The sequence below is a fragment of the Neurospora tetraspora genome (assembly GCF_033439725.1).
Source record: "Neurospora tetraspora strain CBS 560.94 chromosome Unknown B0H65scaffold_7, whole genome shotgun sequence".
In the NCBI taxonomy this organism is placed as follows: Eukaryota; Fungi; Ascomycota; class Sordariomycetes; order Sordariales; family Sordariaceae; genus Neurospora; species Neurospora tetraspora.
The window spans coordinates 2,873,310-2,994,492 of NW_026944389.1; the positions used below are offsets into that span (position 1 = coordinate 2,873,310).

The 121,183-nt window shown below is 45.6% G+C and overlaps 33 protein-coding genes across 33 annotated transcripts; 17 read left to right on the plus strand and 16 right to left on the minus strand.

Moving 5' to 3' along the window:
• Nucleotides 1-22,812: 22,812 nt before the first annotated feature.
• B0H65DRAFT_531632 (uncharacterized protein) lies at nt 22,813-23,854 on the plus strand (the record flags this gene model as incomplete). The annotated part of the gene is made up of 2 exons (XM_062828945.1): nt 22,813-23,420; nt 23,451-23,854. Exons 1-2 carry the CDS (start codon nt 23,072-23,074, stop codon nt 23,852-23,854), a joined length of 753 nt encoding a protein of 250 aa, XP_062678775.1. The 5' UTR covers nt 22,813-23,071.
• A 182-nt stretch (nt 23,855-24,036) lies between these two features.
• Nucleotides 24,037-24,874, plus strand: B0H65DRAFT_552147 (S-adenosyl-L-methionine-dependent methyltransferase; the record flags this gene model as incomplete). The annotated part of the gene is made up of 2 exons (XM_062829870.1): nt 24,037-24,682; nt 24,771-24,874. 2 exons carry the CDS (start codon nt 24,037-24,039, stop codon nt 24,872-24,874), a joined length of 750 nt encoding a protein of 249 aa, XP_062678776.1.
• A 605-nt stretch (nt 24,875-25,479) lies between these two features.
• On the plus strand, nt 25,480-26,659 carry B0H65DRAFT_511635 (uncharacterized protein; the record flags this gene model as incomplete). Its single annotated transcript, XM_062828499.1, has 2 exons — nt 25,480-25,967; nt 26,023-26,659. 2 exons carry the CDS (start codon nt 25,480-25,482, stop codon nt 26,657-26,659), a joined length of 1,125 nt encoding a protein of 374 aa, XP_062678777.1.
• A 165-nt stretch (nt 26,660-26,824) lies between these two features.
• On the minus strand, nt 26,825-28,015 carry B0H65DRAFT_476430 (nucleoside phosphorylase domain-containing protein). The gene has a single exon (XM_062827362.1). It carries the CDS (start codon nt 27,962-27,964, stop codon nt 26,864-26,866), a length of 1,101 nt encoding a protein of 366 aa, XP_062678778.1. The 5' UTR covers nt 27,965-28,015; the 3' UTR covers nt 26,825-26,863.
• A 950-nt stretch (nt 28,016-28,965) lies between these two features.
• On the plus strand, nt 28,966-31,651 carry B0H65DRAFT_511638 (ankyrin repeat-containing domain protein; the record flags this gene model as incomplete). Its single annotated transcript, XM_062828500.1, has 6 exons — nt 28,966-29,090; nt 29,230-29,318; nt 29,405-29,516; nt 29,701-30,166; nt 30,287-30,364; nt 30,401-31,651. 6 exons carry the CDS (start codon nt 28,966-28,968, stop codon nt 31,649-31,651), a joined length of 2,121 nt encoding a protein of 706 aa, XP_062678779.1.
• Nucleotides 31,652-33,136: 1,485 nt separating this feature from the next.
• On the plus strand, nt 33,137-34,458 carry B0H65DRAFT_511639 (cyanide hydratase; the record flags this gene model as incomplete). Its single annotated transcript, XM_062828501.1, has 4 exons — nt 33,137-33,166; nt 33,219-33,472; nt 33,548-34,109; nt 34,201-34,458. 4 exons carry the CDS (start codon nt 33,137-33,139, stop codon nt 34,456-34,458), a joined length of 1,104 nt encoding a protein of 367 aa, XP_062678780.1.
• A 2,041-nt stretch (nt 34,459-36,499) lies between these two features.
• Nucleotides 36,500-37,646, plus strand: B0H65DRAFT_560624 (uncharacterized protein). Its single transcript, XM_062830151.1, has 2 exons — nt 36,500-36,882; nt 36,969-37,646. Exons 1-2 carry the CDS (start codon nt 36,741-36,743, stop codon nt 37,244-37,246), a joined length of 420 nt encoding a protein of 139 aa, XP_062678781.1. The 5' UTR covers nt 36,500-36,740; the 3' UTR covers nt 37,247-37,646.
• Nucleotides 37,645-38,587, minus strand: B0H65DRAFT_476450 (uncharacterized protein). Its single transcript, XM_062827363.1, has one exon. The coding sequence runs from the start codon at nt 38,578-38,580 to the stop codon at nt 37,843-37,845; it is 738 nt and encodes a 245-aa protein (XP_062678782.1). The 5' UTR covers nt 38,581-38,587; the 3' UTR covers nt 37,645-37,842.
• Nucleotides 38,588-38,938: 351 nt separating this feature from the next.
• On the plus strand, nt 38,939-41,072 carry B0H65DRAFT_552155 (OHCU decarboxylase-domain-containing protein; the record flags this gene model as incomplete). Its single annotated transcript, XM_062829871.1, has 2 exons — nt 38,939-39,070; nt 40,659-41,072. 2 exons carry the CDS (start codon nt 38,939-38,941, stop codon nt 41,070-41,072), a joined length of 546 nt encoding a protein of 181 aa, XP_062678783.1.
• Nucleotides 41,073-41,117: 45 nt separating this feature from the next.
• B0H65DRAFT_476460 (uncharacterized protein) lies at nt 41,118-41,367 on the minus strand. Its single transcript, XM_062827364.1, has one exon. It carries the CDS (start codon nt 41,339-41,341, stop codon nt 41,162-41,164), a length of 180 nt encoding a protein of 59 aa, XP_062678784.1. The 5' UTR covers nt 41,342-41,367; the 3' UTR covers nt 41,118-41,161.
• Nucleotides 41,368-47,939: 6,572 nt separating this feature from the next.
• B0H65DRAFT_300185 (uncharacterized protein) lies at nt 47,940-49,773 on the plus strand. Its single transcript, XM_062823139.1, has 7 exons — nt 47,940-48,285; nt 48,374-48,393; nt 48,455-48,491; nt 48,571-48,644; nt 48,725-49,101; nt 49,161-49,256; nt 49,321-49,773. Exons 1-7 carry the CDS (start codon nt 48,123-48,125, stop codon nt 49,676-49,678), a joined length of 1,125 nt encoding a protein of 374 aa, XP_062678785.1. The 5' UTR covers nt 47,940-48,122; the 3' UTR covers nt 49,679-49,773.
• Nucleotides 49,774-51,449: 1,676 nt separating this feature from the next.
• B0H65DRAFT_580763 (beta-lactamase/transpeptidase-like protein) lies at nt 51,450-53,698 on the minus strand (the record flags this gene model as incomplete). The annotated part of the gene is made up of 1 exon (XM_062830799.1): nt 51,450-53,698. A coding segment is annotated over one exon (2,178 nt), but the record flags the coding sequence as incomplete, so codon positions are not given.
• A 2,550-nt stretch (nt 53,699-56,248) lies between these two features.
• On the minus strand, nt 56,249-57,967 carry B0H65DRAFT_591700 (uncharacterized protein; the record flags this gene model as incomplete). Its single annotated transcript, XM_062831107.1, has 3 exons — nt 57,844-57,967; nt 57,733-57,794; nt 56,249-57,670 (listed from the first exon to the last, which is right to left on the minus strand). The coding sequence occupies exons 1-3, from the start codon at nt 57,908-57,910 to the stop codon at nt 56,249-56,251; spliced, it is 1,551 nt and encodes a 516-aa protein (XP_062678787.1). The 5' UTR covers nt 57,911-57,967.
• Nucleotides 57,968-59,324: 1,357 nt separating this feature from the next.
• B0H65DRAFT_580784 (uncharacterized protein) lies at nt 59,325-59,531 on the plus strand (the record flags this gene model as incomplete). The annotated part of the gene is made up of 1 exon (XM_062830800.1): nt 59,325-59,531. A coding segment is annotated over one exon (207 nt), but the record flags the coding sequence as incomplete, so codon positions are not given.
• Nucleotides 59,532-60,389: 858 nt separating this feature from the next.
• On the plus strand, nt 60,390-60,721 carry B0H65DRAFT_476476 (uncharacterized protein). Its single transcript, XM_062827365.1, has one exon. The coding sequence runs from the start codon at nt 60,482-60,484 to the stop codon at nt 60,710-60,712; it is 231 nt and encodes a 76-aa protein (XP_062678789.1). The 5' UTR covers nt 60,390-60,481; the 3' UTR covers nt 60,713-60,721.
• A 3,800-nt stretch (nt 60,722-64,521) lies between these two features.
• B0H65DRAFT_500796 (uncharacterized protein) lies at nt 64,522-66,731 on the plus strand. The gene is made up of 4 exons (XM_062827834.1): nt 64,522-64,819; nt 64,990-65,695; nt 66,161-66,283; nt 66,397-66,731. Exons 1-4 carry the CDS (start codon nt 64,655-64,657, stop codon nt 66,555-66,557), a joined length of 1,155 nt encoding a protein of 384 aa, XP_062678790.1. The 5' UTR covers nt 64,522-64,654; the 3' UTR covers nt 66,558-66,731.
• A 2,952-nt stretch (nt 66,732-69,683) lies between these two features.
• B0H65DRAFT_476482 (mitochondrial carrier protein-domain-containing protein) lies at nt 69,684-70,448 on the minus strand. The gene has a single exon (XM_062827366.1). It carries the CDS (start codon nt 70,363-70,365, stop codon nt 69,988-69,990), a length of 378 nt encoding a protein of 125 aa, XP_062678791.1. The 5' UTR covers nt 70,366-70,448; the 3' UTR covers nt 69,684-69,987.
• A 575-nt stretch (nt 70,449-71,023) lies between these two features.
• On the minus strand, nt 71,024-71,300 carry B0H65DRAFT_476487 (uncharacterized protein; the record flags this gene model as incomplete). Its single annotated transcript, XM_062827367.1, has 1 exon — nt 71,024-71,300. A coding segment is annotated over one exon (159 nt), but the record flags the coding sequence as incomplete, so codon positions are not given.
• A 622-nt stretch (nt 71,301-71,922) lies between these two features.
• B0H65DRAFT_531661 (heterokaryon incompatibility protein-domain-containing protein) lies at nt 71,923-73,766 on the minus strand (the record flags this gene model as incomplete). Its single annotated transcript, XM_062828946.1, has 2 exons — nt 71,923-73,222; nt 73,278-73,766. Coding segments are annotated over 2 exons (1,788 nt in total), but the record flags the coding sequence as incomplete, so codon positions are not given.
• A 4,655-nt stretch (nt 73,767-78,421) lies between these two features.
• On the minus strand, nt 78,422-80,623 carry B0H65DRAFT_433366 (uncharacterized protein; the record flags this gene model as incomplete). Its single annotated transcript, XM_062825064.1, has 2 exons — nt 78,422-79,350; nt 79,402-80,623. The coding sequence occupies 2 exons, from the start codon at nt 80,621-80,623 to the stop codon at nt 78,422-78,424; spliced, it is 2,151 nt and encodes a 716-aa protein (XP_062678794.1).
• A 340-nt stretch (nt 80,624-80,963) lies between these two features.
• B0H65DRAFT_591705 (uncharacterized protein) lies at nt 80,964-81,337 on the minus strand (the record flags this gene model as incomplete). The annotated part of the gene is made up of 1 exon (XM_062831108.1): nt 80,964-81,337. A coding segment is annotated over one exon (372 nt), but the record flags the coding sequence as incomplete, so codon positions are not given.
• A 567-nt stretch (nt 81,338-81,904) lies between these two features.
• Nucleotides 81,905-84,831, minus strand: B0H65DRAFT_531669 (heterokaryon incompatibility protein-domain-containing protein). The gene is made up of 2 exons (XM_062828947.1): nt 84,753-84,831; nt 81,905-84,632 (listed from the first exon to the last, which is right to left on the minus strand). Exons 1-2 carry the CDS (start codon nt 84,824-84,826, stop codon nt 82,223-82,225), a joined length of 2,484 nt encoding a protein of 827 aa, XP_062678796.1. The 5' UTR covers nt 84,827-84,831; the 3' UTR covers nt 81,905-82,222.
• Nucleotides 84,832-92,548: 7,717 nt separating this feature from the next.
• On the minus strand, nt 92,549-93,382 carry B0H65DRAFT_407486 (uncharacterized protein; the record flags this gene model as incomplete). Its single annotated transcript, XM_062823814.1, has 1 exon — nt 92,549-93,382. A coding segment is annotated over one exon (834 nt), but the record flags the coding sequence as incomplete, so codon positions are not given.
• Nucleotides 93,383-94,390: 1,008 nt separating this feature from the next.
• On the plus strand, nt 94,391-94,800 carry B0H65DRAFT_476526 (uncharacterized protein; the record flags this gene model as incomplete). Its single annotated transcript, XM_062827368.1, has 3 exons — nt 94,391-94,417; nt 94,548-94,693; nt 94,773-94,800. Exons 1-3 carry the CDS (start codon nt 94,396-94,398, stop codon nt 94,797-94,799), a joined length of 195 nt encoding a protein of 64 aa, XP_062678798.1. The 5' UTR covers nt 94,391-94,395.
• A 534-nt stretch (nt 94,801-95,334) lies between these two features.
• Nucleotides 95,335-95,663, plus strand: B0H65DRAFT_445622 (uncharacterized protein; the record flags this gene model as incomplete). The annotated part of the gene is given in 2 exon segments (XM_062825755.1): nt 95,335-95,347; nt 95,365-95,663. The coding sequence occupies 2 exon segments, from the start codon at nt 95,335-95,337 to the stop codon at nt 95,661-95,663; spliced, it is 312 nt and encodes a 103-aa protein (XP_062678799.1).
• A 1,861-nt stretch (nt 95,664-97,524) lies between these two features.
• On the plus strand, nt 97,525-98,441 carry B0H65DRAFT_511644 (uncharacterized protein; the record flags this gene model as incomplete). Its single annotated transcript, XM_062828502.1, is given in 3 exon segments — nt 97,525-97,593; nt 97,613-98,135; nt 98,170-98,441. The coding sequence occupies 3 exon segments, from the start codon at nt 97,525-97,527 to the stop codon at nt 98,439-98,441; spliced, it is 864 nt and encodes a 287-aa protein (XP_062678800.1).
• Nucleotides 98,442-99,455: 1,014 nt separating this feature from the next.
• B0H65DRAFT_476530 (uncharacterized protein) lies at nt 99,456-100,251 on the plus strand. Its single transcript, XM_062827369.1, has one exon. It carries the CDS (start codon nt 99,596-99,598, stop codon nt 99,974-99,976), a length of 381 nt encoding a protein of 126 aa, XP_062678801.1. The 5' UTR covers nt 99,456-99,595; the 3' UTR covers nt 99,977-100,251.
• Nucleotides 100,252-105,028: 4,777 nt separating this feature from the next.
• On the minus strand, nt 105,029-106,009 carry B0H65DRAFT_476537 (uncharacterized protein; the record flags this gene model as incomplete). Its single annotated transcript, XM_062827370.1, has 1 exon — nt 105,029-106,009. A coding segment is annotated over exon 1 (450 nt), but the record flags the coding sequence as incomplete, so codon positions are not given.
• Nucleotides 106,010-106,550: 541 nt separating this feature from the next.
• On the minus strand, nt 106,551-107,051 carry B0H65DRAFT_300918 (uncharacterized protein). The gene has a single exon (XM_062823140.1). The coding sequence runs from the start codon at nt 106,950-106,952 to the stop codon at nt 106,647-106,649; it is 306 nt and encodes a 101-aa protein (XP_062678803.1). The 5' UTR covers nt 106,953-107,051; the 3' UTR covers nt 106,551-106,646.
• A 395-nt stretch (nt 107,052-107,446) lies between these two features.
• On the minus strand, nt 107,447-108,979 carry B0H65DRAFT_476539 (uncharacterized protein). Its single transcript, XM_062827371.1, is given in 5 exon segments — nt 107,447-107,489; nt 107,680-107,712; nt 107,730-108,466; nt 108,485-108,487; nt 108,506-108,979. 3 exon segments carry the CDS (start codon nt 108,554-108,556, stop codon nt 107,849-107,851), a joined length of 672 nt encoding a protein of 223 aa, XP_062678804.1. The 5' UTR covers nt 108,557-108,979; the 3' UTR covers nt 107,447-107,489; nt 107,680-107,712; nt 107,730-107,848.
• B0H65DRAFT_511647 (P-loop containing nucleoside triphosphate hydrolase protein) lies at nt 108,932-111,471 on the plus strand (the record flags this gene model as incomplete). The annotated part of the gene is given in 9 exon segments (XM_062828503.1): nt 108,932-109,394; nt 109,404-109,477; nt 109,493-110,368; nt 110,378-110,485; nt 110,495-110,611; nt 110,621-110,688; nt 110,698-110,864; nt 110,919-111,000; nt 111,204-111,471. Coding segments are annotated over 9 exon segments (2,223 nt in total).
• A 4,210-nt stretch (nt 111,472-115,681) lies between these two features.
• B0H65DRAFT_408145 (heterokaryon incompatibility protein-domain-containing protein) lies at nt 115,682-117,290 on the plus strand (the record flags this gene model as incomplete). The annotated part of the gene is made up of 3 exons (XM_062823820.1): nt 115,682-115,897; nt 115,961-116,509; nt 116,565-117,290. Coding segments are annotated over 3 exons (1,491 nt in total), but the record flags the coding sequence as incomplete, so codon positions are not given.
• Nucleotides 117,291-118,104: 814 nt separating this feature from the next.
• B0H65DRAFT_476565 (uncharacterized protein) lies at nt 118,105-118,461 on the minus strand. Its single transcript, XM_062827372.1, has one exon. The coding sequence runs from the start codon at nt 118,416-118,418 to the stop codon at nt 118,188-118,190; it is 231 nt and encodes a 76-aa protein (XP_062678807.1). The 5' UTR covers nt 118,419-118,461; the 3' UTR covers nt 118,105-118,187.
• Nucleotides 118,462-121,183: the final 2,722 nt, after the last annotated feature.

The window sequence follows — 121,183 nt, forward strand, 5'->3', positions numbered from 1 at the left end:
CGCCGTCCCGCCAACTTTTTATATCCGTTAATATATAATTTACTATTTTACTACGGTTATTATAGATTTTTGATATTATTTAGGAAGTAATTTTTTCTTAGAATAATTAAATTCATTTTTTATATTACTAATTTAATTGTTCTATTTCTTATAATACTTTTACTTAACCTTTTAATACTTAGTAAACCCTTTTTATATATTATAAAAATACTTTTCTAATTCCTAAGTATTATATTCGATAGAATAACCCGTCTATTTAATTAAAATTACTTATTCTATTCTTTTTTCTGTATATTCTATTATTTCCTCTATTTCTTATTGTTTTTATTCCTTTACTAATTTTAATAATAATATATTTTTAGCAACTTTATTGCCTATTTTCTAAGGTGCGAATAGGTTTATAGGAAAAATATTATATATCCGGCGGTATTATATAAATAAAATAACTTAATATATATAAAACCTAATCCTTTTTATAATTTTTACTTTAATAAATATAGGGGTTAATTTACAGTTTTTAAATCGAAAATTCTTTATAAATAATTTTACTAAATGTTGAAATCGGAATTCTATTAATATATACCGTTTATTATATTCTTTCTATTAAATTTAAATAATTTATTCCTAATAGCGTTTTAAAGTTTTACGTATTTATTCTATTTTTTAACGCTTTTCCTTTATTCCCTAAATTTATAATTCGTTATAATTTTCTACGTATTCGATTATACGAAAGTAGTATTTGTATAGGGTTTCGAACGGTAAGACTTTCATAATAGAATATATCATATTATTATAAGCGAATTTTACTTTTTATAATTTCCGGTACTATAATAGCGAGTTTCCTTCTAAAGTATTAATACGAAAAAGCTTTTCTAAAATTTAATAGAAGCGTTCGGTTTAACTATCCGTTTATAGATAGAAGGTGGTAAATAGCCAACGTATGATACTTTAGGTTTTAATGAATTCTTTTTAAAATTCGTTTATAAATAATTTATTTCGATTATTAACGATCTTTAAAAGGGAATTGAAACGGTATTTTACGTATTTGTATAGGAAGTTAATTATTATTACCGTATTTAGCGTTTTAATTATTAGAATAAAAAATCCTATTTTAATAAACCGATTAATAATTATAAGGATAGTAATATATATTTTACCGTTGGTCCCTTAATTCGGCGGTAAATTAGTAATAAAATCGATATTAATTTTTTAGAAGGGTTATTCGAATAGAAGTAAGGATTAGAAACTTTTATAGAGCCTATACCTAGGATATTAAATACTTTAATATAATTGGTATCGAATAATATATTCCCTTATATCCTTTACAAAATTCTCCTAATAAAATTTCTTTTCAATTAATTCTAGAGTTTTAGGAATACTTATAGAATTAGCCCTTATGTTATTATAATAAATATGTAAAATTTCCTTATATAATAATCCTTTATTAAGAATTAGTAATTATTTTTTAAAATAAAAAACCCTTTAATCGTTTAATTCATACCCTTTAATTATTAAGCTTTTAATTCGTATAATTATTATTAAATTAGTAAAGTTAAAATCTTTAACTTAAAATTCCTTTATTATAGTATCAGGTTCCTAATTTATTTATAACGTAAGGGGTAATTCTCTATATACTAATTTGCAAACGATTTTCTTCAGGATAATTTAGGGAAAGGGATTATCTTTAGAATTTAATATAATTATTTTTAACCCCCGACCCGTTGCCGATTTAATAATTTTCTTAATTGATTTAATAAATACGTATATTATTAGTTCTTTTACTATATTAGTACCTTATTTTAAAATTAAATTAGTTTTTAAAGGATATTAATAATTATTAGATTAAGCCGAATTTCTTTTAGAAAATAGGTAGAACGTTGCTATATTCTATTTTTTTCTTTATATAATTTAGCCTCCTAAATAATCCGTCCGTAAGGTTTATAGCGCCTAACCGATATTTTATATTAAATCGAATTATAATAATTAATATATTTATTGTATTAATTTCCTTTGGAGATCCTTCGCTAGGGATTTGATAATTCCTATTAAAGTTTAATAGTTTATAAATATTAAGAATTCTTTAAGAAGGCCCTTTAAATATTAATTCTAGTATTCTAAGTTAGCTACTATAACGAAAAATTCTTATTGCCCTATATATTAACGCCGTTCGGTATTTGTTAATTTCTTTGAAAAAAATATCATTAAGTATTATTAATTATCGATTTTTTAAAATAGAATATTAGAAATAATTTTAACCGAAGCATCATTTTTATTCTTATTTCTTAAGAGTAATTTTAATATTAGAATATAAGCGCCGATACGAAAGCGTCTTTTAATATTCGGAACGCTTTATTAGTATTAGGTCGCTAGGGACCTATTAGGCGTTGGACTCGTGTTAGTACCGAGGAGCGCCGATGTTCGTATAGTATAGCGCTGTAATATAGCGTCGGAACGGTTTAGAGCCGTCGTAAACTTAGCTATTATAGAATAGAGTTTATAACGATATAAATAGCCAGTTAAATTCGCCTTTAGAATTATCAGGGTTAGTTATTAATATATTTTTAGCCCTCCCTCTTAATTTTATTAAAGATATGTATTATTATACCTAAATTGAAGATTATAGAAGTTTTTTAATAGGTATATATCGCTATATTTCGCTATAAATATTAAAAACCTATTTTTATTTACCTAGCGTCTATAAAATTAATTATTTTAATCTTTATCGTCCTACTACGTTCGTAGACGGTCAACGGCCTCTTTAAATATTTTATCCTTCTTTAAATTAGCCAATATACGCTTCTTAATAATAGGATTTTCAATTTAGCCTTTAAAGACTAATTATAATTTAATATAATAATACTTATCTAAATTATACCTTATTTATTTATAGAATCCATATAGGGATTAATGTAATTGTTTATTCGCCAGTAAGGACGAAGAGAAAGGGCGCTTATTCTTATTAATATTCTTTTTAAATTCACTATTCTTACCTATAGCCTCTTCCTATCTTTCTACCTCTAAACTAAAGTTTTATTCGTTATTAAGAATATCCTCCTTAACGGGCTTACTACTTAATATAATTATAAGTGTAATACTTTTAAACGAAAGGGTATAACCCTTCCCTTAAATAATATTCGCTATTAGTACTTTACGAAAATCCTTAATTATAATATAGAAAAGAATTTAAAATTTAAAATTCTTGTCAATCTCCTTATTATATTAAAATTAATAATTATTTATTTAAACGGTATAAGGATTCAAATAAATAATTATATAGAATTCAAGGAATTATAAATTTAATTCATCTATTTTATTAATCCCTTTAATAATATAGAAGGCTATAACCACTTCCTATTAAAAGGTTTAATTATATTAATTATAATTAATTCTATTAAGGAGCTTAAAAATATTAATGAATTTAGCCCGGGTGAATTTCTTTACCTTTCGGTTATTAAAGGCGGTAAATTTATTAAAATTCTTGTACTATTTATATAAATTAATACATTTAATAAAATTAATATCCCGGTAATTATTTCTAACGGTTTTAAATATCCAATAACTTAATATAATATTTTCAATACCTAAATTAAAGAAAGTTTTAACCTCTATATATTAATCCGATTTTTTAGTTATATAATTATAATAATCGCGTTTATAATAGAAGCCGTATATCTTAAAGGCAATCGATAGGGTAAATTCCCTCTCCTTTTTAATTTCCTTAATTTCTCTAATTAGGACCTCTCCCTAATAGCTAGCGATATTAGACTCTACGGGCTTAATTAGCTAAGGTATATAGTTACTAGGATCGATATATTTTCAAAGATTAAAGTCCTAAGCTATAAAAATAAAGGTATCTTCCTAAACCGGCTAATCTTTAGGGCCGTTAAGAGTAATACTATTAATCTTAGTCGTAAATATTATTCATAATCGGTTAATCGGTTATCGTTATTAGCGATAGTTTTAACGGTTAAATTAATAAGACTTTTAATTATGAGCAGCTCTATCTGCACTGTGATAAAACTCTTAATCCACTGTAGTGTAAAGTTAAAACTAAGTATGACTTAGCCAAAAATCAAGTTACAGGTATAAAAGTAGTAGCATTCGAATCGTTGATTTTCATTTGATTTTATAAGGTAACAACTACCTCCGATACACCTAGGGCCAAGAAGAAAAGTCTAATTGCAAAATCTTCGAATTATCTTTTTCCTTTTTTATACGAATTGTGTCTGCGGACGCTAGGCAGGCCGTATCCTCACACTCTGAAGCTCAGGAAATACAGAAAAAAAGGACAAAAATTCCAAACCTAGATACGTACTTGTACTCCTCATTCTGCCCGAGCTACTTAGGTTTTTAGTTTGAAACCACAGTGGATTGAGAGTTTTATCACAATGCAGATAGAGTTTCTCTTAATTATAATCTTATAGGTAATAATTGATATGGGGTTCAACGTAGTTTAATTATATATAACTATATAAGACTAGCTCTACAAACTCGAAGCTTTGGCATCTCTAAATAAATCCCGCATATCCCACTCCAATTAGGCACGTGCATACTCAGTGGATTCCCTGGCCTCTAACAAGGGTGGCTTCGAGTGGGGATGGGTTAGAAAGCCACCCTATCTCCACGGGTATATACCCTAATTTCTTCTGCAGAATAACCGGATCCAAGTATATACGTAGAGTCTTAAATATATTTCAGCATCCGCCCATACGTCAGAGTGAGTAATTTGCTATTTTTATGCATTAGCTCGTAGTAAGAAGCAGTTAATTCTCGTTGCTCGCAGCAATAACAGATAGTCTCTTATAACAGACGCTCAACCTAATTTATCAGCCCCCATCCGCTCCGCCGCTACACGTAGCGCAATTTCTTTATACCCTATAGGTCTAAATAGTATAATATTAAAATTACGCTTATATATAGTTTGAACGAAATCGGTTAATATAAACAAAGAATATTCAATCTCTACATAAATACTCGAATATTAGATTATTATAAAAATTTAAAACTCAATTAAATAAAATGTCTGAGCATAATACGAATAATAAATCTATTTTTATATACTTTTTTTCGTATTTCTATAAGGCCTTTATTACCTATTAATATTATAAGGTTAGTTTTTATTATAGGCAAAATTACATTTAGAAAAATCGCATACTCTATTTATATAACCTAATATCGTATCGATATAAAAATTCGTATATATAATAAACGATTATAAATCTAATACTAATAAGATTATAGAATTAATTCGTTATATTACCGACTTTTAGCAACCCGATATATCTATACCTCTTAACCTAATTTTTCAAAATTAAATTGCCGAAGTATTATACTAAATAATATTTACCGACGTTAAAAATATATAATATTATTTTATTAATGCGGTTGCTATTTATCTATTAGATTAGGGATTACTTATAAGTTTAAATTAACGCCGCCCAAAATTTAATTAAATTAAATCTATTTATTATATTATTTACCAACGAAGTGATACGATTTTACTTGCCCACACGGACTATGGTAAGAATATTATTTTTTAAATAATATTTATTATTTTAATCAAGAGGGTTACTAAATTAGCTTAATAAGGAATAGCGGAATACTATTATTAAATTTTTTAATATTCGACTTATTTTAATTAATTAATTAATTATAAAAGTATAAGACTTATATTTAATATATTTAAAATTAATAGGGAAATTAACCTTCTATTCCCTTATCGGGTTTAAATAAATTCTAATTAATCCTCTAATAATATCTATGCTTCTAAACAGATTTAAAATCTAGGAACTATATATATATTTTCCTCGATCTAAAATAAACTACCTACGTAAAGTTTATAGAATTAATACGTACGGCTTTATTTAATTAACGGATTATATTTATCGTTATAAACGAATTATATACTATATTCTAACAGCGTACATTTCGGAAATAATTTATAGATATTCATACTATTAGGATTACTATCTTATTTAATATTCTTTAATTTAAATATACAGCTACTTTTATTTCTAAAATATAATTATATATATATAAATATAGTAATCTCTACCCGAAGGGTTATAGTTTAAATAAACTCTCTATTATTCATAGTTTTATTAATTAATCTAATATTATAATAATATTATAATTAATTCTATTAAATGTATTTAAAAATTATTAGCGGTTCGAATTCGTCTTCGGCGCGTTAATATTTAATAACCCCCGGCCTAATATTTATTTTATTCTGAAAACCATTTTTTATATTAATAGTAAATTATTAATTTTTTCCGCCTAATCGTATTTTTTGTAATATTTTATATCTTTTAATTATAAACCTTTGTATATAGTAAGAAATAATTTGTAAATATAACGTTAATACCCGTCTTCTAAATTAAAGGGCTATATATAAAGATTTTAAATAGTTTAATTCTATATACCGAATAATATCTATTACCGTTTCGCTCGGCATAAGTATAAATATTCCGGATATATAGTATATAATATAATATAATATAATTCAGTTGAATAACGTCGTAGACCTAATTTAATATGAGCGACTCTATTTGTACGGGGATAAAACTCGATCCGCACGGGGAAGAAAATTTGAAATCAAGTATTCGGCTGTAACGAGAAGGTCTTAAGACTGGTAAAGTAAACTGTATTTTTTATTCTTTTTTCTACATCTTATAAGCTTCATACCTTGGGCGTAGCTGTTCTATAGCTCTCAAAATAATAAAGACTTTTAGAAAGGCCTTCTTAATAGATAAAAGTTTAAGGTAAAAGTTAACTAAGTTGCGTTTGCAGTATAGAGGGCCACGCCTGCCTAGTAAAATCCAAAAAAAATCAACGATTACTTTGATACTACTTTTATATTTATACACCTTAATTTAGTTAAGTTGTGCCCTATTTCAAATTTTTTTCCCCGTGCGAATAGAGTTTTATCCCCGTGTAAATAGAGTCGCTCTTTAATATTTTGGACGTACTGTTTGTACGGATCCTATTATGTATAATATAAGGTTTTATTTCGTCTTTTATTATTAATTTGATTATTTTAGTTAATTATAGAAATTTATTAAAACAAAAACGATTATGTATTTTGGTAATAATACTTTATTATATTATTCCTCTATTCTAATATTCGAAACCTAATACGTACCGCCTCCTTTATCTATTAATATTATTTCGTAATATAGTATATCAAATTTTACTTTAATTAAAAAACCGATTTAATCGTTTACTTCGGGGGATAAAGATACTTCGGACGAAGAAAATACTTTAAACGAGGAAAATACTTCGGACGGGGAAAGTATATTAAATAAAAAAGAATTATTAAATAACGAAAATACTATAGTCGTTCAACGGGTTCTATAGGAATTAGGTATTAATAATAGTAATTAATAATTTCGTATTTAAAATAAAATAGAAAAAGCGGTTCGGGAGAAGGTTATAAATAAATATAAAAAGATATACGAATTTGTTAATATACTATATTTTAAATTATATATTAAAAAGCTATTATAAGAATTTAGGTTACTTTTTACCTTCGGGGAATTGTATAATTATATAATAGATTTCGATATTTAATCCTTTAGTACTACTCTTATTATAATACTTCGTTTGTAATATTATAATAAATATTATCCTCCTTTAAATCTCTTATTACCTATCCTAAGAAAAAAGTCTATAATTATTATTAAATACCCGGCGAAACTATTTAAAATTAATTTTATTCTAACCGAATTAGATTGCTTTATAACTACTATAATAAAGATTTTTTACCTTAATATCGTTAGGCTCTTCGATTTACCTAAAAAAAACTTTTATATCTTTAGATTTTATATACGCACTTATATATAAGTTTAATAAATAAATTTCTATACCTATTATATAAAACTTTGTCAAAGTTATTCTAAAATTCGAAGCGTAGAAATAATTAGGAAATTATAATAATATATTAATTATAAAATATACGCGTATTACTCCCTTTACGTTAAAAGTATTTACTATTAATTTAAAATGAATTATTTGTAATAAAGCGAGCGTAAAGAAAAGGAGATTAGAGAAGGTAGAATAAGTATAGAACTTAAAAATACTTATAAATAATAATTTAAATACTATAAATTTAATTTCGTACGCAATTCCTTCCGCTAGTACGTATATAAGTATAGCCCTATCCGCTAAAAGGGTAAAAACTAGTATAATATTAATAAAATGGAAAAAATAAATATACGTATTTTAAAAGCGGATTTAACTTTAATTGGAATTAATATATAAAGTTAAATTATATACGTAATTTATATATACTTATACTTTAATATTCGCGGGTCGAATCCTCTCCTTATGTAAATTTAATTATTATATTATAATAATTGTATCCGAATTAATAAGTTTAATAAACCCCGCGACGTACCTAATTTTAAATTCTATTTTAATTCAGATTATTAAACGATATTATAGTTCGTTATCCCCTAACTTTAAATATACGTTCTAAAATATAATTAAATTAATTATCTTTAAATTTTATTCTAATCGGAATTTATTTTATACATTAAATAAATAGGGGCTTACTTTAATATTCATTATTAAATACTTTATCGTTTATATATAATTAGTAACGAAGGATGTATTTTAAATTCTATGTTAACATATACTAACGCTATCCTAATTTAATTAATATAATTTCCTTATACAAATTATTTATTTTTAATTTCCTTCGCCCTTTCTCTTTTTTTCCTTCTCTCCTTCTGTAAATAATTAACCTTCGTTTTCTTATATAGTAACGATACCGATTAAAATAAAATATAGTAATTCCAATCTAAATAAAGTATAATAATTATAATTAATTATATTACTTAAGAGGGCTATTAGGGGCAAGGCGATTAAAGGAAACGCCGCCGCGGCCGCTACGAATAATATCTTTAACCCTAATAAATTATTAGAATTACTATATATTTCGGTAACCGAAGTCTAATTACAAAATTTATAATATTTATAATATCTACGTGTTAAATAGTATAAAAATACAAATAAATATACTGTATTGTTTAATAATAATAATAATTCTATATTCTTTCAAAATAATTACTCTAAATACGTAGAATATTATAATTTAAATATTCTCCGCCGAAAATTGTTGAATTTATTTATATAGAGGGATAATTGAAATTTTATATTTATTTACAACGAGCCTAAGGAATTCGTAATTCGTAATTATAATAAATTTAATAAATGAAATAAATAGAAAGTACCCGAATAAATATTAGCTTACGTATAGAACATTAAATTTATATTTACCGGTATTTACATAACTTCTTTCTTAAATTGTTAAATTATAATTTATATATATTAATATATAGATTATAGTTATAAGTCTTCTCGATTTTTACATTTTACTCTAATTAAAATAAATCTTTTTCATTTTGATTAGAATAAAATGCACCTTATTTAATTCCCCTAACTCAGAGCATATTGCGCCCTATATCTCTACTCTAATTAAAATAGAATACAGACTATAAATTCCCCTAACCTATAATTAATTATATATTATTTCTACCCCTATATATTCGTTTACTTCGCTAACCAATTTTAATAATTAATTAGTTTAGCCCCTTAACTAATTTTAAATACCTCAAATCGAATAGTAAATAAAACGGCGTACTATTCTTTAAAATATATACCCTTTTCTAAAATATATTTTCGGTATTTATAAATAAATAGTACGACTATATTATACGGGTTATTAAATCCGCTAAATAGAATGATCTATTTATATACGTTACTATAATTTAATATAGCAATTTCCTTATACTTAATAATAAAAATAATAATTTTAATAATATTATACTAAGAGGAATATTACATATTAATTTATTTATTGTATTAAAAAAGTGTTTTATTAAATCCGGATATAAAAGCGAATTTAAATTTAAGCGCTAAACCGAAAGTGATTAGCCTCTATATAAGGGATATTATATGGACGATTAGATTAAAATTTTCTAAATATTTTCCTTTTTTCTCTAATACTATAATAGTAAAATTATAATAGGGTCGATATGTAAGTATTATAATATAAATAATATATTTATAAGACCGATTGTATTCCTTACTATAGTAGATATTAGCCTAGCCCCAGCGGCACTATACAATAGATTTAAATATAATTAATTTAGTATATACGTAATAAAATTATATAAAATAATTTAATAAATTCGTATTGTTTATTAACTTATAAATAGGCCGATAGTAGAGGAGATTTAAGAATTTAATTACGTAAACGAATAGGCGGCGTATATATGTATTTGTAACGTTTTTATAATATTATATAATTTCTATTAATAATTTACTATAGGTAAGGCGTTAGGGATTATTACCCGCGTATGATTAAATTGGGACGCTATAACTAATTTTAATTTAAACCCCACTATACGCTTAAATATATATATTCTTAACAAATATATCGAACTATTATTTAAATAATAGGTAGAACCTAGGGTTATAGAACCTTTTAAAGATATTATATCGTTCCCTTTATTTTATAGAATAGGAAATTATATTAGCCGCTATATTAGTATAGCTAGCGAAATAGTCGACCGAGTCGCCTAATTATTTCAGGACCCCCGCGAAATTTAGGAAATTATAAAGGGCCGTATTTAATATAAAATTGAAAATAGCGTAGCTATTAAGAATTTAATTATTCGGAACTATCCCTTAAAAATTTTTTTAAGTAATTATAATCTAATTTTTAAGGGTATTTAAACTTTTAATAAATTTCTTATACCTAAACCCGTATAATAGGATTAGAACCCTCTTAAATTTAATTATAAAGAATTTAAGAAGCGGTACGATTAAGTAAATTATGATATCGAAGGTATTGACTATTCTAATCTTCTCTTATATTAAATTATTAATAAATTCAACTTTATGTTAATTAGAATTACTTTTAATTATTCTAATTAACATAAAGGCTATATTTCGTTAATAATTAATAAATATATATATTATTTATTATATATTATAATCGCCCCTCTAAGGTGTACTCCTTATTAATAAGGTTAGTATAGGTAAAATATTTATTTATAGAATAATATATTTAATAGAATATTTTCGACTCTTAGAGATAGAGGTGTAAGGCAAACCCTTCGAAGCGTTTCCTAATATTATTGTACTACTTTCTAATTTTATAATATAAACGTTTTCGGAATTGGATAGTATATTTAAAGCCTTAAATTTCTATTATTAGTATAAGAACCCTAATAGTATTCTAATAGGCGACCTACGTTAACATAAAACTTTAATATAAAAATCTTTTAATATATTTATAAAGGAATATATTGACTAGCGTAAAAAAGCGAATATTATACGTAGGGTTATTATCGCTGCCTATATTATTATTACCGTTCGGTAAACGAACTATAAAGAAATTAATGTATTGTACAGCGAATGACTTCGCTACTTTAATAAATATATTATTCGGATAAAAGTATATATATATAAATAATCCTTTGAATAAAGTTAATTTACGGCTATTAGAAATAACGAAGCCAATTAAATCGACGAGAATTATAGAAATGACCAATTAAAAGACAGAAATCCCGATATATATATATATTATTCTAATTAGAATTAAATAGGTTAATTACTAACTTTTCTTTAGTAATAAAATTTTTAAAATTTAGAAAGGATAATTAATTATAATAAATACGTAGGGCGCTAAATTTTGAATTATTATCCTTAACGAAATTTAATTTATACGTAATATAAATATAATAATATAGTACGCTATTAGATTAATCCTTACCGCTATGTATTTAATTTATTCCGCTACCCCTATACTAAATTAATTAAGTAATATTAAAATATTTGCTATTTTAATTTACAAAGTAAGTTTATATAAAGTCTTTAAATATCTATTAAAATTTAATAGTAATAGATTAAAGGTCTTAGAAAATTTCGTACTGTTATACGAATCGGGCGATATTAATTATATTTTTAAAGAAAATATATTTGACGAAATCTATTATACCCTTTAAAAAAGAACGGAATTATAGGGTTTTAAATAGTAATACTTCTACTTTAATATTTAAAGTACTATTACTAATAAGGGGAAGGTTATAAATATATTTACTACCTAAATTATAAAAGAAAGTTAAATCCTTGTTGTGAATCGGGGAATGAATACCCTGTTAACTTTATTTAATAGGATTATTATATACCCCTTATTAAATAACTTACCGATAGAAATTCGGATAGTCCACTTCGAATATATATTTTAACGATGGGAAGTCGCTACTTATATAGATAATTTATTCAAAAACGTATCGACCGATCCGTTATAGTATAAGATCGACGACCTATTAATACTGAAGGTATCCGAAAAGGACCGCCTATTCGCTTTAAATATAATATTAATTAAATTCCTATAATCTTTCATATAAAACGTAAACGTTTAGTAGCTAATATTCGTAAACAATATCGTTAATATATAGTACGTTAATATATTAAATAAAGTCTTTTAAGGGATTACTATATTAATCTCGTAGTTTAATTGTATTAATCATTTTGAAAACGGTATATCGGGACGAAAATGCCCTTCTTCGTTTCGGCGTTAATACGGTAAATAATTTGGTCAAATTAGATTACAACGGAGGTTTATTATATATATTTATTAATTTTATATTTAATGCCGCCGTCCTCCCTCTTAAGGAAAGGTTGAGTATATTTAATTAAATTCTTTCCGAATCTCTTTTCTTCGCTTAAACCATAAAGAAGTGTATATAAATGTATATAGATTGTAAATGAATATTAACTGTAGCGAATTCCCTATAAATATAAATATAAATTCATTTCCTTAATTATTCTAATTAAAATATTATTTCGTTTATTCTAATTAAAATAATCATTAATAATTTTATTTAGAATAAAGGCTACTTATAATAGCGGGTTAATATTAAACAAAATACTCTATACCATATTAAAAAGAACCGGTTTAAAAATCGAAATAATTTATTTAAATTAAATTTAAGTATTGGAGATATATTATTTCCGCTTAGAACTAGCTATATTCGGGTATACATATTCTAATTTAAAATTTAATTATTCATATAGTTAGATTAAACTTCTATAGCGCTTATTATATTAATATTAAATTGAATTTTATATAGAATATAAATTTTATATTTTAATATATAGGGCGATTATATTATATCGGTTAGTAGAACGTAATTGAATAGTATTTCCTAATTGTATATAGGATAATTTATAATTGGATTAGGGAAAGGATTTTACGAAAGGTAGGTTATAATTTACCTAATGAAGGTCCTATTCATTTTAATTAGAATAAAGTTTGTTAACCAGTTTAATAATAAATTCATAAATTCGTCCCGAATTTCTATTTATATAAGATTAATATCCCTAATAAAGTTGGGGGGTATTTCCAGACCCTAGTAAAATATAAGGTAGTAAAATATTCAATATCCTATAATTTTGACCGGTTTTTATAGTAATAGAAGCCCCTTAGAATATCGAAGCCTATACTTCGAAAAGGGCGGCCCTTATTAAACATTTGTATTCGAAATTACTTTTAAATATTATAAAAATAGTTATAAGTAAGTAACCTATTAATTAGAATTACTTCGAACGGATCTTCCTACTATTCGGCCCTTACTATATAAATTAATACATTCCTGGTAAAGTCCTGTCCTTAACCGATATTTATAGTATATTCAATAATATTAATGAAGGACGAGCTATTTAATTTAGTAAAAATCTTACCCGGTACCCTATTGGCAATTCGAAGACCGAAGGAAAATATTAATTAATTAAAGTACGGACCTTTATTTCGGCTAATAAATAGTAATTCAATATTAAATTAGAAGAGAGACGGATTAAAATTAAATTTAAAGCCCTCGAAGCGGTAATAAAAGGGGTTGTAAATAGTTGTAGGCCGGTAATACTAATTATATAAAAGAAAATTGAGTAATTTGCCCGTAATAAAGTCCTATACCCTCTCAAGAAGAATTTAAAATTTATAAACCCTAATAACGATTTAATTAAATTAGAAAATGAATTTCCTTTAAGGACATTAAAACGTTAGCGGAAATTAATAGAAATTAGCGATAGAGATAAATCTCCTCTAAAACGGGTGTTAAAATATTAAAAGTTCTATTAACGTAGTAACTAAATTTATATTAACGCTACAAGTAATAATAATAATAATAATACCGATAGTAATAATGATAATAATAAGAATGACGGCAATATTAATATAAACGACGCCGACGCGCTTAATATTTATAATAATAATAGTAGAAATAATAATGATAATACCGGCGATAAAAGTATAAGCTTATTTATTATTATTATTAAAGAATTCTTCGCGGATATTAATATAGAAAGTAATTACGTTTGGGACCTTTCGGCCCTAATTCGTACTATACCCAATATAAATATCGTAATTACCCCAGATAGAATTATATAATAGGCAATAAATTATAAGTCAACCTTCCTTATAATATAAATCGATTTTTACTATAATTTAGTTGCAAAACCCGCAACTATAGCCTAAGAATTTTGTATTATTGTATTTATAATAAACCGAGCGTATAATAAAATCGAAGAGGGTATAATTTCTATTAAAAGTTAGGAATAAGATTTTAAATCTATCGAATACTTAAAGAACTTCTTATTTAAATAAAAGACGATAATAAAAATTATAATTAAGGACTTAGAGGGTTTCGGCGTGGATATTAAATAAAGTCTATAGTTAGACATATATATTTTCAAAATTGGCTAAAAATAAATTAAATTTATAATTAGAAAGGGGTACCTACGTAACGAAACGGAAAATTAGGAAATATTTAACAAGACCGATATGAAAAATATATTATGTATTCGAATTAATATTATAACGGTAATAAGTATTAGAGTTAACGGAAGTATTCCGAGTAATACCCGTAAATTTATGCGCAATAAAAAAAGGGCCCGGAATTAATTCTTTTACTTTATTCTAATTAGAATCGTTTGCATTAATTTTAATAAAAATAAAGTCGGCGCTAATTTACTTTAATGAATAGGTAAGTTTAATTAAATAGTTCGGGATAAATTTAGTTATCGAAGCTATTTAAAGGAAGTATATAAGGTAATTTAGAATCAGGGAGTAATTATATAGTTCGGGTCTAATAATTAATAATTCTAATAAAAATAAAAAATTATAATTTATTTATTTTATTGGAAGGATATTATAATTCGGAATTAGTAGCTAATAATTTTAATAGGAATAAAATAGTTAAATATATTATTAAAGAAGCCGAAGATAATTTACTTATTATAATAAGCGCTGATATAAAGTAATTTTAATAAAAGTAAATCGCCTTCTATTTTGTAAGTATATCGACTACGTAATTTAAAATAAATTTAGTTATTTGAGCGAAGTACGTTAAAGAAATTAGAATCGGAGAATAAATCTATAATAAAATAAAAAAGTAAATAAATGAATACTTCGGTTAAATAATTACCAAACTATATTGTATTTAAGTTTATAGGTTATTAAATTTATATTATAATAATCTACCGACGAATATTATATACGTTCTAATAAACTAGCGCGTAAGTCCTTCAATTAGTTACGTATTAGCTATATAGTAAAGATGTAGGTAAGGTTGACCTAAAGACTAAAAATAAAAAATCGAAAGTCGTTTTGCGAATTCTCTTTTTATTTTTAAATAATTAATTCAAAATTAATACGAAATAAATACAAAGTATTATGTATATAAACTATATTGATAATTCAATAGGTTCGTTTAAGGAATATTCCCGGAATTAGGCCGACGGACGAAATTAATTTCTATTCGGTAAAGGGAATTCTAGGATCGTAGCGTACAATTATTTTATAGAATATAAGGTCCCCTAAATTAGAAACGACGGATATAGAATAAACAAATATGTAATTATTGAAAGGTATTGCGGCGTATATATATTTACTTTTATAATTTATTTATTATATAACAATTTTTTATTCGTTAAATAAATATAAATTTTAGCGTCGGCGTTTAAGCGGGTCCGTACTAAAAGGTCCTACTATAAGGTTTTACCGATTATTCGCTTTTACGTTCATTTTCTAATAGAGAGTAATAGAATAGCCTACGAATAAATAAGTTAAATATTAATATCGCTATATATTATACTAATATATTATTAATAATTTGTGTTGTAATCTATTAGGCTATAATATTTTTATATTTTGAGAGTGGTTAGTGAGGGTTTAGTATTTAATACTTTATATTATAAAGTATATATCGCGTATATTATTAATATGCCGCCTTTCCCTTTATTGGTAAACTTTATTTTATTTGTACTATATATTACGACCTTATTGAGTACGAAAATATATAAGTAAATATAACAGAGTTCGATTTAAAATAGTATATTTTCGGGCTTAATTTTTCTTAAAGTTAAACTACCCTACTTATTCTATTTATTTATAACCCTTTCTACTCTTACTATTTTTATATTTCCCTATACTAATTCGTTTAATTTATATTTGTATTATTTCCCAGGATTAAATTTATACGCGCTCAACCTATTAGGGAATTAGTATATACTATAAATATATTTCTAAATTATAATATATAGTTAGGTAAGTGGGTTATTTTCGAATTTATTCTTTTATTTAACTTATTTTCGTATTATTTCTCCGGATTAGATTTATACGTATTTAACCCGTTAGGGAATCAGTATATATTATAAATATATTTCTAAATTATAATATATAACTAGGTAGGTAAGTTATCCTCGAATTTATTATCCTATCTAATTTATATTCGTATTATTTCCCCGGATTAAATTTGTACGTACTCAACCCATTAAGGAGTCAGCATATATTATAAATATATTTTTAAGTTACAATATATAATTAGGTAAATAGGTTATCTTTTTAAATTCATTCTCTTATTTACCTTATATATATATTATTCTATTCCGTACGCCTCTTTCCTTACCCGACGGTTAATTATAAGTATATATAGCCTAATTATATAATTATAAGGTAATTAAACGTTTAAGGAAATTATAATTTATTAAGAGGTAGAATAATATTATGAACCTTTTAATTACCTTTATTTACTAGGGTAATAACGTTTCGACTATTCCCGGTTCCTCAGTTAATATTTATTCTTTAATTATTAACCGTCCTTCGATTACCGGTCTTATTACTTTTATTATATCGGCCGATAATAATATTTCGATTAATACCCGTCTTTCGATTACTATCCGTCCTTTAATTAATACCCGTTTCTTAGCTAATACCCGTTCTTTAATTATTAATCGTCCTTCAACTACTAGTCTTATTATCTTTATTATATTTGCCAATAATAATATTTCGACCGCTTTTAATTCCTCGGCTAATGCCTATCCTTCGACCATTTCTAATGCTTCGGCCAATACCCGTCCTTCGATTAATGCCCGTCCCTTAATTAATACCCGTCCTTTGGTTAATATTCGTCCTTTAGTTAATATCCGTCCCTCAATTACCTTCGTTATTTCGGCCGAAGTCTTAAATAATTCTAATACTAGCCTCTTTAATAATTTTGAAATCTTCGAAGGTTAATTAATCTTTAACTATATATATATCGTTTATATTCGTTTTAGGAAATTAAATTAATAAATATATTTAGGAAGATATAGAGCCGCCCTATTATATATATAGAATATATATAAATTATTATAAAGAATAATTTTATTTACGTAAAAATATTATCGTTCGAATAATTTTTATTATATTATTATATTACTACTTTAGGGAAATTCGTTTAGTTCGGACTAAAAATTTGTTTTTAAATAGATGTACGGCGGCGGATATTAAAGAATCCTTAATTAATTCTATTTAGCGTATTTCTTTTAGGAAGTAGCGTTTTAATTACTATATTTTAAAGCGAATAGCTAAATAATATACCTCTCATAGTTCGAACCTTCTAGTAATATTATTCCGGACGTTAACCTTTCCAACTTTTCCTCAATTTATTTTCGTTTTAATTAAATCTTAAATTTATATTTTAAATATATCCCCAACGTCCCCCCTATAGTATTTTATAATACTCTTTTTATAATATTCCGTATTAATTCTTGTTAATAATTCAATCCCGTTTAGTATTTTACCCTGTTAATTACAATTAATTTAATATTCTAGGACTACGAACGTTTCGAATTCCTATTCGACCCTTTATAAAAGACGGACTTTATTTAATATTATATCGACCCCTATTATTTAGGCTAGTTTTAAATAATTGAAGATTTTAGCAACGGTTTATACGGATTATATAAGTATAGTAAAGGGGAAGATTAGGAAAGAAAGGTTATATATATTAATTCTTATAAAACATCTTATCCTTTCTATTTAATAAATTTTATTATCTACCCCTATAATAATAATAAGATATTTATTTATATATTCCTAAAGACTTTAGTAACCCGTAGTAAGGATTATAATTAAGGGAGGTTCCTTCATTATCCTTTAAAATTACTAAAGTCGGTATCGCCGAGTGAATTTAACCTATATTTAACCTATATATTATCTATTAATTTATTTATAATAGGGCGAAAACGGAAACTGAAACGGAAATTTAATAAGAAATATTTTCGTTTAGTAATAAAAATATATTTTTTAGAAGTTATTAATTGGAAGTAGCGGAATTGGATATTTTAAAAACTTTATATATAAAAAGAATTAGATTTTAAATCCTTACTTTTGGCGCTTAAATATAGGAAATTATTAGTATTATTCCCTTAATTTATAATTATTCTGTTTCGCGAATAATGATTATTTTGGTACTGGGGAGGGGAAGATAGTAAAATAATACTAAAGATTAGACGAGGACAATAAGGATAAATTAAGGGGAAGGTAAGGGAATCGGTTTTTTTATTAAGTTAGATTATAATTTTATATTTAGGTTCCCCTAGGTAGCAATTTATTTCGCTCTATTTCAATTAGAATAAAATATAGTAAATAAAAGATTGAATAGTATATAGCCAAATTAACTCTAATTAGAATAAAGCTACTTTACCCTAACGTTTAGTAATACCCCATATTAATCTACTGTAAATACGCCGTATTATACTACTATTAGAAAAGTTTTATAAAAATATAAAATATATACGAAATTAATTTATATTATCGGTATCCTAAATTATTTTTAGTTTAATCTATATAAATAAAGATTTATTAAAAAGTAATTACGCGAAATCGTTATTAGAGTTAATATTATTATTAAAATATATCCGTTCGCTCTTATTACTGTTAATAATTATTTTTCCTATATCCCTCTCTATTTATCTAATAGCCTTCTTAAAATTCCCGATAGTCGTTTATTTATTTATTCGTAATAGTCGAATTTTTTTTTTAAATGTATTAAATTTCGATTCTAATAATATAATAAATTTAAATTAGAAAATATTAGGGGTATCAAATCTTAAATTACTAGGCGGCCGAAATTCTATACTATTTTATTATACCTAACCGTTTTAATATATTATATATACGTAATTAATAATATCCTTATCTATAAATGGATTTATATATTTATTATTTTAATAAATTTTTTATATTATTTTTAATAATTTTCTGGATAGTTATAGTATATAAATTAATAGTAAGAAGCCGGACGAATATAATTATAATATTATAAATCGAATTTTTATTTTATTTAATATCGAATATAAAGGATATGTTAATATATTCGAAGGCTATATTAATCGCTTTCTACTAATTATTAGCCGTAGAATATTGTATTATATTAAATTATAAAATAGTATTGGCGAGTAATTCGTTTGTAATTTTAAAACGAAATAATTATATTAAATAAAGTATTTTAGGTTTATAATTACTAAATTTATTATTATAAAATAAAATAGGAAGGAAGTTTATTAGTTCTCGTAAAATATTATAATCCCCTAATAAAATAATTTCGTCGAAGACTATAAAAATATAAATAATTTATAAATAAGAATATATATTATAATAGTTAATATTAAACGCCTCCGAAAGTGTTTTATATCCGGTCTATATAATTGCCGAAAAGAATTCATTATTAATTAAAGAAAATTACTAATTAATAAAAACCTCCCTAACGTATTCTATACACTATTATATAGAAGATTTAGTAATATTCAATTCTAATATATAATTATAATCGACGAGCCTAGTTATAAGGAAGGTTCAAGTTTTAGAGGCGAATATATCCTTTAATAAATATTAACCGTTATAGAATTTAGTATCGTACTATTTTATTCTCTTATCCCTTCTAAGGCCTTAAATATCCTATATTATAAGAAGTTAAAAGACGCGAAATACTATATTAACGTAGTTTATAAGGATATAAAAGAATATAAATACAATAAGAATCTACTATTTATAATTATATATATAATTAACTTTAAATTAATTGAAAATAATATAATGAATGAAAGACGTCGTTTTTTAATCGCTATAGACGAAAATAAATCGATCGCCGAAATTCTCCTTATTAAGTCCAAAAATATAAAAAAGAATTTATTTTAAAATTAATAAATGCTAACGATTTTACTTTCGTCTTCTAAAATTGCCGGAGTTTGTAGGATATAGCTTTTAACGGTTTTTAATCGCTTAACGACCGGGAAAAGATGGATAGACTATTTTAATTTCCGCCCAAATATAGCGGTTAATTGACCTTTAGTAAAATAACGGGCCGCGTTATTGAAGGATAGTAACGTAATATTTAAATAATTAAAAAGCTATTCTAATTCGAATTTAATATATAGGCGCTATTAAAATAGTATAAATAGCCTATTAATATCGGGATTATTAATAAAGAAATAGATGGCAAGATTCTATATAATATTCTTCTGACCGATATCAAAATTTTATATATAATTTATAAAATTAAAATTATTATAAATAATAATTATATTCGGATTACAATTAACGAATTTAAAGTTTACTTATAATTATATAAATATATATAAAAATTAGCGGAGGTAAGGATATTTAAATTTTATAAAGGGGGGAAGGTTTATCCTTATAGGATTTAAATATTAAGCTACGTACTATAAAAATATTAATAAAACGCTTAATAATTTATAGGGTAATTTTATAAGAAGAAATTATCTTAAACCGGGCTAATATATTATATATATATAATTATATAGAATTACTTTCAAAGTAAATATTAAATAGCTTTGGGATAAATATGTTCATTTGGGGTATATAGGAATTTATAATAATAAACGCCATTATAATTATATAATTACGGATCTCCCCTTTTTTCCGAATATTATTTTTCAATTTATAAGAGCCCTAGTAGACGCATTATTATATATATAATGCAATAAGTAATTCTATTAATTCGGGGACAATTTTTATTAGGATTCCGTATACGGAACGAAGATGAAAACGAATTGATATAATATTAAAAACGTCCTTAATAGCAAGAATACTATTAACGAACTTATTAATAAGGAATAATATAAATACCCCTTCTACTTCGAATTCCTATAAGAGTAATTTAAATTCTATATAGAAAGAAATTTAAAAATATATTTAAAGTAATTTGTATTTCTCTATTGCCAATTTATTTATTCGAAATCAGGTAGTAAATTCCGTTACCTATTCGTTTATTCGAAATTAAATAATAAATTCATTAAAGGGAAAATTAGTATTATCCTATTCGAAATATAAATAAACGCTAGCATCCGAAAGTACTTTATATACAATAAATTCCCTAAAGGCGTTAATAAATATACTGAAACGCTTACTATACCGCTAAAATATTATAATCCCTTAATAAATATAAAAGTAAATTAAGTATTATTATAAATTCGTCCGATAACGATTTTTAATAAAAATATTAATACGTTTGAATAATTTTTAAATAGGGTTTAAAATATTAAAATCATTATTCAAAGTATTTACCCGAAAGGTATTTACTTTAAAAGCCCTAGAAAGGGGCTTTCTACTTAAAGTATTTACCTTAAATATAAAAGGTTTATTAGAAAATTCGTTAGAAGATTCTTAATAGGGGTCGGAATATAATAATTAAAATATAAGTAGAGGAGATGTAAATATAGAAATTAATTAAGTTGCCTAATATAATTAGTAAAATATAAATATATAATTAATATTAAAAAGGGTAGGAGAAGAGGGAAGAGAAAATAAAATTAATAAATATATAGTATCGGATATACGTATAGGGCGTACGTATAAGGTATATAATTACGTTGGGTAGTACAATAATATATAGAATAAATTGGAAATATATAACTAGTTTATATATAATAGACCCTTTTATTTATATTAGGCTTAGACCGTAGTATAGCCGTATTTCTTTACACCTATAGGTCTAAATAGTATAATATTAGGATTAGTAGGTAGGTGAGTGTAGTAGGGATATTATAATTATTTGGACCCGTAGGTACAAAGAGAAACGCAAGGGCTATACGTAGGTGGCTGAGTGAATGAAACTAATAACAGAGGACTTTAATATATAATTCTCAAAACAAACCCAACAAGCCCATAGTAAGCCAAGCCATAGCCGAGCCGAGCTGGCCTCCTTGTGGAGACGAGCCGAGCCAATCTGGACCTCAAGCTCAGCTCAGCTCGGCTCATTGGGAGCACTGGTTTCCGGGAGATCATCATCTGAAACTTGACAGGATGCATGGCTTGACGAGAGGTCGAAGAAAGTCACGGTCTCGTGAAGGTGCAAGGTTGACGAAATGGGTGCGCAACATGATTTCATCATTACAGTCAAACCATGTTTGAAGTTCGAAACGTGCAGCGCTTATTGTAGGCGATGGCATAAAAAGGTCATCCGTGATCCGTACGCGTGTTGGAAAACACCAAAAGCATGAATGGCTCACATATGCCATGAAAGTTGTCCGCGTCCAATCGGGTAAACCCCGGGGCAAATCCCAAAGCGGTTTTGGTTTCTGGACCTGGATACCGTTTTCGATCCAGAAAGTTATCCAGGTCCAGAAATCCAGCATTTAACTTTGAACCTTTTTTTTCCCCAATCTTTTCCCGAACAACAACAACAATCCCACCACACCACCAACCAACAACACCATGACAGATCACAACACGGATCTGCGCCCTTCCAAGCGCCTGCGAACCGAACCCGAAACTGCCGACCGAACCTCACCATCTGCAAAGGAATCTATCCAACCTCCCCCGGACTTCGACCTCGCCGCCCTCGCTGGCCCTGAATCTTCCAACCCCTACCTCCCTCTCCTCTCCCCCCTTCCCACCTCCTTCCACACCACTCTCCTCGCCTACGCCGCCACCCGCGACCCCCTTATAGCCTCTATCCTAACCAATGAACACGCCGCACACGTAGCGCGTGAACGCGCCCGCATCGTCTCCTTCGATCATCACTCCCAACGCGCCTGGCATCTCCTCAACGAAAAGTACTCCCGTATTTCCTGCTCGAAGCAATACGAACTAGCCTTCGACGTTTGTTCAGAAATCGATGGGATGTTCAAGAAGATTGCCCAAGCCGTTGATGAAACGAGCTCGTTTGCTACGAAAAAGAACGCGGTGGAGACGATGAGGCAGATCTTGGAGAGCGTATGCACAGCCCCGGATACCCTAGGGGAGGAGGTAAAGAATTCGTATCAGGCGAGGGGCGAGTGGGATGAACGGTTGGTAGAGCTTTTGGCGAGGTTTCAGCAGGTGGAGTTGGAAAGGTTAGCGAGAGAAAATGAGGGAGAATGGTTTGAGGAGCTTTGCTCGTTGAGGGATTCGGGTGCCAGTTATGGGATCTTGAAGGGGTTAGAGGAGGCGGTTACGATGTTGAGCGGTTATGTTACGGATATAAAAGGACATGGTGATGAAGAGGAGGACATATGAGAGGGGTGTTGCAGCCGGTGGAATCCATCTTTCCTATTTTTAGAAGCAACTGGTGACATCACCCATCCGATCTTCCGAACTTGAATATCAACAACACCAGATGTCAGTCAGACACACAAGAAGAACCACCAACTTCATTTCACAACGACATCGACATAACACACAGAAAATCAACCCCCAAAATGACCACCCAACACACCCCTTACACCATCGGGCACGCGCCTTCCCAAACCAAGCACCACGAATGGCGCACCGCCTCCAACAGCGCCGCCCACCTCCTCCCGCACCTCCAAAAGGCGCTCACCTCCAACCCCAACCTCAACCTCCTCGATATCGGCTGTGGGCCCGGCACCATCTCCGCCTCTCTCGCCCAGCATCTCCTTCCCTCCGGCCACGTCCTCGCGACCGACATCGCCGATGATGTCCTCTCGCGAGCCAAGGAGCACGCCATCTCCCAAGGACTATCGGTACCGGGAAACATCTCCTTCCAAAAGGCCTCCGTCTACGAGTTGCCCTTTTCCGACAACGAGTTCGACATCGTGCATGCCCACCAGGTGCTTTGTCACCTCGACGATCCCGTATCCGCTGTCAAGGAGATGCTCAGGGTTTGCAAACCCGGCGGGCTGATCTCGCTGCGCGAGTCGGACATGAGGATGTGGTGTTTCTGGCCTGAACTTCCCTCCCTACTTAAATTCCATGACCTAATGGTTGAGGTGATGCTGGCCAACGGCGGGCAGGATAAAGGCGGGAGGAAGTTGGTGTCGTGGATCATGGATGCTGGGGTTGACCGAAAAGATATTGAGGCTGGGTTCGGGACATGGTGTTATAGTGAGCCGGGGGATAGAAAGGCGTGGGGGAAGGCGATGATTGAGAGGTTGCGGATGGGGCATTGAGTTGAGGTTGACGACGGAGGAAGGGGTGGAGGAGATGGTGAAGGGGTGGGAGGAGTGGATTGAGAGGGGGGAGGCGACGTTGGGGATTGTTAATGGGGAGGTTATTGTGAGGAAGGCGCAGGCATAAGGACCAAGGCCGGGTTCTAGGAAGGAACGATAATGCGCCTTCCAAATCCGGAATCGCCAACTCGCTGCGGGAGACCTACTTGATGACCAAAAAGGTGTCGGGTTGTTGAAGTCTGACGAGCCATAGGTATTCTGGCTGTAATCGACATGGTCTTGTACGCACCTCTACTGCCTTTCTTTACTTTTTGATATCGCGGCTTTGAACTCCTGGTAGCTGACAGCGCAGTGGTCTACTGCCGTTGTCTGCGGTGGTTCTTGTTCCGGCGCGATATCAAGCGTCTCGGACCTTTGCCCCTGGAAAAGGTAAACAAACCGAAGAAAGAGCCACGACATCAAGGTGCGGAATAACAACCTGGAAAGAATGTATGGGGGTTGCAGGGAACAATGGAAAGTGCTTTGGGAGCGGTCGATCCCGTGCAACAGTTTGCGGAAGACACTGCCAACGACGTTTGATGATAACAAACACCTGCCGCCGCAAACATGGGAGCCGTCCCTGTGAACATACCATACAACTCCGCGCCTCGCATTATCCAACTTCCATCTCCCCTTCTCGTTCTACTTCTTCTTCTCTTCTTCTTCTCCGTCATCACACCCAGCCAACACGCCATGGAGGAATCGTCCGAGATCACCATCACCGCCTCGAGTTCTGATGTGGCAAGTAACTACTTCGTCGATTCAGAGATCGATGCCTTCTTCACCAAGACTTCTGCAAGCCGTGAAGCTTGCAATGGCAAAGCAAGAGAGCTTGTCGGGGATGGAGATGTCGTCCCAGTCGACGTCCAGGGCGTGTGCAGCTACACCGTCTACGCAGGACCCGAACTGGAATACGTCGTCCAGTTCCGCCTCGAATCTCTGGCGCTCAAGGCCGAAATAAGCTCTCTAGCGACTGATATTTACGGATCACTCGTGCCGAAGGTGTCCTTCGAAGGCAAGCTAGGGGAAGAAGGAGATGGGAAAAAGGAACCACTTTACGTCTACTTAATGACCCGAATGCGTGGAATGACTCATTTGGATTTCATATCGGCTCATGGCTTTCCGGAAAACTCCCCCGACAATTTCCTCTGGCGAAAGAACCTGATGGGAGACGTCGCGCAGTAGGTCTCAACCGTCGAAGTCAATCTAGCCGTGATGCTAACTCAATGCTTGCAGCTTCATGGCTCTATCTTGGAACGCTCCTCAGCCCGTCAGTCCGGAGTACCGCAGTAGGTTACGAGACGCCTACGTTGGCGACCTGCAACTCTTGAACAATTCACTCCCTTCTCGATTCGGACCAATTATCCAGGCCTGCATTGACGCAATAGACGACATCCTATCTCTTCCCATGGTCCTCCTCCATCGAGACTTTGGCGCCTGCAACATCATAGTGGACGAAGCAACCTGTCACCTTGTCGGCGTCATTGACTGGGCGGAAGCTGAAGTGTGTCCATTCGGGCTCAACCTGCATTCACTTGGGTTTCTGACCGGGAAGCTTCATCTGCGCAACGGGTGGACGCGGTACGAAGATTACCACGTTTTACAGGACACCTTCTGGGAGAGATTCAAAGAGGAGGTCGGCGGCTTATCTGATGATCAGCTCCGGACGATCAAACTCGCAGGGGCTTTGGGTCTGCTTCTTTCGTCCGGATTCACCAGCCGTCTTGCCAATAAGCCAAAGCCGGTGCCTATCGGCGATGATGAGCATGGTCGTTACAATATGATGTCCTTGGATGGATTTCTTATCAATCCGCTAACAAAGTTCGACTTTTACAGTGACATTACAACGTGGAGGCCAGGAGACTATGGTTGAGATAAGCAGCAGTCATGCAATGTTGCCCATCACGACTTGTTGAACAACCGACAATGTTTTGACCGACTATTTGGGCATTTCCCAGACCACTTCCCTTTCTTTTCCCCCGTCCCTGTCTAGTCCAACGTCTCAGCCACATCCCTTGGCCTTTCCTATCATACTACGGAGGGGGGAGAGCGACATTATCTACTTGAACCCCGCCTGCTAGTACTTGGGCCACTGCGGTAGGGCAGACGGATGCCCATAAAACGGCGTATTATATTGGTTGCCGGCGGTGTTGTTGTTCGTTTGAACCCCTCCGCCCATGTTGAAGTTCATAAACCCGGCTCCCGAGTTGTGAAACTGATCTCGTCCCACATACCACCCATCTCCCCCCGTCCCATTCCTCTCATCGGGAAGAGATGACTCTGTCGACGATCCTCCACCCGCCGGGAGCAGCAACAAAAGCTCCTTTGCGTATGCCGCCGCCGTTGCTGCCGCATAGCCCTGCCACTTCTTATTCTTGTGCGAGTCCGCGTAGTCGCAAACTCCCCGGATCACCAGACCCTGGTAGTCGCTCATCACGCCGGCAGCTTCCATCTCGAGACAGATGATGTTGTGTCTCGCGTGGAGTTCATTCCTATTGGCGCTCGACCTGACAACTGCATTTGCCGAACCGACGTTGCCATAGTGGATATGGGGTTGGTCACTCTTCCGCTCGGCTCTTTTGCCCCGACCCTTCCGCAGCTTTGCTCGCGTCGCGTCACAAAGGCCTTGACAGAATCTCCCCCTGTCCGGATGAGGGTAGTTGTCCTCAAAGAGATAATCATATTCGGCCCCAGGATCCTCATAAGCCTGCCGCGACCGCTCATTCAAGCCTCTGCGCAACTCATACAGGTACTGCGGGATCTTACTTCCCGCTACCTGCATATGCACGCTTCGCAGATTATTCACCGCAGTGAGCAGAGCAGCAGACGGGTGAAGCGTGTGCTCTTTGACAGTCAATTCTTTCTGGCCCTCCCACGCACCGAACTCATAATGCGTCACACCTCCTCTTCCATGCTGGGGAACGCCGACGACGACATCGCCCAAGACGATCTGCTCCTGCAGATCTGGACCGTAGCAGGGCATCCCGCCTGCGATGCCGACCACCAGAACATGTTTGATGTTGGGAAACGAGCGGCGCATGTTGGCAAGAGCCGTGGCGGCTGGTTCGATACCCATGCGCGGGCACACAACCATCACGACGAAGTGCGAGCCTATACGTCCTACGTGGTAGAGAACGTCGTCGTCGGGAACTTCCATTGTTGTGGGGTCCTCTAGCATTCCGACCGCAGCGGTGAGTTCCAAGGGCAAGGGGGCGATCCAGCCGACTGTGTACCGAGAAGTGTCGTGTGAGGGATCCATGTGGGCAAATGTTGACATCGAACGTGATTATCCAAAACGAAGAACAACACTGTCTCAGCTTGCAAAGATACACCAAGGACCAGAGAAGGTGCTTTTGATTTTAACGTCTACTCGGGGTGGTAGAGGCAAGACCCAAGGTGGACAGAGGTAGGCTAAGGCCCAGCTCTGGCACCCTTTGCTCCAAGAGTGAGCATTGTGGCTCGGCGTCGTCGGATTGGTGGCCTCACATACCTCCACCCACCATGATGGGAAATATGGAGGGCATACAGACTAGACAATTCCCTCTTGGCCAGATGACTTGTCAAGCCCTAGTGCTTTATCATCGGTGCGCAGTCGGTCTATTGAAGCTTCTAATTGGCCGTACATGCTCAGGACCTCTTTACAGTCTAGGTGAGTGGCGTCTTATTTGCAGTTATGGGTGCAGGCATCACATTCAGCTCGCCCCGAACGAAAGGATATCTTCACACTACCAATGGCACATGCGATTGGTGGCCGGTATTCACTAGGTTGAAAATATGGGCAGGTAGTGTCCATTGGGCATCTATGTATACACCTTCGGAAGGCATCAGCAGCTGATGCCGCAAATGTGCACATTTCGGTGGCACATCAGCCACGTCACACAGCTTTGTGGCCACCTTCGGTTGGGGATGAGTTCTCTGAGATACAAACCGGGAGTTTGGGGACAAAAACTACTTCTCCCTCTTCTCATTTTAAATCAACGACTTTCTTAGCCGGCCCACATGACAACTTTGGTGTTTTGGCGGGCCAACCAACTGCACATTATTCATCTCTTCATTCCGTTCTATCAACTCTTGCTTTCTCCCTGGGTCTTTTCTACAATACGAGCAATTACATCTCGTCCCCCGCGTTCGATCTCGTAACCAAGCGTCAGATACGTCCCGAAGCTCAATCGCCGCGAAATGACAAGATCCTGGTCTTTCTACAATTCTGGTTCGGGTTTCTCCACTGCCAATACCGGCCCAGGGAGTCAGCATAACAACAACGCCGCCGGGCCGCAATACAACTACAACTACTATGGATGTAGGTTTCCACCACGGGTGATGACGGTACGGGCCTGTGCTAACATCCAATAGCTCCTCCCTCTGGAACTGACCAAGAACGTGAGCGCCTCAAATGTGAGAAGCAAGGTCAGTATACTGATTCCTCACCACGTCTCCATCAAGACTGACGAGGACAGAATGTTTACGATCCCTCAGCTTCTCTAATATTGACGCTCGCCGTCAAGATATTGCTCTGGTCCATCCCAACACGGGTGACTGGATCTTTGAAACCACAGTATTTCGACAATGGCGCGACCGCACCGATTTATCACGACACAATGGAGTGCTCTGGATAAAGGCCATCCCGGCACCGGAAAGTCGACGCTGATGAAGCATATCTGGAGACACTGTCAGCGGGCGCTCCAGGGCCGTACAGTTGCGACCTACTTCTTCCACGCTCGAGGCGAGTCGTTGGAAAAGACACCTCTCGGCATGCTACGCTCCCTGGTATGCCAACTTGTCGACAATGAGGAGCCGACATGTCAGCGCTTACTTCCCCTTTTCCGTCAGAAGAACCGACTCCACCAGAAATGGGAGTGGCGAGAGTCTGAACTGAAGGGCTTCCTCCTTTCCGAGATGCATGGTTCGGCAAAGGCCGCCACTCGTCATTCTTATCGATGCCTTGGACGAATGCAGTGACTCGCAGGTCCGGGACGTTGTGAAATTCCTCGAACAACTGAGTATCACCTGCCTTCGTTCTGAGGCCAACGTTTGCATTTGTCTATCGAGTCGCCATTATCCACACATTACCATGGCAAAATATCAGGAGTTTGTGGTAGAAAACAGGAACGGGCATGACACGGATATTGCCACATACGTCCACGACAATCTGACGAAGTCGAACCCAGATATTGAGAAGGAGGTTCTCAACAAGGCATCCGGTATCTTTATGTGGGTTGTGCTCGTCGTCGCCATGCTGAACAAAGCATATGACGAGGGCAAGATCGAAGCGATGGAGCAGAAGTTGCGCGAGGTGCCCAAGGACCTTGACGAGCTGTTTTTGACGATCCTGAGCGAGGAAAATCCGGATAAGCATGAGACGATCTTAATGCTGCAATGGGTTCTGTTCGCAGTACGACCGCTAACGCCGGAAGAGCTGTACTATGCCACACTGGCTGGCACCGGTGTCACAAATCTAGGACCTTGGGATCAGTCACAGCTAACAGCTGACAACATCCAGCGGCGCATAACCTACTCGTCGAAAGGCCTCATCGAGGTTCCCAAAGCCAAAGGTACGGTTCAGTTTATCCACGAATCTGTCAAAGATTTCCTCCTACGAAATCAACGACTTCAGAGTCTGGACCCGGCGCTTGAGTCGAATCCCATTGGTCAATCCCATGATCGTTTGAAAAATTGCTGTGTGTCATTCACCCAAATCCACGCTTCAATGCTGAATGATCGTTTGAGGAATAAAATCTCGATGGATCGAGATCATCTTGATTCTCAGTACCCCTTTTTGGAGTACGCATCTTTGTATTGGCTCGATCACGCTGAGGCAGCAGAGGCGAGAAATGTCTCACAGACAGAATTCTTGAGGGGGATAAAAGAAGACCATGGCGTGGAGCGACTTTCGTTGGCTCATACATGGTTCTGCTACGATAAAGCCTTACCATGGGAGAAATGTGGAGAGTACGCCGACCTGTTATTCGCTTCCGTAATTCATTCATACAACAGTATTGCGAAGATTCTTCTCGAGCATCGCGCCGACATTAGCCCACAGGGCTGGGATTACGGCCCTGCCTTACAGGCGTCTGCAATAAAGGGCTCCACGGAGATGTCGAGGCTTCTTATCGAGTACGGCGCCGATCCTAATGGCTGGCACGGAGGGTATACCCCGCTCCAGGATGCTACACGCTACGGATATAAAGAGAGTGTTAGACTTCTTCTCGAACACGGCGCCGATGTTAACGCGATAAGTCCAGATGGTACCGCGCTATGCCTGGCCTTGCATCGTGATTCCTTCGAACGATGTACTGTATCTGAAATCAAGGATCTAATCAAACTTCTGGTCGAACACGGCGCCGATGTTAACGTGAGCTATGGAGAATACGCCAGTAACGCACTCCACGATGCTGCACTCGACGGAGATGAAGAGATTGTTAGACTTCTTCTCGAGCACGGCGCCGATGTCAATGCAAGAGGAGGTCGGTACGATACCGCGTTACAGGCTGCTGCGTGTGCGGCTAATATGCCTCTACACTATTCCAGAGGCGGAGATCCTAAATGGACAGATATAACAAAGATGCTTCTCGATAACGGCGCCGATGTCAACGCGCAAGGCGGGGAATACGGTACCGCGTTACAGGCTGCTGCGTCTTATCCATACTACAACTACCCTATCGGAGACGGAGGTACTGAAATGAGAATTATCGCACAAATGCTTCTGGATCATGGCGCCGATGTTAACGCGCAAGGCGGTAAATACGGTACCGCCTTGCAAGCGGCTATATCAACAGGCCAAAAGGATATAGAAATCCTTCTTCGCGCGTATGGCGCTACTGTGCAGCAGTCTCCGCAGGGGAGAACTGTTTGGGAGGAGGTCTGAGGACGTACGAGGTGTTCGAGAGCCAGTTTCTATCCCTTGCACAAGTCTGGAAGAGAGAAAGGAGGAAGGGGAAGTGTACAATCCGATGTATTTTGGTCTTTATAATTGTGTTTGCAGGTTTCTTAAGGTTTCCGATGAAGTTTGGGCTACCAATGATCCAATGTGGAAGCAATGGGTTACTTTAGGGGCGGAAGAAGACACGGCCGAATTCGCATTACTGAAGAGGAGACCTTTGGGATGGATGTTTTGGGGTTCCTTTGCTGGAGGAAAAAAAGGGCCGACCTTCATTTGGGAAAAGGAATTTGGAGGAGTCACTTCCCACAAGTACATCTTCTTTATTCTCCCAATGGTTGCCTCTTTTTGCAGAGAGGAGCAGCTTTCCGCTTTTCAGCAAGACAATGCTCCATCTCACTGTCATGATACCTACATAGCAAGGACTTGAGAAAGACGTATTATTGCACGAAGGGAAGAAGATCAGAAGAGAGCAGCGAAAACTCTGCTCTCGGCCTATGTACAAAGTGTGCCAGTGGGTCGCTACTGAGTCAATGGAGAAGTGCTTGCTTGGCGCTTGGACCGATGCCATGGCAAGTTGTGAAAGTTCGTGCACCTCGATGCCATGACAAGTTGTGAAGGCTTCGCCGGAGTGTCGCCCACACTGCTGTGCAGTGCATCTGAGGTGATGACCTTCCTACTGTATCCAACGGGCAGCAACCGTCAATACCATCGGGTTAATGCAACGGTGATACTAAAAGGCGGGTTTGCAGGGCTCGTAAAAGGCAGATTGTGCAGGCTGGGCGCTCGGAGCCGGCCGGTGTGGGGCCGGTGCGGGGCCGGGGGGAGGGCCGGGGATCATTTCAAATGCCGGGTAGAACCGTAGCCGTAGTCGGACAATCGCCACCTACAAGCAACCAGGTGAAGCCGAGAATCCGAGTGGTCGGCCGAAGTCGGGAATACTATAGTATTGCTGACTCTGCCGGTATGCCAAGTGCAGTTGCTTTCCGGAGATGCCATGCCAGGCCGTAGCTCCCAGCTCTCAGCGTTTTTGGGCCTCATCCACAGCTCGGGTACTTCCGGAGCACTGGGGTTATGTCTAGACGGGCATATACCAGCGAAGGAAATGTGAAACAGGCTCTGAACATTCCGAAGCAGCCCGGCCCCTCGGTGGCGATAGGTATTCACTCTATGGCCACGACCCACTGAGTATGTGTCATGATTGTTGAGCGCGGCAACACAGGCATACTTCCCTAAGCGAGGGATAGAATTGCGCGAGGTATCAGACCACCACGACGTCATCTACCGGTAGAGCCGATGGATGATATCTAACTCGTGTTCTTTATTTGCAGCCGTGTATCGAATGAGGGCAGCACCAGGTATATAAGGCGGCGCATTTCCGCAAGAGGTTCAATCATCATCGGTCACACACCCTCAGGTCTTCACTCACTAACATCCATCTCGCCAATACAACTCCTCCGTCAATCCTCCAACATGGTCCTTACCAAGTACAAGGCCGCAGCGGTATGTCAAAGAAAGAATGCCTCAGTCGACTATCTATCTGACGCCAAAATAGGTCACCTCTGAGCCGTGCTGGTTCGATCTCGAGGGAGGCGTTCGAAAGACGATCGACTTCATTAACGAAGCGGGTCAGGCCGGCTGTAAGCTCGTTGCCTTTCCCGAAGTATGGATCCCGGGCTATCCATACTGGATGTGGAAGGTCAACTACCAGCAGTCGTTGCCTATGCTGAAGAAATACCGCGAGAATTCGATGGCCGTCGACTCGGACGAGTTTCGGCGCATTAGAAGGGCTGCTAGGGACAACCAAATGTATGTATCCGGTCACCGGCCCCAACCTCGATGATGATCCGTCATGAAGCTCACACAACACTTTCACCTGGGCAGTTATGTGTCGGTCGGCTTCTCGGAAATCGACCACGCCACACTTTACCTGTCGCAAGCTCTCATCGATCCCACTGGCGAGGTCATCAACCTCCGTCGCAAGATCAAGCCCACCCATGTCGAGAAGCTCGTCTACGGAGACGGCGCGGGCGACACGTTCCTCTCGGTCACGCCGACCGAGCTGGGCCGGCTCGGTCAGCTCAACTGCTGGGAGAACATGAACCCGTTCCTCAAGGCGCTCAACGTCTCGATGGGCGAGCAGATCCACATCGCCGCGTGGCCTGTCTATCCCGGCAAGGAAACGCTACAGTACCCCGACCCGGCGACCAACGTGGCCGACCCGGCGTCCGATCTCGTGACGCCTGCCTATGCGATCGAGACGGGGACGTGGACGCTGGCACCCTTCCAGCGGCTGAGCAAAGAGGGCCTGAAGAAAAACACGCCCGAGGGTGTCGAGCCCGAGACGGACCCGTCGACGTATAACGGCCATGCGCGCATCTACAAGCCGGACGGGACTCTTGTCGTCAAGCCGGACAAGGACTTTGACGGATTGTTGTTTGTCGATGTACGTTTGTGGCACACTTTATTCTATTGGGATGTTTGCCTATCTGAAGCAAAGAAACACTAACAAGAGGATGCTTCCCAATTCACTACAGATTGACCTCAACGAATGCCACTTGACGAAAGTGCTGGCCGACTTTGCTGGACACTATATGCGGCCGGATCTGATTCGTCTTCTAGTTGACACCCGCCGTAAGGAGCTTGTCACCGAGGCAGACCCCAATGGAGGCATTGCGGAATACTCGACGCGGGAGCGCTTGGGGTTGAACACGCCGCTCGAAAACGACAAGGACGGGAAGAAGCGAGGACTATCGGGCGTCGCGGGACTTAAGCACGGCTTGGATCAGGCCTGAAGAAAAGACTGTGCTCGGGTCGCTCATCTTTGAATATTTGGCTAGACTTGTTCTCTAATCTCCTCTCCATTTTTCTATATTATATAATGTGGCACGTGGTACTCACATGCCCTACTGCAGACCGCTCTCTTAGTGCCGCCTACACTTTTGCCAGCCAGTTTCGGTCCTCAGAACCTCCACTAATTCGATAGAGGGATATATGTACGGAGAAAACTATTTACTAAAGCTAACTATACCTTCTAAAAGCTAACCACACTTCCCAAAAGCCAACTACACTTTCTAGTTAGATGTACTAAATATATAGAGTAGAGTAGGTATTAGGGGTAAATAGCAAGGGTAAGTACCTTGTGTAGTGTATGCCTAGCCCACTCAGCTGGGCTGGCGTAAGGAACGGTACACTCGATGGCGAAGGCAATGAAAACGGTTCTAGAAACGGCGGCGGGGTTTTTGGCTGAATCATCCAAACCCCTGTCAAAAACTACTCCCATAGATAATCTTCCGATATGTCGGCTTGTCTATGGGAGCGGGAAGGGCAGGAAACGGGTCTTTTAATCACGTGGTAGGGTCAAAAAACTGAACCACCAGCTCCCATATCCATATCGTTCGGACGGAGGCAAGACGGTAAGTGGGGAGGCGGCGCGAAAAAGATGAATATAATTGGGCGGATTACGAGAAAAGTTGACCGTCCTGACACTGCCGCTAGATCTTTTACACGGGTAACAACAAGATTGCACTCGGTCAGAAGACCATTCTTGATTGGTTCCTAGTACTCCTCGGCTCAGTTATGTGTATGCAGTTAGTCGCCGAGTTTGATAAGAGCGTGGTAAGGGAATCTCTCGCTCTTGTCTTGTTGGACGCTTAGGAGTTTGCTGATTTTACTGTCCTATTTAATTCTAAAAGGAAGAGATCTACATGCAACAGCATGTGCTTCAAAACGGTTGTTGACAGCATGCAGGTTCCACTCAGATTTGCAGCCCTACCCGCGTTACGCGTCCATAAATGGTGCAAGCTACCAGGCCGCTGCTGGTACACTATTGCCAACCCTGTAGACGCCCTGAAGCCTCCGGGTCTATGAATGCCCAGCCTCAAAAAAGAAATGTCGTTTGGGTAATTGGCGTGTAATTGGGAGGAAGCTGCCAGCTATCTCGCGCCTAACAAAGTGACAACACAGAGCCCTATGCTCCTTCATAACCTCGAGGAAACACAGTGTTCTAGTTTCTTTTCGTTGTTTTGTCCTAGATGGCAGGAGAGAGGAATTCCCGGCACTTTTATAAACCCAAAAGGGCACACGGAACCAAGCCGCCAGGCGGTCTGAGTACGAAGTGCGGTTTCGTTATCTCAGTAGCTCAGACCCTCTGGCTTCATTCAGTGCCGGTACTTTGATGTAGCTTTCTTTTTCGGACCTACTACGTGGAAGTTTTGGGCCAATCAAAGAGCACCTCCACCTCACTCGCCAAAATGGCAACAACATGCAGTAGGGTCCATGAAAGCGCAGTTAGACCTGCCTATTGTAGTTGTCCGAGTGCTGTGACGCATATTGACAAGGGATCTCGCTTTGAGAGTTTAGGTAACAATATGGGTAGCTCTATGAAAGCGCAGTTAGACCTGCCTATTGTAGTTGTCCGAGTGCTGTGACGCATATTGACAAGGGATCTCGCTTTGAGAGTTTAGGTAACAATATGGGTAGCTCTATGAAAGCGCAGTTAGACCTGCCTATTGTAGTTGTCCGAGTGCTGTGACGCATATTGACAAGGGATCTCGCTTTGAGAGTTTAGGTAACAATATGGGTAGCTCTATGAAAGCGCAGTTAGACCTGCCTATTGTAGTTGTCCGAGTGCTGTGACGCATATTGACAAGGGATCTCGCTTTGAGAGTTTAGGTAACAATATGGGTAGCTCTATGAAAGCGCAGTTAGACCTGCCTATTGTGGTTGTCCGAGTGCTGTGACGCATATTGACAAGGGATGTCGCTTTGAGAGTTTAGGTAACAATATGGGTAGCTCTATGAAAGCGCAGTTAGACCTGCCTATTGTGGTTGTCCGAGTGCTGTGATGCTGCTTTGCCTGGCGGTCATAATAGATAAGGATCCTGGAATTGACCGACTCCAGGGCGCTTCAATGTGACGGACTAGGTATATAAGATACATAACTTCCCAAGCTTCGGAGTCAATCGGAACCTGTTCATCACCTCCCCCAAAACCAACATACCAACCGGACACTATACGACATACCTACCACGACCCCTTCGTTCTACACCATTGTACCTACCTACAATACCTCTATCATGTGGTCGTCCGTTGCAAACAAGGCTATCATCGCCTTTGGTACGGCTATTATGACCGCCACGCACGTTACGGCCGTGAACGGAGACTGTCAGGGTCAGGGGCAAGGAAATTGCCAGCTCCAGCTCACTGCCACTGCAGAGTGTGAGTAGATAGGCAGATAATTAACCACCCGCCGGGCTGCATCAGGCCATAGGTCAAAGTTAGAAGACTAATAGGTGCTATACTAGACGATTGGGTGTATTGGCAACACGCAACCATTTATGACTATAAGTGCGATGTCATCGGCGGCAAAGATGTCATAACTACCGGCACGGTTATTTACTCGCAACTGCCTTACGTAGTCATCATAGACTCCGTAGTCAACGTCCTTGGCGATATCAGCGTAATCAAGTTCAGATATGCCGACTACACGTGGACGGGGCAGTTTCTTTGCTCGGCGGGGAAGGACAGTATGCATCGGGACACGTATCGCTGTATTCATGCTTTCCCTTGTAATCAAAAATAAGGCAGTGCGGGTGAGGGGGAGACTTGGTGCTAGTCAGTGGTGACGGACGGAAGGAGGCTTGCTGTTGGGGCCGAGGTGTATGTTCCCGGTGTTGGTCTTGGTGCGGGGGGCGGGAAGCTGAGCGATGCGGCTGAGGCGGCGAGGCAGACCAGGAGCGACCAGGGTGGACCGGGATGGGTTTGTTGAGATAGAAGACTACATAAGGAGAAGGCTATGTCACAGGAGAATGTAGCCAACTTCCCAGTATATCACAAAGTGACTCTGCCGCAGTCTCCCTGCAGATATCCTTATCTTGGCTTCCATCAACACCTCCCTCGCAATCACCAGTAGACTTGAAGATAGCCAGCCACTTAAATTTCATAACAACTCCTCTAGAGACCGAGTGAGATTTTGGCCCCAGAGCGGTGGTTGGCTCGTCGAACGCCGCCCACTCTTGGCAGGCATCTCCCTGTTTCGCAGTCCTGACCAGCTCCCTCGTATGCAGCTCTCAGCCAATCGACAAGAACTGCCCCACATCCTTGTGCCTAAATGGGACGGTCTAATCTGCCCACTCATAGCCGCTGAAACGGCTGAGTGACTGAAGTAAGCGCTGCTGCCTAGTCGTTTGTGGTGCCGCCTGTTGAGAATGAGGGGGGGTCGATTTCAGTATCCTCCTCCAACTCTGAGCGGTCCGAAAGGTGCCGAACAAGATCTTTCCACAACGCCCTATTATTCCATCCTTCACGGGGCTTCCACCCCGGGAACCGGATCTCCAGAATCCGGCCAAGCGTCAACTCCTCCCTTCCCCACGTATACTTCTCATCCAGCCTAATGTTCGCCCAACCGCAAGACTGAATGAGCGCACGAATCGTCTGCGGGCGAATGAGCGTACGACTGTGAATGCCCTTCTTCAGAGCTTCGGTGGTCAACTGCTCCACCCATAAGCAGTATACAAGAGGAATGTGGCCTTCTCCGTTTCGGATATCAAGTCGAGCGCCTAGGTCGACCAGCAGCTGGATCAGATGTTCTGCCATTGGCCAGTTGCTACCAACCAGGTACTCTAAGGGCGTGACTTGTTCTTTCTCTTCCTCCTCTTCGCTGTCCTCCTCTTCTTCTTCTTCTTTATTGGTGGATCTGTCGAAAAGGAGAGCGTTAAGGTCCAGGCCATAGTCTTGGACTAGCATGCGGATGATCTGCTTGACTTGTTTGATATGGTGCTCCTCCAAACGTGCTTTGAATGCAACTGCCTTAGTTCGCCGAGTCTGATGAGAGCGTGGCAAGGGAATCTCTCGCTCTTGTTGGATCATGGTTTGGTGATCCACTATAACAAACTGATCACGATGGACCTCCTTCATGTACCTGCCTTAACCTACCTTCTTCATCTGCCTGCATTAGCCTACCTCTTCCCTTCCATCCTGGCATGTCATAATCATGGTGGTTGGCTTGCAACACACTATTGGCGCAGCCGCCAACACCTTATACACGAGTCAATTGGCTGAGAGGGATGCATACAGGGCTGCGAAACAAGGTGACGGCGGCGTTGAGAGTGACAAGGCAACCGCAGCTCTAGGATCAGAAGCCGGCAGCCTCCAACACCACTCACAATATGCACGTGCCCTATTTATAAGCCCGACTTTATACTTGTCTGCCTTGACTTAAGTGCATGCCTGAGGAACTAGGCAGATCAAGCCTGTCGTCTGTTATATTCTAGCAATGTCAAGTAACGCTAATACTGCACGCGAAGCCCAGAGGCCACCACGCGTATCACAACTACTTCAAGCATGGCTTCAAGTCAAGCACCTCGCCGTCGCTACCGCCATATGCTGGGGGTTGAGTGGACGGACGGTATGGTGGGATGGCTTTAAGCCTGCAGCACCCCCGCCCCCCTGGCATACTTGCATGGGGCTTGGCTCGAAGCGAGGCTTGAAGCCTTGATATCAAAACAAACGCTACCCGAAGTGAACCCTCTGGTTGCCTTTTTGGCATGTCCTCCATTGCAGCATCAAAGCTGCATTTGATCCTTGAAAGACGAAACGTTGATGTGGCACGCTGACATCAGGCTTGATGCCAGGTACGGCGCTACGAAGATCCCTCCACCTTTCCACCGCTAGAGGGTGTGCAATCCATTAGGCGTCATTCCCCTATCTTTATCTCTTTTCCATTGTCACTGGCGTCCTTCTGGACCATCGTTCCCAGTGTAATAGCAACCAGTCAGGGTAAACAATTACACTAGACCAGACCAGGAGATGGTGACTGAATGAGAGCCTCAAGGGAACGGGGATTTCCCAAAAAGACTCTTCTGGCGTCACGCCGGCCACATTCCGCAGTACTGGCCTATACCAAACAGCTCTGGTAACACATGTCAGGGTCCCCATATTGTAGGTTGCCGTGCTATTTCCATGATGTGTGCTAAGTATCTTGGCGTAACAAAGGCTGACGGACAACTTTCTTCTCCTGCCTTCAACCCCCTGTCTTCCTATGAATATCCTCTTCCTTCCTCTTCCTTCCTCTACCTCTGTCTACCTTCCTCTTCCTCGCTTTTCCTTCCTCTAACTTGCTCTTCCTTTCTCTATCTTCCCTCATCGACAACGACGAAGGGCGATGACGTGGATATTCTCCCCCTAGTTTTTAGACAGTCTCCTAGTTCTTGGACGACTTGTCACTGGGAATACCCACGGGCAATTACCACTTTAGACTTGGAGGACGTAGCCAACAAGCCGCTGCTCCTGTCCTTATTTCCACCTGTTGTGGTATCGGCAGTGGTAGTAGGATAGCTTCCCTGTTCTTTTGACGAGAGCCGTCAACGGTTTCCCTGGGAGTTAGGACTTACTTGCAATTCCTCCTTTGAGCCACTGCCCTCGCCGTGAGCATGACGAAACGCCAGAAAGCCGAAAACGCATTTTGATGTTCGAGACGGAGAAGCTGACCTCGAAAGAACAAAAATCAAACTGAGGTCTCTGGTTTAGTTCGATCCAACGTGTCCAGGTATGTAGGGTACACAAACTCTGCTAGCCCACCATCTTAACCCCAGACTCTTGGGTGACATCGACCGCGACTCCTCCAGCTCCAGAACCCGTGGCATCTGCATCACACTTTTGCTGACTGCACAAGGTCACTTGCGTTGCCCTTGCCCTGCTGACCAACGGCGACGAGAGCGACCAGCCAGTCGCCCAAATTCCCTCTGTCAAATTTGTTCGTTCTCCCGTCCCCTTTCCGACAGCTTTATACGCACCAATCAGATGCCATTCGGTATTACCAGAAGAGACACTCCCGATACCGAACTCTTTTCAATCTCGACTCTAGCCTGTCATCCTTGTGGTCCTAACCATTCAGCTTGCGAACTAGCCCCCCAGCTGTTAGCAGTAGCTGACCCTTGGCTGCACCACCTATCCCCGACGCCGCCCTCATCTCGACTCTCGATCTCCTCTTCGAGCCTTCTCCCGAACTCCACGCCCTCGCCCTTCCCACCCTCCGAACCATCTCCTTCTCCTCCTACCCCGACCTAATCTCCACCATCCGTGACGAGCTCCTCGCCATCGCCAACGCCGTCGCCGTCTCCGCCGCCGACCCTTCGGTCCCCGAAACCGAAAAGGAAAACATCAAGCGTCCGCTACACGCGATACTAGGCAGCCATCCCAGGCTGGGCGAGCCCAAGAAGGAGACGCTGTTTGCGCAAAGTAAGAAGGAGCAGGCGCATTTGAATGCTGCTGGGGATTCAAAGGAGGTGAAGGAGGAGCTGAGGAAGTTGAATAAGCAGTATGAGGAGGTGTTTCCGGGGCTGAGGTATGGGGTTTGGGTTAATGGACGGCCGAGGAGGGAGATTATGGCATATGAAGAGGAGGATTGAGAGGGGGGATTTCCTTCCTCTTCCTTCCTCTACCTCTGTCTACCTTCCTGTTTCTCACTTTTCCTTCCTCTAACTTGCTCTTCCTTTCTCTATCTGCCGCCGTCACCCTGTTTCGCAGCCCTGGCATGCAGCTCTCTCAGCCAATCGACTCGTCTACAAAGGCGTTGGCGGCTGCGCCGGCAGTGTGTTGCAAGCCAACCACCATGGTTATGACATGCCAGGATGGAAGGGAAGGCAGGTAGATGAAGGAGGTAAGTCAAGGCAGACATCGACAGTACCTACCTGCCCAGTTACCCTCCACTCCTACTTCCGCTTACAAGCGATGATGAACACCAATAGTAGGGCGAGGGATGGACATCAAAACCTCTGGCCAACGATGGATCTCTTGCGGCTCCCTCCTCAGCCCTGCAATTGTTTCTTTACCATGCCCACCATGCCCATCCAGGCTGCATTAGGTGGTGGCTTTGGTCTGCCCTGGGAATGGGATCCCGCCCGTTCCGCTCTTCCGGGGTAAAAGAAAGGTGGAGAGCCAGTAGAGCATGTCACTGGCACTTCACTGGGTAGAATTAACAACATGATGTCCGTGTGGATCGGAGCACATGAAAGATGTCGAGGCAACTTGGCAATCTTGGGTTGCGTCAGTTGTCTTTTCGACGCAGTTATCAATGCACGCCATCCCGCTGAAGAACACCTCTCAGTTGTCTATTCATCCTATCATCACATCGACATTCAGTGTCCATACAAACCAAACACCACACCACCATAGCTTATGGATCTGTCACACCAAGAGGAACAAGGAGGAAGCTCCAGCCCCGAGGCACGAATAGTCCGCCTAAAGACTGAACCAGGATTCTTTGGACCGATAGACAAGTTTTATGATCGAAAAAGCCAGATCGAGACTCGTAGCAATCGAGTTCACCATCTTTTACAACGTAGACGGCGACTTGTACTCCAAACATCCAATAAAGTTGGTGGAATTTTTTTTTGGATTCCTTTTGTTCGACATGCCCACTTTTTAACTTGGTGTTTTGAAGGCATATTAAAGATAAAAGAATAAATGAAATTATATATGCAAATTGGGATTTTAAAAAGAATACTCTTTATATAGGATATGCTTAACATTATATATTCGTCCGCTCTGCCCAATCTCGCTACTAACCCCACACCCTTCTTTTAAGCGGTGCTAACCGCGCGCTTCAAGATACTAAAATTAGGTTTCTAAATATAGTTAAGTACGATATATAGGGTCCTTTAATGTTCCTGGCCAATGGGATATTTCCTTAAATGAAATATCTTTCTTTATAGATTGGCGGCTTAATGATAGCATGCGAATATCTTCTCGAAATGATTTTGTCCCAGCAACTACAGATAATTAGTATAAACTTTTAAACTCTAGAATGATTATAACAAACCAGCGATAACAATTCTCCCTGGTTTACATTTTACTTTATCAATACGTTTTATAAAATATTCTAATGTAGTGCTTTTATAGCTATACCAGTTCTGAACGTTAGGTAGTTGCGGAACTGGAGTAAAAGAGTTTTCTTCGTCAGGATAAATAACGAACATCCTCAATAATGTAACAACTGGTAAGGCATTCTGTTAGTAAGCTGTAAAGCTAAGTAGCTGCTGTGCTAGTTGATCTAAGTAAGAAGCAGCACAATGATACTGGAGGTTGTCATCTAACTGCCAATACAAGTCGATGTTTCGTGTAACGTCGTTAAACGCTTCAAGATTATGGTTTGAAAAATGTTTCCGGGATACTAAAGAAAGGGCAAATGGAATGATTGCCGCAATGCCAATACCCTGAGCTGCTAGAATGATATTTTCAAAGGAGCCTAAGGAAAGGGTACCGCCATATGGACCTCCTAATCGAATCTTATAGTTTGGCGGGAGAGTATCTATTTTTCGATTGATTAAGATATCCACGTACCGTGACCTACATGGCTCGTCTCCCGACCACCATGTTATAGGAACGCAGGCGCTGCTATATTGGCCAGGAAGATTAATATAAATATATGATCCTGGCAGGGTTGTAATGCTTGACTTTGTATCAATAGTAAGCCGAGTAACTTTTGTATACTCCATTTCAGTAGATTTGCTAATAGTAACTTGCCATCTTGTATTTATACCATTTGAGTATCCTTAGGACCAGTGATATAACCCATATAATAGCAGTACCAATAATGATAAACCAAGAAAAGGAAAAGGAAGTAGAAGTAGTCCATACATGCCATCCAAGACACGATAATGTTAATAAAGCGGCCAGGGTATGAAAGTATAAGACGAAGGTGTAGGAGGGAGATATATGAAATAAACGTTTTAAAAAAACCCTGAATAACGAAGGTTAAGTATATTATAATAAACAGTGACATAAGAATAATACCCGACAACTGCGCAGGAACGAAACTTCCAAATTCTAATCGAAGTGCAATATGGATAAAGGCTTCAATAAGAACGATAATGCTAACCCAAAGATGTATTATATAATATTGTCTAAGGGTAATACCTACATAGTCGATAATAATATTAGTTCTACCTCCGAGAAATAAAAGACTAAGGTTAATAATGCTGAAATATTTCAAGGAAGGAAGGGCATTATAATATATTGCAATAACATTGGCAATAGTATAAAGTAGTAGGAGTAAGAATTCGGGTAAAAACGCAACTTAAAAATGTAATACGAAGTTGTATAGTGTGATTCATTAGGTATTTAAATACGTGAATGATATTACGACAAAGATATAATAAACTCTAAGCAAATAGAACGCTCCAAAGAAAAATCATGTAATAAATGTAGATTTCCATTTTTAATATAATGTAGTAAGAATGAAAGAGTGAAGTTTAACACTATTGATACATATTAGCGAAAGAAAGAAATAAAACGTAGGAATTTGAAATTTGAAGTTCGGAAATAATAGTTAATCATTCCTATTCGAAATCTATATTCCGAATAGTAAAACAAGCTTCAAGTTTATAAGCCAGCCCTACCATCTTAATTTTACTATTATAACTATAACTAATTACAATAATGGAGCAAGAGCAAAGCGAATTTCTATTAGAGCGCTGCCAAATCCAACTTAAATACTTATATTTCGAACACGATTATTGTCGGCCTCCTATACCGGAAGCAGTAAAACAACTACAACTAGTATCTGAAGACCCCACTCAATTTAACCCTGCTCTTGACAATCACCAGCTACCTATATTAGCTTCGGTATCTGAAGTTCAACAAATACTTCACACCTCTGGAATATCGTATTCGTTATTTATTGCCCAACAATCATCGCCGTTTATAAAAATAAACCCTAATACCAAGCTTAAATGTATCCATGGTAGGCAAAGGTACGAAGCTGCAATAGCAAGCAGAAGCCTCAGTCCTGATACTTGGTGGACTGTTAAGCTTTATTGTGTACCTGATGGATTAAATTTACGAAATATATTGCGGAATGAAATCGAGCACAATCATAACCAAACACAATATAGTGATGGGGAAATCTTATGCGCCGTTTTCTACTGGGAGGACCAAGGAGATTCACGACGTATGGACTTTTGGATCTTGAAGTTGTCCGTTGGAAAGCAAAAACGAATTCGTATTCTATTAAAATGGACACCGGTTAAAGAACGTTTAAAAAAGCTTACGAGATTTCCTGGTATGCTAAATGATTTCGAGCTCGGAAATATTGAACGATATAAATCTATTCGAGCCTTACCGCAGATAATAAATTATCTAGATCATATATATACAACCTGGACTAGTATTACGCTTGAAAATGTTCAAGTACAACAAGCGGTCGATATACGCACTATCTAACTACTTCAAATGCGAGTTCCATATTTAACCACCGTAGATAAAACGTTCGTTGAAAATCAACTTCAGTGTAACCAATTATTCCTAAAAATAGAAGACCAACAGTTGCGTTTCTATATTAAAGAGCGGTTAAGCTCAACTAACGTACTAATTCCAAGTATTAAAAATTTTCACGAAATTATGAAGTATTTAGCTATTATAAATCATATAATAAAGACGCAATTGACTATTACTCTAAAACGGGACGAATCATTATTAGAAGCCCTTGAAACTAGTTGGAAACGTCCTGAAAGTAGTCTTATTGAATTTGCAGATAGCCAATTTTATACCTCAAACCTCATACCCACCTTTGAATCTTCATATTTAATTTTATTTATTTCAGTCTTGCGGAACTTTTCACGACTTTGTAATGGCGATTATATGGGCCCCCGTTATAAAGTAGGCACAAGTTATATACCGGCGGTCGAGGATCCTATAACAGTACGTCGTTTCCAATACTTAGCGCGGCAACTAGGCTTCCAAATTAGCCCAAAAACTTCCTATCTGGCTGAAAAACGAAAGGATGTTCTGTCAGAAGGTTCGATAATAGAGCCTGAAGAAGAATCAATAATTGGACGATGGAATCGTCCATTTATTAATTCGGCAAACTATTGTAGTGCTCATCTTTTTATAACAAATCTAAGCAACACTTATCCTAAGTTATACCCAGGGACGTTATTTGTTCATTATAACCTTCTAACGTCCTTCTTAAAGTTACCCGAATCGTATATAGAAAATTTTGTAAGATCAATAACTATACCAAGTGTAATTTCTGAATACCAAGACGACGAGGAATTACACAACGAAAATATCAATTCAAATGAAGATATTGTATTACCAGATACACAACTTTCTACGGACTATAATACGCAGAATGATTACGCATTGAATGGAAATACTATTACAAATATAATGCCAAAGCGATACGGATGGATGCCACGTGATTTAACCAAATCTAATACAAAATTTCGCTTTAATCCAACAACCTCGACTCAATCAACCCCTGCCTTGACTTCTAGCCCAACATCCTTTAGTGAAGTTTCTTTAAGTACAATATTACACTCGCCTATTGTATCTCCAAGTTATTCTAATCGCCTAGAAGTAATTTTAAATATTTTACAAATAGACCGTTTGCGAATTCTTTTAACTTTGATACACCGTGCTCACTATCCCCAAACCTTAATATTTAATTATTAACTAATTAAACGAGGTTCGTAAGGAGAATGCCTCTTAGGTAATAAAATATATTCAAGCCTAATAGCCCGAGAGGTGGGTACCTATAGTTAGCGTAAATAGGAGAAGTAATATTATAAGGTAGAATAAATCATCGCTTAGAAGAGGACAGGGCAGGGCGGAGCTAACCACTACGGGATCGCTGGATATAGAGTACCGGTAATAGGTTAATATTATTATTTATTAGGCGGTAAGTAAAGTAATATTATAGTACGAAATATATAGGCCGGCTTTATAGCTGGGGAAGTAGCTACGGTTTTATTCGATAGAAATATATACAATTTTCTGCTAGATAATAAGTGAAGGACTTTATACTTATTTAGTCGCTATATATTACTCCTTTTAATATTTAATACTACTATTACGATTCCCGATTGTAACCCTTAATATAATCTTCCCTTAGGGGGAGCCTTTATCGCCGGGAAGACGGTAAAGCGCCCAAAAATCTATATCTTTAATAAGCTATCGTTCCTAAAACTTTATTATAAAACGTAATTATTTTAGGAATTCGGTTATTTTGGGGACTTAACTATTTTAGGGACTTCATTACTCTCAATAACCTCCAATACTTTATTATTCCCAATATCTTCCAATTACTCCTAATACTCTCGATATCTCCTATTACTACCGAGTCTCCCAAATACTCCCATTGCTTCCAATATCTCCTATTGCTCTCAAACTTTATCATTTTAGAAATCAACTTAGTCTTATCACTTCCAATCCGTCTTATTGCTTTCTTAGAGCAACGGTCCATTGCATTTGGACAACGACCAAAACCATTAAGAAGCCCCGTTGCTGAACGTCAATTTGACTGCACGGAGTGAACAGAGAGTGCCAAACTAACTGCACCTAGTTGCACGACGCTAGATTTAATGGTTAAGGAGCAATTCAAATTAACGTTGAAAGCGGAGATTGGAATGTACGGGAGACCGCTATATATTTATTTTAACGGGTTGACGAACCCTAACCCTAGTTCCGGCTGAGCCAGAACTATTTGCTATATTTAGAGATACAGCTCCTTATAAATTAGAGGACTCATATAACCCGAAGTGCGAATCGCCGGCAGGGGTCGCTGCAAGAAGAGGCGGATCAGCCATTGCAAGGTGCGGGGCTCGATCGCATCAGGGCCAAGGTCCAGGAATGCGATTTCCAACAATCCAGACAAAGTGGGCTGTCAGTTTCGAAGATTGTGGGTAGGATCGAGTGCAGTGTAAAAGTCGACAAATCCAATTGCGAAGGCGCTGGGAAAAACAGAGGCCATCAAGGTTCCCATGGCGGGGTAAATTTGTGTGGACAAACGCGACGCGTTCCCCGCACGTGCCACCCTACCGAGATATGGGCTGCCTAGGTGATTAAGCCCAGTTCAGCTGACCAACCGACCCAGATTCCTCCGCGCACAGGCAGTGGGCCAAGATCTTCCCTTCTCCTTCATCACTCCTCTAATGAATATGTCTTGAAAACACACCAAAAGATTCTTGCTCACTGGGTCGATCACAGGCCAAACCCTCATAAATTCATCACCGTGATGCCAGGCACAGACCCAGCAGTCCAGCACGATCCATGTGCATGCAGAAAACCACCGTGACATCCCGAAGATCATGAAGCACAGCAACCGCAAGTGAAGCTCAATCCCTCAATCCTCGCCGCCACGCGCTCAGTCTTATCAGTGCCTGGTAGCGATGAGCGGTGACAATGGACGCCCTACGAGCTATGGAGGAGCCAAGGAAAGGAGTTGTGACAGTTTTGGGCATGGTCTGGGCTGAGTAGTGAAATGCCAATTTCTACCCGCCCCGGCCTAACCCCTTCTGTCTATTCTCCCTAAATCCCCTCATCCACTGGCAACTCACAAAGGGGTGGGCCTTTGCTGACTTTGTCCGACCTTCACGAGAAAATCACACCTCCATTGATATCTGACTGAAATCCTCAACTATGCAAGGCCGCACTCTTGCGTCCACAAGTTTGCATCCATGGACGTCCAACAGATGAGTAGTAAGCCATATGGCGAAGGAGAAACGCTTGCCCCTCAAGTTGTTTTGGCTGCTTGGCTTGTTCCTGTCTTCCCCGCCATATTCGTCTGCGCTAGATTCTACACGACCCGTCGCATCCTGAAATCCAAGCCAAAGGAAGATTGTAAGCAGAAAGAACCTGCCTCCTGGGCCAGGAATCCTGATCCTAGGGAAATGCTGCAGCCATCTCGCTAACCTTGGGTATTCCACAGGGTTCATTCTCGTTGCATTGGTACGACACTGGCCATGAGCATACCCGTAAAGAGTACAGGCTAAACTAATGTTTCCCACAGATATCCTCCATTCTCTTCTCGGTATCTGTGACAATACGTATGTGTCCTTGTCTCTCTTGTGCACCACGAATGTTAAACTTTGAGAAGAGAGGCTAATCTCAGGGGTGTTCACCTAGAAGCACAATATGGGCTTGGTAGGCATATGGGTGACGTTCCAGACCCCAAACATACCTACACCAAGTATCTTCTCGTATGTCATCCTAATATCCCATCTCCGCCTCTTCGCAGGACACAATGAAACAGTCCCCCGTAGCTGACCACGTCCTTCAGGTTAGCGCTTTTGGAGTCACTAGCACGTATCCAATTGCCAACTTCTTCACCAAGCTCTCAATCCTCTCTTTCTACCTACGCTTTACAACAAGCCGTTGCTTCACTTATGCCGTCTATTCCACCATTGCTCTCGTCTTTGTCTTCAACTTCGTCGGAGCAACAGGCGTCCTTTACTGGTGCAAACCGATCAAGGTCTTTTGGACCCATTGGAACAAAGATCAATGTTTGGACAACAATATATGGTATGCATCGCTACTGGGAATCAACGTTGTGGTCGACATCATTATCTTGTTGATGCCCATATGTATCATCAGGCCCTTGAGAGTTGAGTTCGCTCAAAAGGTTGCCATCGGTGCCATTCTGGGGACAGGCGGCTTGTAAGTTGTCACAACTCGCACATTCGGACAAAGCGCTTGCTAACATGAAGGCATTGCAGCGTGCTGGGAGTCAGTCTTTTCCGTTGGATCTGTGAAGACCTCGTCATAGAAGACAAGGACTATACTTGGCGCTTGGCAATCCACTATATCTGGGGGCGAGTAGCCCTTCCAAAACCTGTGGTGGACATCAGGTTAAGCTAACCATGGTCTTTTCAACAGCAACACGGAACTGAACGTCGCCATCATATGCGCTTGCATGCCCTGTCTAAAGCCGTTGCTCGTACGCCTCTTTCCTCGGGCTCGCTGGCTGAGGGCAGTTCCTCAGCCAAGAGACCTGGACACTATATCATTGTCCGCTCTGACGGATCGAGACACTTCAACCGATATAGCTCAAAGGCGGATCGACTGGGCAGCGTTGCGGGCGAGCCACGGTGTGAAGACTGACACAGAAGTAGCGTCAACGGATCTGACATCCACCGAAGAGCGAGATTACGGTGTAGTTGACCCAGAAAGAGGAAGGACAGAGGACCAGAGATCAGGACAAGCACCAGGCAACAGCTCCGGTAACAACGTCTAGAAGCACAAGCTAGACCACGCTCGGGAATCCCTGACACTATTCAACACCAATCATACATCGAACTGCCGAATAGTTGACCCTATTACTAAAGTTTCCTGACCTAAGTGGATCCGCTAAGACCGACCCCACACTGTAAAAAATCTTTCAGTTCACCCTCACCCCTTTAACAACTCACGTCGCACACAATACATGCTTCCAAAGTTCCCCCGCGGAGAAAGATCCCCGATCGCTCGCAGAAGTTCCCCCGTGGAGGAACAATGTGAAATAACCTCATTCGCACGCCTAAAGTTCCCCCGTGGGGAAATAATCTACTTGTACGAATACTTCGAGGACGATATTAGTCTGAATATTTGGTGATTTATCCTTGATTTATCTTTGATTTATCCTAGCTAAGGCAAAATGAGCGCTAATATTATTACTATTACTAACGCCGATACCTTAGCTATGATCGCCAAGCTCAGCTTAATTGAATAGAATAATAAAGTATTTAATAAAACGTCAATGATGTTTGAAATGTAATAAGTAGCCAGTATAGCGGCCGAATTCGACGAGTCGGAGGAGTTCAAGGACACAACCCCTCCTGACATTCCAATACCTACTGACCTCCCAGTAAGTGTCGCTGATAGATCAATGATGTATCCTGGATATATCTCACAATATTAATTACATTAAGGTTGAGACTATAGAGTTAATACTTATTTTATCCGATAGTATTGGTCAATATTCTAACTTCGTCTAAGCGATATATTATGTCGTCGCCATCCCTGATTACCCCAAGTCTTCTATTCATAGCGTTACCTACGTCGTAGATATCAAGGGTTTAACCGAGGCCTAGGTTTAAGCCCCCTGGGAGGAGGTATGTGAAGTAGAGTGGTCCGAGACAGATTAGTAGTATATAGAGGATAATCCCTAATTAGTCTACGTTTTTATAGATCTAATATTGTATAAAGAGGAAAATATCTACTAAGGATACTTCTTCGTCTAGCTACCTAAACAGCGCCGTTTGCCGTTGTACTACCTACAAATACACTAGTATTAAGCATTGTGAATATTTAGATCCGCGAGTTTGGTAAGCGTACTAATAAGGTTCTACCGTTACAATCGACGACGAGATTATGAACCTTTTATTTGAAATCCGCCTCCGATTAGATAATGACGCACTATATCATCCTGCCAGTTAGTAACCGCACTGCGCGACGCCCACTCCCGTTAAACTCAACCAAATCAAAGGGGGATTAACACGGGGTTTCCCGGGTTAGTTCAGTACGGGGCATTTAGAGCCCAGAGGTTGTTGGAAGTCCGTGCCCTGGGCCGCCCATTCACTGGCCTCGCCCATTCACCGGCACTCCCTTCCAGGTATTTAGGCTGCCCTAGTTTCCGTTTCTCCTCTTCCATTAGACAACAACAATCAAGCCCTTTTTCGTTGTCGCCTTTTCCAGCCCACCGATAGAGGTCCTATCGACGTTGGACGCTCGGGCTCGATGTAGTAAGCATCGTGCAGACGTACTGAACCTACCTCTATATAAAAGGTTGTAGTCCGAGACTTGTACTCTCCACTCAACTCTCCCCTCTAAACTTGGCTGGCTAGACTCATTATATTTATCTCGTGATAGCCTATCGTTAAAGTAGAAACAAAGTAGTAAAACGTATGTATAAAAGTGTAAACGCTTTTTCTTATTTAAATAAAAACTCACTATTAGCCATAATACTTCTACTAAATTACTATCCCTATATCCCGACAAATACTCCTAAATACCTTAACTATCTTTAGAGGTACTCATATAACGTAATTAGAGGTACCCACGTCCACATTCTGTAATACAACCAACCTACCTTATTACTCTAAGCCCCTTTCTCCTTGACCCGGCGCCAAACGTACGGGTTTGCGTCCCCTCTTCGTTCCCGTAGCGTCTTATCCCTCGCAAAATTCCATTCAAACCCCTCCCACTCTATACTACCCGCCTTCGCCCTCTTGAACACTATTACAAAATCCTCCACCTTCAATCTGTTTGTCCCTCCAACTCCGGTCGGTATCAGCTCCGCTATGGGTTGGGCGAATGTCATTGTCTTTTCTGACCCTGTTTGTTCTGATGGGTTCTTGTCTTCGCGCAGCTCGCGGAGTAAGTACCCGTATCCGGTACCGTAGAGACGCAAGATTAGACCCCTTTGCTCAGCGGTTATAGTGATGAAGACGTCGTTTGTAAGTTCGTACCTCCCCTCTAAGCCCGCTATATCTCTTCCGTTTGAAGCTGGGTCCAGGTTACGAAACCGTAATTCAAGTAAGTTTTCGTACCTCGCCAAGTCATACAGATAGTCAATTTGTATCGCCCTGGCCATCTTTTTCGTGTCTTCACAGGCTCTCTTTATAGCGTCAACAACAGATCCCGTGTTATGATGGGCATTTGACTCAGCGAGATAAAGACACTCAGCCAACAACATCCCGCTCAGGTTCGCAGCGTCGAGCAAGAACCCTCGCGTATTGCAGAGCACCACTATAGCTGTTTCGTGGTCGGGAAGTAGCCAGCAGAAAGACGTGGCGCCGACCATGTTGCCGCCGTGGTATAAGGCGAGGTGTTTCTTGCTCTCGCTTGGGTCGGTGAGCGGGGGTTTTTCGGTTTCGGCGTTGATGTCGGCGACGTAAGATTCGGGCTTGGTGACGAAGAAGGAGTAATCCAAATCATCGCCGTGGATCTTGCTCTGGATAGCACTCTCTAATCGTCTGGCGTTGTCACCGTCTGCGCCTGGCCATCGTAGTCTGGGTAAGGCGTTCCGCTCTTCGGGGGTCATTGGCACGGTGACGGTATTCCAACCGCTAGTATAAGTGCATGTGCTGTTGAGTGGATTAGGGGAGAGTCTGTTCTCTATATGACCGAAGAGATAGTTTATGCCGCGTTCGGGAGGCGTATTGAGGTAGTCCGGATATAGAAGTAGTTTGCTATCCCGCTCCTCTCGTCTTTGGTTGTAGACATCCATAATCTTGCTATAGAACTTGAGAAGGTCGGAGGTGGTGGACGTGATACCTACTGCCGCGGCGAGTGGTGACGGCCCTGCATGACCGGCACTTGAATCTTGGGATGGGGGAATCTCGACGGATTGTGGAATGTGGCCGTAGTGTCTGTCGAAGCATTCTGCGACCTTCGTCCTAGAGATTACCCCGTCTGCATCTGTACATTGTTGGAGATTAAATAGGATACCCGTTACTTGAACCGAATGCGACTTGGCAAAGGTCTTCGACATGTCATTTCTCTCAGCCTCTGTCAACCCGACAAAGGTGTTATGCATTCGAAGTGGCTCCAAAACCTCTTTGCGGACGAATTCCGCCCAGGAATACCCAATCTTTCTCTCAATGATTGTAGTTAATAAGGCAAAACATTCGTTAGAGTAATTCCGCTTGTAGACAAAGGCCTTCTCAGACGTATAGGTATCGTTGGCTGGGAGATGCTGGAGTAGTGATACGACGGGATCTATTGTCTGCCATGGTATATCGCCATCGGGGCTCTCCCAAAGATTCGTCAGCCATTGGAATGAGGAGCGGAGGTCCAATAGGTCGGCAATAGTAAGCTCCTGATTGGTGTATATCTTTAGTATACCGGGACTGCCTTTGAGTTCCGGCAGGATTGTTGAGACTGGGGTATCGAATTTGAGCTGGTACTTCGGAAAGTCATCCATCAGAATGCCCATTGCCGTAGAAATGATTGGCTTCGACATAGATGAGATAAGGTAGACAGTTTCCTGGTCCGGAAGCGCGGGTACTCCTAGACCCTTGGCCCCCACATTGAGGAAGTATTGTTGCCTATGGCGCAGGACTCCTATTGAAGCACCCACACTCCCGGAATCTCGAAACAGCTTCTCGAAGGTTGGTTTAGTAAGGGTCAGGATCTCCTTCACCGACAATACGCTACAAAGGAACGAGGGCTGCTTGGAAAGAGTAGTCAAATAGTTAGTATCATCAATGAAAGTACTTGTCGTTAGTATTATGGGTGAAAAACAAAAAAGGATGAGGCTCACCTGAATGCCGTCGCACATGATCGGTGTAGGTATTAGAACCCCGTATGGAAAGGTTGATAGGGGGAAGAAAGATTGTTCTTGGAGTGAAACTCTTGGTCATTGGTCTCTTGGAAACTCAAACGGTTCCTGAGACGGGGCGGATCAACTAGTTAATAGAGTTGATATAAGGTTTATATAACTGAAACTGTAAGGACGAATGATGGAAAATAAAGCGGGAAGGATACCGGTTCTTATATTTGGCAGTTTCTGTTATATCCACAATCTACAAATAGTTGCCGCTTGTTCTCATTCAACTGGGGTATATCTAAACGCGGGAACTACACTCAATATACTCTACCTAATAGCCCCTGAGCTGTCCTTCGATCGGCTACGTATCACTTGCATAAATTTGGGGTGGTAGGTAGCTCCGTCAATGGGGTGACAGCCAGTAACAGAGTTGGTGAGAATCACGCCTATTCCTATTAGTAACTTGTACCTCCCATTCACGGAGCTACCTAGGTGGTCTACGCGCGGTGCTCATAATTTTGTTATAAACGAGGTAGTATAAGAGGAAGGAAGAGGAAGAAAGACAGGGGGTTAAAGGCACAATAGTCTCCTGCATCCTTTCAGCGGCTCCTGGGTCCTATATTAGCTACTATCACATACGCCAGCTCTCATCGATTGGTTTAAAAAAAATACAGTTTGTACATACAGGCCAGCTGACGAGGTGCCATGATAATAGATGAGGGAAGATAGAGAGAGGAAGAGCAAGTTAGAGGAAGAGCAAGTTAGAGGAAGAGCAAGTTAGAGGAAGGAAAAGTAAGGAAGAGGGAGGAAGAGGGAGGAAGAAGATAGGGGGTTGAAGGCAGGGGATGCAAGGGTAAGGTTCGGGAGGCTTTGAGCGGACAGGTGCCGTAGGGGGTTGCCCTCTTATCTCTTCCGGTCTTTGGGAGCTCGAAGGAGACGGATAGAGGCATAAGAATAGACGGAGAGAGACAGAAAAGAGGCTTTCGTAGCGTAATAAACCCTGGTCATTGTCAGTGATTACAAACCTACACTCGCTTACCATTGGTGGTAGACATTGCTATCGGAAGGAGAGTGTGGAAAAGTGGAAGAAGAGGCAAGGGCACTCGAGTTGTAGCTTTATGCCAACCAAAAAACCTAAGGGACAGTGGTCCGTGGGCAACTTCCCGAGTTGAGCTTCCCTTCCGACACCTTGGTGGCAAACTGATGCGGGATCATTGCATCCCATGCATTACATGTATGACTAGTTCGACTGATTAGATTAGACTGGGCATGGCACTGGCCATGCCCACCCCTGTCAGAGGCTCTGGCAAAGATAAGGGAATTCCCATAAAGGGATTCCCGCGCGGGGCGGCCTTTGGCCACGCCTTTCTCCCTCTGACATCTTCTTTCTTACTTTCTAATATTACGACTTGCACACATTGCATCGTGATGATTGAAAGGACCCAGGTTACCCTATCACAAACGGACCTTCGAGACAAACGAACAAAACTTCATCTGTCTGTCTCTCCACCAAATGGGCAGATACAAGAAATACGGTTGTGGATTTGAAATCAGCGTACTTGAAACTATCAGTATAAAATTCTTCCTATCAACATAATTGAGTTCTTTTCATTGTCGTCTTTCGTTTTGAAGGTCCGTTTATCAACAGTTGTACAATCTAACCCTGGTTTGTTTGTTATTTTGGTACAAAAAAACGCCTTTCTCCACCCAAAGGGAAAGGCATTGAGGCTTCAAGCGGACGGACGGGAAGATTGTGGTCGGGCGAGTAGTCGGGCTGACCGAGGGACTCGATGATTTACGGTAGGGGCGGCTTTGGATTTGACAAGGGCAGTATTCTGGGCTTGGAACAATAGTTCAATTCAGCTGATAATCTTCTTTGGTCTCGAAGGCTTTGTTGATCCTTTCAACCTTCATGAGAAGGTCGGGCCTTAAGGCCTTCTTATGCCAAAGAAGGTCGGTACGTACCGAGCCTGTGTGCCTGAGGCTACAAGGCATCGGCGCGAGTCTATCTAGTTCATCTGCCTACAAGTAGATCTTTTGAATGCCAGCCTTCGTCCGGTTGCCCTGTGTCGGTAATTCCGGTCGGCGGTTTAATTGACGAATGTCGCCGGCGAATGTCCGTGTGACCTTCTGTCGGTAATTCCGGTCGGCAGTTTGGTTGATGAATGTCGCCGGCGAATGTCCGTGTGACATTGGATGAAAGACTCTAGGAACTACGCCTTGCAATCCGCCTGAGATCACCATTCAACTGTATACTCCTCGTCCTCGAGCCATGATGTGGGCTCGGACGGGATTGATGCCATGCTTGATGCCACCAAGGGTTCGGTAAACATGGAAGCATTGAGATTTGAGCCGACGCACGCTACAAACCTCTGTCTGGGGACCGCCATAACGAAGGTACCGGAATATTGAGGGTGATCACTCAAAGCACCTGGCCAGAACAGTGACTTGGTTTATGAATGATGGAAGGCAAGAAGCGAAGTAGCCAAGGTGAAGATGACGGTCAATTGAATCCTATGCTATCTACCCGCCAACACATTACGGCCCTTCCGGGCCTTATCCTTTCCTCCTCTTCGGCCCACTGAATGAGGTACCTGGAGTGACCGCCTGTTGCCCGGCATTGCTTGACTGGCTGCCCCCCTCGTCAGGCAGAGAAGCGCAGCTGGCATCTGACTGCATCAAGGTCCCCAAATCCTGGGAAAGCCCGGTCGCCTCGGAAAGCGGTGGGACATCAAAGTTCAACTCCGACGGCAACTGATTGATGGCAGAACAGATATTCTCGAAATGCTTGGGCATCCATATGTCGTAGACGTTCTTGGTGAATCGGTATGCTGTCCACTTCTCCTTGCCCTCCAACGCAGTGAAGTAAAACTGGTGGATCGGGTGCCGGTAATAATTGGTGTCTTTCCCGGTTATCACTGGGTAGTGGCCATAAATCCGTACTGACTGGTGGTCGTGCGAGACGGAGAAGGCGAGGATCTTCCGGTTGACCTCATCCTCGCGCTTGACAGCACGGAAGAGCTCGACGATGCCCCGTACCGCAAGGGTCATGCTATGGGCGTTCTGCCGATCTGCGATGTCGAGCGCCGCTGCGCCACACTTCACCTCGCAAGTCAGGAACGGGAAGTACATGTAGTACGTGGCCATGAAGAAAGACTGGTCCCCGGTGATGAAGTCGCCAATGAATGGTGACAACTTGGCGAGCTGGTCCTTAGTGAATGCTTCTCGTCTGAACCCAACGGAGTAGTCAGGCTGTGGACGGGTGCTGGTGAGAGGGATCGAGTTGTTCCACCCTTCGTTGACGCTTTCGACAAGGCATTTACAGGTTTTATTCCAGAGTGCGAGCGATTCCGCCGAAGGAACGATAAGCCTTGAGACGTCTTGAATAATCCTCGCCTCATTCTTATTCTCGAGGTTGCGGCAAGCATTAACAAAGATAGAATCGTCAAAGAGGGTTCCCTGAGGAACCGACTGCTTGCCGTTAAGGAGGTCCCTAATAAGCTGCTTACTCGTATCGGTAATACCAAGCTCAGAGATATCCATGTATGAGCCTTTGGTCTCGAGTAGGACTGTGTATCGCGCATCCCTATACGGCGCGCTCTTCTCCTCCCTCGGCTTCTGGTCGCTGGGCGTCGTGGATGTAGCAGAGTTCGATCGCTTCCGGGACAGATTGGACGAGGATTTCTTTCGCGCAAGTGGTAGACGATCCATGGTAAAATCCGTCTCTGAGGTCTCTTCCGGCCAGTCCTGCTCCTCTGGCCAGCGCCCTTCCTTCACCCAGAAAGCAACTGGGTCAGTGTGTTTGTGGGCGCCGCTGCCAATCGCTGGCTCGCCAAATGCGTCTTCTGTAGGGCGTGGAGGAGATGTCCGCTGTCGCTTTGGGTCTGGGTCTGGGTCTGGGTCTGGGTCTCCCTCGAGTGCGTGTCCGGTTGGGTGCTTGCGCTTGCGACCTCTGCTCTGGACAGGCGCCGGTTGTTCCTATGAATCCCATGACCCAATTTAGTTTGTGAACCATATAATACAACAGATAGAGGGCATACTTGTGGGGTCGGCGTCTCGCTGGGTGTAGTTGGACGTAGGCGATTGCCCTGGGGTCGATTTCCTGCAAGCGTCAGTGGGAGATGTCGTTTGGCGCTGCGAAGAACAAGTACCTTGATAATTTGATGCCGGTGATGGGAGCGCCCTTTGGGCCGCTGTTTGAGCTCGAGTGTGGGCCATGGCGATGAGAATGGGGAGGAGAGCGAGGCCCTAGTTATGTGTCTGGGGAAGAGTCTCGAGATGGAGTGACGTGCCGTGCGAGGAATGGATGGCTACGAGCGTGCAGGAATGGGATCCACTAGTGCCGACCAATCGTTAAGCGTCATAGTTGCGGGCCGCTGCGTTGTCACTTGTGCGATCTCCGCTTTCAACCTTCTGGACCCACTTCCCGATTCTTGCTGTATTTCCTGCAATCAGACATGTACCCCTTCTTCCTCCTTCTTACACAGAAGTCCTCACAACTATGATAAGCGTCGTAACACTGAGCGGCTCGACTACCTCGCAATGAGCATTCGGGTTGACCTGTTTACAAAGCTGCAGGCGTTTACTGGCGGGGTTTAGCGTTTGGCCGGCATCGCCCCACCCGAAATCATCAGACGAGAAACGGCCCGGGCCGCGGCAGTCCACACCCCACCCGGCCCACCACCCGCTCACCCAACGCTTGCGCACGCCCCCACCGCGCGGCTGGTCCCATCTCCACTCCCTCACCGAGTCCCAAGCCCCCCCGGATGAAAACACACCGGAGAAAACGTGGCTCCCCCGCCTCCCCGGCCTCCGGAGATGGCTCGCCCCCGACTCGGCAGATAACGGATTGGAGACGATTGCGTATGACCTCCTCCGTTGTGCAAAACATGATGATGAAACGAAAGAATCAATGGGAACGAGAAGGGAAGAGAAACACTACCGAGAACTGGAGGACGCCTCCATGTGAGTCGAGCGTATTGGCACCATAATATGCGCCCCTATGGCTTTGTGTACCGCTCTTGGTATGGGGTGATTGAGTTAACAGAGTAAAATGAGATTGTTCCGGTCCGGCAGCCCACCAACGCTTAGATCCTTGGTAGCACAAAGATTGGTGTCCTTTTTTTTTTTTTTTTTTGGTGTATCATTAAAAAGTAATGCACGTCTCCGTCCTGACACTGCAGCTAGATTTTCTACAGGGGTGACACTAAGATTGCACTCGGTCAGAAGACCATTCCTAATTGGTTCCCAGTACTCCTCGGCCCAGTTATGTGTATGCAGATGAGAGCGTGGCAAGGGAATCTCTCGCTCTTGTCTTGTTGGATCACGGTTTGGTGATCCACTACGACAAACTGATTTAAAGAGTGGGTCACAAACGAAAGAGTGGCTGGGGCGGCCAGGTGACGGCCCAGATTCAGAGAGAAGAGTGGGGCCTATATACGGATGAACCAATGGGTGTGCGGATCACATTACTATGTACCCTGGACGTGTCGCTAAATCCTTTGCTTCACTCTTTTCACGTCAACAGACGAAGGGGGCCTTGCAGGGATGGATGATATTGGGCTGGACATCACGTTGCTCGGATTGAGGCGTTGCAGAGCCGGCGGGCGGCCTTGCACTTGCTCGCGCCAGCGCTGCGAAGTATGGGCATGAGGCGGTTGTTAAGCTGCTTCTCAATACTGGCAAGGTTGATGCAGATCGTTGGGACGAGTATGAACGGACAGCGCTGTATATGGCGGCAGAGAATGGGTATGAGGCAGTTGTTAAACTACTTCGCGATACTGGCAAGGTTGACGCAGGTGCTAAGGATAAGAATAGACAGACAGCGCTGCCTTGGGCGGGAGCTATGTTTCTATACATAGCGGTTAGAACCCTAACCCTAGTTCCAGCGAGCCGGAACTAGCGTTAGGGTTCCTCAACCGCCTGGTCGATGTGGGTAGTCTGCCATCACCGTGACACGTGACACTAATGTCCGCAATGATAAACCGAGTAATGGCCGAAAGAAATCACCGAGAAGTGTTTTATCTACCCGAATACACAGATGAAACAAATACTAATACAAGTAACGAAGCTGTCAACGCCATCACAGTGCCATCCCCAAAGGGCATCGCCTCATCTCATTCCGCTCTTCCAGAGGCAAGCCCACTCAGTTATACATTCTTCGTCCGGTTCTGAGGACGGTAGGCTTGCCTGTTTTCTCCAGCACTTTTCGCGTTTCGTCCATCAGTGCCAAGTCATACCCTGCAATCGCGGTCAGTCTCCTCTGTGCGCGACAACTTGACAATAAGACAAAGTCTAACCGCGAGGCTCTACTCGAGGCTGGGCAGAAAGGGTTTGCGTACCTTGTCTCGCCATGAGGGCTATCACCAAGGGAAGCTTCTCTTCCCGGCTTGAAACCCGCGAGTTGTAGGGTATTTCGTCAACTGGAATTTGTGCGCCACTGTCAGTGCCACTGTTCTTTACGAGTCCTATTGGCTTTTCTGGGACTGGGGTTGGGCTCACTAGGAACAGCCAGAACCGGAGACTTCATCACTGGCGCCAAGCCTAACGCATTAATTCCGTCTTGAGGTGGTCGCCGAAACCTGCGAGCCGTTCACGATGATTAGCGACAAACATGCCGTGTAGCAATTGTTTCCAACACAGCCGTACCTGCGTTGTTGACTTATCGAAGTCTAATTCTTGCAGTGAGTGCGTGCGTCGCAAGGTCGCGTGTGACGGTCAAGACGTTGCAAGGAGTCGTGACTTCGTACTCGTGAACAAAGGCGTCATCTCCAGAAGAGGCAGAAGGAGATGTTTGATCGTGGGATGGCGGATTTGGCCAAGGAAATGGGGGACAGCGACCCTCTCGTTCCCGAGGGTGGCCCGGTTAATGCTGAGCTCGGCGTTGCTTTGCCAGAGGTTGGTTTTGACGAGTGGGCGCAGGAGCAGGGACTTGATCTCCCTGAGATTCTGTCGCCTGACGTGGCTGGGGTCGGTCAGGAAACCGCCGGTGAAAGCTCTCGATCTCGTTCTTCAGGTTGACGAGGTTCTTTGGTGGTTCCCAGGTGTTGCTTTCGTGGCCGTATCCTTGCCACTTGATTAGGTACTTGATTTCACCATCTGTTATTTGAGAGTCTAGAATGGCTTCTGTCAGATACTCGTCCCCGTCGTTCCATTTCTCTGTGCGATTGTCGATTTTCGCGTGCTTTGGTGCTGGTTCTAGTAGTGAGACGTGAAAGGTGGGCCATTGTCGCATGCCCTTGGGGAGTTCGAGTCGGTAGTTGCTGGTGCTGACTTTCTCAAGTACCTTGAATGGGCCCAGCTTTTTGTAATCGAGCTTGTCGCTGGGTCGCTTGGTTTTGATATTACGACGGAGAAGGTAAACTTTGTCTCCCCTCCTGAAGGTCGGCGCTGACGGCCTCGTGCGGTCGTAATATCGTTTCATCCTTTCTCGGCCAAGGGTTAATTCATTGGGTTCCGGTTGAGCTTTCGAGACCGGCTCAGGTACGTATTCCGGCTCTGTGTCTGGAGGAACCGGTTCTCGGGCTGGCTCCCCTTGTTGTGACTTTTGCTTCTGCTGTGACTCTGTCCTCGTTGCCTGTGGCTGCTGCTGTGCCGGCTTTAGAACTGGTGCCGGTTCCGGTGGAAGGGTTGATTCTGCTTGCAGCTCCGGCTGCGAATGCTCTCCAGAATCAGAATCCGAATCTGATATTATGATCGGGTCATGTATATTGGTCACTATGGGTCGTGGCCTGGGCTGAGGTTGCTGAGGTTTCTGTGGATGCAGTGGTCTAGGTTGCCCAACTGTTTGATCTGGATTACTTGGAACCCTCGACCCCTGTAGTAGATCTTGACCGCGGAGATCTGGGAGAGGCTCTGTGGTACTTGATTCGGCCCCATTCGCAGTAAAATGGGCGGACATAGACCCTCGTATCAGCCCTGCTGGAGGGTTATAGCCCGCGAGATCAAGTGCACTTCTGGCATAGTGCACCATAAGTCTATCGGCCATAGACATATAATTACTGCTCTGACCGGTTGGCATTATAACTGCGTTTGAGGGCTGTTCTTTGGCCATGGTCGTGTTGCTGCATTGCTCTTGGGGTCCTGTATTGAGGTAGATCTTGGCTGCTGGGCAATAGTGCCAGCGCAGCAAAGTATGGCCGCATGAGTGTCCGGCGGGGTGTCTGTGGCATATCTTGATGGTATATGGAGGAACGGTGATGTCTTGGTGATGTTTGTGTTGAGGTTGTACTGAAGCTAACAACGACGACAACGGCATTGCAGCAGCATACTTCCACTTCCCCCGAATCAGGTAGACTGCCACGTTCGCGGGGACGATCATCTCCCCATCGCCTTTGGTTGTCCAGATGGCTTTGCCGCTGGGAGTCAATGCATTTATCCTGCAAAAGGTGGATGACCTAGCAGGGCTGAAGAAGTATGATCCAAGGACAAAAAAGACCGTTCAGGACTACCTGTGCTCCAATGCGCAAGATACGTTCCTTTGGGTAGCGTTGGTCTGTCAAGCGCTTGAAAAGGTCCAGAAAGGGTTTACCCTAAAAAAGCTACGCATGTTTCCATCTGGGCTGGATGCTCTATATGCGCGGATGAGAGAGGATATGAGCCAGTTCGATGAATCCGATTACTGCAAGCACATTCTTGCTATTGTTACAATTGTTCGCCGGCCAATCAGCCTTGAAGAACTAACCACTCTCGCCGAGTTGCCCAATACCATTTGCAACAATCTTGAATCTCTAAAAGATATTATAGGGCTTTGCGGTTCATTTCTAACTTTACGAGAACAAACTGTCTATTTTGTTCATCAATCAGCCCAGGACTTTTTGCTTTCTAATGTCTCTGATAAAGCTGGCAACCAAGCTTCTCAGGAGGCGTTCAAGTGGATTTTTCCTTCTGGGAAAGAAGCTGTGAACTATACCATCCTCTCGAGGTCACTTGATGCCATGTCTACAACACTGCGACGCGACATATACGGCTTAAGGGCACTGGGATTTTTGAGCGACAAGGTCCAAGTACCGAATCCGGACCCGCTAGCGACGGTGCGGTACTCGTGTGTCTACTGGGTTGATCACCTGTGTGACTTGGTTTCCAGTACGAACACAAACAGGAATGACCTTTTACAGGATAACGGGGTTGTTTATACATTCCTCAAGACGAAGTACCTTTACTGGCTGGAAGCTCTGAGTCTACTCCAAGCTATGCCTGCAGGCGTTGTTGCTATTAGAAAGCTCGAGGGCCTGCTAGTAAGTACAAGTCTAACTCCGCCCTAGGAAATTGGTCTAACTAAAGATATAGGGAGGTAATGATCACATGCACCTAAACCCGGGGAAAGAAGGGTCCAGTCCAGTCCAGATTACGGGGTTGGGTTAGTGGGACTGACTGGGAGCTTGCTTACAGGAAAAGATCCCTGGCCGAGGGATAAGCAGAGGACCGCTACCAATGGTGATTGATTGGGCAGGGGGTTGTAGAGCAATGGACATTGGTGCTGCGAGTGGTGAGCTCAGCAGTAGTGGCGGGCTGGGATATAGGCGCCGCGAGGACGGCGGTGCTGAGGGTGGTGAGGATGGAGGAAAGGAGTGAGAAACGCATTTTTGATGCCCGTGGGTTTGTGGGTTGGAACTTGGAAAGGGTTAATTAGAGTAATGGTGAGTAGAGGTATGAGAAAAGGTTGAAGATGCTGCTGCTGATGATGATGATGATGCTGATGATGCTGATAAAAGAGAGGAAGTATGTCCCAAACACACAGGAAGTCGATCTTATACAACCCCCCTTCAATCCTGACCAGCTTTACCAGACGAACTGAGCCAGGAATGTCTAACTGGGCCGTCCTTCTTAAAGAAAAGGTCATGGTTGAGGAGCATATAGACCGATTGACGGCTGTGCGTCTGGTGCCTGCTGCATGATACAAGAGTTCCTGTAAGGCAGTCGGGGCAGCAGGCATGCAGCTACGACTCGGGCTATATCTCCTGCTGATTTTGCTCCTTCCATGATACTATTCCTCGGTCCCGAACCAGGCTTGTGGTGTCCTGAAGATCAGATCGGGAAGTCTTTCGAACTCTCTTCCGCATCTTCTTGCGCATTCCATTCCTCACAACACAGCCCAGTGACTGTTATCGCAGTTATCGCCGCCATGATCCGCAGGCAACAACTTGAAGTGCGCCACAGGTATCTGATTGATCTGTCGGTTCGTTCTGTTTGCCCGATTCCCCACCAAGGATCGCATCGATGCTGGTGTGTAAAACAGCACACAGCCCTATGCAATATTGATGGCTTGGAGCCGTTCTTTGTTTCTCCAATGTAAGTGGTGGGCTTGCTATCTTCTCCTTGTCCGGTGAGTGACTAATTCGGGCGTATCCTGTGTGACGCCAGAGTGCGTTTTCTTACCGACTGTTCATTCGCTCTTGGATTATCCGCCAAATCAGGCATGTTCTTGAGTAAGCTGATAGTTCAACAGGTCGAGAAGACGATGGGAGGTCTAGATATGTCCCGAGGTGTTTCGGCCTAAACGATTTTGTGTTTGGGTCAGAGGGGTATTTGGCAGAGAAAAAAAAAAACTAGGTAAGACACGGTTTCCTTCGTGTTTGAGGAGTAGAAACGCCACGCTGACGAATATGGCTTTCAGCTAAGTAAACCCCGAGCTCTGAGCCTAGGCCCCCCCTCTCTCTCGGGATGCGGATACCAGGCTACCTAATGACTCAACTTTGATTTTAGCTCTTTCAGGCTTCTCTGTCGTCTATAGTACCTTCAAGTACCTTGTATGGATGAGTTGGAGTGTGGAATTGTAAGGCTACGAAAAGGAGCTGGGCAGACAATGCTGGGCCATGGATATATAAACTTAAATCCCCAACGTGTAAGTTTGTTGTCCCTGTTCGCTTCATTTAACAATCCTTCCTTCTTAGTTCTGCAACCACTTGATCTTCGCTTTCCCTTAGACGCTCAACATTCTGATGGCTCACTATCCATCTCAACATGAATGATCCGGATTCTATCCGCTGTTGGCGTGAAGCAGACGACGGGATACACACCCGTCTGTACTACAATATTACCAGCGCCGAATGGAACTGTACAGAGCACTATGGAAAATGCGATTCGTGTCCCAAGTCCCAAAGTGACCCTGACATCGCCGGCATTGGTGTAAGTGTCCTTTCTCGTCATTATCAGCTTGGTGGTTTCCGGACAGCGATATTTCAGGAGGATGACTAACAGACTTTCGGTTGAGTCTCCAGGTCATTATTGCATTCATGTTTTCCGTCATCAGCACGGCTTCTCTCAGCGTTGCCTTTTCCATATTGGCCACTGTTCAGCCGCGCAAATGCACCGTCAAAACTAGCTCTAGAACTACAATGGCCTACGCCTGGGCCGGAAAAACCGTCGCAAAGATTATCGGAAGGAAGCACGCCGTCCGATGCGCCAAGATTTGCTACGACATGGTCATCTGTCTGGGGGATCAACAACTAGTCGGCTCGGTCGCCCTACTGCTAGCAACCATCAAAAAGCTTCACTTAGATAAGACCCTCAGCGTCTACCATTTCGCCCTTGTCTTGGGAATGGTGTTCCTGAGCTCTACCGCTTTTACCTACGCCATGATTTGCTACCGCTTGAGGCATCAATGGGATTCCGAGGATGACGGTTGTACACGACGTCTACGACACCAGCAGCATGATCCTCACCCATGGTACAGACGTTTGACAGAAGGACTCCATTGGGCCATCAGAATCTTCTTCAGGCTCTGCCTAGTGGCCTTGTTGCTGTACAACATTTCGGTCGCAGCAAGAATGAAGGACCTGCCATGGGATTGCCCGGCGATATGCTTCAAGGACAATCCAGGATACGACTGGATATCCATGTCGGCGATTTTGCCCCCATTAATTATGTTGCCCTTCGCTATCCAGTCCAGTATCACCGACTGCATCCAGTTGGCTTTGGCTCATAACTGGTGGGATCCCAAGGCTTTCCTTGCCCTCATGTCAAAAAAAATACAGAGTCTTTTGACGTGGTATCGATATCAATGTACCTCTAGGCAGGAAACACGGCGCAGCATATCTCTACCAGACCCCTCCCTACGCCAGGGTTGCTTTTACATACTCAAAGGCCTCTTTGTTGTCCTTTGGCTCTCGATAACTCATTATTTTTGCTCTCTGCCTATGGTAACCGGCTGGTTTGTGTCGCTTTTTAACGTCACGCTATATGCATGGAGAAGGACTCACTGTGACGAACCGTTACAAGCACAGGAGTATATCGCTGGGATCAGAATAACGGTAAGAATAGCCAAAAGGTATTGATAAGGTGTGATAGCTATTGCTTGCTGAAGAACCGGTAACAAGAGACCTAGGGAGGCCTTCTTTTATACCGGTCTTCCTGGACCCGATATACCGGACCCGGGACTTCGGGTCCTCCCTTCGGGTCTTATCTTATTGGTCAACTAGTCTAGCTTACATAAGGTTCGTTGATTGGATCGTAACACTCACATACAAGTACCCGAGCATCTCCGTCGGCTGGAAGAGGAAACCAAGGAGGAGATACAGATGGGAGTTGGTCAGACTATGGCCGTTATTCTTCTCGTGCTTCCTATCATTCAACTGCTTATCTCTGTCTCAGGTACGCATCGCCAAAAGCCCCTTTACTTCATCAAGTACTTTGCCCTTGTTTACTCGGCTTGAGGTCAAATGCTTTGTTTGCATGCTAATACTCGGTCGTTCTCGCGTGTGCAGTACACTACGGAGAAATCGACAAACCAACACAGAACGCCGGATCGGACGATTCTAATACAGATATCAATGTCGATGTCGACATCACTGATGATACTGAAGAGATCATCAATCAGTCTACAGGAACTCCGAGTGCAGGGCGATATCCTTGGGGGCCCTTTTAACGAGTCAAGTAATTTCTTACTTCACTACATGCTACAAGAGACATTTGGCCAGGCTCGCGGATGGCAATTGCACACAGATACACGGGTGGAACTGGGAATCGGAGATTGTCCATGAAGGTATACATGTGCCTACAAGATAGAGCGGAGGGAAGTGGCTTACGAATCGAGAGTCTGGTTGGTTTCGTTCAGTAATTCTTTTTCTTTCAAGCGGGTTGCTGTTATTGAGAGGCTTCATTAACAAGACGAAATGATAGAAGAGCGTATACTTGACAAAACAAGTAAGATCTCAAGGGATCCATCCGCATCCGCGGCAAATTGTCGTTCCTGCAGACAGGTTGCGCTTGAGTGTCTTAACAACTCAGCTCCTGCCGATTCGGACCGGTTCCAAGTGCGAAGGAGTGTTAACTGTGAAGAGAAGGGAATTTCAAGACAATACAAAGCTCTTAACCGTAGTATTGATCCTTAGAATAATAGTTCTTCCGTGTTGTGGTATTGTTTCTGTACGCAAGCGAAGTTGATAGTGTTTAGATGGGAAGTTGGTGTGGTGAACCCACACTTTTTGGACATAGACTTATACTGTAGGTAGCTCTAGGCATCGTCCACATATCCGAACACAACTTCCAGTTCACTCCCCATTCTACGTCCTCACATCCATCACCGCTATAATCAACCACCGCTTTCGTAGTTATTTGTGTCTCTACCATCTTGTGTTCCTCTGCCGTTTCCTGGTAGCTGTCGTGGTGGTTGATGACTGGCGACGCGGCAATTGAAAAGGTATGGTAAGGCACACTTCTGCATGGCGTGGATGGCGTGTCGAGGCACCCTTCGTCTTCTCGTAGCAATTAGAGGAGACATTAGAGGGGGAAAGACGGCATGGAGTGTTGTGAATGGTGGCTTTTAGCCAAGAATATGCAAAAAGCCCTGTCGCAGCCTTATGTGCGTCATGTTGATGTTTTCTTTTTCCTTCTTTCTTTCTTTCTTCCTTTTTTTACATGGAATTTGCCTGGATGTTAGTGACACTTCTCATGTGTTGAATGCTTTAGTTCGATTCTTTTGAGTCTATTATATTTTTCTTCTCCTCGCTTGGAAGACGTAGACTTTGACTTCTTTTTCCTCTTGCGTTTCCTTTGCTGTCCTTCCTCTACCTGTAGGCGTGAATCTTCCAATTTTGGGTCTTAGCTAAACCTCTTGGCTGTTGCCAATTACCTACATCCATCTTGGACTTCGCTACAATTCCACTTTCTATATGACCTCGGAATTTCTTCTCTGCTGGAATACCACAAGCACAAGCGATGGGAACGTCACCCAGGTCTACTTCAACATTACGACAGACGAGTGGAATCTCGGATATTGTGGAAGATGTCAGGCATGTCCTCCTTTGAAAGCTGACCCGGACATTGCGGGCGTTGGTGTAAGTTCTATAGTCCCTCCTCCAGACGCTCTGGACTCTCCAAATCTTATCCTTCTGGACGAAAAACTACGGAACCAGCGTTTAGCTTGACCACCACAGGCGTTAAAATCGCCTACCGTGTTATCGAAAGCGAGATCTGACTCGCAATCAACGCCAGGAAGCATGAGAAAACAGGTAGCTAACATTGAATCTTTCGTCCAATATCTAGGTCATGACCGCGTTCTTCACATCCCCCGGCTTTACAGTCTTAATAGCCTTCGTCTTCAGGATCATTATCAAAGCCCAGCTGCGAAAGAGACGTGGAAAGTTGGTACAGAAGAAGCAAACCAGGACAAGCTTACTGACTAGCCGTCTCGAAACGATGCTTTTGGGCCGCCGGGCCACCAGGTGCGCCCGAATCTCTTACGACATGGTCATTTCCCTAGCGGATGGGCAGCTCGCGACCGGCATAGCCCTTTTGGTTGCAGCCATCAAAAAGCTGGAGGCCGATAGGGATATCAGCGTCTATCACTTCAACCTGGTCATGAACTCGGTCTTCCTCAGTTCGGCCGCTTTCACCTACGCAGCAATTTCCTACCGCCTCAGGAGTAAGTGGGAGGAGGAGGAGGAGGAGCACGAACCCGACAACAGGTTGCCGATATGGACCCCCCAAAAAAAACATCATTCGAAACCCGAGGACAAGCGATCAAGAAGGATAGGGCTACCGTGGACTTTGAGAATCCTTCTCATAGTGGCACTTGATGTGCTGCTCCTCTTTAGCGCTTGGGTGTCACTGGGAGCGAATGGCCTTCCCTCGGAGTGTCCAGCATCTTGTTCCCGGGCCATACCGGCGGATGTGGCGACAGGACGTTCCATTTGGCTCATCACCTTGTTTCTACTCTCTGCCGTGGTCAACATAATCGTTTGTCTCCAACTGGCTAGGGTACACGCATGGTGGTTGCCCAAGGTTTGTCACATATCGAACGCGGACACTATCGAACGCGGACACTAACATTCTACAGAAGGCGGCAACCTCGGTTTCTAAGTGTCTTGCCATACTTCGTTCTCCATCCATCATCTATGATCTTGTTTTTCTTGGGTTCGTGGTCTGGTATTATCATGACTTGCATTCGGAATGGAGATCGAAGCCCAAGGTGATGTCCACGGAAGACCTAGGCGCCGAAGATAGTATGGGATTCGGGCAATTGGTGCCCCTCTTCCTTTTTATACTTTTTGTGCTTCAAGTTCCTGAGTCCTTTAAAGGTACGTTAGATTCGGGTTGATTCCACCGTCGGCCCCCTGTTTCTCATCGTGCTGGATTTCACTAACCCTTGGTTTTATTTTCGGCAGCCCACAGCGGAGATAGCAAGGGTGAAGAAACTTCCATTGTCAGAAGAAAGACTTGTTGAGGGTCATGGCTGGGATGGGCTTTACTTCGTTGTCAACACTGACTCGAGGGAGGCTTTTAGGGCCTAGGCATTATAGGATGAGATTCTGAACAGGTACATGTAAAACTACAAGATAAACTTCACCCCGAATTTGCCACCATGCGTGCACTGGTAGCAGCGGCTCTAACATAACGAGACACTTCTTTCCACTTCCATTTAGCAACCCGCAAGTTGCTGCTGTACACCCGGGATCGCTAACACATACACATACATACACGTCACACAAAACTCGTACAGCACGCCATTCTAGAGAAAAAGAGAAAGTAGAGGGACTGAAAGAAATGTTGTGATGAGGAGAAATTACTACTTTTGGTCCATTGCCTCGCTCCGTTCCGTCCATGTCTAAGATCTCAAACGCCAAACATGCTGCGAAAGTTGACCGTGGCCACCCTAAAAGTTACAAAAAGAAGAAACATGAACTCCAAGATGCAAGTGTGGAGAGAAGAGGTATTGGTAGGGAACAAACCCTTAGGACAAAAAGGACAGAAGAGAAGAGAAAAGCTAAAAAGATCTCGAAACCAAATCCCCGACGATTACCACTCCTTCCTTTGGGCAAGCAGACAGATCAACCAAAGTAATGAAGAGCCTCTTCTCAAGTCTCTTTTGAGAGGTCATGTTGCTGTTGCTGCGCAAGCTCCTCTCGCTCCTTCATGGCCGCCCGTTCATTCACGCCCCTAAAGGCCCTCTTTCCGACCTCATAACTGCTAATCATAATGGCACACGCTGGCGCCATCTTAAGCGTGCGGGGAATCCACCCCCTGAAGAGACCAGCCACGCCTTCCGTGGAAAATATATGCCACAGCAGTCTTGCCATGTTCCTCTCCTCCGGTCTCGCGGCGCTCTTCTCCATCGCCACAATAGCAGCTTGTGTTGCGGTGCCGGTGTCACGGTAGACTTGTGTCCTCGTCTTGCCGACGTCGAAAGGCATGGTGGCCACGCTGGCTCTCCGGCCCAGCCAACGGCGGCCCATCGCTCAGCTTCGCATTCCGCCACGCAGGCAACTTGGTAAACATGCTTGTCAAGGCAAAGTAAGTAGCAACCGGGGCATTCGGCATATTCGCAAAGTTGGCGTACCCTTTACAAGTCGACAGTCTCGGCCTCGGTAACCACGGCGGCCTCGTCAACCCTCCATTCTTCTTTCCCCCTTTCTCGCCCGTCTCGTCGTCCTCCTCCCTCCCTGCAAAGACACTCGACATCTGCGGTAAGACTGACTCGGGGAAGATTATCATTAACAAAAGATTCTAAAAAGGAAGAATCAACTTCCGTAATTTCTTCAACTTGGTACTTCTTCAGGGCGGGTTCCTCGCACAGCGAAGCCTCCTTTCTTCATTCCTCCAATCTTGCAAATCCACGATTCCCTGCCGCACGTCAAACCCCGCATCCACGACATAATATTGACCATCTGGGACCCGAAAAGATCGACCGAAAGCTTGAGCATAAAGCGAGGCATTGTTGCTAGAGCCCTCCGCACCTGCCAGAACATACGAGAAGGTTCTGTCACTTTTGACTGCTACGAATACATTCTGTGTGATATTGCCATTGCGGTCCCTCCAGGGTTACTATTGAAATATATAACGACCAGGGGGACTCCCAATACGATAGGAAGCAATAGGGAGTAAACAATAAAGATTGGAGAGTAAACCAAGATCAATTCTTGTAGGAGGAAAGATTGTGAAAGGCTGACTCGAGGTGGAGTTGTCTTCCAAGCCTGCCTCTTAGGATGCAAGGCTGAGTAGCTTAAGAACCGCCTCATACCCATTCTTCGCCGCTATATATAGCGCTGTCCATCCATCCTGGTCCTGAGCATCTGCGTCAACCTTGCCGGTATCGAGAAGCAGTTTAACAACCGCCTCATGCCCATTCTTCGCCGCTATATGCAGCGCTGTCCGTCCAGCCCAATCCTTAAGATCTGCGTCAACCTTGCCAGTATCGAGAAGCAGCTTAACAACCACCTCCTGCCCATTCTCTGCCGCTATATGCAGCGCTGTCCATCTATCCTCATCTTTAAAATCTGCATCAACCCTGCCAGTATCAAGAAGCAGCTTAACAACCGCCTCATGCCCATTCTTTGCCGCCATATATAGCGCTGTCCGTCCATCCCAATCCTTATGATCTGCGTCAACCTTGCCAGTATCGAGAAGCAGCTTAACAACCGCCTCATGCCCATACTTTGCCGCCATATGCAGCGCTGTCCGTCCATCCCTATCCTTAGGATCTGCGTCAACCTTGCCAGTATCGAGAAGCAGCTTAACAACCGCCTCATGCCCATTCTCTGCTGCCATATGCAGCGCTGTCCGTTTATACCAGCCCCTAGCACCTGCGTCAACCTTGCCAGTATCGAGAAGCAGCTTAACAACCGCCTCATGCCCATTCTTTGCCGCCATATATAGCGCTGTCCGTCCATCCCAATCCTTATGATCTGCGTCAACCCTGCCTGTATCGAGAAGCAGCTTAACAACCACCTCATGCCCATACTTTGCCGCCATATGCAGCGCTGTCCGTCCACCCCCATCTTTAAGATCTGCGTCAACCTTGCCAGTATCGAGAAGCAGCTTAACAATCGCTTTATAGTCTTTTTGCGCCGCAAGCCACAGCGCCGTCCGTAGCTCCTCCCTATGCAAGTTGACCTTGCCGGTGTCGAGAAGCAATTTTACGACCATCTCATGCCCGTTTCCTGCCGCCAAGCATAGAAGTGTCCATTGGCCCTTGTCCTCAATAAGTTGATTTACCATTGTTTCCTTTGCATCTTCCTTTTCTGAATCCTCGGGACCTAGGCAAGTCTTTTTTAGGTTGCTCATGCTCCTCAATGCCCTCTCAAGAACCGCCGTTTCTTCCCAAAGATTCTTCACTGCAACTCCATACTGTTTCACCTCTTGTAATACCAATCTGACATTCCGTATCCTAGTCGCCGCCTTTAGACAACCTTCCCACCCTGTCTTTGAATGCTCTGGTACTAGAATGCTTGCAAAGTAGTCGTGGTTGTTTTTATCTTGCTGCTTGTCTGGATTTATATCCCAATCCCACTCAAGTCGAAAATCATGTGGAAAGACTGTTATCGATTGTAAAAGTTCTGACCACTTGATATCTCCGGTCGTAGCTTGTGAATCGCCTGCTGGGGAAACTGCAATTATTATAACCGCCCAGTGATTATTGTATGGCCTGAGGATCGTGGGTCTCGACGCTCCTTGAAGAAGGCAGATGACATCTCCTTTTTGGACGGATTTTACCGTGGTCGGGAGGGTCCAGCAAGAAACCCATGCTTCCTTTACGCAAATATAGCTGGGGGCATTCCTCCAAGTAATGGCCACATCTTGTCTGTCTTCCCAAGTAGCATTTCTCTTGACCGAGGACACTTCGCCAAGAATGCAGCCCTTGCCCTCAATGACGGCAATCTCCTTATCATCCGAAAGGTCTACAGAGACCAATTCAGATAGGAAGAAGTGGATGAGTTTGTTGAAGAGTTGTTTCCACGAAATCTTGTAGTCGGTGAATAATCCTGCTGCGGTTGGATTATCAGAGCTCATACCAAGTAAGGCATATACTTTATCGCGACGATCCGTAGCTTCGCGGGTATGGTACATCTCTATCAGTTCACCCAGAGGGCGTATGTCAAGAGAAAAGTTGTCTGACTGACTGGTCGCGTATTTGGGCCGGAAGATTGCGCCCCTTATCAGGTAGGTTACCGAAAGGATTCGAGCCCGCAGGTCTGCGGGGAGTTTGTTGGATAGGTTCAATGCATCTAGGCCTAAGCAGAATGCAGATCCGTCAACCTCAGCAGAACCACACTTGATCAGGATATGGCGAGCCGCGGCAACTTCCTGAAGCACCTGCATCAATCTGTCAGTTTCCTTAGTTAGAATACTTTGACATCGGTTCTCTTACCCAAATACGTCGAAACCACGGTCGTTGAAGCAGTGTAAGGATTCCCGCTTTATTGTCTAATCGTCTTGTAGACAGCTCGGCTGCGATGCGTATTCCTTCGAGCGCTTGGTCGCTACCGGCTGCCTCCTCTCCAAGCCAAACAATTACGCGACTTGCTTTAGCGTAGATCTTCGCCATAGATTGAACTTGATGTCCTTTTTCTTCTTGGTCTTCTTGGTTGATGCAAATGGCATCTATCCATATAGTTCGTTCAATGGAGTGATCTCGAAGATGTAACAACGCTGCGTAAAGGTTTTCCCCGATGGCTAAGTTGCACCCGTTTATAAAGATGGAACAAGGCTTGTCCTCAGAGCCCCACACGTAGGATAAGGCCTCGTACAGTCGAGTGCCTTTTGAGTCCAATGTGGTGCAGAAGAGCCGACAGTGTATTGCGACGTCCTCGTTTTTAGGCGGCAATAGTTGAAGCAAGCGAATATGGCCACGTGACATGGGAACGTTGTAATACAGATTCTTTACAGATGTTAGCGTTATTATGAAATGTCGTAGGGGGAAAAGAATTGAGCCTACTTCCACCTGCTTCGTGTTATCCACGCCGGCGGACGTCTCTGTACCGTCAGAACCGGTAGCTGGAGCGGCTGGGAGCCGGGGGGCGGGCATACGGGTAGCGGACATAGCGGTGGCGGCGGGGATTTGTTCATCTTGTCGTTCCTGTTCCTTCACATGGAGGAAGGGAATCTTGGCCACGATTTGTCGACCAGCGGTCGGGAAACGTCCTTCGCCATCAGACGCATAGGAAGCGAAGTCCCGCTTGCCCCCCATGCTATCGAAAATAGTCGAAAGGTTGTAACGGTTCCGGATTGATACAGTATGGTAGATAGGTGCCGTAGTTGCCGTCACCGACGGGATTGCAGTGGTGATGCTTGTATGGTAGCCGACGCAGAAACAGGCGGTTCACGTCTCGCATATGATGCTGACCGCACCTGGGTGATAAAAGTGAAGCAACGAGTCGAAGACGAAAGAAACGAGTCGTAGACGGATTGTTGAGGTCAAGTCCGTGAGCTATCTCTGTGTTGACATGAACAAAGACGTCGAAGTTGCAGGCTTGTCAGCTGAAATATGAGCGAGGGCCTATCACGTGGGCGGGGAGACCATATGCCAGTCATCGTAAGCCACGCAATGCGACCACATTCAGGCTGCCAGGCTGCCACATTCTCGTGGCGGGCACGCTGACGCTAACGACGGGCTAATCATGCAGTCCAGTTGAATGCTGTGTTTTTTTAGTTGCTTTATTGAGCACGGCAAGTGTGAGGAAACCTGCGATGTATTGGGATGGGACAAGACCCTGAAAATGCAGTGCATCGGAATACCTCTAGTCTGTATGGGGCTTGGTAATAAAGAAGGCGGGCAGGAAGGCCAGCTAACCAACGAGAAGGTGCTGGCGTGTACGAGATGTCGTAAGCTCCATGCTACAGTAATGACGAAAGGATTGCCGCGCAACTGAATGGAGGAGACCGGCGGAGTTCAACGGTTCAAGTGGAAGTTGATGGAATAGTGGTCTAAGTTTCGACAAGACGAGAGACCCCCGAGGACCCAGCTTAAGTACCCGAAAACCGATAACAACCTGGGTTGGGCACGAGCATCGAGCGGGTGTTCCTTCCGTCGCATGTCGCACAGCCAAGGCTCACCATTGCACTTTCCCTTGGGTGACTAGTGTTCGGGGCGGCAAGCCGCTGCCCTTCCCAGAGGGTGCAAGGCTGGATCCTGGGTTGTGGCCCGTGTAGAGCTGGATTCAGGTGATGAAAGGCTAGATTCCTAGGTTGCTTGTCATTCGTTGCTTTAGAATTCCATTTACTTTCTTTCTTGCCAGGGTGCTGCGCCCCCCGGGACCCCCCTTTGCCTACGGCGTTGTAGGGTTATAGCGCGAGGCACGGGACGATTTGCGGGCTCACGGAGTGCACTAACAGAAACAAAAGTTAAGATGTTAGGCCTAACAATTTTTTCGGGGCGAAAAGCAGTCCGTACAGTAACAAATACATAGTACGTGCGGGGTTTTGTATGGGGTCCGCCCGCGAAAAGCACTAACACCCTACCCGTGTTTTTTTTTAGCGGCCCAGCTCGTGTAGGTATATAGAGATGGTGAGGCTTTCCTCCGTCCTCGCAACACTCAGCCACTCGACAGGGCCAGTTCACAGCCACGAGTACAATACAACTAGTAATACTGGCATGTATCGTTAGCGTAGTTCTTATGACGGGACAGAGCAGTTGTTGTTGTTGTTGTTGTTATTTTTAACGTCTACTTCCGCCTCCCGTAGGGTATGAGACGTGCCACAGCGGTAGATCTAGTGTACAGAGATAAGGGCAATGGCCTGTGTGTCTCTATCCGTCCACCACACCAGTAATCCGAGGGCAAACCGAGGCCTATAGCCAGTGTATCTCACGTGCTGCCCATAGCGTAAACGCGGCCCAGCACCTCCATCAATCGCCCAGTGGACGAGCCAGCAATGTAGCGAAGTCCGTAAAGACAAAGAAAAGACAAAAGAAAAGGGAAAACTAAAAACACTCTACTCCTCACCGCTCTCTCCCTCGCTGTCGTCCCTCACGGCTTCCTCCCGCCGTCTAACCCGATGGACCAGCCTGTCCAAATCCGCCGTAACCCTCTCGATCTCATGGCCTTGGCCAACTTCTATACCTTCGTCCCGTAGGAACCTGGTAAGGTTGTCAGCAGTGCCTCCGTCGTCAATGTGTTGTTTCCAGAGTGTGTGGCGCCAAGCCTTCCTTGTGTAAGTCCACGAAAAGAAGTGGGAGGTCTGTATTCTAGCAATAAATTGTTGCCAGTAAATACCGATAGCAAGGGAGAGATTCTTCCGCGTAGCTGCCTCGCCTGTGACCGGGGAGACCGCGTACGCCTTCCTACAGAAGAAGGGTGGAAGGGGTTCTTCTAGCTTCCACAGAAGCATGTGAGCAAGGCGTCTTCGTGCTCGAAGCGCTCGTAGTAGTCCTTGAAATCCCCGTGGCCTGATCTAGCCGCCAGAAGATGGTGCAGGGAACGCCTGTCCAGCTCCAACTCCTCGTTAGGTTTAATAGAGACGCCTAGCCTATAGCCTGTATACGACTCTGGCTTGTTCTCTGCCCACCATGTCCAAACATTCTGCGTGATATTGCCATTGCGGTCCCTCCAGCGTTGCTGTTGAGATGTACGACGACCAGGGGGACTCCCAATACGATAGGAAGCGATAGGAAGCAATAGGGAGTAAACAATAAAGATTGGGGAGTAAACCAAGATTAATTCTTACAGGAAGAAAGATTGTGAAAGGCTAACTCGAGGTGGAGTTGTCCTCCAAGCCAGCCTCTTAGGATGCAAGGCTGAGTAGCTTAACAACCGCCCCATGCCCATTTATTGCCGCCATACGTAGCGCTGTCAGTCCATCCCTATCCTTAGGATCTGCGTTAACCTTGCCAGTATCGAGAAGCAGCTTAACAACCGCCTCATGCCCGCTCAGTGCCGCTATATGCAGCGCTGTCCCGTCAAACCAGTCCTTAGCACCTGCGTCAACCCTGCCAGTATAGAGAAGCAGCTTAACAACCGCCTCATTCCCATACTTCGCCGCCATATGCAGCGCTGTCCGTCCATCCTTATCCTTGGGATCTGCGTCAACCTTGCCAGTATCGAGAAGCAGCTTAACAACCGCCTCATGCCCATTCTTTGCTGCCATATACAGCATTGTCCTGTTACGATCCAATCAGAAATCCCTTACGTAAGCGAGATAGATTGACCAATAAGAAACAACCCGAACCTAGGGTCCCGGAGTCCCGAGAATACGGGACGTAACTCTTCCAGGGCAGGCTTGGCATTTCTCCTTCCCAGCCCAATTCCCTTTCTTCGCCTATCCAGACAATAGGATCTATGTTTTTCCCATGCGCTCGTCCTAAATTCCCACCTTATCTCCGGCAAGGCTGTGACTGAGTGTCGCGCGACTAACACCGCCAATAACGATGCTTCGAATTATGCGCGGTTGGCTCCTGTTCTCCACGCGCCAACGCAGACAAAATGCGCAGCGTGCGGGGTTGGTAATTCAGGCAAAGGCAGCGCCTTGAAACAAAGACAACAACAGTAACCACCTTCCATTTTTCTATATCATATAATGTGGCACGTGGTACTCACATGCCCTACTGCAGACTGCTCTCTTAGTGCCGCCTACACTTTTGCCAGCCAGTTTCGGTCCTCAGAACCTCCACTAATTCGACAGACATCGATCACCACATCTTCTGTCCTATTTCTAAATGCCTGTGCAATATATAATCAACATAAAAAGTTAAGAAGCAGCAAAAAGCATCGTTAACCTTATTCCCAGGAACATGTACATCCCGTTTGTCTTGCTGCTGTTCAGTAGTTCCCAAGATGGTGGTGCGCCGAAGTCATGTCTTGAGGATGGCTTAAGAGTCGTGCTTGACACTGACAGTCCTTCTGCCAGTTGACGAGTTACCTAATACTGCATGTTATTCTTGAGGTAACCACCTACCTCTCATTGTGCAAGTCGTGGCGCAAAGCCTGCATTCTTCGAGTGTACTCTGACTTCAAACCGGTAGATTGATCTCCTTTGGTGATGTGTCTTAGAGGTATGACTCCTTCGGGATGATGAGCGATACCTTTGGGGTCTCCGTAACCATCTCCGAGAGGCAAAAGAGATTGTGGAACTAATGCTGTATGCACCCCGTGCGATACTCTTTTGCGCGGGCACATGAGTGTTGGTAATGCTGCGGACATATAAAATGCAAGTCCTCGCTGCATGCCTATTTCGAGGCCCGTACCTGCATACCTTATCTTTTACCTTTTTTGCCTCTCCGGCTTCCGATGATGCCTTCTTTTATTCCTGCGAGTGTGAGTCTTGGGGCCGCGGAGCACTGACCTCACCTTCTGGTTGATATATATATTTGCAACTGAAGTGTTCTTTCCTTCTCTTCCACTTTTCGAAAATCTCCTTCCGGTAGCAAGTCTCGACCAACAACTTCTACACTCACCGAACTTCAACTACGTACGGTACTTTACCCACGAATCATTCGTCATGTTCTGCGGTCTACCCAAAGTAACCCGGTCCCGACTTGGGAACAACACCAACACCAAGGAGGAACGGGAGAGGAACAAACTATAGAAGAAACAGAAGAAGGTACAACCAACCTCGAATGACCAGTGGAAGCGCCAGGGCGAAACCCCCGAGTGTAGTACAACCACGGAAATTGTCAGCAACCAGACCCCGCCAACAACTTCCATGAATACCAGGATAAGGAACAAAGGTATGCGGGCTGAATTCTGCTTGCCATTGACCGGCGTCAAAGGCACTTGGCTTCTTACCTGCATCGTTCGTCTCGCTCGGCGGACGAGTTGCGCCACTGACCGACTCGTTGGAAGACGTATACGTGTTTTTGAGGGGCGATTGGCGGCCTCGGGGGACTGAGCGTGCTCGTTGCTTTGCGCGCGAAAAGGCGTCAGCTCCGGGAATGGTGGTCGATCCACCGGCGTTAAACTGAAATCCTGCACCAACCTTTTCCTGGTCCACAAAGCTGGCGTTGATATCCTGAACGCCACTCCGGGTAAAGTCGGCTGATGCCTGTTGCTTCTGGGTGTATCCATCGTCGTCGGGGACGGTGAAACTATGGGGGTATACGCTGTTAGTCGCTCGCTGCTTCTGGACCCTGTTGTATACGTTGGTCTTCCTGGGCGAGAGGGGGTTGTCGGTCGGCTTTATATGCTGTCTCCGTGAATGCATCTTACGCCTTCCCAGGAGAAGCTGCAGATGGTCGTGCATATCCTTCTCAAAGGAAGACATGTCCCCGGAGGTCGACTGATCTCCACTCGGAGTTTTCCTGCCATGAGACTCCCGGTTATTTGCCGTATCTTCATGAGCTCTTCCGCGGTAACTTCCCGCGCCGGCATGACTGAACACATGCGGCGGTCGAATCTTGCTGGGTTGACCGAAAGAGGATGTTGACTTGAAGTATTCATCGGGTTTAAAGAAAGGAGATGGAGCGTACACTTTGGGGCCATCCTGCGCTGATTCCGAGGTTCCGGCTTGAGCTGTGAGGACGTTAGACGCTGCATCTTACAATAAAGACAAAGCTGACATACCGTTCGGGTTGCTCCTCATAGATGAGGTGGACGCACGCGGCGTCGGGTTGGCTGCTGTATTGGGTGCTGACCTGGGTTCAGCTTCCTGGGCATAATAACGCGCGCTGGCTCGCGGCTCAGCTTTCGAGGTTCCAGAGGATGTGGTCCCGCCGTTGGCCGCCTTCCCGAAGCTGTTGGACTCACCGACACTAGCGCTGCGTTGTCGCGACGGGCGCGGACGGGGCACCTCTTCCTCGGATTCCTGGGCGGGCCGGGATGGGTCTTTCATGGACTTTGCTCTGTTGACGTTGGCACCTTCAAACGGGTTGAACTTTTCGCCGATATGCGAGGCATAGGGGGTCCGTTGTCTGCTGTCCAAGTATGTCTCACTGAACTGCTCGCTCAAAGGGTCAACCGGAGTGGGGGTCGATTGCGGCCGTGATTTCCTGATGTTAGCGGCGGTATCCTCAAACATGGTGGTCGTAGCCGTGTGGTGGGCGCTGGAAGTGTAGTTGTGCCTCGACACAGGTGGTTCGTCGCCCACTGGGGAATCCGGTGAATAGCCAGCCCGTCTGGCGGTACCAAAGGCAGCGTCCGCACGACGAGCTTGCCCCGCGGTCCGTGGTGGTACTGGAGGCGGCTCCCTCCTGGCACTTTCGGTCCGTTCGGTCCATTCGGTTCGTGCTGACGCATAACCTGACGACTTGGGCGTCGACGAAGATGTCTGGCCTGTCTTGGTACTTGATCGCATAGCATCCCATGCGCGCAAGTTGTCGGCAGCAGATGCCGTCTTTGGTGGGACTGGACGTGAAGATGAGGAGGACGAGGGTGTCCCCCATGCCGAATAGCGTGCGTGTGCTGACGGACCCGGGTCGGCACGAGACGGCATATGAGGGGTTCGTCGCGTTGGAGGAGCGCCATATCTGTCTGCCATTTCGGCGGAGACGTTGGAGTAGGGGTTTCCGCGGTGGCCAGCAGCTGTTGGATACCTGCTCGTAGAAGCTCCTCCTCGTTTCCGATAGGCATCGTACTTGGCCTTAATGGACAGGTCGCTAAGGACCTCATGTGCGGCTTGGATGTGGATGAACCTATCCTTGGCTTCCTCCTCTTTTCCTCGGTTGCGATCCGGGTGGTATTTGAGGGCAAGCTTCTTGAACTGCTTCTTCACCTCAGCGGTATCCGCCGTTGAAGGCAGCTCAAGGTCCGCATAGTAGTCGCGGTCATAGTCCACCTTTACTACCATGTTGACGGTGTTGTGATGTTAACCGAAGGTACAGAAAATCCTTGCATACCACTGCGTAGGGTAGTATATCGTGTCGAAAGACCAGCTGTGAAGAGCGATGTAGCGAGCAGAGATGATGCAAAAATCGATCGAAAGCGGGAGGGAAAGTGGTCGATTGCGAGCGAACAAGGGTGCCTATAGTAGAAAGGGTTCGTTTGGAATGTTTTCTTTGCTAGCGAAAGGCAATGAATGTCTGATGTTGTTGCTCTGGCGCAGGGAGAGAACCCAAGGTGGTGGTGAATGGAGGAGGTCGCGTGTTCAGAAGTGTCGGTTGTCGGGCACGAATGATAAGTCGGGTGGGTGAAATCTCGGCGCGATCAACGAGCGAATGCGCGGTCGAGCTTTGTTGTCTGGAGGAGAAGAAGAACTTGTTAGGCTGACGGTTTGTTCCAGGCTGTTCAACTGGTCAAAGTTCAGGGCTGCGTCACTGGCCAGGGCTTGGATGGGCTGGTCAGGATGAGTGCGGGGCAGGCAGGGCAGGACAGAGCAGGGGGCATGTTTACCAGTGGAGGTGAGTCTTCCCGTCTGTCGAAGCGTGACGGATGCAGCTGCAGCGTAGAAGGGGAGGATGTAGACAGACGCAAAGGGCAAGACGCGGCTGTTCTTGTTGACCCGTGTGTTGGTGGGATAGTCTTGCAAAAGTTGGTGGTGACAGTTGTTGCTTGTGGAAGAAATAACCTAACTTGGATGGAAGGGTGACTCTGTTTTAGCCGCTGGCTCAGTCCGATAAGCTTGTGATAAGCACGCGGGCCTGAACCTCAGCTTGAGCGAGTCTGGTACAGGTTAGGGGGGTGATTATGGAGGCAGCCAACCGCAAACAACGGCAGTAAACACAAGGACTTGCCGAATGCAATTGATACTCCAACAGCTTGCAGAAAGCAGAGCCAGTAGAATAGGGCTGCAGTGCAGTGCAGTACTGTAACCCAGACCGTTTTTGGAGTTTTACAGACCTCTGTCTATACGGGATTCAAATTGACGAGGGAAACCCAACTCCGTCGTGCTTTACCGTGTAGGTCTTGTGATTGTAATTGCAACTTGTTGTCCAGCTGGTGGTGATCAAAACACAAGAGTGGAGCTTTCCCCCGCCACTTGGCGGCAGCTCCCTACACTTTTCAACATGGCCCTGTGCCTGAAGGAAAAAAGAGACCAGCAGACCCGATAGGTTTAGGTGGGTCATTCCCAACCTCGAAGCGATGGAACCCTCTGCCTTATGACGTACTATTCCCTATCTTCTATTTAGTTGTCTCTATATACGCTACGGCCTTATTGAAAATGTAAAAAGAAAGAAACATTATTACGATAGTTCGTAATAATTGAATAAAGAACGAAGTTGTGTTTATTTACTTCCACTTCCACGAACTCAACCGCACTCTAGCGCGATTTCGGTGAAGCAGGGGGTTCTTTGGTCTCAATGTTGGTCGGGTGGCAAGACTTGGACACCTCCAGGCCCTCTTCACCACAGCAACCGCCGTGATGACCGCGGCCGGACCTGCTTTAGCCAGGGGAAATACTTGCGAGACGCTGTCTCTATAGTCCTTTTCCCTCCTTACCTAGTTTATATCAAACAAGCAAAACTTCTTCCCTGGTCGACCTTTCTATCCAACTTGGCACCAAAAGATAACCCAAGCCAACCCTGCGATATGCATTCGGTGAGCCGTCCTCTGTTGAGCTGACGATCAACGACAGCCACTTGTATCTCTCCTCTGATCCGTTCTTTTCCGCTGCCCTCTTTCGCGCGTTATTGAACTTGCGTTCATATGTCATCATCACATTCGTCGTTGTGACTCGCCAAAGCGGAAGGAAATACAGAGGCCCTGGAGCAACGCCGCCATCGTCAAAAAAGCACCATCCCATAAAGCTGCCCTTGTCCATGGAGTTTGCAATTGTGACGGGCTGGCCGTTGGCGTAATCCAACGTTGTATCATCAGCTGGGCACGTGTCTTGGCCACGGAGACGACCGCACCACTTCCAGCAACGATCGATGTACTCCCTTTGCAGACGACTAAGCGCATGCCACCTCTCGCTGACGCTTTCATCACGAATCCTTCGATACTCGTTCCCATTGACACAAAGGTCACAATCATGTCTGGCAGCTCCCGCCCTGAAAGGGATGAGCATGGCTTCCAACAAGAGGGCACCCGGCGGCGTCATAGCCTGGCTCTCCTCCTCGGTAAAAGGAGCAATCAGCCTGCAAGCGCTGTTATCCGCATCATCCCCCACCCACGTCCCATCATTAAGCCCATCCATTCCATGCAGCGATCCCGGCTCATGCGAGCTCCTGCCTAGGTCAAACTCGACAGCTCCCGTCGTGGACGCCCACGACCAAGTGGGATATGGGCTCCCGGGAATGTCTCGACACACTCGCCCGTTGCGCGGGAACCAGCACAGAAACGCCGGGAAAAGATTCAGCCAGACCCCGTTGGAGTACGACCCATACCTCCATCGCTTCTTCCTGCAAAACGCCGCCGCGATCCCCTGCAGCGCAGCCAGCTTGTCAGACTTGTACGTCAGATTCCGCGACGTGTACTCCTGCACCACGTCGACCCAGCCCGTGAGCTCGCGCGGGTTGGCGGGCGAGATGTCGTACCCGACCTCGGTCTTGGCCCGGCGCTGCAGCCGGCTGCCGACGCCGCCGCCGTACTGGTCCCAGGGCAACGAGGGGCAGCGGCAGGCGATGCCGAAGGCGGTGAAGGAGACGAGACGGCGCGAGAGCATGGATTCTTGGAGGGTCCAGCAGCGGGAGTTGAGGGGCGCGTGCGAGCGATCGATACCCTTGACGATATCATGTCTGATGGTGTTGTCCAAGAGGATCAAGGAACTTTTGGTGCATGTGCTATCTCCTTCTTTTGCTTCTCTTCCCTCCTCCCCGTCCGCGTGGAAGGGCAACTGGACCATTTGCTTGGAGAGCTCGGCCATCCTTCGCACGTGGAAAAGTCCTTGAGAAGAGTCCTCTGCTGCATCGGCGCAGATTGTAAACAGCGCCTGCTCGTAAATGCAGTGCATAATGGCACCCGCCTTCTTCCAATCCTCCTTGTCGTCTTGAACGATGCATAGGGAGTCAATCCAGAGGTAAGAAACGCCCAGAAGGGCGCAGACCATGGTTGCATCCTGGAACGTCGGTGGTAGAGAAGTGAAGGGGATCTCGCGCTTGTGCTTCTTTAGATTGGCCTTGATCGTGCAAAGTGGTCTTTTCTCTGGGGGTCCCCAGCAGTGGCTCAGGGCAACGTACTGGTCCACGTATAACCTTCCTTCAAGGGTGGTTTCGACGAGTTTGATCGTCGGTGGTGGACTATTATCGGTTAATGTGTTTCTTGCCAGTGTTATCTTGAGAAGTCTGGTGGGCGGATGGGCTCGTTCAGGGGATGCAGAGGTAATAATATCTCTTGCCTCCCTACAAGCCTTCTTCCTCTGGGGACTGATTTTGTTTTGCCTTCTTGCCCCACCGCAGCAGGGCGAGATCAAAGCAGTCGGCGGCCCCCACCAGTCTTCTTCGTCACTCTTGGCTAGTAGGGTATCCGTAACGGTCTCTGCCTTGTTGAGAGTATCTCCGGCATATGCCTTCGCACACTCTGCATGCTTTTCCAGACAGTCTCGGAGCCATCCTTGGATAAAAGGAGCTGCGATAGGTGCAGTCACATTGATTTTCCGTGCGAACGCCTCTACCATCGGTATGTACTCATGTCCGAAAATCCCGGACTTTTCTGCCGGACTGCCTGTAGATTTTAAGCGCGTATTGTAGACATTATGTAGAGAGGTCAGCGTACCTTGCATTGTGCCAATCTGTATCGTGCCATCGTTGACTGTCGTCCATGCTTTGAATCTGAAGCCACGCTTGGTATTCGGATCGAAAGCGCCCAAGGTCACGCAGATATACTGCGCCTGACCAGCCTCGCCCTCAGCGAAGAGGCCAATGTAGTGATGAGAGTCATTGCATTCCTCTACTGACTGAATCTTGGGATCCACGACGACGCTGTATTATGGTTGGTAAGTTGTGTCAGTCAGTCGTAAAAGGTGCAGGGCTGTGATTAGAGTATGGAGACATATCAAGACTAAGAGAGCTTTCCAGGCCTGGCTTTTGTGAGACACTTACGCATTGCAGGTCAGATTCCTGTAGACCATTTCACACAAAGAGCAAGAATCTTTCTGTCGGCTTAGTCCCGCCATCGTGCATCGCCGCCATAGTTGAGATTCTTTGGGCATCACCATAGATGAGTAGTCGACCAATGAAGGGTCGTCCGGGGAACAACGTGGCAGGTCCTGAACTCTCAGCTGCTGACATGATTGACACAGTTGACTCATTGTAGAGCACCTGTCTCTACGACTCGAGCAGTGAGCGGGCTGACGATGGATATCAAAAAGGTTTAGCTCAATGCCAGAAGCTTTCAAGAGAGCCCAACTTGATGTTTAAGGGGAAGCCACTTACGCACAGGCCACGTTATTCTCCCCATTGAGCTTGTTGTAAATCGCCCCCGTTCTTCCTATTGGATGTCTGGTACCGGAATGGCTGGATTTCTGGTATCTGACAGCCTAGCCCAAATTAGCTAGTCTGTCATAGAGGTTGCCAGCCAGGTTCCAAACTGGGCTCCAAACTGGGCCTTAAGCTCTGCGTTAAACCGCCGGACCTGCTTTAGCCAGGGGAAATACTTGCGAGATTATCCACACCTTTTGTCTTGATGTTGATCCCCCAGATTCTGGTTGTTGCCGCGGGCCATCACAAGTGCAGCCTCTAGCCCTCCATGCCGTGCCCTTGGGACCTTGGCCACACACCACTGATGGAGAGGTCACGCTTCAGCCGAGACTCGGAGAGGCCCAGCCTCAACTGACAGCCGCCTGTGACTGCGTTGTTGTCTCGTGGCTCCGTTATTCCCATAGACCGTACTTTATCCAGCCCGTCTATAATGACGAGGCACTTACATTATAGTCCCTCTTCTGAGGAGAAACTAAAACTTTGCGGACACTGTTGTGAGCATTTTACCACTGGCGTTCGGAACCGTCACCGTTACCTTGGGCAGACCTTCCGAAGAGACGTGTTTTTTTTTTATCGCTGTCCCTTTATAGGACATAGTTTTGCGCATAAGTAATCATCACATACGGCCATAAATGGTGGAAAACTCGGGATCCCGTCCGCTCTCCCATAGATAAGCCACCTGCCACCGGGCATCTCGAGGCTAATGCCAGGCGTTGAGGCTCTGCTGAGCCTTGCGACCCTGACCCTGGACTGTGGGCGATGTCCGTGTGACATCACAAGAGAAAGGAATTGAGAAAGACATGGAATACATTATATGTCTTGCGAGAAACCAATAAACCAAACCAGTCCTGATACGCTGCCGATGGATATCATCCGTCCCTGGAGGTCATAACTAGACGGTCGGTAATTCGGTGGCAGCCAGAGTACGTTCTGGCCGTTGCCAGTAATCCAAGACCTATCCTGTCCCAAGCCATAGCTATGGCTCTTTAGATTATCTAGTACAACTTGGCTTTCGGTAGTTTCTGTATCTATTTTGATACGTCCAACGTTGGTACGTAGGTAGCGATTAGTATCGTCAAATGATAAATGGGTCTTTGTAGTACGAGTATTAATCGTTTGGAGGCAGTTCCCCGATATCGGATCCCAGATCTTGATCGTGTCATTCCACGAACCGGACGCAAGCCGCTGGCCATCAGGCGAGAATGCCACTGAGAAAACGGGGCCGCTATGGCCTTCTAGGGTCTGGAGGCAGCTCCCCGACGCCGGATTCCAGATATTGATCGTTTGGTCCAACGAACCGGACTGCTCCTCGTCCTGCTCCTCATCCTGCTCCTCATCCTGCTCCTCGTCCTCCTCCTCGTCCTGCTCTTCGTTTTCTTCATAGTCCCTCCCTTTAGTATCGTTATTGCCGACAGCATTGCTAATATTTCGAGACTGACCAAAATTCTGCCTTTTGCTGTGTAGTAGAAGGGTGAAGTTTGATTTCCGTTTCTTGGTGGGGGGCCCATGGGAAAGCTTTTTGAGGTTGCCATGGGACAGACCGTAGAACCCGTCTTCTGGACAAACAACCCATCCACGTGGAATTGCTTCTTCACTAAGCAAAGTGAAATTGGTTGCTATAGCAAGAGACGGGGTTTGATTGATAACTGCGTGATATTGGCGTGGTCGTGTTATAACTAGGTCGCCGGGGCCAGCGCGAATAATATCGAACTTGATTCCTTCTTCGAGTAGCCCCGACGATCTGCAGCCAGAAAGTCCTTTTTGGATTGCGGATGAGACAGGTGAACGGGGTTAGTATGATCCATTGAGGCTGGTGCTGAATTCAGGTCTCTTGGATGTCGTGTATATAGCTTCGTTTCCAAAATGTCAAAGAATCTGTCGACTATAGGTACGTGATCGGGATTGAATTCGGGTCCAAAAGTCGGAAGAGGAGAACGAATGTACGTAGAGTGGTGTGATGTCCGTTCCTATGAGGGTCTTGAAGAGTTGACAACTGGCATGTCCAAGTCTGATGATGCAAGGATAGGATATGAATACGAGAATAAGGCAACCGAAAATCGGGGGATGTCCTGAACTTTTATCTTGGAACACAATCCATGAAGAAACTCTCTTCACCTATCACTCCATATTAGATGAAGTACGACGTCTTCGACTATGGTGGATTGGCATCTAAAAAGCCCTTTCGGTTATCCATACCGTGCCACGGCTATCATCTGCGGTGGTTGTCATGCAGACGCTCGCAGATATTGGATGGTTGCGCTATTAGGAGAGACATGAAGAACAAGTTGCATTGGCGTCGACACAATTTGGGATATGGATCTGACGACAAGCATCCTGCTGCCTTGTCTGGGTGATCTGGGTTTCTCTCTCCTTTCTTTTCATTCGGAAGACACCTTCTCCGGCGACTTACTATCCTTGACAATCACCCGTAACCATCTCGGGGAAGGCTCTCGATTTGGAGGATGTGACGAACCGTTACAAGCACAGGAGTATATCGCTGGGAAATAAGAATAACGGTAGTAGTAGCCAAAAGGTACTGGTCGATTGTATCAGTTGGTTGCTTGCTGAAGAGCCAGTATCTAAAGAGGCCTGGGAAGGCCGTTTTTATATACCGGCCTTCATGGACCCGATATACTGGACCCGTGGACCCGAACTTTCGTCTCGGGTCCAACCTGATTGGTCTGTTGGTTCTATTTGGTTTAGCTTACATAAGTGATCCCTGATTGGATCGTAACAGAGGACTGATTGGCCTCAAACTGGTCTTCGTTTGTAATTACTGACAATGACTAGGGTTTATTACGCCACGAAAGCCTCTTTTCTGTCTCTCTCTGTCTATTCTTATGCCTCTATCCGTCTCCTTCGAGCTCCCAAAGACTGGAAGAGATAAAAGGGCAACCCCCTACGGCACCTGTCCGCTCAAAGCCTCCCGAACCTTACCCTTGCATCCTGCCTTCAACCCCCTATCTTTTTCCTCCCTCTTCCTCCCTCTTCCTCTAACTTGCTCTTCCTCTCTCTATCTTCCCTCATCTATTTTCATGGCACCTCGTCAGCTGGCCTGTATGTATAAACTGCGGAATCAAATTAGTCAACTGGATTCAATCCCAACCAGGTACCGCAGCCTATTGGAGCATCGTCTGGTTATTTCGTGTAGTGAATTCAAGCGCCAGGACACGAGAGACTGACAGCCTCGCAAAGTCATTCGGCGTTGGTCCCGACTACTCCTTCTCCTCATTTTTACTGCCAATGCTCGCCAAAGCCAGACAATGGCGGCTATCAAAAGCTTATTTCACTGCCTCAGAAAGGCGCAACACATTCTCTTCTCTCTCGTTGGATTTGGCGACGTCCTTTACATCAAGCCTGATGTCAGCGTGCCACATCAACTTTTCGTCTTTCAAGGATCAAATGCAGCTTTGATGCTGCAATGGAGGACATGCCAAAAAGGCAACCAGAGGGTTCACTTCGGGTAGCGTTTGTTTTGATATCAAGGCTTCCAGCCTCGCTTCGAGCCAAGCCCCATGCAAGTATGCCAGGGGGCGGGGGTGCTGACACGGGCCCCCACCCAGGCTTAAAGCCATCCCACCATACCGTCCGTCCACTCAACCCCCAGCATATGGGGGTAGCGACGGTGAGGTGCTTGGCTTGAAGCCATGCTTGAAGTAGTTGTGATACGCGTGGTGGCCTCTGGGCTTCGCGTGCAGTATTAGTGTTCCTTGACATTGCTAGAGTATAACAGACGACAGGCTTGATCGGCCTAGTTCCTCAGGCATGCATTGGCGTCCTGTCGCTTGCACTCTTTTGATGTAAGAAGACGCATCGGACGCACAAGTATGAATTGGTTGTATTTCACACGTTGAACTTGTGAGCCATGGATGGGTACCTCATTCAAAGACTGATTTACGATTTTCCGCATCCGAAAGTGTCAGCGGGAGCATCGTGTCATCTCGTTCCTCTGTTGACGACAGCAGCATCTTCAACCGCACCTCAACTCGCAATGGCGCCAGATCTCGCTCTCCACAAGCGTGCTCTGATCCAAAGCATAATCGACTGTAAACTAAAGTTGACAAGGATCCAAAAGATGACGACTCAGCAGAAATAGTCGGCTGTACTGCCCGCGCGATCCCCGTATCCGATTAAACCTGCTTCACTTCGGAACTATAACAATACTACCAAACGGCAATCCCGCTTTGTTGGGGCGGCCTCGCGCACAAATAGGTTGACTCGGGGATTCGCGATATTGTGATGTTGGGGCTCGTACCCACTGGACTAGTCATTTGAGGAGTCGTCTAAATCTATTCCCCAAGCAGAGTGAAGGCAGATAGTGCGCGAGTGGCGATGTCTGTTCTTCGCGAAAGATGAGTCACCGAGGAAACGTGTTCTCTTCGGTATTGATCGCTTGTCAACCCTCCTGACCGCCAGCACACATTCCATTCATCGCCACAGCATGTTCGCCCGCCGGGGTATTGCACATCTGACTTCGGGAAGAGAATTGAATCTGACAATCCTGCCTGCTCGAAGCAGAGTACGTAAGTGACTTAACACCGATGGGAACCATTAGAATTTCTCCTATAAAATAACCTATCCTCCCTGACCCTTCTGGTGTCAAGCTAGGAAAAAGAAATGTAAAGGGTGAAAGAAAGAAATTTCAAGGATATTAACGTCAAACCAATCGTGAAAAGCTAATAGTGAAAACTCGTCCCGACGAACAGCCGACGGATACCATCAGCTCTTGGACGGCGGAACAGCTTGGGCGGTATTCTGGTGGTAACCAGAGTACATTTTTGCCATTGCAGGTAATCCACGACTCATCCCGTCCTACGCCATATCCTTGCGCTACTAGATCATTTAGCCGAATTGCGTTTTCCGTAGTAGCTGTAGCTACTTCGATGCGCCCAGCATCGGTCATAAGGTAACGGCCCGTAGGATCAAACAATGCATGCGCTACTGGTATACCGACATCAATAGTTACAAAGCATTGCCCTGACGCGGGATCCCAGATTTTGATTGTGTTATCGTAAGAGCCCGATGCGAGGCGCTGGCCGTCCGGCGAGAATGCAACCGACTCAACCCAGTTACTATAGCCTTCTAATGTCTGTAGGCATTGCCCTGATGCGGAATCCCAGATTTTGATTGTGTTATCGTATGAGCCCGATGCGAGACGCTGGCCGTCCAGCGAGAACGCAACCGACCGAACCGAGCTACCATGGCCTTCTAATGTCTGTAGGCATTGCCCTGACGCGGGATCCCAGATCTTGATCGTGTCATCATAAGAGCCCGATGCGAGGCGCTGGCCGTCCGGCGAGAATGCAACCGACCGAACCGAGCTACCATGGCCTTCTAATACCTGTAGGCATTGCCCTGACGCGGGATCCCAGATCTTGATCGTGTTGTCGTAAGAGCCCGATGCGAGGCGGTGGCCGTCCGGCGAGAACGCAACCGACCGAACCGAGCTACCATGGCCTTCTAATGTCTGTAGGCATTGCCCTGACGCGGGATCCCAGATCTTGATCGTGTCATCATAAGAGCCCGATGCGAGGCGCTGGCCGTCCGGCGAGAATGCAACCGACCGAACCGAGCTACCATGGCCTTCTAATGTCTGTAGGCATTGCCCTGACGCGGGATCCCAGATCTTGATCGTATGATCGCTAGAGCCCGATGCGAGGCGGTGGCCGTCCGGCGAGAACGCAACCGACCGAACCCAGTCACCATGACCTTCTAATGTCTGCAGGCATGCATTCCATTCCATTTCTACAACTGGTTTCGTGCTAATCCAGTCCGGCTGCTCCGTCTTAAAATTTTGTTTTACTAAACTGCCTGTTGGTGCAAACACAAGGGCTGACGTGTACGCTTGAAGAGGGGCTTGCTCTATTATCGAACTGTAGGACAGAGCAAACCGGTAGGCATCTTGTACAAAGGCTGGTAACTGCCCTAGATCGCTATGGCCCTATTGTCTCTGTTAGTCCAACTTTCCTGTATTTTCTGTTTTTGTACTTACTAGCAGACCCTCGAGCTGTCTTATGGCGATGATACCCTCCGACATGGCTCGGAGTAGGCTGAGAGCTTCAAGCCAGTAAAGGTACTTCTTCGCGAGGAATCCATGGACGGCCTCACCGTCGTGTAGGAAAGCGTCCCGGTTCCCATTGGTGCCAGAAACAAATTCAGAAAGGTGGCTGACCCAATAAACGCATGAGTACCGCACTGTGGCCAGTGGGTCTGAAGGTGGCTTTCGAACCTCGTGGATTGGGAATCCGGGTGCCTCTAAGCCATACATGTCGCGTCGCAAGACCGTAGACATCGCATTGAGCGACTTTGAGAATATGATGTGGTCTACATCTTGTGTTCCCAAGGGGAAGACCCAGTTGAAAGCGTTGCGGGAGACTTGGTGCGCGGCCTTGCCCAATAGAAAGTCCTTGGCGGATTGGTGGACGAAATAAACAGTCTGGTCTCGTAGAGTCAAAAACGAGCCGCAAAGCCCTATAAGCTCTTCCAGGGACTGCGGATCATCTGAGATATCGTCTGACATCTCGACGAGAGTGGTCAGTTCTTGAAGGCTGATGGGTCGGCGAACAATAGAGGAGACGGCAAGAATTTGCCTGCACAGATCCGCATAATCGGACTGAATAATCTGCTCCATCATCCGCGCATACAGGGAATCCAACCCGGGGGGGAATGCCCGTAACTTTGTTAGTGTCTGCCACCTCCGAACGCTTGGGTCCGCAAGTACTTGGCAGACCAAGGCCACCCAGAGAAAAGTCCCATTCGCGTTAGAGGAGAGATAGTCATGTACAACCGTCTGCATTGCGCTGTCGTACTGTTTCCGCCGCGACAAGTGAAGGACTTTGTGGCGGATATATGCACTGACGGCAGTGGTGACGGATTCGGCGTTTAGCTCGAGGCTGAGTCTGGACTGCTGCGCGACCATTGCCAACTGTTCTTCGATCTGCACCCAGTTGCGACTAGATACAAGCCACTTGACACGAGCAGACACAGATGATATCTGGACGATCAATTTGAGAAGCTGCGGTTGGTCTGTCACACATTCGTCCAGAGCATCAATCACCAGATAAGTGACCTTCAAATTCGGGTCTTCTAACATCTCGCATAAAACCTTATGACAGGACGATCCATGCCATTGCGTCATCGGAGGGGTATGTGTTCTCCGGTAGATGTGAGAGCAGGCGTGGTTGCCGGTGGGCAAGTAGATAGATTAAGCCTCGTAGCACGGCAGTTGCGTTATTGATGCGCGAGTCGGCAGCTTGGCAGAAGAAATACGCCAAGTTGCCGCCGTCAGCGATAACACGTCGCTCTAGCTCGTCGATGATACCGCATAGCAACATAGTCTTGCCTTTGCCTGGATCTCCCTTAATCCAGAGCAGGCGACTCTCCCGCAGCTGGCGCCATCGGTTGAAGTCGGGGTTGTCGAAGACCCAGCGGTAAGCATCAGCCAGCAGACCACCCTTCGCCAGCTCAATCCGCTCCTTTTCGACGTGCGGGTCGCGCGGGTCTGTGGGCCACAATTTTGCTAGATAGAGGTAATCCTCGTGAACCTTGTCCTGCAGCCGCTTCAATGCTTTCTGCCTTCCTTCGCCGTAGAGAACCGGCATGTGCACATCGAAGATGCCGAATAGAGAGTACACCTTGTCTTCCTCGTATTTTGTGTCACGCTTCTCGATCCATCGCATCCGTTCAGCGACGCTAAAATCAGATAGAGGGACACCTTGGAAGGCTTTTCGCGGAATTCCGGTTATATCGTGGATTTCTTGTTCCAGAGATTCCTTATCTCCCAGGCGCTCGCCCTCTTTAGAGATGAATTCGACGATCGTTGGGGCAATGAGCTCTTGGAGGGTCCATCCTCGGGAAAACCATCTACTCTCTCGAAAGGCCGGTTGCCAACCGGAGCCGTCGCCGTGCTGATGGGTTGAGACGTCTGCTAGGTACACGTAACATTTCACCGCGCTGCGGTACCAATGGAACATGGAGTTGAGAGCGTGCTGAAGCTCGGCGCTGTCAGACTTGTCGATGCAGCATGTGTCGACCCAGAAGAATTTCAACCCATCGCGCCAGGCTTGGTCTCCGCAAAAACGAATCTTGGCGTAGCTTGCTTTGTTCTTGCCTGTACCGTCCGTCATATCTCTGAAGAGGACCTCTTCGGGACCCCATGTGTGTGAAAGTATCGCATACGGTGGAATCTTGTTGCTGGGGAGGTCCTCCGTCAGACGGACCCCGCCGGTATCGTCACGCTCTAGGAGTCGCATTGTAGAGTCCGTCAGGCTCAGCTCCCTCGGCAGCTAATCATACAAATGTTCGATGGTGGGAAAAGGCTCGCAGGCTTCGCGAGCGGACGGCTTATGTTCGCGGGACTGTAGGTATAGTAAATTAGTAATTGAAACTGGGGGAGTTGCTCGATAGACGAGAACTATTTACTATAAGTAAATGACAAAATTCGTAGCGTATATCTTGGGGGGTTTGATTGGGAGCCTTAAAGGTGGTTGCTGTTATTGTCTTTATTTCAAGGCGCTGCCTTTGCCTGGATCACCAACCCCGCACGCTGCGCATTTTGTCTGCGTTGGCGCGTGGAGAACAGGAGCCAACCGCGCATAATTCGAAGCATCGTCATTGGCGGTGTTAGTCGCGCGATACTCAGTCACAGTCTTGCCGGAGGTAAGGTGGGAATTTAGGACGAGCGTATGGGAAATACATAGATGCTATTGTCTGGATAGGCGAAGAAAGGGAATTGGGCTGGGAAGGAGAAATGCCAAGCCTGCCCTAGAAGAGTTATAGTACGAACTTGAGCAAAGGCCAGTTGGCGTCGTGCTGTACCTTTTAATGTTTCTTAAGTATAGCTGGTCCGTGCCCAAACCCTTTGAAAGAGTGCAGAGCGGACGCCAATTTCGCTCCTAGCTGTAACGAACTTGCTCAACTTGTCTATATCGTGCATGAGCTTCCTCCTCACTACAGTCGCATTCGAAATCGGCTTCCGGTTTTGTCGGGTTGCCCAAAATTCTCAGCGCACAGACCTTTATGGCTTGGCGCTGACACGGGACAATTGCGAAGTACTCGTCGCCGAGTAGGATATTTGCTGGGCCGAACCAAAGGCTGACAGTCATCAGTATTCTCGTACGTACCATGCATTACTACAGGACGCTGGCGGGAGAGGGCGATTCTCGACTGACGTTGAACGACAGTTGCAAACCTCACATCCAAATGATATACAGAACAGTACGTCCTACCAATTGCCATCCTCATCATTCACTTCCACTTGACGTCCATGTCCTCGCCGAGCACTACTAGTCCATCCTATCAGGTACCATCAACTCCTTTCCAAACAGCCCTCTTTCCCCTCTCCTTTACCACCCACTCCACCATCCATTCCACTACCAACCATCCCTCGTCAAACATCCTACACACACTTCTTCCCAGCCTCGCGCCGCAACATCCGCCCTCATGAAGCAATCGACGATCTCGAATCGCTTTACAAAGGCCCTTCGCCCTCTTTTATTGCCCGCGAATTCGACCTCTCCCGGCTACACTCCATTCGCCATCTGCTCTGGCTAGCCGGGCGTCCGGTACCGCCCCACCCTTTGCACCAACAAGTGCTTATGAATCGGGAGCCGATAGTAACTGAAAAGCTCGAGCAACACTTAGTATGGGGAGGAGGCAGGGTGTTTCTGAAACAGCTACAGCTTCTGGAGCACCCCATTACTCTGGAAATCAACGAAATCCTTTTGAGGAGCCTTCTACCCCTGAAAGAGCATAGAGAAGCGGAAGATATACTAAAGCACTGCATCAATCTTATGCAAAAAAAATTCAATCACCAGGTGGACAAGAGGTGCAGCTTCTTGAGACAGCTATTGGGAGTCAAGAGAGCACAAGGCAAGGGTGACGTGTTACGATCCAATCAGAGATCACCTATGTAAGCTAGATCAGATAGAACCAACAGACCAATCAGGTTGGACCCGAAGGGAGGACCCGAAGCTCCGGGTCCATGGCTCGGGTCCCCGGGGACCCGAGATGAATGTTCGGGTCCACGGGTCCAGTATATCGGGTCCATGAAGGCCGGTATATAAAGACGGCCTTCCCAGGCCTCTTTATATACTGGCTCTTCAGCAAGCAATAGCTTTCACAATCGATCAGTACCTTTTGGCTACTACTACCGTTATTCTTATTATCCCAGCGATATACTCCTGTGCTTGTAACGGTTCGTCACATGACGATGAAAAGTATTATGATTATCTAGACCAACTCGCCGAGCTTGAGGGCTGGGACACATCTGACTTAGATGAAGATGATTCATCCGAGGAACCGAATGCCGGCAGCAAACATTCCGTCGACGGAAGCCAAGCAGCCATCGAGGACGGACATTCAACAAAGACCCAGTCTGACTACACGATTGTCGGTAGTACTTCTGGACCTTCAGGACCAGGCGAGATGGCCCGAAAGATTGACACTAGTGATCTCGATCCAGTGCCTAATCGCATAGATATGGCTCGACAAGAAAACGAGCGCCGTCAAACGGAGGATCTTCAACGATTCTAGAAGCTGTTGGTGGATGACGATAACAACATGCGTGTACCTCTAACGAGAGCCTGCGACGATGAAGAGGCAGGATCAGTCGATGGTCTGAGTGGTACAAAAGCCCCCGATGGAGCCCAGGTTCAGACCGAGGCAGACGATGCATTGAGCCACACCCTACAAGAAGTGGATGAGCCACCAATGGACTTTTGGATCAACTCAGTCTGGAGCCAAATGGAGATTCCCGGTTACGGAGGTATATTCCAGGACGAGCCAGTCAATATGGAAGTCCGGTTCACTTTTGACTTAATGGAATCAGATGCCGCAAAAAGAAAACGGAGGGACACCAGAGGCTCGGTTGTTACGAGTGGGAGTACGTCCCAAGAGCAGCCAAGTCGAAAGGTCATGCGAACAGAATGACGGATACAATGCTTGGTCTTCACAGTGTCGACGACAGAAAGCATGAGCGATGATACACCATCTCGTGGCACCGTCCAGAACGACGGCATCCTTCGCGGGGGTTGGCAAATGAGAAGGGATCTGGTACAGCCGAGGCGGTCGAGAATAGCTTGAGAATACCTAGATGTTGTGGGGCTCGCGATATATCCTTGAAAAATCTGGGGAGATTCGTCAAAGCAACGGCGGGCAAGAGGACGTACAAGTTGCAGACTGGAGATTGGCTGGGGTGCTTACATTAAAGGGCGTGATGCGATGGACTGAAAGCTGAATATGTGGGCGCAACGTTCCTGAGTTATTCCGATTGGTTAGCATATTCTTTACTGTTGTGCTTCTTTTTCTTAGTTCTTGCCGTTGCTGTTCTTCTCTTTATCTTCTTTTTGCTCTTCTGTTTCCAATGTTCAGGCTTATCCTTATTTCGTACGTAGCACACCTCAAGTCATCTTTCGATTTCACGTCTACTGGAGGCATGGTTCCCTTCGCTCGGCCAGGAAAACTTTCATCTCGTACACTCCATGTCCTTATACGTAGAACACAATTACCGGGAGATTCGACCTTCTTTGTACGTTCGATCAGTGCCGAAGAGTTATACCACAACATATTCAAGACACTGCAGCAGAGCAGTGGACTTCGAAAAGATGTGAACAGGGAAAGAGAGCCAAGGGTACCATCTGCTCGACATATTGTATTTGGACTATGATGTCCTGACCAGAGAAAGAGTAGTGTCCCTGACCATGGGGAGGCTAATCAACGAGTCCTCTCAACATTTTAGTAGCAGAAGTACGAATACTTGAGGCATTTTACAGCTAAAAACAATCACATACGACCATACCCACCGGAAAACTCGGGATCCCGTCCGCTCTCCCATAGATAAGCCAGTGAGGGCCAGACTAGTAGTTGGGTCGGTGACGACCAGCGAATCCCTGGTGTTGTATGTCTTTTTTTTTTTTTTAATATTTAAATTTTTGGCCATTTCCCTCCCTCTTTGACAAAACGCTATTATTTGTTTCTTTCTTTTTCGAAGGCGCATTGAGTTTTCTCAAGTCTCCGCACAATTATTTGCGGCTTGGCTTTGTTGCCCTTTGCTCCCCAGGTGCTGCATATGAAGCGACCTTGGCGCCTACTGTGGGGAACAACTGCAAGGTCTGGCCTCCCGCAGCGGCTCCCTTCCTCGTTCACTTCAGCACTTCCCTCCTCAATCCGCCTGCTTATCTTTATACCACAGCACCTTCTTCGTCATTTATTTGCAAGTCATTTCCGTAGCCGCTCTTCTTTTCAGAGTTTGGAAGTCCAACGAAGGCATTCCGACCACATTCAACCGCCGGTGCCGTTCGTAGCAGCCCGTCTATTACACGGCCTCACCTCGCCGACGTCACCGATCCTCGACCCCTCACCAGGCCCGAACAATCATTCAACCACGCCACCCAAAATGGCCTCCAACACCGAGCTATCAGAAATTAAGCAACTCCTTTACTGTCTCGCTTCAGACCTCAAAGCCGTCCAATCCGACCTGGCAGAGCTCAAGTAAGACCCAGACTCAGACTTCAGAGGGCACCTCAACATGCTCCAGCTGCGCAGCTCGTAGCCCAAAGCCATCAAACGTCGAAAAAGTACTGAGCAACCCTGAGACCACGCTGGTTGCTAAGGTTCGTGATATTCAGTCTGCGGTCTTGCAACTTGTCGAGGAGGAGAAGGTTTTGATCCTTGCGGAGGTGGTCCAGCTCAGTCGCGCGGTGGGGAAAGCGCTGGAGGATGCGAAGGGAAAGATGATGGGGAAGGTTGCGGGAATAACGAATGGGAAGGAGCACGGTCGCAAGCGGAGCAGGCCCACAGAGAACATGGATGTGGATGATGATCTCGATGTTGCAGAGAAACGCGTGAAGCAAGACGAGCAGGGCGACACATATGAATACAAGTGGGGAGAGGAGGACGCGCTTACACAGCGGAGGCGGAACTGCACAGCTCTTGATGGATTTGTACTGGACAGTATGGGCAGAGCTTCTATGGCCTTCAATTGCGAACGAGTCGGATTACGAATGGGTTCTTTTGGCACTTATCACGTTCCATCAGAGAGCCCACGAGTGCTGCATCGAAGACTGGGACAAATTTCAAAGGGAGGGAAAGATCGGCTTTGAGTACTGCCTATATGGTCTCTTCTACCATGGGTATGAGCATGAAGGGGTCGCTAGAGGAGCATGTTCTTGTAGGGAACGTCATCCGCCCGGCGTGAGGCAGAGGGCTACCAGGTGTATCCGCGTCAAACGAAGCGAAGATGGTTCTGGAAAACTGAAGTTTTCTTGGGGGGCGGATGTTGGACCTGCCCCTGTCCTAGGCAAGTATGAGTGAGCCCAGCGGGCTTACTTACCGAAGGAACAAACATCCTATGTTCGCCGGGGGGCGAAATTGCAAGGTCGTGACCCAGGAGTGGAAGATGCGGCATCGGCAAACGAGTGTATCTCTGGGATGGATTCAGGATATCTAGAGGTAGTCACAGACGAAGAACGAAATGGGATTTCATCGCGTAGGATTTCTTGGAGTGGTCAAAGATACAGCTTCCTGTCAGCTTTACCTTTGAAGATGCTTGGGCTGAGCGGGTGATAAGTCATAAGGGGGTCCGACATGAGAGAGGGCAACTAGAGAGCAATTATGCGCATTGGCTCATCGCGGATATACAGGAAACGAATGGACGGCAATCCGAGCACCACATGTCCGACTCTGTTCATTTGAACGCACACAAGTTACAGTGATGGGCAATTGTTACGAACCGTTACAAGCACAGGAGTATATCGCTGGGAATAGGAATAACGGTAGTAGTAGCCAAAAGGTACTGATTGATTGTGAAAGCTATTGCTTGCTGAAGAGCCCAGTAGACAGAAGGCCTGGGAAGGCCTTCTTTATATACTGGTCCTTCAGTGTGCGCCGCTGCGCCGTGGCCGCGGCGCCTTTTACTCACGGCGCCGGCGCCCGGCGCGGCCCTGATTGGTCTACCTAACTGCTTACATAAGTGATCCCTTATTGGATCGTAACACGATGCCCCCTCTCTTGTGGCTTTGTCCTCGAAGCCACGATGTAACCCTATGATACATGGTAACACTTATTCGGTCTTGATGCTTGGGTGACAACGACACTTGTTGGTTGTGACCTTATTGCCTGCCTGCTCCCTTCTCCCTGTTTTCTTGTCGTTCCTCATAATCGTGCGTTGCCCTCTTCTTATCTTTGCTCTCGGTAAGTCTTCTTCTTCCTTCGTCATCAAAGATGTCCCGTCGTCCTTCCGAGCGCTCCCTACGCCGAAACGCGGCGGCCAGAGCTCTTGCTGATACCATCGAAGTTCTCGGTCAAGCATCAGATATGCCTTGCTCATTCTGTCATCGCAACAATCGGTCTTGTATTATGGACCCTGCGAAGTCTAACTCGTGTAGCGAATGTGTTCGCCGTAAGGGTCGCTATGACGGTATTGATGTTGGCAACAAGCGTGAGTGCTATGTCTGATCCCTGCTGGGATGTTGCTAATGATCGTAGTGACCGTTACGCTCCGCGAGATTCGTCGTATCGAGGAGGAGGAGGGGAAGTTGATGAAACAGGCTCTTGAGATCCAGTCGAAAGTGGTTCGTCTTCGTAAGCAGAAGCTTCATATGCAGCGGAAACAAGATTCTTTATTCAATAGGGGTATGTTGGAGTTTGAAAATGACCTTCGTGAGCAGGAGGGTGGGGGTAGTGCTCCTGCTGTGGGTGATACGCCTACTGGCGACGTCTTCGCCGCTGACGGTTCTGAGGAGCCTGATTGGGTACGAGAGCTGGAGGCGATGTCTCCTGATTCCTTAGCTCGTCTGGCTGAGGCCGGTCAGGAAATCGTCGGTGAAAGCTCGCGATCTTATCCTTAAGGTTGACGAGGTTTCCGGGTGGTTCCCAAGTATTGCTTTCATGGCCATAGCCTTGCTATTTGATCAGGTACTCGATTTCACCAGTGTTGTTATTAATCTTGGAGTCCAAGATAGCCTCTATCAAGAACTCGTCCCCGTCGTTCCATGTTTCTATGCGGTTGTCGATTTTCGCGTTCTTTGGTGCTGGTTCCAGCAGTGAGACGTGGAAGGTGGGCCATTGTCGCATGCCCTTGGGAAGCTCGAGTCGGTAATTGCTGGTGCTGACTTTCTCGATTACCTTGAATGGTCCCAGTTTCTTGTAGTCAAGCTTGTTACTGGGCCGTTTGGTCTTGATATTACGGCGAAGTAGGTAGACTTTGTCTCCCCTCCTGAAGGTCGGCGCCGACGACCTCGTGCGGTCGTAATATCGATTCATTCTTTCGCGAACAAAGGTGAGCTCGTCTCTCAGGGCTTGGTGCATTTCGGTAAGTCGTTCTGCCCTGATGTGGGCCCTGGGTACGACCGTCTCTGAATCCCAACCCCTACGGGAGCTCATCTCATAACCGTAGTTGGCGAAGAATGGTGTGACCTTCGTGGTCTCGGTCTTGGAGCTGTTGTATGACATTTGAGCAGTGGGTAGTAGCTCTGTCCAGTTGTCCTGCTCGTAATTGACGTACGCTCGCAGGTATGCTTCCAAGACCTGGTTCATTCGTTCTGTTTGCCCGTCCGTCCTAGCATGGTATGCGGTGGACATCTTGTGCTTCACGCCAAGTTTGTTCATGAATGCTTGCCAGTATCGTGACGAGAAAAGCTTGTCCCTGTCTGTCACGAGTTCCTTTGGCCAGCCATGATTGGAGGTAATGTACCGCATGAAGATATGTCCGAGTTGTTCCGCATTGGTATCTTCCCTGAACGGTAAGAAGTAGGCGAACTTCGTGAATCTGTCGACAACAACCATGATGCTGTCATACTCGATGCCAGTGGCTGGGTCTCGTGACATGGGGAGCTTCGTGATGAAGTCCATAGTTACTGATTGCCATGGCGCTTCTGACACTGGGAGTGGCTCGAGTAAGCCATAAGGCTTGTGCCTATTGGCTTTGGTTTTGTGACAGATTTCACAGTCGTGCAGAACCTCTGTAACGACATCCTTCATCTTAGCGAATCCGAATGTCTCCTGTACCCTGGCTATCGTGCGTGCGATGCCAGCGTGTCCTCCTTCTTCAGGGGACTCATGAATATCTTTCACCAGCTCTTTCTGCAATGACGGGGGTACCCACAGCTTGCCTTTATGAAGCCACGGCTCGATCGAGGTTGACAGATGTTTTTGGACTTCCTCGTCATCTACTTCATGTTGTGCCTCGGTGATTCGTTGGATCCAGTCGTGGATCCACCCTGGCAATGTTGATGTTGTAGATGTCGAGTTCATCCTCGTCGAGGTCGTGAATGGGTAGTGGCTTGTGCGCTAGGGAACCATCATTGTTGGTTTTGAATAAGGCTGGTGAGGCCGTGCCTTCGGTTTTGGCTCGAAGGTCTTCTCGTCTGCTCAGGGCGTCGGCCCGTGCGTTCTCAGATCCCTTACGGTAATGGATGTGGAAGTTGAATTGCGACAGGAATTCTGACCAACGGGTTTGCCTCTGGTTGAGTTCTTTACTCGTGGTGAAGTACGTCAAGTTCTTGTGGTCGGAGTAGACCTTGACTTCGTACTTTGTGCCACTCAACCATGGTTTCCATTCTTTAAATGCCCAGATGATGGACATGAGCTCTTTGTCGTGTGTCGGGTAGTTGAGCTCAGGTCCTCTGAATGCCTTCGAGTAGAATGCAATGGGGTGCAATCTTCCCTGGTCATCTCGTTGACCAAGTTGGCCACCCATTGCCCAGTCAGATGCGTCGGTTTCAACCTCAAATTCTTTATCGGGATCGGGGAGAATGAGAATCGGGTCGTCCATGATCATCTGCTTCAGGGTGTTGAAGGCATCGTCGCACTCCTTTGACCATACGAATACGGTGTCTTTCTTGGTCAAATCGTTGAGTGGCTTGGCTATGCCTCCGAATCCCTTGATGAAGCGTCGGTAGAAGTTGACAAATCCCAGGAATCCTCTGACGCCGGTTACTGAAGTGGGCGCTGGCCATTCGGCGACGTCCTTGATCTTAGAGGGATCCATGCGGATTTGGCCTGGGGAAATACGATATCCCAGGAAGTCCACTTGACTGACATGGAATTCACTCTTCTTGGGGTTGACTGAGAGTCCTGCTTTTTCAAGCGCAGCGAGGACCTTGTGAACGTGTTTCTGATGTTCTTCCTCTGTCTCAGAGAACACAATGATGTCGTCAATGTAAGCCATCACAAATTCGCCTGCGAATTGTCTAAGCACAGCGTCGATTCTGGCTTGGAAGGAAGCAGGTGCGTTGGTTAGGCCCTGGGGCATGATGCGGTATTCGTAATGCCCTAGTGGTGTCCTGAACGCTGTCTTCCACTCTTCTCCTTTCTTCATACGAATCTGGGAGAAGGCTGAGGTGAGATCAAATTTGGAAAATATCGTGGCTTTTCCAAGTCTGTCTCGCATCTCTTGGATCAACGGCAAAGGATATCGGTTCTTGATGGTGTCGTTGTTGAGATGCCGGTAGTCAATAACGAGACGAAGTTCTCCATCCTTCTTTGGTACAAAGAGAATAGGGGAACCGTAGGGTGACTGGGATTCACGGATGTGGCCCAGCTTGAGCCTCTCATCCACATACTCCTTGAGCGCCTTCATCTGAGCAGCGTTGAACTGGTAGATCTTTTGATATTTAGGTTTGGCGCCTTCTTTCAAGGGTATCTCGTGGTCCCAAGGACCGTGTGCTGGCAAGGTACATTCAGACGATTCCCTGAAGATTTTGTATCCTCGATACTGCAAGGGAACGCCTCTGAGCTTATCCTTGTCCCTGCTGTCTTTGGGCGGTGGTTTCGGAGGTGGTGATTCCGCCTCAAAGTTGCTAATGAACATGACCATTCTCGATGGTTCTGATGGTGGCGGGGTCTCGTGTGACGAAGGGTGCCAATCCTTTCTATCAGTGACTGAGACTTCAACGTCTGGAGCTTCAGGGAGCGACTTCTTTCGGTCCCTGATGCGGCCGCTGCTCCAGTCGATATCTGGGTTGAACTTTCTCAACCAAGGTCTGCCCAGAATGGCGTCGTGTTTGCCAATGGGGGTGATGTCGAAGACAATCTCTTGTACGTCTCCATTGATCGTGACCTTCAATGGTGTTGTTTCTCGCAACACTTGGCCCTGCTCGTAGCTTGGGCTCTTTCCTTCAAATGTGTACACTCTGATAGGGTCGTTTCTTATAGACCCATGGAATCTTCCAGTCGTTCACGACCTGGGGTGTAATAAGGTTGATTGACGATCCTGAGTCAATCATGGCCATTGCCTTTCCTTGGAATGGCTTGGTCCAAGTCCATCTGGACCTGATAAATCGAGTCCTCATCTCGATTTATCTCGAGGACTTGTGGCGGATCAGCTACTCGTGGTCCTCTCGCGAGGAGCTGGCGCCATTTCCCTGTCTTCTGCGGCCACCGCGAGCACGGCGTTTCCTCTAGGACTTCGATTTCGGCGAAGATCCACTGGCCGTCTCGCTGGTGCTAGAAGCTGCTGCTGCTGCTGTTTCCTCCTTACGCTGAGTGCGCTGGAATGCCCTTTCTTCACGTATGGCTTGTCTTGAGTGCCATTGCTGTGCTTTGTCGGCCATGTGGACTGCGCAATTGATTCTGCAACAATCCTGGTATCTGGTGTAGGGGAGATTCCATGCATTCACGCGTATACCCATCCTTCAAGACGAGTCTCATAAGTCGGCTACCTCCATCGCGTTTGCGGGGTGTACAAGTGTCCCACATGCTAATAGAGTCTTTATGATAGGCGGCTCGTACTGGTACTGGGACATCGTTTTCCCAAATACGTTGGGGAAAGTGGTCGTGTTCCATCTTATACGACAAGTGCCATGGGCAAGCGTCATACAAACACTGGATCCAAGCAATCTTCCCATGAGATGGGTGGCCTGGGTGAACCTGGGGGTGATCTCCTGCTTGGGGTAACCAAGGGCGATCACACACAGTGTAGACATTGGCCTCGAACGCGGTCACTCCAATGGACTGGAATGATTGTCGTGGAGGGTATGGCTCGATGAAGGAGTCATCGTCGATGGGACGCGCATAGAATTCTGTCTGGATCTGGCGGTTGTACTTCTCGTCCAAATTAAACTTGTGGGTCCATTTGCTGTCTCGAGTGATCTTCTTCTTAAGTCCCTGCAAAGCGGCTTGTATGAAGGCGATGAGTTCTTCAGGTCGTTTCTGGGACTCGTTGAAGGCGCCTTCATAGGCTTGTCTGTCTTCTCGATGAACGTGACGGCGTTGTCGGTTGTAGGCCACCTGCTGGATCTCTAGTTCCTTGATTCTGGATCGTTCGATGTCCGCCAAGTGGTTGATACGGTCGAGTTCTGCCTGGAGTTCCTCCATACGATCCATGTGATCCGTGGTGTCAGTGTCTGATCCAGATCTCATGGCGTCAGACAGATCGGTGTGAATTGTTGGTTCCACGCGTTCGATTGTGGCGAGTGGCCATTCCTCGCGTTCTTCAGAGATAATTGCGAGTGGCGTGCGCGGTCCAGGTGGCACGGAGTGGCTGCGAGGAGGGTGGTTTTCTTTGTCGAGATCACCGTTCCGGATGTACTCCTCGTGGTCACTCTCGCTGTCATACTGGTTACGCTCGAACTGTTCGTACTGGTCATACTGCTCGATCGACATATAGTCGTCGGTGGGTTCGTTTTCGTAGTCGACTATGCAAATAGTGCGGGGTGGCTCGTCGTCAACGAGGGCAGCGAGGGCATTGGCGAAGTCGTGGTCAATCTCGACATTGTCGACTTCCCTTCCCTTACTTTTACCTCTATCCTTGCTGACCGAGTTGGTGGAGTGAGTGGGAACTGGCTTCCAGCTTCCCTGGCGATTGTTGTTGTTATTGCCGCCACTGCGACAGTCGCGGGCGAAGTGTCCTGGCTTATCGCACTTGAAGCATTTCTTATCCTTGCTGGGGCCGCCGCCGTTCTTGCGGTTCTCAACGGTATCCACGTCCATAGGGCCCGAGTGAGTGCCGTACGCGGTGCTGCGCGTCTTGTTGCTGTAGCTGTTGCCTCCGCGCTGATACTTGTAGCCAGTGTTGGCGGGGGCGCGAGGACGGCTGTCACCAGCGCCTTTCTCTTTCTTGCGTTCGAAAAGGCGGTTATCGATGACGATGGCCTCGTTCATGTATTCGTCGAGGCTCTTTGACTTGCGGTCAATCTTGATGAGCTCGTCCTTGACGTCGCTCTTCAGACTACGGTAGAACTGATACTTGAGACCTTCGTCATTCCAATCGACGCGGAAGGCAAGCTGTCTGAACTCAGCCGCGTAAGAGGCGGCTGACTTGGTTTGACGAAGCTCGTTTAGCTTGGTCTCAGCCTGGCGGACCTTGTCGGCGAGACCAAAGACCTGGTTGATGGAGCTTTCGAAGTATTCGAAGTCGTTGAAGATCTTCTGGATCTCAATGTGCATCTCAGTCCAAATGTTGTGGCCGAGGTAGTCCGCTTGGGTGGGCTGGAACCATTCGAGAGCCTTGCCAGTGAGAAATGACGAGGCGTACAGGACTTGCTGGATAGGGTCCACGACTTTGGTAAAAGCGAGGTTGGCGCGGACCTGGGTGAGAAATCCCTGAAGGTCCTCCTTCCTGGTGCCATCGAATTTGGGGGGAGGGTTGAGCTTGATGGTGCTTCTCATAGCGGGGGAGACTGCGGTTGGATGAACAGAAGCAGCCTCGAGGTCGCTGATCTTAGTGCGAAGCAGGTTGATGATGTCGCGAAGCTCAGTATCGTTGGTCTCGTTGGTGATGGCGGGGACAAGGGTAGTCCTGCGGGTTTGAGCATTCTCTCTGGCGAGAAGCTCGGCTGCCTTGACTTCTCTGCCGTCGTCGTCCACAATACCGGTCATGGTATCAGTGCTAGGGCTAGGGTTTCTGGCCGCGGTGCCCGGGAGACCAGCTCCAGTGTCGGGTCCTCCAGCAGCAGGGTTACCAGTAGGTTTTCCGGACATGGTGACGGTGAAGAGGTAAGGTAATGAGGTTTTGAGGAAACTTGATTGTTTGAGGAGACGTTTTGGGTGCAGCAGCAAATCCCAGAATACTAGTGTGCAAACTGATGAGCAAGCAACGTGTGACGAACCGTTACAAGCACAGGAGTATATCGCTGGGAGTAGGAATAACGGTAGTAGTAGCCAAAAGGTACTGATCGATTGTGAAAGCTATTGCTTGCTGAAGAGCCCAGTATAAGAAGAAGGCCGGGGGGCCTTCTTTTATACAGGTCTTTCAGATGAGGGCCGCCGCGCCGATATTGAGGTTGCGGCTCTGCGGCGCCCCGGTCGCCGCTTATACGGCGCCGCAGCAGCGGCGCCGGTACCACGGCGTCCTTCTGATTGGTCTATTTAGCTGCTTACATAAGTGATCCCTTATTGGATCGTAACAATACGGGGCATACTATAACGCCGCTGCACATCTACGAAGAGTACATTTTAGTAAACTGAAACGATACAACGAAGTCAGCACCTCGGTGGAACATACGATTGTACAGTCCATTGCTTTTGAGTATATAGACGATGCTGATGACAGTGCCATGGCTGGAACGGGGGCTCTATCTATTTTTGCCGAAGATGACCTAGCATAAGGGAATTGTACAAGATGGACTTGAATGGTTGCTTGGATCCCGTTTCTTCACTGATGAAGTAAAAGCAGAAGTCATTGCCTTCCACACCAGGCACCCAAACAAACCAGGAGACCCCAACGTCCCAACGAACTGACCCTCCACGGAATCCTATCGACAAAAGCTGACGCATGTTCGGCTCGGGGTGAGCTTTGAAGAAGGGGGAGCTGATGTCACACGGACATCGCCCACAGTCCAGGGTCAGGGTCGCAAGGCTCAGCAGAGCCTCAACGCCTGGCATTAGCCTCGAGATGCCCGGTGGTGAAGTGAATGTTCATAATACCGCCGTGACTGACCTGAGGCCCGACCACGAAGCTTTCTCCGCTAATTGCGCCATTATAGATCGTGTTCGCCATGGTAGTTTGTGATCTAAGAACTGAACACAGTAGGCATGAGAGGCAATCGCCGCCGACAGAATGCCTGAAGGGTTGCGAAGCAAATGAGGAAGGGGGACATTTCTTGCGGGATTCTTTTCAGCTGGAAGTCGGGCTCACAGAAGAAATGGACCAACACCATTCCAGAGCCTTACTCCAGGATTTCCATGCCAACACGTGCATCTCCTCATTTAATGAGGCGTTGGGTTTCTTATTCCCGTCCAGGTCGTTCCTAGAATGGGGACGGGTTGTAATGCTGCGAACATTTAAGAATCCCTGCTCAAGCAGATTCATCGCGGAGGACAAATTAGATAAAGAAACTTGCATTTAGTCATATACATTGGACATAGCACTGTTGATGATGCGCAAGATGCGTTCTTAGATGAAAAAGGAGAGAGCAAAACGTGCGTTCCAAGGTGTATTAGGCATCAAAACCAGGCCCCATGACTTGCCGTTGTTAAGCGCCTAAGACACAGCCGCAGCCCCACTCCGTTATGAGCTACCGCACGTTTCCATCGAAACGATTTATCCCCGCGCTGTACGGCCAATTATATCTTGAGAAGGGCCTTCAGACTAATGCCTCAACATGCTTAGCACACCTAGCAAACCACGTAATTGGCCAGTACAGCCTGGGATAAATCCTACTTGAATGAGAATTAGCCATAGATGGAGAACGACTGATTCAAAACGAGGTTCATTCCATTGGTGAATGTTCTCACGATGTCTCGTGCAAAGAACGCAGTAATAGCAGCCCATGGATGCATCATCGAGTCAACGGCCTGATGGCTTCACCCGTCCCAACAGGCGCAGCGACTTCGAAGTTGCGATAATATGCGCGCTCCGTCTCGAATTCGACGCCGTATGCCTCCTTATCGATAAGCTGTGGGACGAAGACGGCGATCAGTACGGCAAAGTCGACCGAGACCCGAATATATACACGACAGGCCGGATGGGGAAGTGCAATGTCGTCCTTGTCCTTCTGCCCAACATGGGAAAAGCAAGCGCCGCCAGCGCAGCTGCAAGTCTTCGATCGAGCTATCCGCGAGTGTCGCTGGCCCTTTTGGTGGGCATTTGCGGGGCGGTCCCATTCGCAGGACCGGAAAGGGACCCCATTGTCCTCGGCAACGTAATCATAAGCAACCTCGTGGTCCAGTATGACCTTGGAAGAGCGCTTCCGGATCGCTTCGATCGCAAAGACAACCCTCATGACAGTCTTGGAAGACCAGACAAGATCATTCGCAACATCCTGGTCAAGCTTGATACGGACATCGACTGCGAACATATCGAGAAACGGGCGGGTGACTTCCTCAAAGCTCTTCAGACGAAGAGCGAAGAAATAGCCAAACGGAAGCGAAGAGGCAGGCATACCAGCTACAAGTACCTAGGAGCAGCCAACGACCTCCTATTCGATGCCTGCTACCGACACAAGCATGCTCCTGATTCCGGGTGCAGAACGTGCGAAGACTGTCATGACAACTCGGATCCCACTTGCGATGAGTCTCTTAGGTTGTCATGCAAAGAGCTGAAATGTGACACAAACCGCTTGATACGGAGGGAACATTTGGATTCAGCCTCAAACGACTACAATGCCGACTCGGATTCTGAGGGTGTCTTCTTCTTCATTGGTGCGATCGGATCTGGAGACAGTGTTATTCGGTCTGGCAAGCACCGTGATCAGATCGCCAAGCAGGTCGGGGTTATTGCTTTCGAGATGGAAGGAGCAGGCGTATGGGATGAGGTGCCATGCATCGTGATTAAAGGCGTGTGTGACTATGCCGATAGCCACAAAAACAAAGGATGGCAGAATTATGCTGCGGCAACCGCGGCGTCGGTAGCGAAGGCGGTTATGGAGAGGTATGTCGCCTCTGCTAGGGTTTCCGACTCTTCGCAGTCTCCGCCACCGTCCGCGACCATCCCCTTCTCCCGCGACCCCGACTTCGTCAACCGCGGAGACATTCTCGACCAGATCGACCAGCGATGTTCGGAGCCGGCTGCTCGGGTTGCACTCGTAGGCCTGGGCGGTGTCGGCAAGTCGCAGCTAGCCATCGAGTTCGCCCACCGGACCGCCGCGCGGCACCCAGACACGTGGGTGTTCTGGGTCCATGCCGGCACGCAGGCGCGGGTCGATGAGGGCTTCCGGGCGATTGCCGACGCCGCCGAGCTGCCCGGCCGGAACGACTCCAAGGCCAACATCCCACAGCTTGTCTACGGCTGGCTGGGCAACGAACGGAACGGCAAGTGGGTTATGGTCCTTGACAGTGCTGACGACCGCGACGTGTTCTTCGACGCTGGCAGTAACCCTGAACGACGTCCGCTAGCTGACTATCTTCCGCAGAGCCCAAACGGGTCTCTTCTCGTCACAACACGTGATAAGGATCTAGCTTCTAAGCTAGTAGGGGGGTACAAGAATACAATCGAGATCGGGCCAATGGCGCAGAGTGATGCTCTGTTGCTCCTGGAGAAGAAGCTGGGATCGCTCTCGGATACTGATATGGCGGTGGATCTCGTGCGGGCGCTCGACCTTGTGCCGCTTGCCATCAGCCAGGCGGCGGCCTACATTCAGAGAATGTCGCCACGGAGCTCGCCCAAGAAGTACCTAGACGAGTTCCGAGAGAGCGAGCGGAATCGGAGAAAGCTTCTGCAATATGATGGTGGGGACCTGCGGCGGGACGGAGGGGCGTCTAACGCGATACTTACGACGTGGCAGATATCCTTTGACCACATCCGGTCCAAGCGGCCCTCTGCGGCGAATCTGCTGTCGCTTATGAGCTTCTTTGACCGACAAGGCATCCCTGGATGGGTGCTAAACCCTTCCAGAATTGCCCAGGACGGAATGCAGGCAATAGGTCTAGACGACGCCGCAGACGTGGAGTCGGACGATAGCAGCCAGAGCACGGACAGTGACTCAGACGATGCTAGCTTCGAAGATGATGCGGCGATGCTAAGGGACTACTGTCTCATCACCGCGGACGAGACAGAGGACAAATTTGAGATGCACGGGCTCGTGCAGCTGTCGACTAGGAGGTGGCTAGAAATGTTTGGGCAGGAGGAGACGTTCAGGCAGCAGTACATCGAGCGGATGGCAGCTTCATTCCCAACGGGCCAGTTCGAGAACTGGGCCATGTGTCGGACCCTCTTTGCGCACGCCCGAGTGGCCTCGGATTATCGACCTAGCGAAAATACGGTCGAGTCATGGGCGATTCTTTTACACAACGGAGGATGGTACGCGTGGTCACAAGGGAGATATGAAGATGCACAGCAGATGCTGGGCAAGGCGAGGAAGGTACGCGAGAGGAGGTTGGGAAAGGACGATGTGGCGACTCTCTCGAGCACCTCATTGCTTGCATTAGTATTTCGAGATAGAGGACTATGGAAGGAGGCCGAGAAGCTGTTTGTGCAGGTGATGGAGACGAGCAAGGCGAAGCTCGGGGCCGATCATCCCGACACGCTGACGAGCATGGCCAACCTGGCGTCGACGTTTTGGAACCAGGGCCGGTGGGACGAAGCCGAGAAGCTGTTTGTGCAGGTGATGGAGATGAGCAAGGCGAAGCTCGGGGCCGATCATCCCGACACGCTGAAGAGCATGGGCAACCTTGCTTTCACGTGGAATAGTCAAGGTCGACATGAAGATGCCCTAGCGTTGATGCAAGACTGTGTTGAGACTCGGCAGCGAGTCCTTGGGCCTGAGCATCCTGATACGCTGTCGTCCTTGGCTACTGTGTCGGAATGGTATCACGGGGCAAGGCGAAGGGTAGGGGATAGATTGGATATGCGTAGTTGTACGAGAAGAGAAAGGGAGGGAGGAGTGTGTACGATCTGGTGATATAGGGTAGGGCTGAGCCATGCTCAGAGCCAGACCCACACTAGACCCACTGGCAGCACAAGGCTCGACCGCCCATGGCGGGAGTCGTGCATGTGCCAGGCACAGTCACAGGTAATCCTGTGACAAATGGAATAGCTAGGCTCATCTTAATTCTTCTTGCTGTTGTCACGATGCACCAGCTCACGTAGTTCCGTATCGCGTAGTTGGGTGCAAATGGATAAATAACTAAAGATGAAGAGAAAGGAAGCTAGTCTACATGGGACGAAAGAGATGACATCCTTATATGCAGTAACAGATGGGATGGTAGACTTGAACGTGCACGTGATCTGGCCGAGAAGCTAGAGGTGCAGGTGATGGAGACTCGCAAGGCGAAGCTCGGGGCCGATCATCCCGACGCGCTAACGAGCATGGCCAACCTTGCTTTCACGTGGAATAGTCAAGGTCGACATGAAGATGCCCTAGCGTTGATGCAAGACTGTGTTGAGGCTCGGCAGCGAGTCCTTGGGCCTGAGCATCCTGACACGTTGTCGTGCTTGGCTACTGTGTCGGAATGGAGTAGCTAGGCTCATATGATGATAGATTGGACAGCCGTGACTTCCAGGTTACAAGAAGGCGCTCGGACTGGATCATACGTCGACTCTCATTACAATTCACAACTTGGGCAACCTCTTTGAGCTTCAGGGCCGGCTAACTGAGGCTGAAATGCTATATCAGCTGGCGCTAGAAGGCTACAAGAAGGCGCTTGGACTGGATCATACGTCAACTCTCGATATAGTTCACAACTTGGGCAACCTCTATAAGACTCAGGGTCGGCTAAAGGAGGCTGAAACGATGTATCAGCGAGCGCTGTCTGGTTATTCAGCAGCCTTAGGCTCGTCCCACGCGAAATCTCTCCTTGTCGCAAAGAATATAGCATCTTTACAACTTGCAAAAGGTAGCCTCTTCCTATAAGAACTAATAGTTAAGTTTGCTAACATTTACAATTAGGTTCCTCAGCCGCGACTGAGACGTCGTTGTGGAGGAGACGCTCAAATATTTGAAATAACTTACGAGATAAGATACGCAGAACCCCTACGAGAACTAAGCCATCTGAATCGACGGAAGGCTGAACATGATGTTGGAATTGCGTTGTAGTAAGGTGTGACGAACGGCAGTCTGATCTGCTTAAGTGAGATAGCTGAAGGTAGTTGAACTATCAGATGTCGTTCGGTGAAGCCAAAGGGTTCACAACAAGTCTGATTGCGTATACTAGTCTCGGTGATGATGATCAGTTGACTACTGCCGAACTATCTGACAATCTGAGTCTTGCTGCTGAGGTTTCCTTGGCTCATTCTCAAGTCTGGCTCATCTTTGTGAGCCCAGCTTATCCCTGTGAGCCTGCGTCCACCTATGAGCCCTTCCTTCCCTGTCGTGGTTACACTGCCCAGCCTTCACGTGGCTGCGATGTACCGATGGCCCGTGTCCTTCGCTTATAGTTCGTAACATAAGGTGACTTAGCTGTTACGCAATGTAGTGACTTTACAAGTTCCTGCAACAAGTAGCCAAGGATCTGCTTCGGGTTTGTGAAGGTTGACGATGAGGCAGCCAAGATAATGTATGCCTAGCCCACTTCATGGCCTCAGCTGGGCTTGGCGAGTGTCAAGGTGATGGAAACGTTTCGAGAAACGGCGGCGTTTTTGCCCGAGTCATCCAAACTCCTGTAAAAAAAAACTACTCTCATAGATAATGTTCCGATATGTCTGCTTGTCTATGGGAGTGGGAAGGATATGAAACGGGTCTTTTAATCACGTGGTAGGGTCAAATGTAAGGGGTGCAGCATAGTTGACACAGATGCTGGCCAAAGGAATCGATAAGGTTCTATGAAGAGAGAAGGGGAGAAAAGGGCGCCCTCTGGGCAGTCTGGCCGGCTGTCCTAAAGAAGGGGCCTGCGCACGCACAGGCCAGTGTTGCCTGCCGCAAGAGTGGAGCACTCGCCTGGCAAGACTGCTAGGCATTTCAGCCACAGGCGCCAGTCCCATGACAGCTGCAAAGTCTAATTGGAACCTGCAAATCGAAGTAGAGCTTAAACTGTCAGTGCTAACAACCCAGTCGTTGCCGTAACCAGTGTTACCATAACCATTTGTTGATCCTCCTCTCCTTAAAGTGGACGGTGTTTCTTTCAACGGAATGTTGCGATAAAGAGAACCGGCCGGTCTCCTCTTGTCTTGTTCGTTGCCGAGAGATTCTTTGTCGGGATAAATTCTGACGACTGAAACAGATTGGCAGGCTAGTCGCATGCGAAGAATCGGTGTCTCTATTATTCTTGTTCACTAGGTTGTGGTGGACGTCTTGCAGCGTGGATCGTGTGGGATCTGGACCGAACCCTGCCGGAGACGCAATTTTAGAACGGTCAATTCGTCTTGTAATCTGCCCAATTATATTGAACCTTTCAGCGTCAGCTCTACACTCACCCTAATTCCTCCGTTCTTGACGGGAATTAAGCATATTGATACAGGAGGTCGTCGTCCCGTTTTTTGACTTTACCATGTGATCAAAAGACTCGGTTCATATCCTTCCACCTTTGACAGACATACAATCTTACCAATCGCCTGACTAGTAGTTGGGTCGGTGACGACCAGTGAATCCCAAGTGCTGTATGTTTTCTTTTTCCAAAAGTCTGGGCTCTATCACGATGCACCAGCTCACGTAGTTCCGTATCGCGTAGTTGGGTACAAATATCACGGGCAAAGGGTCGATGGTAGATGTGAATATGCGTAATTGCGCGAAGGAGAAAGAGGGAGAGTGCAGACGAGTGCCCAGAAGACTAGCCTTATGAGGGCGGTGTCACGGCGCAGCCAAACGGTGATGATGATACTATTTGACTAACATGGACTGAAGACAAGAAGTTGAAGAGGGGAAGAAATCCCAAAAGGGAAGGTCGATGCCAGAGCTGGGTTTTATACCCAGGCCGCGGGAGGCAGCCAGAGCCAAGCCCAGAACCTGCACCATGAACCATACCCGTGAATGGGACCCATGACGGCACATGTGACAGCCCAGCTGGTGCCAGCCGTCACAGGCGGCCGCTGGTGGGCCCAATGGGTCCGCGGCAGGCACGCTCTGGCCAATCAGCTGACAGCGACAGCAGTCTCAGAAGCTGCTGTGCGCTGGCACAAGACACAGCCTAACCCTGTGACAACAAATGAATAAATAACTAAAGCTAAAGAAGTTGAGGCTGGCAAGTCCGAGCTCATCCACTTCACCAAAACCCGACAGCCACGAACCGAGACCGTCGACTTGGGGGGACACCAGTTGGCCCCCACGGAGTCAGCGCGGTTCCTAGGGGTATGGCTGGACCGCAAACTGACCTACCGAGCACACCTTCAGGCGGTAAAGAAGAAAATGTCAACACAGATCTTCGCACTCACACGCATCGCGGCGAAGACGTGGGGTTGTAGCCTTGTCCGAGCAAGAGAAGTGTATACAAAGGCAATTCGTGCGGCAGTAGCCTACGGAGCGTCAGCGTATCACACGCCAACAGAGCCGCTTGGGGAACCACGCGGTCTCGCGAAGGCTCTTGCAACGACCCAGACTAACTGCCTAAAGGTAGTCTCTGGCGCTTACAAGGCCGCGTCTACGTTTAGTGTGGAAACGGAGACCTTCTGTCCACCCCTCGACCTCTACCTCAACAAGAGGGTTAGGGCGTTCGAGGAGCGACTCGCCCGCTCACCGGCGGCAGCCTTCGTTAGAGGGACGCCGGCCTGGGTGGCAGCAGAGTTACGGGGTAGAAGGGGAGGTAGACAACTACAGCCGTCCCCGGTCAGCGGCCGGGCGAAGGCTGAGTGGGCTGAGCGATGGGCCCCTAAAGAAGACATCCCGATACCGCAGGGATGTGACGAACCGTTACAAGCACAGGAGTATATCGCTGGGAATAAGGATAACGGTAGCAGTAGCCAAAAGGTACTGGTTGATTGTGAAAGCTAGTTGCTTGCTGAAGAGCCAGAATAACGAAGGCCGGGAAGCGGCCTTCTTATATACTGGTCTTCAAACCCGTCCCGTAGTCCCGCGATCTCGGGACCACGGGACACCCAATGTAACCTGGTCCCGGTGTCCCGTATTCTCGGGACACCGGGACCCTAGGTACGGGTTGTCCCTTATTGGTCAATCTATCTAGCTTACATAAGGGGCTTCTGATTGGATCGTAACAAGGGAGAGGCGAGAGTTATCTTGTGATTCTACTATAGACCTGGAATCAACGTTTTCAGCTTTGTCTCTCGTGACCACGTCGCTCGGTGACATTTGGGAAAAGCTGAAAAGCTGAGCCCTACCCGCGCCACGGCCCCATAAGTGGAGCAAGCTACCAGGCCGCTACTGGTACACTATTGCCAACCCTGTAGACCCCATGACAGAAAGCTACGACCCTCGCCCAAGTCGAGTTATTGATTGGCGCCCTGAAGTCTCTAGGTCCAGAATGCCCAGCCTCTAGAAAAGAAATGTCCTTTGGGCCATTGGCATATAGTTGGGAGGGAGCTGCCAGCCATCTTATGCCTAACATGGTGAAACAGAAACAGACTCAACACGACGCCTCGTGCTCCACCATAGCCTTGAGAAAACGTAGTGCTCTAGTTTCTTTTTATTTTGTCCTTGGGGGCAGGATAGAGGAATATTAAGCATTTTTACAAACTAAATCCATTGATCGTCAACTGTATAGCATTCGCTGCCTCCAGGACAACACGATCATCCTCAAATGCCTCATCTACGTCGCCTCGCTCAAGACCTTCGTTCCCTAAAGCTACGATGTCTCAACGACTGCACAATACGGAGGGTTGGGAAGATGATAAGGGCCAAGAGCAGTCTCGCCCTGCACCTTTGCAACAAATCTCCGCCGCCACCGCTATGTCCGCTACCCGTATGCCCGCCCCCGGGCTCCCAGCCGCTCCAGCTACCGGTTCCGCCGATACAGAGACGTCCGCCGATACAGAGACGTCCGCCGGCGTCCAAAGCCCGAAGCAGGTGGAAGTAGGCTTACTTCTTTTCTCCCTACGACATTCAGAATAATGCTAACACCCTGTAAAGAATCTGTATTACAAGGTTCCTATGTCACGTGGCCATATTCGCTTGCTTCAACTATTGCCGTCTGAAAACGAGGACGCCGCAATACACTGTCGGCTCTTCTGCACCAGATTGGACTCAAAAGGCACTCGTCCGTACGAGGCCTTATCCTACGTGTGGGGCTCCGAGGCCAAGCCTTGTTCCATCTCTATAAACGGGTGTGACTTGCCCGTCGGAGAAAACCTTCACGCAGCGCTGTTACATCTTCGAGATCACTCCATTGAACGAACTATATGGATAGATGCCATTTGCATCAACCAAGATGACGAAGAAGAAAAAGGACACCAAGTTCAATCTATGGCGAAGATCTACGCTAAAGCAAGTCGCGTAATTGTTTGGCTTGGAGAGGAGGCAGCCGGTAGCGACCAAGCGCTTGAAGAAATACGCATCGCAGCCAAGCGCGACCAAGCACCCGAAGAAATACGCATCGCAGCCGAGCTGTCTACAAGACGATTAGACAATAAAGCGGGAATCCTTACACTGCTTCAACGACCGTGGTTTCAGCGCATCTGGGTAAGGGAACCGATGTCAAAGTATTATGACCAAGGAAACTAATAGATTGATGCAGGTGCTTCAGGAAGTTGCCGCGGCTCGCCATATCCTGATCAAGTGTGGTTCTGCTGAGGTTGACGGATTTGCATTCTGTTCAGGCCTGAAAGCATTGAACCTGTCCAATGAACTCCCCGCAGACCTGCGGGCTCAAATCCTTTCGGTAACCTACCTCATAAGGGGCGCAATCTTCCGGCCCAAATACGCGACTAGTCAGTCAGACAACTTTTCTCTTAACATACGCCCTCTGAGTGAACTGATAGAGATGTACCACACCCGCAAAGCTACGAAACGTCTCGATAAAGTATATGCCTTACTTGGTATGAGCTCTGATAATCCAACCGCAGCAGGATTATTTGCCGACTACAAGATTTCGTGGAAACAACTCTTTAAAAAACTCATCCACGTCGTCCTATCTGAATTGGTCTCTGTAAACGGCCTTTCGGACGATAAGGAGATTGCCGTCATTGAGGGCAAGGGCTGCATTCTTGGCGAAGTGTCCTCAGTCAAGAGAAATGCTATTTGGGAAGACAGACAAGATATGGCCATTACTTGGAGGAATGCCCCCAGCTATATTTGCGTGAAGGAAGCATGGGGCTTTTGCTGGACCCTCCCGACCACGGTAAAATCCGTCCAAAAAGGAGATGTCGTCTGCCTTCTTCAAGGAGCGTCGAGACCCACGATCCTTAGGCCATACAACGATCACTGGGCGGTTATCATGATTGCAGTTTCCCCAGCAGGCGATCCACAAGCTACGACCGGAGATATCAAACAATCGATAACGGTCTTTCCACATAATTTTCAACTTATCTGGGATTGGGATATAGATCCAAGCAAGCAGCAAGATAAAAACAACCACGACTACTTTGCAAGCATTCCAGAGCATTCAAAGACAGGGTTGGAAGGTTGTCGAAATATGGCGACTAAAATACGGAATGTCAGATTGGCATTACAAGAGGTCAAACAGTATGGAGTTGCAGTGAAGAATCTTCGGGAAGAAACGGCGGTTCTTGAGAGGGCATTGAGGAGTATGAGCAACCTAAAAAAGACTTGCCTAGGGCCCGAGGATTCAGAAAAGGAAGATGCAAAGGAAACAATGGTAAATCAACTTATTGAGGACAAGGGCCAATGGACGCTTCTATGCTTGGCGGCAGGAAACAGGCATGAGACGGTCGTTAAATTGCTTCTCGACACTGGCAAGGTCAACTTGCATAGGGAGGAGCTACGGACGGCGCTGTGGCTTGCGGAGCAAAAAGGCTATAAAGCGATCGTTAAGATGCTTTTCGATACTGGCAAGGTTGACGCAGGTGCTAAGGATGAGAATGGACAGACAGCGCTGCATCAAGCGGCAATAACTGGGCATGAGGTAGTCGTTCAGCTACTTCTCGATACCGGCAAGGTTAATGCAGGTGCTAAGGATGAGAATGGACAGACAACGCTGTATATGGCGGCAGAGAAGGGGCAGGAGGCAGTTATTAAGCTGCTTCTGGATACTGGCAAGGTTGACGCAGATGCTCAAGACGGGTATAAACGGACAGCGCTGCATATAGCGGCAGAGAATGGGTATGAGGCGGTTGTTAAGCTGCTTCTCGATACCGGCAAGGTTGACGCAGACCTTAAAGAGAAGAATGGACGGACAGCGCTACATTTGGCGGTAGCGTATAGGCGTGAGGCGGTTGTTAAACTGCTTCTCGATACTGGCAAGGTTGACGCAGATCCTAAGGATAAGGATGGACGGACAGCGCTGCATATGGCAGCGGAGAATGGGCATGAGGCAGTTGTTAAGCTGCTTCTCGATACCGGCAAGGTTGACGCAGATTCTAAGGATAAGGATGGACAGACAGCACTGCATATGGCGGCAGAGAAGGGCCATGGGGCGGTTGTTAAGCTGCTTCTCGATACCGGCAAAGTTGACGTAAATTCTAAGGACCGGTATGAGACAGCGCTACATATGGCGGCAAATAATGGTCATGAAGCAGTTATTAAGCTACTTCTCGATACTGGCAAAGTTGACACAAATGTTCAGATTTGGGCTGGACAGACAGCGCTACATATGGCGGTACAGAAGGGGCATGAGGCGGTTGTTAAGCTGCTTCTCGATACTGGCAAGGTTGACGCAGATGCTCAGGATGAGAGTGGACAGACAGCGCTATATAGGGCGGCAGAGAAGGGGCATGAGGCAGTTGTTAAGCTGCTTCTCAATACTGGCAAGGTTGATGCAGATCCTAAGGACCGGTATGGATGGACAGCGCTATATAGGGCGGCAGAGAATGGGCATGAGGCAGTTGTTAAGCTGCTTCTCGATACAGGCAGGGTTGACGCAGATCATAAGGATTGGGATGGACGGACAGCGCTATATATGGCGGCAAAGAATGGGCATGAGGCGGTTGTTAAGCTGCTTCTCGATACTGGCAAGGTTGACGCAGATCCTAAGGATAAGAATGGACGGACAGTGCTGTATATGGGGGCAGAGAATGGGCATGAGGCAGTTATTAAGCTGCTTCTCGATACTGGCAAGGTTGACGCAGATCCTAAGGATAAGGATGGACGGACAGCGCTGCATATAGCGGCGAAGAATGGGCATGGGGCGGTTGTTAAGCTACTTCTCGATACTGGCAAGGTTGACGCAGATCCTAAGGATAAGGATGGACGGACAGCGCTATATAGGGCGGCAGAGAAGGGGCATAAGGCGGTTGTTAAGCTGCTTCTCGATACCGGCAAGGTTGACGCAGATCCTAAGGATAAGGATGGACGGACAGCGCTGCATATGGCGGCAGAGAAGGGCCATGGGGCGGTTGTTAAGCTGCTTCTCGATACTAGCAAGGTTGACGCAGATCTTAAGGATGGGGCTGGACGAACAGCGCTGCATTTGGCGGCAACGTATAGGCATGAGGCGGTTGTTAAGCTGCTTCTCGATACTGGCAAGGTTGACGCAGATCCTAAGGATAAGGATGGACGGACAGCGCTACATATGGCGGCAAAGAATGGGCATGAGGCGGTTGTTAAGCTGCTTCTCGATACCGGCAAGGTTGACGCAGATCCTAAGGATAAGGATGGACGGACAGCGCTGCATATGGCAGCGAAGAATGGGCATAAGGCAGTTGTTAAGCTGCTTCTTGATACCGGCAAGGTTGACGCAGATCCTAAGAATAAGAATGGACAGACAGCGCTGCATATGGCGGCAGAGAATGGGCATGAGGCGGTTGTTAAGCTGCTTCTCGATACCAGCAAGGTTGACGCAGATCTTAAGGAGAAGGATGGACGGACAGCGCTACATTTGGCGGTAGCGTATAGGCGTGAGGCGGTTGTTAAACTGCTTCTCGATACTGGCAAGGTTGACGCAGATCTTAAGGATAGGGATGGATGGACAGCACTGCATATGGCGGCGAAGAATGGGCATGAGGCGGTTGTTAAGCTGCTTCTCGATACCAGCAAGGTTGACGCAGATCTTAAGGATAAGGATGGATGGACAGCGCTACATTGGGCGGCGAATTATGGGCGTGAGGCGGTTATTAAGCTGCTTCTCGATACTGGCAAGGTTGACCTAGGTGCTAAAGATCAGAATGGATTGACAGTGCTGGATATGGCGGCAATAAATGGGCATGGGGCGGTTGTTAAGCTACTCAGCCTTGCATCCTAAGAGGCAGGCTTGGAGGACAACTCCACCTCGAGTCAGCCTTTCACAATCTTTCCTCCTGCAAGAATTGATCTTGGTTTACTCCCCAATCTTTATTGTTTACTCCCTATTACTTCCTATCGTATTAGAAACCCCCCTAGTCGTCATACATTTCAATAGCAATGCTGGAGGAACTGCAATGGCAATATCACGCAGAATGTATTTGCAGCATTCAAAAGTGACAGAACCTTCTCGTATGTTCTGGCAGGCGCGGAGGGCTCTAGCAACAATGCCTCTCTTTGTGCTCAAGCTTCCGGTCAATCTTTTCGGGCCCCAGATGGTCGATATTATGTCGTGGATGCGGGGTTTGACGTGCGGCAGAGACCAGACCAGGAGATGGTGACCGAATGAGAGCCTGATACGGATTATTTTCATATATGTATAGTGCATCACAAACAGCAATTGAGCGATGAGATAAGGATAAGATAGGGAAGTGAGTCCGCCCAGATGGATTACATCAATCCATCTGCGCGCGGCTTACACTCTTCTCAATCTTTCCCGAATCATCACGCTTTACACAGGAATAATATCATCTGCTTTTGCACATCAATTGCAGGGTTGTTCTTTGAGGCGAAAGCAGTCCATATCAAATCTATTAGAAAACTCGGAAGGAGGGTTTCATATGAAAACCAACGCAACCCTCACAACGTAGGAGCTGTAATTCATATAGTAGAATCAACTGGGAAGAATGGATATATAGTGAATGCAATGAGAATGGGACAAAAGTGTACTTGTTTAGTTCGGTCGGGAACCTGAGGGTAAAGACGCAATATATATCTTGAGGCCCTTCTGACTCGCCTGAAGGGATATACGTACGAAAACTGTTCACCAAAGCCAACCACACCTCCCAAAAGCCAACCACACCTCCCAGTTAGAAGTACTAAGTATATAGAGTAGGTGTCAGGGGTAAACGAAGGCAATGAAAACGGTTCTAGAAACGGCGGCGGCGTTTTTGGCTGAGT

What these genes read in the sequence shown, in the direction of transcription:
- B0H65DRAFT_476430 (XM_062827362.1), bottom strand. Translation starts at nt 27,964, where the DNA reads ATGCTAGAGGACCCCACAACAATGGAAGTTCCCGACGACGACGTTCTC.
- B0H65DRAFT_560624 (XM_062830151.1), top strand. Translation starts at nt 36,741, where the DNA reads ATGTGGTCGTCCGTTGCAAACAAGGCTATCATCGCCTTTGGTACGGCT. An exon ending in GCTCACTGCCACTGCAGAGT is followed by an intron (nt 36,883 to 36,968) that starts GTGAGTAGATAG and finishes GTGCTATACTAG; the next exon opens with ACGATTGGGTGTATTGGCAA.
- B0H65DRAFT_476450 (XM_062827363.1), bottom strand. Translation starts at nt 38,580, where the DNA reads ATGAAGGAGGTCCATCGTGATCAGTTTGTTATAGTGGATCACCAAACC.
- B0H65DRAFT_476460 (XM_062827364.1), bottom strand. Translation starts at nt 41,341, where the DNA reads ATGTCTGCCTTGACTTACCTCCTTCATCTACCTGCCTTCCCTTCCATC.
- B0H65DRAFT_300185 (XM_062823139.1), top strand. Translation starts at nt 48,123, where the DNA reads ATGGACGTCCAACAGATGAGTAGTAAGCCATATGGCGAAGGAGAAACG. An exon ending in CCTACACCAAGTATCTTCTC is followed by an intron (nt 48,645 to 48,724) that starts GTATGTCATCCT and finishes CACGTCCTTCAG; the next exon opens with GTTAGCGCTTTTGGAGTCAC. An exon ending in ATTCTGGGGACAGGCGGCTT is followed by an intron (nt 49,102 to 49,160) that starts GTAAGTTGTCAC and finishes AAGGCATTGCAG; the next exon opens with CGTGCTGGGAGTCAGTCTTT.
- B0H65DRAFT_476476 (XM_062827365.1), top strand. Translation starts at nt 60,482, where the DNA reads ATGTTTGATCGTGGGATGGCGGATTTGGCCAAGGAAATGGGGGACAGC.
- B0H65DRAFT_500796 (XM_062827834.1), top strand. Translation starts at nt 64,655, where the DNA reads ATGAATGATCCGGATTCTATCCGCTGTTGGCGTGAAGCAGACGACGGG. An exon ending in GACGTGGTATCGATATCAAT is followed by an intron (nt 65,696 to 66,160) that starts GTACCTCTAGGC and finishes CTCACATACAAG; the next exon opens with TACCCGAGCATCTCCGTCGG. An exon ending in ACTGCTTATCTCTGTCTCAG is followed by an intron (nt 66,284 to 66,396) that starts GTACGCATCGCC and finishes TCGCGTGTGCAG; the next exon opens with TACACTACGGAGAAATCGAC.
- B0H65DRAFT_476482 (XM_062827366.1), bottom strand. Translation starts at nt 70,365, where the DNA reads ATGGGCCGCCGTTGGCTGGGCCGGAGAGCCAGCGTGGCCACCATGCCT.
- B0H65DRAFT_531669 (XM_062828947.1), bottom strand. Translation starts at nt 84,826, where the DNA reads ATGGCGGGACTAAGCCGACAGAAAGATTCTTGCTCTTTGTGTGAAATG. An exon ending in AGGAATCTGACCTGCAATGC is followed by an intron (nt 84,633 to 84,752) that starts GTAAGTGTCTCA and finishes ACCATAATACAG; the next exon opens with CGTCGTCGTGGATCCCAAGA.
- B0H65DRAFT_476530 (XM_062827369.1), top strand. Translation starts at nt 99,596, where the DNA reads ATGTTGCTAATGATCGTAGTGACCGTTACGCTCCGCGAGATTCGTCGT.
- B0H65DRAFT_300918 (XM_062823140.1), bottom strand. Translation starts at nt 106,952, where the DNA reads ATGCCAGGCGTTGAGGCTCTGCTGAGCCTTGCGACCCTGACCCTGGAC.
- B0H65DRAFT_476539 (XM_062827371.1), bottom strand. Translation starts at nt 108,556, where the DNA reads ATGACAGTCTTCGCACGTTCTGCACCCGGAATCAGGAGCATGCTTGTG.
- B0H65DRAFT_476565 (XM_062827372.1), bottom strand. Translation starts at nt 118,418, where the DNA reads ATGGCCCTTCTCTGCCGCCATATGCAGTGCTGTCTGTCCATCCTTATC.